We start from the raw sequence: 144,179 nt of genomic DNA, 5'->3' as shown, positions 1-144,179 counted from the left end.
GTTAGCCTTGGCCTACTTCCTCCGCCCTGCCAACACCACACCGTGCACACCGTCACCGGCGTGTGTGATGTCTGTCCACCGCAGCTGCCGCTGCTGCTGCTGCTGTCCACCAACCGGCGCTGTTACACCACACTAGTAACGAATTGGCACGATCTGTTTACGTGACAAACCTCAACGACACATTTATATATTTACGCGACCTAACCCAAACAAAGCTGGACTATGGAGGGCAACTTAGGGTTTTTGCGGTACAGGTTTCCCTCGCTCTGCTCGGGTTCGGTTTGTGCGATGTCGCGATGCAAACGCGGCGCCCATATTTCTACCCAGAAAATTCACCATACGCAGTTTGAATTGCCTCGTTGTTGCGGCTATGCGATCGGACGTAGGACAACATGAGCGTGTGTGTGTATTGTGTGTGTACTGTGTGTGCACTGTGTGTGTACTGCGTGTGTACTGCGTGTGTACTGTGTACTGTGTGCACTGCGTGTGTGTACTGTGTGTACTGTGTGTGTACTGTGTGTGTGTCCTGTGTGTACTGCGTGTGTGTACTGTGTGTACTGTGTGTGTACTGTGTGTATGTACTGTGTGTACTGTGTGTGTACTGTGTACTGTGTGTACTGCGTGTGTGTACTGTGTGTACTGTGTGTGTACTGTGTGTTTGTACTGTGCGTGTGTCCTGTGTGTGTGTACTGTGTGTGTACTGTGTACTGTGTGTGTACTGTGTGTGTACTGTGTACTGTGTGTGTACTGTGTGTGTACTGTGTGTTCGTACTGTGTGTGTGTCCTGTGTGTGTGTACTGTGTGTGTACTGTGTGTACTGCGTGTGTGTACTGTGTGTACTGTGTGCACTGTGTGTGTGTACTGTGTTTGTACTGTGTGTTGTACTGTGTGTGTGTGTACTGTGTGTTTGTACTGTGTGTGTGTGTACTGTGTGTGTACTGTGTGAGTACTTTGTGTACTGCGTGTGTGTACTGTGTGTACTGTGTGCACTGTGTGTGTGTACTGTGTGTTTGTACTGTGTTTTGTACTGTGTGTGTGTGTGTACTGTGTGTTTGTACTGTGTGTTTGTCCTGTGTGTGTGTACTGTGTGTGTACTGTGTGTATGTACTGTGTGTACTGTGTGTGTACTGTGTGTACTGTGTGTACTGCGTGTGTGTACTGTGTGTACTGTGTGTGCACTGTGTGTGTGTACTGTGTGTTTGTACTGTGTTTGTACTGTGTGTGTGTCATGTGTGTTTGTACTGTGTGTGTGTACTGTGTACTGTGTGTACTGTGTGTGTACTGTGTGTGTGTGCTTTAAGTGCTTCTCGGCAGGCAGCTGTGCGCCCCTTCACTTTCTTCGTGAACGCAATCTACCACTAAACCGCGCTATCGCTCAGAGCGAGGCAGCCCTCTCTCTGTGCGTCTGCCACCGCCTGCGTGAACGCCCATTGCCTTCTCTCCGTCGCCTTTGAAGATGGAATGATCGCCCGAGTGTGGGGGGGGGGTAACCTCGGGGAAGAGACGGAGATATCAAGAGGTGGCGTGCGAGCTGGGCTGGGCCGCCTCGCCTTCTGCACGACCAATCATGGGGGGCAACGCGAAACCCTCAGCGATTCTTAATCTGTGGAACATTTACCCTGGAATTCAATTTAGGCGGAGAGCGGTTATTTGCATGATGAATTAAAGTGGCCCCAGTGCCCTACAGCTTAATTTCCATACAAACGAACAATGCCATCGCGCGCGTGCGTGATTTTGGCAAACAGTGGCGGGCCCATCGTGATAATGTCGCCGTTTAAATCACGGCCAAAGCGGCGAGCTTCCAACACCACGGCCGCTGCAAGGGCGGCGATACGAAATACACAACCACCAGAGGTACCACCACCATCACCACCATCACCACCATCCAACCACTACCACCAAACCATAACTCCCCAGCAGCGCCATCACCCAACCACCACCACTACCCACCCACCTACCCACCCCCATCACCAGATGACCACCACCTCCCAACCATTACCACAACCACCACCACGACCCACCCCCATCACCAGATGACCACCACCTCCCAACAATTATCACAACCACCACCACCACCAACCACAACGATTACCACCAGCAGCGCCACCACCACCCAACCACCCAGCCCTTCCCACATGATGCATCTCCAGCCCCCCACTCCAACCCCCCACTCCAGCCCCCCACTCCAGCCCCCCACTCTAGCCCCCCACTCTAGCCCCCCACTCCAGCCCCCCAGATGACCCCACCCCGTGCCCCACGAGGCTGAGTGGATGCGAGGGGTCCTCCTCACCGCGTCCCTGCGAATACATGCAGGGGAAGGGGGGGCACAGACAGCTGCAGTGGAGACCACGGGGCCTCCAGAAGGCCCGGCCACACCACGATGTGTCACAACACGGCGTGTCACATCACGAGGTGCCACACCACGCGGTGTCACATCATGTGGTGTCACAACACGGTGTGTCACACCACGGGGTGTCACACCACGTGGTGTCACACCACGGCGTGTCACACCACGTGGTGTCACACGACGTGGTGTCACACCACGGTGAGTCACACCACGGTGAGTCACACCACGGCGTGTCACACCACGGGGTGTCACACCACGGGGTGTCACACCACGGGGTGTCACACCACGGTGAGTCACACCACGGTGAGTCACACCACGGTGAGTCACACCACGGCGTGTCACACCACGGGGTGTCACACCACGGGGAGGAGGAGAGAGGAGTAGGGAGGAGGAGGGAGGGAGGAGGAGGGCGGGAGGAGGAGGGAGGAGGAGGGAGGAGGAGGGAGGAGGGGGAGGGCGGGAGGAGGAGGGAGGAGGAGGGGGAGGGAGGGAGGGAGGAGGAGGAGGGAGGGAGGAGAAGGAGGGAGGAAGAGGGAGGGAAGAGGAGGGAGGGAGGAGGGAGATGGAGGAGGAGGAGGAGGCGGCGGGTGGAGAGAGGGAGGAGGGAGGGAGGTGGGAGAATAAGGAGGAGGGAGGAGGAGGGGGGAGGAGGGAGATGGAGGAGGAAGGAGGAGGCGGAGGAAGGAGGTAGGGAGGAAAAGGAGGGAGGAAGAGGGAGGGAGGAGGGAGGAGAAGGAGGAGGGAGGAGGAGGCGAGGTCGTCGTCTTGGCCACTCCGTAGTTTGTGCGACGCAACTGGAGCTGGGCAGGCGCCACGCTCAGCGCGGGGCGATGTCCCTGCAGAGATGCACGACATCGGACTCGGGGGATCGAATCCCTTCATCGTTCACTCGCTCTCTGTCTTTCTCTCTCTCTCGCTCTGTTGGCTGCTCAGCGGTGGCGATGTTGAGGTGTCTGCTCAAGGCGCGGCTCCGGCTGGAGCACCCCTCGTACCACTCCTATGCCGGGGACGCGCACGCCGTGTTCCTGACCGGCCCCCCTGCACCAACACAAACGGTGCACCGACGACTTTCACGTTGTGACCGGTCGACTTGAAGCGGGCGATGCGCGTGACGACGCGGTGACGCGTTGCGCGTGGGGCGGTGTGTGGAGCACGTGCCGCGGTTTTGCAAATGGCGACGTTTGCTCTACTCGATGTTGGTGACCCCGTATCCAAAGTGGCTCCAGAGCTGCTGCTGCTGCTGGCGGAAATAAAATTGATTCTAGATTTGAAGTTTTCGTGACTGCAAGGATCCATACTGTTTAAAAAATAAAAGAAAACAAATAAAGTAAATCACGACGTTTCGGAGGCGATGGAAGCTTGTGTTGCCTCCGAAACGTCGTGATTTACTTTATTTGTTTTCTTTTATTTTTTTAACCTACGTCACTTTACCGAAAAAAGCAAAAAGTATAGCAATAAAATTAGTTTAAAAGTCAAAAGTCTCTCTCGCTCTCTCTCTCTCTGTCTCTCGCTCTCTTAATGTTATTATATTTTCATTGTCTAAACAACGTCTTATACTGGTAGGAACCTCCTGGTTACACCAGCCCACAGGGGATTAGTGTGTCCGTCATGCAGGGAGGCGCTGGGTGGGGAGGGAGGGGCTGGGTGGGGAGGGGAGGGTGGGGAGCGGCTGTGTGGGGAGGGGAGGGTGGGGAGGGGCTGGGTGGGGAAGGGCTGGGTGGGGAGGAGCTGGTCACCCCGTGGTGCCCTTATAAAACTCAACGTTTAACCGACTCACGCTGGCTTGTGCCTGCCCTCACAGTCGGGCATATTTGCGGAATACACCACGCCGCCGTTGACCCTGGCCATTGACCGAGCAACCCAACGTTCCTACCAGCTCCCTCCGCAGGAATGTGTTTACCCCAACGTAATCCGCCACCCCACCCCCCAGGGTTGCGCTCTCACGAGTCGAGCCTCGAGACGCAACTTGGCGCTCCGTTCGGTCTCTTCCGCACAGCGGTGCAACAGTCCGGGGGGTTTTGAGAAGGGCCCGCGGAAGTGCACACTACAGAGCTTCCTCCGAGATCCCTCGAAGCGACTTCTTTGTTTAATCCAGAACCCTGCGGGGAGCGCTGCGGGGAGAGTCACCACCGCCATCGGGATCGCTCGCTGCTGGAATTTTAGGGAATTACGTGAACAACGAAAACGATCGTGGCCGAGAATCGTCACCAACGACTGCGACTTGCCTCGCTGGTGAGTTCGTGTGAGTAACTCCTTCTCCTCCTCGTCGTCGTTGTTGTTGTTGTTGTTGTTCTAGATTTGAAGTTTCCGTGACTGCAAGGATCCATACTCTTTGGTTCCTTCGGTAAAGTCACGTGGGTAAAACATAAAAGTAAAAAAATAAAAAATAAAAAATGAATTAAATCACGACGCATTCCAGCAGTTGCTTCTGGCTGTGGTGGTCCCACCTGATGACGAGCGCTTGTGTTGCGCCCGAAACGTCGATATTTAATTTATCTTATTCTTAATTTTATTTGGAATTTTTTTCTTTTATTCTTTTTTACCTACGTGACTTTACCGAAAGAACCAAAGAGTATGTTGTTGTTGTTTGTGTTGTTGTTGTTTGTGTTGTTGTTGTTTGTGTACAACCACTTTCTGCGATGTCCGATAACTGCTGCCACTGCCGACGGCATTGGGCTGTAGTCTCTATGTAACTCTATGTAACTCTATGGATCTCTGTGTCACTCTATGTAACTCTATGTAACTCTATGGATCTCTATGTAACTCTATGGATCTCTATGTAACTCTATGGATCTCTGTGTCACTCTATGGATCTCTATGTCACTCTATGGATCTCTATGTCACTCTATGGATCTCTGTGTCACTCTATGGATCTCTATGTAACTCTATGGATCTCTATGTAACTATGGATCTCTATGTAACTCTATGGATCTCTATGTAACTCTATGGATCTCTATGTAACTATGGATCTCTGTGTCACTCTATGTAACTATGGATCTCTATGTAACTCTATGGATCTCTATGTAACTCTATGGATCTCTATGTAACTCTATGGATCTCTATGTAACTCTATGGATCTCTGTGTCACTCTATGTAACTATGGATCTCTATGTAACTCTATGGATCTCTATGTAATTCTATGGATCTCTGTATCACTCTATGTAACTCTATGTAACTCTATGGATCTCTATGTAACTCTATGGATCTCTATGTAACTCTATGGATCTCTATGTAACTCTATGGATCTCTATGTAACTCTATGGATCTCTATGTAACTCTATGGATCTCTGTATCACTCTATTTAACTCTATGTAACTCTATGGATCTCTATGTAACTCTATGGATCTCTATGTAACTCTATGGATCTCTATGTAACTCTATGGATCTCTGTATCACTCTATGTAACTCTATGTAACTCTATGGATCTCTATGTAACTATGGATCTCTGTGTAACTCTATGGATCTCTATGTGACGCTATGGGTCTCTATGTAACTCTATGGATCTCTATGTAACTCTATGGATCTCTGTATCACTCTATGTAACTCTATGTAACTCTATGGATCTCTATGTAACTCTATGGATCTCTATGTAACTCTATGGATCTCTATGTAACTCTATGGATCTCTATGTAACGCTATGTATCTCTATGACACGGCCAATCAGTAAAAAAGTGTCACGTTGACAAAAGACAAATAGTTCACTACTTTAGAATATGTTAACCCGTTCTGGCAATAAAACAGGAGTTGTGTTAAGATGTTCAAACGCCAAATATATAAATTTTGCAAGGAATCAATTGATGCATTAACCGCAAAGAGTACTTGTGGTGAACATGCAAAAAAAAATGCACTGATAATGTGTTATTGCCAGAAAGGGTAAAACCTATTCTTAGTTTCCATCCATCCTCCTTTCTACTCTGCCCTCCCACCTCTTATCTCCTTATACACCCCCCTCCCCTCCTTTGCCAGAGGTCACCATAAGATAATTAACTCGTGAAAAAATATAAACAATCACGTTCTTTAAAACACACCAAAAGACAAAGATCCCCGTTTAACGCGCAGTAGTCTTTCGCGACAAATTATCCGTAATAAGAGGTTTTTCTGGGGTTAGATGAATGTGTCGTTAAACCCGCAACTACCGACACGATATTCGAATGGTAAACGTCGTGGGTTTACTCTCCCACACGCTGATGTGGCGTGCCAGGAACGAATTGGCACCCTGTTCTGTTTACGCGACAACCCTTAACTAATTGGCTTTGTCGGATGGTGGCGGGTTTAACGACGCGTTTATATATTTACGCGATCTAACTCAAAACGCCTCTATATTATGGACAAACATCCTCCGTGTAGCCTCTAACAGACTGTTGGGGCAAGTGCTGCTAGCGAGCACCTATGAAGGCCGGTGACGGCACACGAGGGGGTAGGTGACCAACACCACACCCGCCCGCCTTTGTCTCCCCAGTGGCGATGTTTACACACTAGACTAGGTACTCATTTGAGGCTGAGTCGACCTAGGGGAGGCCCAGGACCGGTTCAAATAATCATCACTGGTGTTGGCCGTGAGCGGGAATCGAACTCGGGTTGCCGGGTTCGCAGCGCAGCGCGTTAACCACGACACTACCGCTCCCCCACAGTGCATACCAGAGGTGTGGACTCGAGTCATGTGACTTGGACTCGAGTCAGACTCGAGTCATGAATTTGATGACTTGCGACTCGACTTGGACTTGCATAACAATGACTTTGTCCCACCTATGAGATGTGGACTCGAGTCATGTGACTTGGACTCGAGTCAGACTCGAGTCATGAATTTGATGACTTGCGACTCGACTTGGACTTGCATAACAATGACTTTGTCCCACCTCTGGTGCATACACAAGCGCGCAAAAACCCCTAGCGCGACTTGACAGACACGCGTGTTACAAAGCCCGTTACGATTCCACCTCTAGGAACAGAGGAGGCTCTCAGGGGCGAACACAATCTGTACCCCCCCCCCCCCCCACGGAGCACACGATGGAGGAAACACAAGGCACCACACGTGTCAAAATGTTTAGCCCACGTGTCATAGCGCGTCACCGTGTCGTAATAACGTCATGTGTCATAAGCGTGCCACGTGTCGTGATGACGTCACGTGTCATAGCGCGTCAACGTTGTCGTAATAACGTCACGTGACGAGTGCGTCACCGTATCGTAATGACGTCACGTGTCATGACCGCGCCAACGTGTCATGATGACGTCACGTGTCATGAGCGTGACACGTGTCGTGATGACGCCACGTGTCATAAGCGCGTCAATGTGTCGTAATAACGTCACGTGTCACGAGCGCGTCAACGTGTCGTAATAACGTCACGTGTCACGAGCGCGTCACGTGTCGTTATGACGTCACGTGTCACGAGCGCGTCACCGTGTCGTGATTGACGTCGGGCTCCGCGTGAACACGAGGCCGGTGCCGGGACAGACAGCTGACCTGATCGACTCGGTCGTGCCGTTAGGAGGAGCAAGAAGAACGTGGGTTTAGAGGAGGGGGGAAAAGAATGTAACAAAAAATAATTTTGGAAAAAAAGACAAAACGCCACAGAGGCGGAAATTTGAGTTAGCAGCAGCAGCGGCGGCGGCGGCGGCGGCGTAGTCAAAACAAGGTAACTCGAAAAGCTCCAAGCCTTTGCGGATTATCGTCATTATCGCTTGTGTTCTTTCGACGGATAGGAAGGGGGCGCGGGGTGGTGCGCCCGGAACAAGAGTCGCTTTCAAGCCGGCAAGGACGGCCTCGTTTGCGCGACGTCTCCGCGACCTTCGGCTCGACGAAAAGTCCGCAGAGCGCCGCTCGCGAGGACACGCGGCAGCTAACCTTGGACATGAAGGGCGCGGGAAATGGAATGCCCCCCCCCCTTCCTTTGAAGTTTAATTGTTTTACGCAAAAGAAATAAAAACAATTCGGGTAGCGGCAGCGAAAAAAGAAACCCACGTGGCCCGCGACAAACAATTACACGGAGCAAGCAGAACCTCACAAGGGCATGTTGTTGTTATTATTATTATTCATTACAACGAATTAATAAGCAGAACTATAACGGATTGCCAAGAACCGCATTTTTATTTAGCACCAGCAGAAAATGAAACGACAACAAAAAATCGTTGATGGGCTTCCCAAAACCTCGCTAACGAGCGCGTTAATTGGCGCTCGGCGACCCGCGTTAACAAATCAAAGTCGCAACGGTTTCCGGCTCAAATGAGCACCGAGGCACTGCTGGTTGCTCACCCTCCTGTCCACAGCCCCGAGGCAGTGGGGTTCAAGCTCCACGTTCCTGTGGCGGGGGAGAGTTCATCCAGAGGACGTCCGCCGCTGACTTGCCCACGAAGTGGTACAGACTTTATCGGCCCCCGAGAAATAGTGAGCCTGAGTCAACCACCGCCACCCTGCACCCACCCCTCTCCACTCCTAACCACGAGTTGAACTCGTGCCCTACTGGTTGCAAGCCACCACGCTCTACCGCTGATCCACGATTCCGATCTAACAATAGGGATGCGGTGATGGGGGAGGGGGCTATTGGAGGGGGGGGTGTGATTATTTTACTCGATCTGTCTGCAGTCGTGTGTACGGAGCGTCCGCAACTTGTTGACTTTTGCGCGCGAGTGTGTGGGGTTTTTTCCGATTCAAAAATAAATATAAAACGATTAAATATATAAATGATAAACGCACTCAGCGACATGAATTTATGCCGCGTGACACGGGGTCATCTCTCTAGGCTGGCATTAACATACTCATTAATCCACCTCCACCTGACACAGATGGTACGGGGGGGGGGGAGAGCTGCCACACGGCTCTGGGAGGCATTAGCACGTAATTGATTTCCTAATGTAATTAATTTAACCTTCTAGCAGCCCGCGCCGCCGAGACACAACCGCAAGCGCACATGGCCAAGCTCTACCCGTGCCGCGACCACTCATCCAGACGAACACTTTGCAGCGCAGTGCGACGTTTCGCTCGCTCCCTCTGCGGTAGATGCGTTCCACAAAAAAAAGGTGGGGGGGGGTGAGATTTTCTTCTAATACTTCATTTCATTAATGGGTCTATTGGTATCTGTGTGAGTCTACGGGTCTGTATGTGAGTCTGTGTGTCTCCGTGTGAGTCTGTGGGTCTCCGTGTGTCTGCGGGTATCTGTGTGAGTCTATGGGTCTGTATGTGAGTCTGTGTGTGAGTCTGTGGGTCTCCGTGTAAGTCTGTAGGTCTCTGCGTAAGTCTGTAGGTCTCTGCGTGAGTCTCCGGGTCTCTGCGTGAGTTGGTGGGTCTCCGTGTGAGGCCGTGGGTCTCTGTGAGTTTGTGGGTCAACAGCCAGCCAGAAAACTCCAACCGTAGATTAGTTATAATAATAGGAGTCTTATAGTATGATGCACTATTCATGTTGAACTTAATCTGCACCGTACGCAGCTCATCCCAGGGCGAGGGAGGAAGGTCAACAAACAGCACAACACAAGCAGCTCTAAGGACATTCGTTTTCAATCTCGACGCTTTCAAGGTGCACAGCAAAAGTGGCTTCCTAGTACCGAAAGGAAGGTGCATTCCAGACGGCCGCAGAAGCGCGGTAATTATTCACAGTAATAATTATTCACGGTAATAGGTATTCACAGCAACACGTATTCACAGTAACAAGTATTCACAGCCATTTCTTCAATCCACTGCTCTACGAATGTCTCCCAGCTGCGTGTCTCGAGTCGTTCCCCCCCCCCACTCCACACTTCACCAGACACCGCTTCGCGTCTTGATTATAGATTTGAAGCTTTCGTGACTGCAAGGATTCATATTCTTGTTTTTTTTTCGGTAAAGTCACGTAGGTAAAACAATTTAAAATTAATAAAAGTAAAATAAAATAAAAATCACGACGTTTCGGAGGCAACACAAGCTTCCGTCTTCAGGTGGAACCGTCACAGCACGATAGCTGTATCAAGTGAAATTAATAAAAGTAAAATAAAAATAAAATAAAATCACGACGTTTCGGAGGCAACACAAGCTTCCGTCTTCAGGTGGAACCGTCACAGCACGATAGCTGTATCAAGTGAAATTAATAAAAGTAAAATAAAAATAAAATAAAAATCACGACGTTTCGGAGGCAACACAAGCTTCCGTCTTCAGGTGGAACCGTCACAGCACGATAGCTGTATCAAGTGAAATTAATAAAAATAAAAATAAAATAAAAATCACGACGTTTCGGAGGCAACACAAGCTTCCGTCTTCAGGTGGAACCGTCACAGCACGATAGCTGTATCAAGTGAAATTAATAAAAGTAAAATAAAAAGAAAATAAAAATCACGACGTTTCGGAGGCAACACAAGCTTCCGTCTTCAGGTGGAACCGTCACAGCACGCTTGCTGTATCAAGTGAATGAGGCTTCGATGCGCCTCGGACTGCCGTGAGCATCTCGCGTCTCTCGCGATGCCCGAGTCTGGGTTAAGACAAACGCCTTTGTGTTGCCGCTGCTGCTGCTGCGGCTGCGGCAGCAGAGACGGCGGCGGCGGCGGCTGCTCTGCCCGGCGGCGTGATTAAGTGGCAGGGGCACGCAGCCGCTATTGTTTGGCCTGCACAGTCCACAGGGGGAGGGGGGAGTTGGTGGGAAGAGTCTCCGAGCAGATGCCAACCTTAACCCCTTGCCACAGCCACACGCCAGCAGCCACACGATCTCTGTGACGACGCCGAGGCTCGCTGCCGCTGTTGCGGAGAAGAAGGCGAACGCGCTCGGGGTCAGACTGTGTCTTTTTTGGGGGGTTTCAATGAACACATGGGGAGCGCAGAAGGGGGCACGTTTAGAGTGGATGTGACGATCGACGCTGCTCGCTCGCTCGCTCGCCGCCGCTGCAATAGTGCGCACACGTCCTAACGTGACGTCTCACGGTGTTTTCTGAACTCGAAGGGGACCCTCCCCCCCCTAATGGCAGCTGTCCCTGTGTGGCACGAGGTTAACGCAGCACCGGCCTGCACGTGAACATTCGTCCGCCAGTGGGGGTGGGGGGGGCGGGATTTGGGGTGGGAGGCGATTGAATAATTAGCGGATATTTTTGGCTCATTTGGACCGTGACGTGGGCACACGATGGCCTGCTCTTTAACGCTGACGTCACGCGGATTTTAACGTCTACTACTGTGAAGCGGCGTCGCTTGCGTGTTTTGTCGTCGTCGCTATTAAAATATTAAAACGCACCCGGCAGTATTTACCGGGGAAGCCGCCGGAAGCGCTGAACCGCGGACTTCCTCGACGAGCGGCGAAAGGCGCCGCCGCTGGGCCCCGTCGGCGGTCCGCCTGGGTCAAGGGCAAAGAGGCTACCTGGGCCATTGCCACCACTACCACCACTACCACCACCACCACGCTCATCGCCGTTGCTTCGCTCGTCGCGACCTCGCGCAAGTGGTGCCAATCGATGATCCGCCAGGCACGCGATTTGTTTTGATCGCGTTCATTTAGGCGAATAGTCAAAGTGATTCCCGGCCCAGATGAGCTTTGGCGCATGCATTGTTGCTGATTTTCGCAATCGCAGTTCTGAGCCAGTGGCGGAAAGTGTCACATTCCTACGGACGGGAGCGAGGTTACCCCATAGAACGACGACTCTTGACTTCCCCTACAAATCTTCTTGGTTCTTTCGGTAAAGTCATGTAGAAGGGAAATAATGAAAAAATAATAAAAATAAAAACATAATAAATTGCGTTGTGGCCGAAACGTCGTGAGAATTGTATTTTATTATGTTTTATTATTATTATTTTATTATTTCCCTTCTACGTGACTTTATCGAAAGAACCAAGCAGATGAATCCCTGCAGTCACGAAAGCTTTAAATCGAAATTTACCCTACAAAGTGGTGGCGATTTCATCAACCCCCGGAGGGATGACGGGCTGAGTCAACCCACCGGGCCAGGATGTGAACTCACAACCCTCGGATTGCGTGCCGCTCGCTCTGCCGCTGAGCCCTCTGGCCGAATAGTTCACGCGAATGGAGACAGCAACCATATGAAACGACACAAACAACATGAACGAGTTTCGATTTAAAGCTTTCGTGACTGCAGGGATTCATCTTCTTGGTTCTTTCGGTAAATTCACGTAGAAGGGAAATAATAAAATAATATATAATATGATATAATAATATATAATACAATAATAAAAATAAAACGTAATAAAATACAATTCTCACGACGTTTTGGCCACAACGCAAGCAGCCGTCCTCAGGTGAAGAACAGGTCTGTCATTCAGACTCTGCCTTCTCGACAGACCTGTTCTTCACCTGAGGACGGCTGCTTGCGTTGTGGCCGAAACGTCGTGAGAATTATTTTATTATGTTTTATTTGTATTATTTTATGATTTCCATTCTACGTGACTTTACCGAAAGAACCAAGAAGAACATGAATGAGATGGGAAAAATTAGCCCGTGGCCTAGCAATGGGCCCACACCTGATATAGTACTTGTTGGTGCCACCTGACGGGACAAACTTCGGTGGCATCAATGGTCTTCATATGACCGATACAACATTAATTATATTCAAAGGACGGGCAGAGCGGGTGGCACAGTGGTTAGCGCACTGCGCTATAAATCCTGCCATGGCTGGCAAGATTGGTAAAGTAGACCCAGAGACGATCACACCACCACACGGACACTCACTCGAATAGACACCCATAGACAGATACAAACATATACACGCCAATGTTTACACATGGCAGCAGGTACCCACTTGAGGCTGAGTCGACATAGGGGAGGCCCAGGACCGATTTACATATTCGCGCAGCACACTAACCGCTCACACACTCCGACACTCACAAATAGACATTCACACCAACACTCAGGCAGTGCCGGATCAAGCTGGTGCGGGGCCCTAAATTAACAAAAAAACATAAATTTGAAAACACAAATGTTTTACTTGCATAGTAAAGTAATTGTATGTTTTCATTTGCTATACAACCAGATAATACGACAAATCGCTAACCTTAAACACTCAGTCGTTCATAAAAGTTGAAGGCGGTATAGTGCTATAGTAATAGAGCAAGTGCAGAATCACTGAAACCGGAATTGATACCTTGAAAGCATTTAGCGCGGGGCCCTTGAAAGCGCGGGTCCCGTAGCTACTACATATGTAGCTACTTGTGCTACGAGGATAATCAGGCACTGCACTCAGGCTCACAGTTCGAGACGCACACTCACACCCTGCAGACAAACTCACGCTGAGACACACTCAGGCAGACTCACACGCAGAGCGGAGCGCGGCCGCCAAGGGAAAGTCGTGCAAGGAATGAAACTGAATCTCTCCTTCAATTCCCTCCCTCCTCTTAGTCCCCCGGCACCTGCCAGCCCCCACCCCGATCCTATTGGCCCGAGGGCCCCGGTGCAGTTGCATCGCCTGCGCACTCGAAAGCTCCGCCACCGGACCGCACCCTGTGGGCATACAGAGCTCACTCGGACGCGCCAGATGCTGCGACTCGGGCTCAAGGATTCGTTTGGTCCGGTTTCTCCAAACCACGACCTATGACCTCCTCCACCCCCACACCCCCACCTCACCCTCCACCCCCACATCACCCCACAGCCCCCCACCCCCCACACCCCCACACCCAACACCTCCCACACCCAACATCCCCCACACCCCCACACCCAACACCCCCCACACCCCACCCCCACACCCCCCCCTTTCCCCACCGCCCACACCCCCCCCCCCACACACCCCACATCCCCCCCACTCTTTTACCCCCCCACCCCCACATCCCCACACCCCCCCCTCTCCACCCCCCCACACCCCCCCCCACACCCCAACCCCCCCACCCCCAACATCCCCACCCCCCACACCCCCACCGCCCACACCCCCCCCCCACACACCCCACCCCCACTCCTTTACTCCCCCTACCCCCCACACCCCCCACATCCCCCCCCCCTCTCCACCCCCACACCCCAACCCCCCCACCCCCCCAACCTTCCCCATCACCACCCGCCGAGACCGGAAGTGACGGGTGGGGGTGTCTTTGTGAGTAGCACGTAAATAAATAAATAAATATCGGAGGTGGCGCGCGCACCTTTCAATTGATGTCCTTAGACGCGAGGACACGTGCGGCTGTGGTGCGGAATAATGGGAAGGAGGCGATTCCAAGGCACCCGAGCAACTAAGATCATTACAATAACTCCATATGTAATGGGGTTAACGCCGTAATTGCCAAGACTGTAAATATTCCTGTTGGGTGGGAGAGTGCTCATTAAATTGTGTATTTTTCTGAGCCACATTTGCATAATTTCCAAAGCCAATTCTGCTTAAAAGGCACCGGGGCCTTCTCTTGCTGGTCCAGAGATCATAAATGTCCAGCAATTCCTGTTGCAAGGAAAAAACAAATCCCTTTACAAACAGCACGGAATTTACGGCGAGTCTCTTAACAGCACAAACAACTGAAACCCACTGGGCGATCTCCCATCAGAGTCACGACAATCCGCTGCTGGCTGGTGCCATGCGATGTCCCCCTTGCTCACCTCCCGTGGGCAGCGAAAGTTTTGGGCTCCCGGCTGCTCCCCCAAACGTCGACCTCAAGCGACGCGGTGCTCAAGCGAAGGCGAGCCGAGTGCGCCACTGAAACTGAATGGAAAAAAGCAAAATCAGCGAACCGAGCCACGGCGGCGCGGCTGTGGCCATGCAAACCAAAAACTACGGACCGCGCAGTAAACCCACTGTGGTGGTCTGCGCTCCATCAACGGAAGAGGAGGAGGGGGGAGGGGGGAGGGGGGAGAGGGGAGGGGGGAGGGGGGAGAGGGGAGGAGGGGGGAGGAGGGGGGAGGAGGGGGTAGGGGGTGGGAGGAGGAGGGAGGGGAAGGGGGAGGAGGGGGGAGGAGGTGGGAGGAGGGGGGGAGGAGGGGGGAGGAGGGGGGAGGAGGGAGGGAGGGGAAGGGAGGAGGGGGAAGGGGAGGAGGGAAGGGGAGGGGTGGGAGGAGGGTGGAGGGGGGAGGGGGAGAGAGGAGGATGGAGGGGGAGGGAGGGAGGGAGGAGAAGGATGGAGGGGGGGGAGGAAGGAGGATGGAGGGAGGAGGAGGGAGGGACGCGAACTCTCTTTCTGCTGAAGCCCTCTCGTCGTGGCGAGCAGCAGCGCTCAAGATTGTCATCGAGCTCCGGAACATCACGCTCGTCAACATGGACGACGATTCGGGCAATGGCCCTTTCTTCAGGGCACGTGTTCTCTAACCATACGTAGCAGGCGATGTTCAGGGTGGTATCTCTTATTTGTGCTACATGTGCAAAATGAAGAAACGTCGCCGATTTGAAGGCAGTGTTGTTGTGAGAATGTGTGGAGGTGTTGCGTTTTTAAGACCGAAACAGGAGGAGGATTACTCCACAACTCTGGCTGTCGCCTGATGATGCTGGTTGTGATTACGGGCGAAACGTCACGGCACTCGAATTGTAAACGTTGTAGTGGGTTTACTCTCCAACACAGCGGTGTGCTGAACTGGTAACGAATTGGCCACGTTCTGCTTACGTGACAACCCTTATTAATTGGCTGTGTCGGGTGGTGGCGGGTTTAACGACACATTTAGATTTACGCGATCTCACCAGAGCACCTCGACTGTGGGTGTTGATTTTGTTGCTCTTCATATTTTCTGCGCCACTGCCAAAGCAGCAGCAGCAGCATCAGACAATTCGCCAGTAAAGCGATTACTCTAAGAAGCAATGCAACAGATAACACACGCTCTGTCGATCACAAATATTCTACGTTAGTTAAATACACCTGTGTTTGCAACGTGATGTAGATGCTTTTATAAATAAATAACTTTAGTTTTATCCGGGTTACCCTTGCCCCCCCCCCCCAAATCGCCCGGATGATGCCGGAGATTTGACTCGAGTTGAATTTCCATCGCGGAGCTATAAAAAATATGAATATAAAAATTATCTTCACATTTCGGCGCTCCGTCTCCAAGTTTTGTGCGGTACCTCGCCTCCCGTACAAGCACATCAGCAGCACACGCAGAGCGATGCGGATGAGTTAAATAATAATAACGAAAATAATAATAACACGCAAATGCGACCCATCACGAGCGAACTGACACGGTAAGTGGTGTTATTAGACCGGACGTAATGTCGGGTTACCAAACGCACGCGTATGTCTGCACGTTGAACTTCTTTCGCGCCGTACGTGGCCAACCGTGCCAATCGAAGGTACGGGAAGGAAGGACACCAAACGAACGCGGCTCTAAAGAAATTACTTTCGTCAATCAACATGATGTAAAAGCTTCCTAGCATCGGCAGAAAGATCGTTCCAGACGGCACGCAGAAGCGCACCATTAGTTCGATGGCTCGTCAGACATCCACCGCGGCCAGGACGGCCGCAGATCGCGTGACGGGTTCAATGCTCCTCGACGAGACCATCAGCGAAGGTGTCCGTGGCGAGCCCTTCGTGCGCAATGAGCGCGACCTCCTAACCGATTCGTTCGGCATCCCGGGAAGCCGACGCATCTCGGCCCTGCGCGCGCCACGCACGAGGTGGTTGCGGCCTAGCCCAGGCACGGAGCGGTCACACAACGGCGACAGGGCGAGTGACCTCCTCCTGCTGCCCGCACAACCCGAGGGGCTCCCCGAAGCCTTCGCGCCACCGAGAGGGCGACAACAGCGAGAAGTCACGCTGCCAAATCTCACAATTGTCGGCGTGTAATAATTATCGCTGATTTACAGTTATCTCTTTCTTTTTTTCCACACCCCCCCCCCCCCCCGGTGTCAAGCGTTTAATGGGTAGTTATTATTTTTTGTTGGGTCCTTTATATGTATATAATTTTATTGTTGTTGCGTTTGTGAGCGTGCGTTTTTTTTTTCTTCCTTAATCTTCGCATAATAATGTAAATCTGGTGCGTAACAGATTGCGGAAATTAATAATAGCCTTGGATAAAACACGAGGGTGGCGGAGCCAACAAATTAATTGTGCCGGTCAGTGCGTGCCTACACACACACACAATAAAGAGACAAAGATGCCCCGTATAGCCTCCCAAATACTTTTGGGCAAGTGCTGTTGGCGAGTAGCGCTTGTGAAGTCGAAGGAATGTGTGGCCAGCACCCCCCCCCCCCTCGACCGCCTTTGTCTCCCCAGTGCCAATGTTTACACACCGCACCGGGGTACTCATTTGAAGGCTGAGTCGACCCGGTTTTGGCCTTGAGCGCGGATCGAACTCGAGTCGCCGGGTTTTCGCAGCGCGCTCACCGCTGCACCACCGCTCCTCTACCCGAGCTTTGTAGCTCATCGGATTCCTGCGGTATAAATAAATAAATACTTTGATTCCGATTCTGTCTGACGGCTGTGTTCACAATCACAAAAGGGCTATTCTCTCGCGCGCGGGAATTGAATCTCTGGAATTGAATCTCTGGAATTGAATCTCTGGCTCAATGAAACTTCGAGGAGGGGGTTAGGGGGGGTGGGGGCGAGGTGACGCCTCTGGGCTTGCGGCTATTTCCGTACGAGCCACTAGGCGATTGCGATCACGGCGGCGAGGATGAGAGTCGCGTTGGGCGGTCAACAACGGAGGACGCGTTCACGAAATGCCGTGATTTGTGTGTGTGTGTGTTTGTGTGTTTGGTGAGCGTCTCACGAATCACATGTCCCCCCCCCCCCACCCCTCTCCTATCAAACCCCAAAAGCGAGTGAACAAAAATTGCAGCGCTATGATATGTCTCTAGTCTTGCGCCTAACGAGGGCTCTTCCGTTCTCAAATGATCTCGTTTTTTTTTTAGTTTTGCAAATAAGTAAAATAATCATTTATAAATAAATTAAACCACAAAGGCCGACGCTTTTAATGAGCTCTCCCCTGCCCGCGGAGCTGCATCTGACGTGCAGCTGTCAACGTCGCTACACTTGCAGCAGAAGGTGCTCGACCAGAGTCTGGTGCTCACCATCACGCGTCCTTCGCTGCCCCTTTTTCCACTGCACGACCGAGCCGAGCCATCAAGGGAACGCAGTTCGGGAGGCGGCCGAGTTGTTCTCCCCTAACCTGGCCCTGCGTGGCTCCCGAGCCAGATTTCAGAGGTCCTGTGGGGCCAGCGTTACGCGGGTTGGTTCTGGCTCGGCTCGGGAAATAGTCAGTGGAAAAATAAACCACTGACTGGCTCGGCTCGGATGTGCCAGCGATAAACATGGTATAGGATGCAGGAAGCTACGACCAACGAAATTAATACGTGGTAAGATTTCGCGACCAATATTATCCATAATAAAGGGGGTTTGTTTTTGGTGTTAGACCGCATGAATATAATTGTGTTTTTAAACCCGCCACCACCTGACACAGCCAATTAGTTAAGGGTTTTCACGTAAACAAAACATGGCAATTCGTTGCTGATTCAGCACACCGGTGTGGCGGAGAGTGAAGCCACAGCATTTACAAATCGAGTGTGATCGTTTCGCTGGTAATCACAATCAGTGTCAGGCTAATCACCTGATGAAGCTGGTTGTCACGTTTTGTTTACGTGACAAACCTTACGAATTGCACGTGCCGGATTTAACGAAACAATTTTATTAGCGCAATCCTACCCCCCCCCCCCCCACCAAAAAAAAAACACCCTCTTGTGGAACCTACCAACTAGTCTGTGCGCTCCCATAACCAATCATCTGAGTCTGTGTGTCCGTTAATGCTGCCCATTATTGGCCAAAACCATCCGATAACCCAGCAATATTTGATTGGCTAACCCGACTCTGCTGACGAGACGCTGCTACACAGTTCACCAAACTCCAGTCCTTACCAATTTACTCCCCCAACCAAATACAAATCCACCGGTTGTTACACGCCGCCCGCGCCCGTTGATTGTTAAGCACGTCCAACGTGACGCGCGCTGAGCAACTCCGATCAGCACGATGGGCTGCGTGCGGTGCAAACGAAGTTCCACATACACACTCACGTGCATTTAACGCTGTCTGCGTCAAGCGCCCCGAATCACATTGAGATTGAGATATCAGTGTTCGTGTGGTTAGCGCTACGCTGCGCTATGCACCCGGCGACCCGGGTTCGATTCCCGCTCACGGCCAACGCCAGTGACGATTATCTGAACCGGTCCTGGGCCTCCTCTAGGTCGACTCAGCCTGACATGAGTACCTGGTGCGGTGTGTAAACATCGCCACTGGGGAGACAAAGGCGGTCGGGCGTGGTTCTGGCCACCCACCTCCTCGTGTACCGTTCCGGCCTTCATAGGTGCTCGCTAACAGCAATTGCCCCTACAGGCTGTTAAGGCTATACGGGGGATCTTTTGTGTGTACACGTGTTCTTGGTGTACAAGTGTTCTTGGTGTGTGCTCCACGTAACGTAACGCAAACAGCGTTAAACGAGGACTTGCCGCACGTACTGCATCGTCGTCTGCTGAGTCGGTCTGTGAGGCTCCTGTTGGTGCCAAGTTCAAACGTTGGGCTGTGACGCCTCCTTGTGGCGCCGACGACCAACCCGTGTGGTGGATAGATTAAAATAAAAATGAAATGTCTTCAACGACCCCCACCTCGCCTCCCCCAAAAAAGTAACCCACTAAGACGATGGGGGGGGGGGGTTGAGGGGGGGAAATATCAAAGGGCTGTCTGCGATGCATTATTGGCAGTCGCGGATGCAGAGTCTTTGATCAGCGCAAATCTGTCTTTATGTTTGACTGCATGCATTTACATCAAGTGTGGAAACCTCCCTTCTGAGTTGCGCTGCAATTAATGTTAGAGTATTAATGGACTCGGATTAACATTTTGTTAATCCGCCTGCGTGCTTGTTATTGTGGTTATTTTGAGGCAGCTAAGGGTCTTCTTCTAAAATAAAAAGTTTAGTTTTTTTTCTCTCGAAACTATAAGCGATCGAAACGTCGTGATCTATTATTTTTTTTCTACCCACGTGACTTTACCGAAAGAACCAAAGACTATGGATTCCTGCAGTCACGAAAGCTTCAAATCAAGATATAAACCTTTGCATTTGTTTGTCTGTGTACATTAGTTATGGATGTGGGAATGTGCTGCGCTGCGATACGAACCCGTCGACCCGAGTTCGATTCCCACTCACGACCAACACCAGTGACGAATATCTGAGCCGGTCTTGGACCATCCCCTAGGTCGACTCAGCCTCAAATGAGTACCTGGCGTGGTGTGTAAACTTCGCCACTCTGGAGACAAAGGCGGCCGGGCGTGGTGCTGGTCATCCACACCCTCGTGTGCCGTGCCGGTCTTCACAGGTGCTACCCGCTAACAGCACTTGACCCAAAAGTGTGCAAAGGCTACACAGGGGATCTTTGTCTTTGTGGTAATGTTCACGTATGATTGACGTCACATGAGCCAACGGTGATCACGCTGCACACCTTGCCACGTCGTTGAAAAAATAAAAGCATCGTTATAATAATATAATAATAATAAAATATCATCGTGAAATAATATCATATAATAATAAAATAATCGGTATAATAATATCATAATAATTATCATCGTTATAATAATATAATAAAATATAATCGTTATAATATAATAATAAAATCATCGTTATTATAATATAACAATAATAAAATATCGTTATAATAATCTCATATAATAATAAAATATGATCGTGAAAATAATATATAGTCATAAAATCATCGTTATAATAATATAATAATAAATCATCGTTATTATAATAATATAATATAATAATATATCATCGTGAAAATAATATATAATAATAAAATCATCGTTATAATAATATAATAATAATAATATATCATCGTTATTATAATAATACAATAATTGAATGTCATCGTTATAATAATAAAATAATAAAATATACCCGTTATAATAATATTATTATTATCTTGTGCCGTGTATAAATATCAGACAAAGACGGCGGGGAGTTGGTTGTTGGTGGTGGCACCACCACCCACTCGGGCTGCCGTGCCGTGAGCCTCGGCCTCAACTAAAACTCAAAACAATGATTTATATTTTACCAGGTAAGGCCCCCACAGAGCTCTACAGCTCTTTTTCAGAAGCGATATGGCCACAAGTGATAGCTCAACGAAGTGGCTTATCACGCGGAAATATATAGCAGCCAATTACGCTAAACGTATGTTTCTAAATGTGGAGGGGAAAATCGGAGGACTCGAGAGAAAAAATCACATGACCACGGGGAGAGAGAGAGACACGCAAACTCCAAATATACAGCTGCACGTATCAGGATCGGGATCAACCCCACGACCTCCTGTACACCAGGCGAGGTAGTTAACATCTCATAGCCACCGTGATGATGATGAGAGAGTCACGCAAACTCCAAATATACAGCAGCAGTCGTCAATGTTGGGATCGAACCCACGACCTCCTGCATACCAGACGACGTAGTTAACATCTCTTAGCCACCGCGATGATGATGATGATGAGACTTAGAAAGACGTGCAAACTTAAAAGGATACAGCAGGCGTCAAGGTTCGGGATAGAACCCACAACCTCCTGCACACCAGGCGAGGTAGTTAACATCTCGCCAAACATGCGGGCCCTCTAAACCTCATGGCGTGTACCCTGAAGGCCGACGGGACCCCATCCGCTCACCTGAAAAAGTTGTGCAGTACAGCAAGAAGACTCCGCAACTATTTTCGCGAATTTGTGTTTTTTTTTGTGTCGTCCCCTCGTCTGCGCGTGAGATCTCCCCCAGAACTCGAACCCATGACCAACGTCACCACCGCCCCTCGGATGTCGTCAGATCTCGACAGATCTCGAATGTCGCCAGATCTCGACAGATCTGAGATTTCGCCAGATCTCAACAGATCTCGGAAGTCGTCAGATCTCGACAGATCTGAGATTTCGCCAGATCTCGACAGATCTCGGATGTCGTCAGATCTCGACAGATCTGAGATTTCACCAGATCTCAACAGATCTCGGAAGTCGTCAGATCTCGACAGATCTGAGATTTCGCCAGATCTCGACAGATCTCGGAAGTCGTCAGATCTCGACAGATCTGAGATTTCGCCAGATCTCAACAGATCTCGGAAGTCGTCAGATCTCGACAGATCTCGGATGTTGCCAGATCTCGACAGATCTCGGATGTTGCCAGATCTCGACAGATCTCGGATGTTGCCAGATCTTGACAGATCTCAGATTTCGCCAGATCTCGAATATCGCCAGATCTCGACAGATCTCGGGTGTCGTCAGATCTCGCAAGCTAAGCGGGATTTTGAGCCTGGCACGCATTTGAATGGGATAAAGTCGAGAGAAAGAAATAACAAACAGGCGTTTTAAGATTGGACTCTGAGGCGGCGAGAAAATATCAGGGAAGCAACAGGCTATTGGATCAATCTGTGCGGAGATTTTAGTTAAGTTCCAGCACTGTGGAGATGGAAGCGAGGGTTTGGTTAATCACACGCAGATGCTGCGTGAAACTCCCTTCCCTGTGGGTGTCGAGGAGGAGCCGTAACCATGGACCGCCAGGAGAAGGCAGTACAGCAAGTTTAACCAGGTGAGAACTAATCTACATCTGTGCCCATCTGTACGGGGATTGAGTGTTGCCCCCTCGTGCAACGCGTGGGTTTTCTCCAAGCGCACCGGTTTCCTCCCCAAACGTGTACGATAAACACAACTCATCATTAATTGGGCTGGTGACATCTTAAAATAACATCCGGCAATCCAGCAGTGTTTGTTTAATAGGCTTGCCTCTGCTGATGAGGCCCAGAAGATCGATACTGGTCCAGAGGTTTTCTGTTTAAACAAATGCTGCTGCTGGCTGCTGCTGCTGTTGTAGCTGCTATAGCTGTAGCTGTTGTAGCTGCTGTAGCTGCTGCTGCTATTTGCTGGCTACTGCTGCTGGCTGCTGCTGCTGCTGTTGCTACTGCTGCTGCCTGCTGCTGGTGCTGCTGCTACTGCTGCTGGCTCCTGCTGCTGCTGGCTGCTGTAGCTGCTGCTGCTGCTCCTGGTGCTGATGCTGTTGCTGCTGCTGCTGCTGTTGCTGCTGCTGCTGGCTGCTGCTGCTGCTGTAGCTGCTGCTGGCTGCTGTAGCTGCTGCTGCTGCTCCTGGTGCTGCTGCTGTTGTAGCTGCTGCTGCTGTAGCTGTTGCTGCTGGCTGCTGTAGCTGCTGCTGCTCCTGGTGCTGTTGCTGCTGCTGCTGTAGCTGGCTGCTATAGCTGCTGCTGCTGCTCCTGGTGCTGCTGCTGGCTACTGCTGCTGGTTACTGCTGGCTGCTGCTGCTGTTGCTGCTGCTGCTGGCTGCTGCTGCCTGCTGCTGGTGCTACTGCTCCTGCTACAGCTGCTGGCTGCTGCTACTGCTGCTACTGCTGCTGCTGCTGTTGCTGCTGAGGCTGTTGCTGCTGTTGCTGCTGTTGCTGCTGCTGAGGCTGTTGCTGCTGCTGGCTGCTGCTGCCTGCTGCTGGTGCTGCTGAGGCTGCTGCCTGCTGGTGCTACTGCTGCTGCTGATGCTGCTGGCTGATGTTGCTGGCTACTGCTGCTGCTACTCCTGGCTGTTGCTGCTGTTATTCGGGAAAGCCACACGAAGCTGGTGTATTTCATATGCAGAGAGAGAGAATGTATATTGGCGCTCGTGTTGACTCAATGCACTCGGCAGTGTTTCCGCGGTCTGCGCCGCGATGCGCAGCCCCCAGTTGTTGTTCAGGCACGAGGTCCGACGTTTCGCTTTCCATGCTGAGATCTCCTTCGAGATTCAAGGTGTCAGTTCGCGAAAAAGAAGAAGAAGAAGCACGCGGAACGAAACGTCGGACAACGTTCCGGAACAAAAACTAAACTCAACGATCTTCTTGGTTCTTTCGGTAAAGTCACTTTACCGAAAGAACCAAGAAGATGAATCCCTGCAGTCACGAAAGCTTTCAATCGAAATTTAAACTCAACGATGTTTTGCTTTACCAGGTAAGGTACCCACTGAGCTATGTTGTTCTTTTCAGAAGCGACCTGGCCACAGATGATAGCTCAACGAAGTGGCTGATCACGTGGAAATGTATATCAGTCAAATACTCCAAACGCGCGTTTCTAACTGTGGAGGGGAAACAGCAGAGGAAGCGGAGAAAATCCACACAGCCACGGGGAGAGAGATAGAGAGAGAGAGAACACATAAACTCAAAGTTCACAACAGGCGTCACGGCTCGGGTTCGAAACCACGACCTCGTGTATAGCGGGCGAGGTTCAAGTTCAAGTTAATTTATTAGGTGTAGCCCTGTGAGCCTTTTGAATCGGGTGCAACCGCAACAAACAAAAAACATGAACAAAAAAACATCTTAAAGTGAATATGTGACTGAGTGCAAACAGAAAATCCAAGAAAAGACAGCAAAATATTGCAGAAAAAAACACCGTTGCACACCAATGCTGTGTGCAAAAATCCCAGTGGGATGCAAGTCAAACAACCAACAACAACCACAAGACAACTTAGATTAAGGCCATCAGTCTAACTCTGTACTACAACAAACAAACATGGCTAAACCGATACACTTTTCGAAATCACCAAAATAAAGCCATGAAACCAATGAAACAGTGATCATAGGAACTGACGGAACTAGCGGGCGAGGTAGTTAACATCTTGCAACAGCACGCGGCGCGACTCGACAGCAGGACACGCCAACCACACGCTCAGCACGGGGCCCACGCTCAGCCACGGGCAAAGTGGCCCAATCGAGCCACAGGGGTCCTTACCCCGTTAATTGTTACGTTGCGTTAATTACCGTCACGGGCATCTCGTGACGAATGGGGCTACTCGGCTTGACGTTACCGCTTGCGGGCATTACGCTGCGTGCGTGCGTGCGCTCACCCCCATTCATCCCCTTCTCGAATTCGATCTCACCCCGGCACACATCTACCAGTGATGATGTCTTCCTCCTTGCCCCCCTCCCCTCCACCTCTCCTCACTTTAGCAGCCGGAACCCGGCGAAAAATCGATTTTGTAAGCACTGTGGCTGAAAGCAAACGTACACCATCTCCCCCCACCAACCCACCCACCCCCACTGAGCCTTCTCCCTCCCCCCCACCACCAACCCCCACCCCCGCCTGCCTCCCTCCACCCCCCACACCTCGCCTTAACCCAGAGATATCAGACGCGGAGTTGCGGTCACTTGGCCGACAGGCATCGGGCGGGACGTTGTAAACTTCTCCCGTGAGCCGGGGAAGATGCGGCCGTCCTTCACAGCCACCCGCCACCGATCGTAGTGCTGCCCCCCCCCGCCCCTCCACCCACCCCTCCACCCACCCCTCCACCCAACCCCTTTCATTTGCAGCCCTCGATCTATCCACTGCTGGATGAAGCCCCCCCCCCCCACGCTGTGACAGTAGCCATGGGGAGGAGCGGGGGGTGACGGGGAGGGGTGTTTGATCGTACACAAATCGCCGTCGTTCATGTCCGTGACACATTGTGAATAATTGTATAATTACGTAAATAATTATTATAATTATTGTTGTTGTTGTTGTTACGAGTATGACGAGTAGAGAGTCCCTTTGCTGCTCTGCAATGGAGAATATGAGTCAGTGGTCATATCCCACGATTCTCCTGTAACTCGGAGCACTAAAAGTAATCAGGTTTTTTTTTGTAATAATAAAAGGCCAGGATAATGTGTTTTGTGATGATTTTTTTTCTATTATTCTCCAGGATTTCAAGAATATCCTGGCAAAAGAATCGCATTAATAGGAACCCAAATGTAAAAGTTAGAGCGAATTTAAATTAGTGGAATTCAGTCTTTGGCATAGTTTAATTCCACCTCTTATCTGTCGCTATATATATTAATAGTATTATTAAAAGTCTTCCTAACTTATTTTTTCTCCGCCGTTTCAATTCAACTCAACGTTAATTTGTTACACGGGAAATCCCCCCGTGTAGCCAGCTACCAAGCGAGCTTCGGTAGTAACGACCCCGCAGCAGCCACGAACAAAACAGAGTTCGCGTCTGGGTGCAGAGGAGCCCAGCCAGCAGCCAGGCAGAAAACTCGAGACGGCTGTATAGTAAGTAGGATCGGGCCGAGCGTAGTGTAAAGCATCACCACTGGGGAAACAAAGGTGGTCCTGGCGTGGTGGTACTGCCCTCTAGTGCACAGTGCTGATTTTCATCGATCAAATGTGCTTGCTAACAGCACTTGCCCCAACAGCCAGTGCAGGCTATAAGGGGGATCTTTGTATTTTTTTTAATACGATACAGTGCTAGGTATTAAAGAGCCAGATTAAAATGTTTATGAAGTGGATGAAAGCCATCGCGGTTCACAGAGATGTTGGCGATGGAGATGTCTTGCGTATTTAGTTACTTGTTCAAATAGTTCACCCGGATAATCACCCCTTGAGATGGGACGTCTCGTTTGCAAGGATGTTCCAGGGTGCCAATTAAAGCGTACACATAGCAAACACGTGATGACACGTGCACAAAAGGCAAATACAAAGACCTCCCGTGTAGCTTTCACAGACTTTGGGGGCAAGTGCTGTTAGCGAGCACCTATGAAGACCGGCACGGCACACGAGGGGGTGGGGGGCCAGTACCACGCCCGGCCGCCTTTGTCTCCCGAGTGACGATGTTTACACACAGCTCCAAGTACTCATTTGAGGCCGAGTCGATCTAGGAGAGGTCCAGGACAGGTTCAAATAATCGTCACTGTTGTTGGTCCTGAGCGGGAATTCAACTCGGGGCGCCGAGTTCATAGCGCAGCGTAGCGCTAACCACAGCGCCACCGCTCCCACTTATCATCTCACCCGTCCGTACACATGCAGTCAATATGTACGCAAGTTCGTTTTTGCGTCGCCGATTTTGTTTTATTTTGCCAAAAATAATCTCATTGAAGATGTAACCAACACCACGTGCCTCCATGCTCAGTCGTACGTCGAGTACTGTTGGAAATTCCACATTTCCATGGCGGGACCCAGTTTGTGTATGGACCAACGATGGCACAAGTCGAACTAGTGTTTGAACCCACGACCTTGGGAACATTGGACACGTGTCCGCTCTGAGTTTTATTTCGTTCGTTCGAATATTTTGTTGTTATTTGTTTTTGCTGTTGTCCTTGTTGGTGACCCAGGTTACGGCTTGCGAATTAAACTCTCGTCCTGACCTCTTGAGTGCTCGCCCTGGTTGCACAGAATCAACTTGACCTTGACATTGTGAACTCGTAACCGTGGCCCAGGGGCTCTGCCTAACGTCCTGGGAGATGCCGGTGCTGAAATTCCACGATTTGAGTCGCTACCTCCTCCCCATCGCACATAAGCCCGGACACAACTTGATGAACACAGAATAATACAATCTTGATTTGAAGCTTTCGTGACTGCAGGAATCCATACTCTTTGGTTCTTTCGGTAAAGTCACGTGGGTAGAAAAATAATACATCTATAATAATATATATTTATATATTCCCAGCTGTCAATTAATACCATTAGAGAACAGGAAACGGACTTTTGACATTCCATAAAAACCCAATTAAATTAGCGTGGTGGAAATCTTTGGTTCGTGGGGTTTTTTTTTTTAAACCCTAGGTCAAAGGTCGTATGTCATAACATCGCTCACTCGTCGTTCACGCCACGGCTCCTGCCGTTGAGACTCAGCACCGCCGCGTGACAAACGACGTCTCCGATCGCGCCCATCATTATCGGGATGCTGCCGGAAGCGTATCGCTTCGCCCCGCTGGAATTATACAACCCCAGAGATCACCGGTTCGATTTCATTCGATCTCCCACCGCGGCAGTGGAGGAGACAAATTGGTTCAAGCTGTTCAAATGCACCCCCGCCACCCCGCCGATTCCAGCGGTATGAATGAGTAGAGACATGTGGTCGTGTTTCTCCAGGACCCACTGGTTTTTTCCCCTCCACATTTAGATTCAACATCACGCGTTTTTAAGTATTGGGCTGCTGCTATAAATGTCCACGTGATACGCCGCTTCGTTGAGCCATCATCTGTGGCCGCCAGATCGCTTCTGAAAAAGAGCTACATAGCTCAATGGACCTTACCTGGTAAAATAAAATTTAAAAAAATAGGTTAGTTTGTAGTTTTCATTGGCAGACCGCTTGTGGTGCGGTAAAGTGTGGGTACTTCCACTTCTTATTCTTCCAAGATGTCCGGCCCAGCGTTGGAAGAGTAGGCCCAATGCCCTCTGGAGGGGCTCGTCAGAGCTCCCTCCAGGAGTGGAGGCCCCTTCTGCCAGCAGTGGCGTGAGCGAGCAGTTGCAGGTCTGCGCCCGTACCTTCGCTTTTAATATAAAACGATTGCAATATTACGAACACCGCGTTTGCACGACACGGGTTATTACGGTCGTTCTTTTTCGGAGTATTTGTTGTTATTATTCTCTTTCGCCACGCTTTAATTTTGGCTTCATTACTGGAAAGTGACGAAATTCCCCGTCTTGAGTTCGCTGCCCATTGATTCCAGTTTTCCCGTAATGGCGCAAATCAATTAGATGCAGCTCAGAAAATATAACACCGGCTCATTTTCCACCATTGACCTGCATCCCCCCCACCACCACCCCCTCTCCATCTCTTCCCCCGCCGGCCTAATATTCTCCGTGGGTGTTAGGTTTGGCATTGCTTACCGTTCTGACGCAATGCCCTATATATATACGCACACACGCGCGCGTGCGTGTGTGTGTGTATACATCCGTGGTGTTATTGTACGATGTAAATACACATGGAAGGAAGCGCGCGGTTCGTGTCAGCGTGCCCGCTCGTTTTACAGAAGTCACGCTCCAAGGTCTGTCCGGAGGTTCTGCTCCACTCGCGGAATTTGAACCAAAACATTTCGATAAAAAAGATGTATCTATATTTGAGAGGTGGCGAGGGTTGTCTATTGTTTTATCAAATATATTTCGGTGAATTAAATGACACCACAGGCCTCAAATTCTCACCCCCACCCCGTCCAAGCGACCAGCAACACGCAGCACGAATTGAAGTTGTAATTGATGAGAATTCATCCGTTTCTTGAGAATTTAAAAATCGATATATTTTTAAGAACTTGGGGAAAAGAGGCGATGATGATGACGACGACGACGATGATGATGATGATGGGAGAAGGCGTTCCAAGTGCAGCAGTGGCGAGGGAAGGAGCAAAAAGAGAAGGGAGATGACTTGCAGTGTGGCGAGTGGGTGGGTGACTAGGTGGGTGAGTGAGTGGATTAGTGTGGTGTTTTGCCCTACAGCATGGTAGATGAGTGAGTTAGTAGGTCGACTCAGTCTTAAGTGAGTGCCTGGTGCTATATGTAAAACATCACCCCTGGGGAGACAAAGGCGGCCGGGCGTGGTGTTGGCCACCCACCCCCTCGTGTGCCGTTCCGGCCTTCATAGGTGCTACTCGCTAACAGCACGTGCCCCTACAGTCTGTTACAGGCTACACGGGTGCATTTTTCTTCTTGGTTCTTTCGGTAAAGTCACGTAGAAGGGAAGTAATAAAATAATACAAATAAAACATAATAAAATAATTCTCACGACGTTTCGGCCACAACGCAAGCAGCCGTCTGCAGGTGAAAAATGAAACACTGCCAAGCTTGGAGCGTATATATAAGCTGGGTTGGAGGTGGAAGAAGAGCGCCTTGGCAAAATAATTTGCAAATCAAGATGAATTTAGCATATTTGGTACGAGTGAGTAGATGAGCGAGTGAGTCGCCGTGACCTGGAGTTGTGAGCTGGTTGACCGCCGTGTGGATGAGATGCAGCGGTCAGTGTGGTGGTAGGGGGTGAAGCGAACGACGGAGGGACGTTCACGCGAACCACGGTGAGTAGCGATAGAAGAAGGGGGGGGGGCGGTGGGATACATCATCAGAGAGTCGTCTGCCAGCGGGAGATGTCGATGGCTCTGCACGGGCAAGTGGAGAGGAAGGGGAGAGATGAAGAGGGAGAAAATCGGTGCGTTGTCTCGACTCCGATCTCGATTTGCTTCTTTCGGCTTTGAATTCTATTCGCTCCATTGCGACCACGGTTCTTTTGTACTTTTTTTTCGTTGTTGTTGTTGTTGTGGTGACACCGCAGGTCACTCCTGTAAGTGCGACTCGCCCCGCGATCTTGAGTTCCCACGCCGTTACACAACAACAATGCACTGAACAACTCGACACTTATTTAATGTGCGGGTTAACACACATTCCTGCGGAGGGAGCTGGTAGGAACGTTGGGTTGCTCGGTCAATGGCCAGGGTCAACGGCGGCGTGGTGTATTCCGCAAATATGGCCGACTGTGAGGGCGGGCACAAGCCGGCGTGAGTAGGTTACACGTTGAGTTTTATAAGGGCACCACGGGGTGACCAGCCCCTCCCCACCCAGCCCCACCCCACCCCCCACCCAGCCCCACCCTCCCCACCCAGCCCCTCCCCACCCAGCCCATCCCTCCCTCCCCACCCAGCCCCTCCCTGCACGACGGACACAATAATCCCCTGTGAGCTGGTGTAACCAGAAGGTTCCTACCAGTATAAAGGATTCTCATTGACGCCGCGCACACACACACAAAGATAAAGGTCCCCAGTGTAGCCTTGGCAGACTGTTGGGGCAAGTGCTGTTAGCACCTATGAAGGCCGCACGGCGCACGAGGGGGTGGGTGGCCAAGACCACGCCCGGCCGCCTTTGTCTCCACAGCGGGGATGTTTACACACCGCACCAGGGACTCGTTTGAGGCTGAGTCGACCTAGGGGAGGCCCGGTTCAGATAATCGTCACTGGTGTTGGCCGTGAGCAGGAATCAAACTCGGGTCGCCGCCTCCCCCCACCACACCGCCTCCCCCCACCACACCGCCTCCCCCCACCACACCGCCTCCCCCCACCACACCGCCTCCCCCCACCACACCGCCTCTCCCCACCACACCGCCCCTCCCCATCACACCGCCCCCCACTACACCGCCTCTCCCCACCACTCCGCCTCTCCCCACCACACCGCCTCCCCCCACCACTCCGCCTCCCCCCACCACACCGCCTCCCCCCACCACACCGCCTCCCCCCACCACACCGCCTCTCCCCACCACACCGCCCCTCCCCATCACACCGCCCCCCACTACACCGCCTCTCCCCACCACACCGCCCCTCCCCACCACTCCGCCTCCCCCCACCACACCGCCTCCCCCCACCACACCGCCTCCCCCCACCACACCGCCTCCCCCCACCACACCGCCTCTCCCCACCACACCGCCCCTCCCCATCACACCGCCCCCCACTACACCGCCTCTCCCCACCACACCGCCTCCCCCCACCACACCGCCTCTCCCCACCACTCCGCCTCTCCCCACCACACCGCCTCCCCCCACCACTCCGCCTCCCCCCACCACTCCGCCTCCCCCCACCACACCGCCTCCCCCCACCACTCCGCCTCCCCCCACCACACCGCCTCCCCCCACCACACCGCCTCCCCCCACCACACCGCCTCTCCCCACCACACCGCCCCTCCCCATCACACCGCCCCCCACTACACCGCCTCTCCCCACCACACCGCCTCCCCCCACCACACCGCCTCTCCCCACCACTCCGCCTCTCCCCACCACACCGCCTCCCCCCACCACTCCGCCTCCCCCCACCACACCGCCTCCCCCCACCACACCGCCTCCCCCCACCACACCGCCTCTCCCCACCACACCGCCCCTCCCCATCACACCGCCCCCCACTACACCGCCTCTCCCCACCACTCCGCCTCTCCCCACCACACCGCCTCCCCCCACCACTCCGCCTCCCCCCACCACACCGCCTCCCCCCACCACTCCGCCCCTCTCCACCACACCGCCTCCCCCCACCACTCCGCCTCCCCCCACCACACCGCCTCCCCCCACCACACCGCCCCTCCCCACCACACCGCCCCTCCCCACCACACCGCCCCTCCCCACCACACCGCCCCTCCCCACCACACCGCCTCTCCCCACCACTCCGTCTCTCCCCACCACACCGCCTCCCCCCACCACACCGCCCCTCTCCACCACACCGCCCCCCACCACCACACCGCCCCTCCCCATCTCACCGCCTCCACCCACTACGCCGCCTTGGTGCTCCAACGACGATGGGGCGAGAGGCGGAGCCCCCCCCCCCCGCCCGGGGAAACGGGGGACTGGGCAACACAAAAATAAATAAATAAAATAGAAAACATTTCCAGCGAGAAGGATTTAATTACGGCCGCTGCAAGACCTTTTCACGTGCCCGGTGGCCACCCCCACCGCTGCACAACCTGCACGACCTCCTCCTCCTCGTGGCCGTTGCCTTCCTCCTCCCCGTAGCCTGAAAAATGACACTCGGTGGGGGCAAAGCTGTTCGGACAGCCGCCCTGGCCGCCTAATTTGTCCGCCGCTCGCTAACAGAGCCCCGTGATCCACTTGGCATCGATCGCTCATCGCGGCCGCTCTGCGGGGCCATCTTTTACCGCGGCCGCTACCGTCCACCGCTGCTGTTGCCCTCCGCATTCTCCTCCTCCGGCCGCTTTAACCCCTCCTTCTCTCTGATGTCTCTCGTCTTCTCCCACGTCTAGTGTCTTGCCCTCCACCCCCCCCCCGTTACCCCAGATCTCGTCGCTTCTCGGTACCACCCAGACGGTGTGGCTTAACCTTCTCGCGAGGTAAATTTCGATTTAAAGCTTTCGTGACTGCAGGGATTCATCTTCTTGGTTCTTTCGGTAAAGTCACGTAGAAGGGAAGTAATAAAATAATAAAAATAAAACATAATAAAACAATTCTCACGACGTTTCGGCCACAACGCAAGCAGCCATCCTCGCCTGAGGATGGCTGCTTGCGTTGTGGCCGAAACGTCGTGAGAATTGTTTTATTATGTTTTATTTTTATTATTTTATTACTTCCCTTCTACGTGACTTTACCGAAAGAACCAAGAAGACTTCTCGCGAGGGTTGATTCAAATACTTCGCCCGGGTCGTGCCTCTCAGATGGGCGCATCTCGTTGGCAGTGCTGCCCCCATTAGTCAGCTGACGCACACCCATCGCACACCCATCGCACACCCATCGCATACCCATCGGCACGCGCGCGTTTAGAATCTTTAAACTCACGTCGGTAATTTAGCATTTTGGAATGAGTTGGTTATCACGAGATCCATTATTATTGACCGTATGAATGCATCGGTACGAGCTAAGGTGTCGCTACTTTGGCTGGTCACAATTATTTTGTGGGCCGTGGGCTATCACCTCGCTGCAATTCGGCAGCTTCTGATCGTGACACGAGAGGGGGGAAGAGTTTAGGGGGGCGGGGTGCGGGGGGGGGTAAATTGGTCCGTGGTTCCAGACGAAATCTTGCACGGGTCGGCGGCCCCGTTGAAGGCGTGAGACGATTAATTGACAGCGGGTTATCCAAGTCTTTCATAAATGAGGGAGTCATTAATTACATCCGCTAACAAGAAACAACGCGCACACACCCACACGCACAGTGCCACTGGTATTGGCCAAACAGCAGCAAGGTTAAATACGTTTCCTGCAAATGACTCAATCGGTATTAGACGCAGCGCACACAACATCGTCTGCTGCGTAAACTTGAATAAGTAAGCGTGATAAAATGTATTATTCTATTATATAGCTCTAATTATTTTTATTTTTAAATAAATTTCTAGCAGAATTTAGTGCCAACTCAAATTGCATTAAAGTGAGTTACAATGATGTTGTCTTTACTGTTGTTTACTTGTTGACCGATGACCGCAGCGATGGTCATGTAGTCTCTTCACCCCCCCCCCTCCAACCTCTCCATCGCTCCGTCCATACCTCTCCATTCTGATATCCATCAATCTCTCACCCCTCCTCGCCATCTCTCATCCATATCCCCATCACTCGCCCAATTCCTCTCCTCCACGTCTGCATCGCTCCCTCCATCTCCCCATCACTCCGTACCTCCATCCCTCTTCCCATGCCATCCTCCATCCATCCATCTCCCCATCACTCTCTCCATCCTTCTCCTCCCCTCTCACCTGTCCATCCCTCTCTCCCTGCCCCCCCCGCCCAACAATCCTCCGCCCCCCCTCCCCCCATAATGTGTGAGCTCAGCGTAAGGCAATAGTGCAATTACCATTAAATATTGATACTAACGGCCCGCTTTAAGAGGCAAACAAGGTTAATGTGAACGTCTGTATTTATTTCTTGTCACTTACGGCGCGGGGAGTGATGAATGGGGCAATTTCCGACGTAGAGAAGAAGGGTGGGGGGGAAGAATAATAATGTAATAAATGTATATAAATAATAATTAATATTATACGAGGTGTGAAAGGAAAGCTGAGTGAAGATGCGATTCACTCACTCCACTCTCTCACTCTCTCTCTCCCCTCCATCTCTCCCGCGCACACACACACACACGCACAAACATGCACGCACACACAAAGATAACACACACATGCACGCACACACACACACGCACACACACACGCACACACAAACACGCACACACACATGCGCACACGCACAACACACACACGCACGCACACGCACGCACGCGCGCACGCACGCACGCGCGCACGCACACACACATGCACGCACTCTGATACACGCACACACACACGTACGCACAAACACGCACACACACGCACACACACTCGGACGCACTCTGATACACACAAACACGCACACGCACGCACACGCGCGCGCTCTCTCTCTCTCGCCATCGTGAGAGATGTCCAATGGAGATGTTCCAATTGCACGACGCGAGATCGCATCTCGATTAACGCGCCGTAACAGGATCCACTTCCGAGGCAGGAAGGGAAGAGAAGAGAGAGAAAGAGAAAACACATTTACCCAGCACGGACGATCCGCCAGCGCTGAGTTGAAATCACCGCGATGTGGGCGCTCTGTTGCGGCAGGAGCTGTCCAGGGCTGAGCTACAGAAAATATTCCCTGCCCACCCCCGCCCCCCGTGTCTACCAGCATATATCAACAACAAGAACAACAATTTTCACATTCGTCAATAACACCGCTGTGTGTGGTCTTAACGGGGAAACCAAATGTATGAAGCAACGTTTCAGGCAATGCGCCTTCTCTATACGACATGGGTGGAGAAGAGAGGCACAGTGGACTATAATAATTGGCGGCTGCACTTGTTCACGGGACCTGATGAGAGTTCACTCTTCTTTTCAAGGATTTCTGATGACGTCGTTTTAAATAGGCGTGTGAGTAGTTACGCAAATATTGGCTTCCAGACAAACCCTTTAATAATATAAAGGGGGTTTTTGTGTTGTTATTTCAACAAGCCATATTTCTACGTACTGAAAATACTTAAATATTTGGATATCTTAATGGGACCATTTTTTTGCCAACGTAATTTTTTTTGCCAGAAATTTTTTATTTATTTAATAATTAAAATAATAACTGTGTATGTATTATATTGCATCAAGTGTCATAACGTGTTAACTATAATTATCACTATACCCCATGATCACGTGCATTCGTGCTGAAATGTTTCACTCACCGAGACAGTGAATCGTCATCATCTAGAGCCACGTTTCAGTTTTCAAAAGTATTCAGTATTTATTTTCTTACCCCCCCCCCCACCCCTGATAACCCTAAACGGATTGCATTGCATTCAGACAAGCAGTCACATAAACGTCGTACGGTCACTACCATCAGCTAACAATTCCTTCGACAATTTTAAATATTGTGATGATCGGAAAAAAATATGTTCCAAGTGCAATTCCCGTCATGGTGCAGGCAAACGCAGTTGCCATCTCACACGAATCCACTGCTGCGCAGTCTCCGTATGCGCCACGAAGGAGGGCCATTGCCCGAAACGTCTCCTCGTGTATATTGTTTTCTTCTTAAGGCCACAGTGTTGAGCTGTTGTTGTTGTTGTTATTGTCTGTACCTTATGCACCAGTGTCAACACAGCAGCAGCAGCAAATGATTGAATCAAAGACGAAAATAAACACATTCCTCCTGCGGAGGGAGCTGGTAGGAACGTTGGGTTGCTCGGTCAATGGCCAGGGTCAACGGCGGCGTGGTGTATTCCGCAAATATGCCCGACTGTGAGGGCGGGCACAAGCCGGCGTGAGTAGGTTACACGTTGAGTTTTATAAGGGCACCACGGGGTGACCAGCCCCTCCCCACCCAGCCCCACCTCTCCCACCCCCCACCCAGCCCCACTCTCCCCACCCAGCCCCTCCCCTCTCTCCCACCCCCCACCAGCCCCTCCCCTCCCTCCCACCCCCCATCCAGCCCCTCCTCTCCCTCCCACCCCCCACCCAGCCCCTCCCCTCCCTCCCACCCCCACCCAGCCCCTCCCCACCCAGCCCCACCCTCCCCACCCTGACCCGCCATGCACGACGGACACAATAATCCCCTGTGGGCTGGTGTAACCAGGAGGTTCCTACCAGTATCAATTAAGCAATTAAGCAATTGCGTAATCAACCATAATTACCACACTCACCATTTCACGCGTGTTTGTGCATCCTAATCGTCTATCGTAATCACCCAGTTGATTATGACATCAAATGATTGTGAAATTTAAAATAATCCTAATATATACAGTATATTATTACTGCTTCATAGCGAACCGTTTGCTATGCCACTGCTGGATGCGAGGCCCTTCCTCCCCCTATATCGGCACCATTGCTCACGATTCCGCGATGTTTGTATGGACAGAATGTTGAACTTCTTTCGCACCGTACGTAGCCAACCGTGATAATCGGAGGTGCGGTGTGGGGGGGGGAGGTGTGAAAAGGCGACAATCCGTCCAGCACTGAGAAATCCACGCGAGCCGATTTCCGCGCTCCATCTCCGCAGTTGGACATCCGTGAAAAAGAACTTCATAGCTCATCGGATTCCTCCAGTTTTCGCTTTTATAAGCGCACAACTTTATCTGTGATGAACGCTGCACTTTTAGTCGTTTTCATACAGGGGGCGCTGCAAACCTACGCGCCCCCTGCATGAACGACGGAGGCGCAGGGACAGACGTTCGATGACGTTGGAATCGATCGGCAGACGGCGGTCTTCTCGCACGGCCAGCAGCTCCGTGTCGCCGTATCTCGATCCCGCAATCCCAACCAGGTGAAAGTCCGCATCGAACCGAACCCCCAGCAAGGACATCGACTTAAAGACGAAAGAAAATTCACACGAAATGTCCTTTTCAATGAAGTCTTCCAAACGTAAAATGACATAAGCTTTTAATGAAGAAATAAACTTATCTAATTCAAAACACAATACAATTCAAACATGTTTCATTTTTAAACATCAAAACGGAGCATCGGGTGCTCGCGTGAATGCGTCGTTCGTGTGCAATTGGTGACTTTCCTGGCCGAAGGCCGCAAATGGTTGTGAGGCCTAACACCCCCTAAGTGTAGATTTGAAGCTTTCGTCACGTAGGTAAAAAATGAAATAAAAAAATTTATAAAAATAAAAAATAAAAATATAATTAAATAAAAATAAAAATCACAAAGTCGTGATTTTAAAAAATAAAATAAAAATCACGACGTCGTGATTTTTATTTTTATTTTATTTTTATTAATTTTTTATTTCATTTTTTACCTACGTGACTTTACCGAAAGAACTAAGAGTATGAACCCCCTAAGTGAACAAATATTCTGTTGGACGCTCTCTGTGGGCGCCATCTCTCCTTTGATTGCCCCTCCGTCGTTCACTCTCCACCACCGCCAATCATCATCATCATCATCGTAGTCATCCTCCTCCTCATACGTATCGCGCGCTGAAAATGATTTTTCACATTTTCAAAAGGAAATGTTAAACATTTAATCAGAGGGGAATGGCTCCCACATTCGGCGACGTTCTAATTTGCGGGAGTTAATGGCGAAGTTTAGCATCGGATGTGGCTTTAATTGCACCGAGCGAGCTGACACCCCGCGCAATCATCTGTGAAATCTCCAAATGAGCATCAGACCGCGCGTAATTGTTCACTTAATACGTCCAGAAAGACAACTTTTTTTTTGTCATATGTGAAACAAAATAAGAGTACCCACACCACCACACGCGGCTTTCCAATCGTCTCCCTGTGGTGGACCCATTGATAAATTATCATTCTAACCCATTGATAAATTATCATTCAAACCCATTGATAAATTATCAATCATTGTAACCCGTCGATATATTCTCATTATAACCCATTGATATATTATTCTAACCCATTGATATACAATCATTCGAATCCATTGATATATAATTATCATTCTAACCCATTGATTTATTATCATTATAACCCATTGATATATTATAACTCAAACCCATTGACATCCTGTACCCTCCTACTGCTGCATGGACCGGAGGCTGCAAGGGACAGGGGGACATTCAAAAAACAAACTTGCACCCATTCACGCGTTACAGCTTGCCGCGCCGGGAGATCGGATCGAACCGGCGACACGTGCATCGCAAGCGAGGTGCGCGGATCAGTAACACCACTGAGTCTGCAGGAGATGCGTCGATACCTCCCCCATAGTACAGGGTAGTGGTCCAGATGTCCTGTGACCACCCCCCCCCCCACACACCCCCCAAATTAATCAACCCCTAATTTTTTCCCCTTTCCCTTAGTACATACATTTCTGTTTCGAGCAAGCCTCAGTATTACACAAAATAAATACGTGACGTTTTAGCGAAGAAAAAAAATGTGAAACAGGGGGTCACAAGACATTTGGACCACGCTGTCACCTGTGCCCGAGTGGGCGCGCGCCAGGTGCATGCGTCCGAGGCGTCCCGATACCGTGAGCCCGAAGCTCACCGCTTTCTGCCTCTCTCTGTCTCGCTCGCTCGCTCTCTGCACGACAAACCACAGACACACGACGCTCCCACGTCTTCACCTCATAGCGCATTGGCTGCGGTGGTGCGTAAACGCTACACAAGCAAAGATCTCCCCGTGTCAGCCTGCAACAGACTGTTGGGGCAAGTGCTGTTAGCGAGCACCTATGAAGGCCGGAATGGCACACGAAGGGGGTGGGTGGCCAGCAACCACGCCCGGCCGCCTTTGTCTCCCCAGTGGCGATGTTTACTGCACACCGCATCCAAGTACTCATTTGAGGCCGGGTCGACCTAGGGGAGGCCCAGGACCGGTACAGATAATCGTCACTGGTGTTGGCCGTGAGCGGGAATCGAACCCGGGTCGCCGGGTTCGCGCACACACACAAACAAATACAACAACATTCGGCGCATTCGTCAACAACAAACAAGGGTCATTGCCCGAAACGTCTTCCGTGATAATTTGCTTTCCATTTATAGCCACGCGCTGTTATTAGACAAAGGTATAGATCCAACCCCCCCGTATAGTCTCAGCAGACTGTTGTGGCAAGTGCTGTTAGCGAGCACCTCTAGAACAACCGAAAGTCTTGAAGGGCCGCTGTACGTCGCAGGGCAGATTGTGTGTCAATGTACAATTAATTTTAAAAGGGGGCCTCTTGAACCAAGACACCGGGGCAAGAACGCACGTGCGCGCGCGCACCGAATTCTTCTGCACCGCTTCTCATCCACGCGGTTTGCCTCCGGGAGGATTTTACTCGCCGAGTCGGCGAATAAAATCCTCCTCTCTTCTTCTTGGTTCTTTCGGTAAAGTCACGTAGAAGAGAAATAATAAAATAATAATAAACATAATAAAATACAATTCTCACGATGTTTCGGCCACAACGCAAGCAGCCGTCCTCAGGTGAAGAACAGGTCTGTCGGAAAGACAGACCTGTTCTTCTGTCGGAAAGACAGACTTGTTCTTCACCTGAGGACGGCTGTTGCGTTGTGGCCGAAACGTCGTGAGAATTGTATTTTATTGTTTTATTTTTATTATTTTATTATTTCCCTTCTACGTGACTTTACCGAAAGAACCAAGAAGATGAATCCCTGCAGTCACGAAAGCTTTAAATCGAAAAATCCTCCTCTCTGTTAAGTACTTTTTCTTCTTTTTCTTCTTCTAAATGAGTTTCCCTCCACGACGAGTCCCTCTCCGTGTCGTCCGCGCGCGCGCGAGCGAGTCGCCGTGACCGCGAGTCGCGGACGGAGCGAGCGAGAGACGCGGCCCAATGCGATTTGCGCGGTTTGCACAGCGTGAACAAGACACCGGCACACGTGTTATTACTCAGCGCCCCATCTCTCTCTATATATATCTCCTGCGTTAATATCGTGATGTGCTAATACTTCAATTAGTGCCTCGCAAATTCCCATCTAGGGGGGGAGGGAGGAGCGGGGGTGGTAAGCAGGGGAGGGAGGTTAGACGGGGAGGAGGCGGGGGGGTATAAAATGAGTGTAATTCTTCCATCTTATTAAAACGTTACATTAAGAGAAAAGAGCGATTCCCTCCCCTCTATATGCCTACCCCCAGACACATACACGCGCACAACGACAAAGGTGCCCCGTATAGCCTCAATAGACTTTTGGGGCAAGTGCTGTTAGCGAGGAGCGCCTATCAAGGCCGGCGCGGGTGGGTGGCCAGCACCACGCCCGGCCGCCTTTGTCTCCCTAAGTGGCGATGTTTACACACGGTACCAGGTACTCATTTGAGGCTGAGTCGACCTAGGGGGGGGCGGCGCCGGTTCAGATAATCGTCACTGGTGTTGTTGGCCGCGATCGGGAATCGAACTCGGGTGGCCGGGTTCGTAGCGCAGCGCGCTAACAACCGCACAACACGCGCACACAGCCACACAGATAGATAGATACACACGCAGGTACGCACACACTTAGATAGATACACACGCAGGAATCCGCTACACAGCCTTGATCAATGTCCGCGAGTCGGCTGACATATTTAGTCATCCAATTAGCATGTGAAAAAAAATCATTAGTTAATGCCTATTTGAAATTTTAATGCATTCGCGTGAGGCTCCTCTGCAGCTGACACCCATAAAAATTTTCATTTAATCGGCAAGCGTGCAATTTACGCTTTGACCTTGAGGCCGCGTGCTGCATTCGATTATGGGTCCCGTAGAGGCTAGGGGGCCTGGGAGATGTGTGTGTGTGCGTCCGTGTGTATGTTTGTGTGTGTGTCTTCGGGTTGGAGAGCGGTGGCGCAGTGGTTAGCGCGCTGCGCTACGCACCCGGCGACTCGAGTTCAATTCCCGCTCACGGTCAGCACACAGTGACGATTATCTGAACCGGTCCTGGGCCTCCCCTAGGTCGACTCAGCTTTAAATGACTACTGTAGCTTGTGCGGTGGGGAGACAAAGGCGGCCGGACGTGGTGCTGCCCCACACACCGCCTCGTGTGTATCGTGCCGGATAGGTGCTCGCTAACATCACTTGCCCCAAAAGTGTGTGAAGGCTATACGGGGGTTCTTTGCCTTTGTGTGTGAGGGTGGGTCGCGTGGGGGTGGGAGGGGCAGGTAGAGCCTCGGCCCATCATGGTCGACTTCACCCAGCCGAAGCACTGCCCAAAAGCGGGAGGGCTTAATATATCAACGCTGGGACGCGCTGGGGCTGATACAACATACATGGGTGATGGGGGGGGGCTGATCCAACATACATGGGTGATGTGGGGGGGGGCCTTTATGCAAAAAAATGTATTAAAAAAAGTCGGAGGGCGAACACAGTAAAAAAAAATAGGTGCGAGATGAAAAGAAAAAACCTTAAAATTCCACAATTTTATATTAAACCCATTTGTAACGATAAGTTCATTTCAGGAAAGAAAAGCGAAATAGTGATGAGGCCACGGTAATTGCTGTCCGCGTGAGTGATGGCACGGGTGGCGTCATTACTCTAAGTCATTACACACCAACTTTCAATTTCGGCTGAAGCCGTTCCGTAGGCCGGGAGGAGGAAAAAATATATATTGTACCATTTCAAATTCCTCCATCCTGGGTCATCAAAGGTTCCCAAACCTAAATGTTTTACATTCACTGGCAAGAATTACTTGGGAAACCAAATATCCGTTTGTTGTGGAAACTTGGGCCGAAATTGAATTAAAAAGTCTCGTGGCTATAGATCATTGGCGACGATAAAAAGCTTTTTTTTTATCAATTGTGGGTTGTAGAAAAGTTAAGTTATAATTGGTAATAACTTTCCAGAAAGCGGGATAGATTTCGTGTTTTCTACAGACACCTATATCTGAAATCTTATGTTTGTTGTTGTTCCCGATACAGAACCTTTTGCAGGTGATGTGTGCAATGAAATCAATGTTTGCTAGATCCCGATAGTTAAATGTGATCTATTAGCATGGCCAAGAATTAAAATGCGGTTGCTGCAAATCTTCTGCTCATCAAACAAAAAAAATTTTTGCACTAAATTCCCAGTTCTAAAAATGCGCTGCTGCTGCTGCTGACGGTGAAACTAAGTAATTTAAAATGATGTAGAGTGTGGGCACAATTTTAATCCGGTTTTATCAGATGTTAAGAGATTTACATGTCTTTGTTGGCTAATGAATATTTTATGCTTAACAAACCAGAAGTACTTTCGGGGGCCCTTGTGCACCATTTATCATCCGTAAAGAAGGTGGGGTGGGGTGGGGTGAGTTGAATATGACTGAGAATATTTTAATGATTCCGGAGCGGCAATTGAGTAAGGGTTTTTTTTCTTTTTTTTTTACAAAAGGTCTTATTGACTATTGTTACGCGGAACGCCATCGCGTATAATTACAGCAACCGCCTGATAATCACCCCCCCCCCTGTGTAATTCACCTTTGTCGCAATACGGTTAGGTGATACCCGCGTTGGCAGTGGTACATAATCACATTGAGGAACAGCAACAAACAAAACTCAAGCAATAATTATTATTAGGAGTAGCACAGAATAGGCGACGTTTTGGACAATGGTCCTTTCCGGATCCTCACTCATAACTCTTTGCGTGCCTTCATTGATCGTGGGACTCAACCGAGGTTGATTGGTTCATTTGCGGCCATTAATAACGCTGGCATGTGTGTGGGTTTTATGGGATATTTTTCTCTCTTTCTCTCTTACAAAACGGACATCATGGATTATCTTAACCTGGGGAAGATGAGCAGAAATCTGATACGACACCTGCCCATGATGACGAGAGAGTCTCGTCATCCGAGTGGAATAATATTGTCGGCTAGAGAGAACAAAAACTCGAACACACGGAGTTTTAAAGCAATCACAACACGTGGATGTGTGAAAGAACGCACTGCCTCTGTGCTTCGTGCTAAAACTATTAACAGTTCCCGAGGAAGTGCCGTTGTGGCCTTGTCTAAGATCACCGTCGAAATAAATTTGAGCAAATGCGACCGACTGGCAGCAGCAGCAGGAGAGGGGTGAAAACATTTTGGGGTCGACAATTTTTGGAATCCTGTTGGATCAACTTTTTAACCCCCACATCTGAGGGGCAGAGCGGGGGGGGGGGGGAATCCACTTGCTAGAACTTTATGAAAGGCTCTTATAATTTAATTGATGGACAAACGGAACTAGTCTTTTGCCCGTCCAAGGACGGGTGTATTGCAGTAATTCTGAAACTTGCAAGCGAAAAGCAGGGCGCGACGTGATATTCATTGCATCAATGCGTGTGCAACTTGTAAGGCCGCGGTGACACAGAGCTATTTCATTTAAAGGTGATAATCCCTTGTTCATCGTGACGTCATTTTTACTTTGATGTCTCAACAGCGTGACGGAGATCACGTGATGACGTGAGTGTTCTGCCTTTGTAGTGAGGGTTGTGAGTTGACGCCGAGGAGAGGGAAGGAGGCGCTTCACCCCCCACCCCCCCCCCCCATGTGGAGTGACGTCACCCGCACATGATTATTAATGACGGGGGCTGGTCGACGTGGAGTGACGTCACACGCGTTACACACAGACATTCTTGGCTCATTATCGTAGTAATTTCCGTGCGTTGTTTTTAAATGTACGACCCCCTTCCACGTTATCAGGCCGGGTCCACGCGTGAGCGAATGCATCAACGGTGCAGGCAAATTGCTGAGTGGATGCACATTCCTGTCACCCTGGTCTGTTTACACTCCAGCCCGTGTCCGTTTAATGTCTCCGTAACTTGATTTTGAAATTGTGCTATGATCGGTATTTATATATTTGTATAAATGCTCTGCCCGAGGCGACTTGCGCTGCAGAGGATTTATTATTTCACGATAATTCCCGTCTGTGGGCGCCGCAGAATTGTCGATTGCTCACATCGCGTGGTGCAGTTGTTTTTGTAACGATTTCTTTTGCCAGTTTCAAATGTACTTTAATGAAAACGAACGTAAGTTTAATTAAAATTGTGACACACTTGAAAACTCGCACTTGAAAAGCACGCAGCGTCTCGCTGAAAAGCGATCGGGTTGCGTGCAACTGCTCGCGACTGGTTGCGGAGACGTCCGCACGTACGCGATCCAGTTGCACGCAACCGAGGTTGTCCAACTGCTGGCTGGCTCCGGTGTGGACTCGGCGTCTCGATGTGGAGTGTGCCTGAACACCGCAGGCGATTTGTTTGTGTTTGTTTTAGGGGCCGTCCATAAATGACGTCACCTACCTGGTGGGGGGGAGGGGTCAGACATTTGTGACGATGTGTGACGAGGGGGGGGGGGGGGTTGAGAAATGTGACGTCACATCAAAATACGCAACTATAAATAAATATAGACAACACGTTCTACTTAATTAAATATACTTTTTAATACATGTTTTTTCCTACAACATCAGAGTGCAGCGCCACATTAAATACGCACTACAATACCAATAGTTTAAAGCGATTTGAAGCATGTTTTATTTGGGGGGGGGCAAAGCTTTGTAACGTCATATTTGAAGGGGGTCTGACTTTTTGTGACGCCGTGTGACGAGGGGGGGGGGGTCAAAAATCGTCCAAAATCGCGTGACGTCATTTATGGACGGCCCCTTATCTCTCGGGGTACAAACATCGGTCACGTGGCAAGGCCTTTTGTGTCGTCAACCACCACCACGTGGAGAGAGTTCGCCTCTTTGTGACCACATTCTACGGATTGTACAATACGTAAAAAAAAAATACACACACACAGCACACTCGTCAATAAAACTTACAGCCTTTAAAGAGGAAACAACATATATAATCGACGTTTCTGGCAATAGCCCTTCTTCATAGCACATAGAGATCATTCTACTCTACGTGTTTTGCATCCCTATGTTTCCTGTGAAAAAGGGTCATTGCCCGAAACGTCTACTATTGTATATTTTTCCATTTAAGGCCGCAATGTTGACGAATGTGATGAGTTGCTGTTGTTGTTATTTGTGTGTGTGCACCACTGCCAATGCAGCAGCATCACCAATAAATAAATCGAATTATAAGACGCACCTCCATCATCAGGTATCCGCATCTGGTGCTGCCATTGCTTGTGCGGCCTGTGCAGAATAGTGGGGTATAGACTATACGGTGTGTCCCATAAGTCTGGAATCATAGGGGGGAAATAACGAATTAATATTTCCCCGGTCATTGGATAGGACGTCAAGGGCCTGTGGAATGGCCAGCGAGAAGCCCTGATCCCACACCGCTGGGTTCTTATCTCCGGGGTCACCCGCAGGCGCTGGTCAACGCAGAGAAAATTCAGAGTGTTGAACATTTGCGGCAGCGCATTACTGACACATGTAACACCGTTACCCCTGATACCATTTACCGTGTGCTTGCTGACCGGGTATCTCGTCTGGAGTTGTGTGTCGGGAACAATGGTGGACACGTTGAGCACGTTCTGTGAATAAAAAACGTTATTATTACGCTTTTTTGTATTATTTTTTTCCCTATGATTCCAGACTTATGGGACACCTTGTGGAGGTTAGAGAGGAGATACGACTAAGATTGTGCGGATGCGGTTTAGGGTTGTGGTGGGGTAAATTGTGCGCACTCCCCACCCCAGCCAAAACGTCTTGGACGGCGTTGAAGAGTTGGCCAAAATACCCTGTCGAGATCATTCAAATGAACGAGGAAGCCCATTTTCGTCTTTCGTAAGGCCGATGTAAATGCAAAGCAACGACTACGATTTCCCATTCAGGTGGTCAAGCCCAGATAACCGCGTTACGAGCAGCGGAGCGTATCACTGTGATGGATGTCTCCTTCGTATTTCTGGATCGGTTATTGCGTTGTTATACGCTTGTGAGGACAGTACGGGGCGATGTAGGGACAGTACGGCTCCCCGTGGCCATGGTTACTAATTACCGCAACGGGAAAAGACAGGGTCATGTTAGGGTAGTGTGGGTCCTACGTGGTTGCGAATAATGATTGATGCGACAAGCTATGACAGGGTCGCGTGAGGGGAAGCACGGGACCTGCTGACGGTCGTAAATTGTAATAAGGGCAGAGACAGACAGGGCCAGGTGCGGTGAGAGAGGGTTCGGGACGAGGGGCGTGGCCGGGTCGTGAAGGGGATAAAAGCCGGCGCGAACCGGGGCTCTGGGCTGCTGTTGTAGGGGGACTGCCGTCGCCGTCATCACCTTAGAGGTCGTCTTCATCATCCTGGAGTGGGCACCTTGTAGTCTTGGAAGGCGAGAGTTATGTTGTCTCAAAATAGAGTTATCTAAGTTACTCAAGTGTATATAGTCACTCGCGGTTACTCGTTAAGTTATCAGTGAGTCGGCGGACTTTATTCATAATAAATATACTATACATATAACTGAACAAGACGGTATCTCTGAGAGCTACATTACACATTTATTGGTCTGTTCTGGATCACCACAGTCGCACACTACGGGAGAGTTGTAATTTTCAATTTGTGCATAAAGTTTCAACATCTAAAACAAACGATTTTTATTTTACCAGGTAATGCCCACTGAGCTGTGTAGTTCTTTTTCAGGAGCGACCTGGCCACAAATGATAGTCCAATGAAGTGGCTTATCATGTGGATATTTATAGCAGCAAAATACTTTCACGCGTGTTTATAAATGTGGAGGAAAAACCCAGAGGACCCGGAGAAAAATCCACGCGATCACGAGAAGAACATACAAACTCCAAATGTATGAGCATCAAAGTTGGGATCGAACTCATGACCTCCTGTATACCAGGCGAGGTAGTTAACATCTTGCCACCATGGCGCCCCAGCTGCACACGAGGCAGTCGGCAAAACTCTTTTGCTCATATTGTATGACACTGCCAGTAAGAATTGCCCTATCTTTAGAAAATCCACGCGATCACGGGGAGAACAAGCAAGCTCCAAATATACAGCAGGGTCAGGGTCGGGATCGAACCCACGACCTCCTGTATTCCAGGCGAGGTAGCTAACATCTGCCATGGTTTGTGCGGATGCGGTTTAGGGTGGACCATTAACTTCGTGGAAGCTAAAAACCCGGGAATCTTTCGTGTTGGGTCTTTCACAAGCCCAAGGATCACTACAAAGGACTGGAGCCAAAGGGTCGTCGTGCTGCTACCGTCCTGTGTGAGGCACACCTCTGTGCCACGCGAACTCACCTCTAGACGTGAAGCTTGAGAACTCCCCTCGAGTGCAGGCTCTTCCGTTAGCAGTTGCACGAGCAAGAACATCGCAGGGCTGCGCCGCTACCTTTTTTTTTACGACGCATATGCACAACCTCGCGGACGATTTTGACACAATCTCAACTCGTAGAAGCAATTCGGAGATAAATCAACTCTCGAACAAAAAACATTTTGAAAAAATTATTTATTTTACCAGGTAAGGCCCCACTGAGCTATGTAGCTCTTTTTCAGAAGCGACCTGGCCACAAATGATAGCTCAACGATGTGGCTTATCACGTGGCAATTTATTGCAGCCAAATACACGGAACGCATGTTTTCTAAATGCGGAGGGAAGATCCGGAGAAAAGTTCACGCGACCAAGTGGAAAAACTCGCAAACTCCACATTTCAGGGTCAGGACCGAATCCCCACGACCTCATGTACATGAGGCGAGGGAAATAACATCTCGCCACACAGCCACATGAATTCTGGCGCCGTCTGTTTACAACACGAAGGGCTCAATTGACCCGCAAGCAGCTTCTCTAAAGATTTCCACTAGTTTTTAAAATATAAATAAATATCGTCACAGCCACGTGGTGTACAGCTCGTAGGCCCAAAAAGCCAAGCGCGTAATTATTGCTCGATCCATTCCCCCACGTGGAATTACGAGGAGGCGAGTCGGTGCATTTAACATTCAATACAATGCGCTAATTCGCATTAGCAAAGTGTAAACAAATTGTTCATCCTCCCAAACACATCGGTAATCATGATTTGGGGCCATAATCACGCGGAGAGGCTTCGCCCGCGGGGCGCCGACGCTTGTTAATTATTATGGATTTTTGTCGGCGTTAACTGCCTCTCGGCAGAGTGCATTTCGGAATAATCCGATTTCTTCAAATTGTGTTTAGCAAATGTGCAATCAATATGGAAGATTTGATTTCGCGAGCACTTTAATACGTTGCGAAAAGGCTAATGTACAAATAGAATCTCATTGGTCATGTCTGATTGTGTTTGAGTAGTTGATAGATTAACCCGGGCGAGGGATGTGCTTAATGTAATGAACGGGCTATTGGGCTCGGCGCGCCTTGCTGGAATATGAAGAAGAAAAAAACGAATTAAACAATAAAATAAAAACAATTTATAATGATTTTGCCACGAGTGTTTGTGCTGCGGATGGGAAAGTCAATTAAACGTTAATGTACCTTTCCCTCCCCACCACACACGAACAGCTAAGCCCCCCCCCCTCAATTGTTAATGTCGTCATAACCCACCTCCCCCTCCCCCAATTGTATCCCCATTGTGAGGGATTGAAACGTCACGAAACGATGAATCCATTCGGAAATCCTGCAGAGCGGCGCGACTTGCGTTCTCGACAACGAGACGTCGCTTTCTCCTAAATATAAATCTATATATACAGCACGTAGATCGTGTGCGGGGTGGTCCATATGTCCTGTTACCCCGAATTAATTGACCCCTGACATTTGTTTCCTCTGCTTATTAATTTCTTGACTTAAAGCTTTCGTGACTGCAGGAATTCATTTTCTTTGGGTCTTTCGGTAAAGTCACGTAGATAGGTTCAAATAACCTATCTACATGACAGTATTAATTTCTGTTTTAACTAAACCTTACTTTAAAATATATTAAGTTTTAGAATTAAATGAGGGGGGGGGTGATCACAAGACATCTGGCCCACCTTGTTGCACCTCCACACGATCCGATTTCGTCGCTCCATCTCCGCTGTGGTCGTGCCCCTTTTCAGTCGAATTCTCTCCTTTGGCTGCGACTCCGTTGATAGTCTCGGAAATTAAACAAATTGTTTGGTGCTGATCAAACGTTTACAGCCCAGAGGCAGTGGTGAAAATTCCACATTTCTATGGCCAGGGCGAAAGTGTATATATAGGACAAAACCACCGTTGACTTCCTTACAAAGTGGTACTAATTTTATCGGACCAGGAGTGATGGGCTGAGCGAACTCTTCCCGCCCCCCCCACCCAAATCAGGATTTGAACTCAACATTCCAATTGAACCATCTGTCTGGCTGGTAGGACGATACCGGGTTCGAACCTTACTACGTTGTACTCAAAGGCCAACAGCATTGAAATTTTCTGGTGCAAACCAAAACTGAAGTTCTCCAACTCGAGTTTTTCAAATAAATAACAAGTATAACCCGTAAAAAACAAAGTTTTTCACTATAAATCCTTTATATGTGTGGCGGCTAGAGTCCTCTCGTCCTCTGGCTTGAGATGGCTGCCACCTATGGGTCAGATGATTGCATGGCAGCATTAAGCAATTGGTAATTCAATATAATTTTTCGTCCTAAAAAGTGTAAAATTTTGGAAAAAAATGTTCACGAACATTAATTGTCACGCACAACGAGTCTGTGTGGAAAATGTCAGCTCGATTGGATCACGGGAAGTGGGTTAAAAAAACGACCGAAAGATTTGCACGGTCCTAAGCAAGCAAGCAAGTGAACTTAATATAAAGGATTTTAAAAAACAACCCCCACACAATTCCCTTCATCCTCCCGGTGTTCATTTCGGGAGCAGCAAGGCGCACCGCAAGACAGGTGCGGGCAATTAGTAGCGCGATTATTAATTATCTCGTATACGATTGGCAATAACCTCCCGACTCATCTGAAATAATGAGACGCCGAGTTGGCCGCGAGCCGTGTATAACAGACACGTGCAAACATCAATCCCGTTGTTTTTTTTTATTGGTTTTTCATGTTTTATCAGTGAATTCTCGTGTTATGGAGCAGACACGATATCGATTTAGCAAGAGCACTCGAGCACACAGAAGAGGCATTCATACAATAACGATAAGGCGCACGATTTGTATGAATGGACGTCGCGTGCGGAGACGTCGGGTGGGACATCACCGGCTCGTGCGGAGGAAGCCACGCGGGGTGGGGTGCACTGTGGCATCGCGAGAACCCGACGAATGGCAACGGCTTGCTTTTTTTTCGATTTAAAGCAAAGTCACGTAGAAGGGAAATAATAAAATAATACAAATTATTCTTTGGTTCTTTCGGTAAAGTCACGTATAAAGATAAAATAATAAATGAAATAATAGCATACTACGACGTTTCGATTACAACACAAGCAATCATCATCGGGTATAAAAGAAATAGCAACAAAAATCTAACCAGAATACTATAGACAGACATATAAACAGACAGACATCATAAAGATACACGGGGCCTTAAATATAGAGAGGGGGCGGGGGCGGAGAGAGGGAGGGGACAGAGAAAAAATTAGCATGTCAATGAGTGGACAACGACGTGGTACGGTACGCAAGCTTGAAAATTAGGAGAAAGACACACTAAAATTAAACAACCTAGTAAAATATCGAAATGTAATGTAATGCAACACAGAGAGTCGGTCAACACACAATTAACGCATAGCCCGGTTGATTACGTATTTCAAAGATTGCTAAATTAGAATTTAAGTGTGAAAATTCCAAAGAGAGGACACAGGCAGAGAGAGAAAACAAAAACCAGAGAAAGAGAAAAAAGATAAGCTTAAAACTTCCCCGTAGAAGTGGTTCAATCTTAATTTTGGAGCTTTCGTAAAATAAAATAAGACGGCTTGCTTTTTGTTCGATTGAAAGCTTTCGTGACTGCAGGGATTCATCTTATTGGTTCTTTCGGTAAAGGGAAATAATAAAATTATTCAAATTAAACATAATAAAATATAAAATAAATAAATAAGTAAACGGCTTTCTTGGCAAGGGCTTCCTCCGGCCAAGGCCGTAATTAAAATATATATTGGGGACACATCCCCCCCAATATTCAAATATTCAAAAAATGTCCCCCCCAATCTATTGTGGTTATGGTTGTACTTTATTCATCCCTAATCTCTGCCATTACATACAATGAAACAAGAAAAGGTAAAAAAGAAAAAAAACAGAGCAATGTAATACAATACACTATTGTAAAAATAATAATGAAAAGTCAATCCTATGTTTAAGTGAATTTTTTTTATATTTTAGGCAGGGAATGGCAGGAAAATCGTTTTCAAATTTAGATCATTTTTTTCTGGGGGGGGACCCTCACACCCCCTGAAAGATTTGGTCCCCCCCAAATGTTGACACCATGGCTACGGCCTTGCCTCCAGCAGTGGATCGATCACAGCTGCTGCTGCTGTTGATGATGGTGGTGATAATACATTTCTTTAACATTTTAAATATGGAATTAATGTAATGGCGTAAATCACATTCTGCCATAGCACACTGCAAGTTATGAACGTCGCATTCATAATTACCAAATTGAATAAAGCATTAATGTCGCCATGAGGTATACAGATGAGATTTTAAACCAGATAATTGCCCATTGAGCCAATTATTAAATCACCCGGAATGGGAACTTATCTTGTCAGATCTCGGAAGCTAAGCGGAGTTCAGCCTGGCCAATGCTCAGATTGGCAAACCACCACACGCATGTCATAGGTGCTATAGGCTGCTGCGGGATTATGTGGTGGGAGGCAGAGGGAAGTGTAATCAACTTCTTGGTTCTTTCGGCAAAGTCACGTAGAAGGGAAGTAATAAAATAATACAAATAAAACATAATAAAAACAATTCTCACTCAGACGCTGTCGCCTCGACAGACCTGTTCTTCACCTGAGGACGGCTGCTTGCGTTGTGGCCGAAACGTCGTGAGAATTGTTTTATTATGTTTTATTTTTATTATTTTATTACTTCCCTTCTACGTGACTTTACCGAAAGAACCAAGAAGATGAATCCCTGCAGTCACGAAAGCTTTAAATCGAAATTTAAGTGCAATCAAGTTAATTTCCTCGTGATTCTGTGCCTCCCAAGGCTCTACTGCCAGGCCTCTACCAACCCGCACTGACCAGAGTGGTGAAGTATGGTCGAATAACCCCCACCCCCAAATCTATTAGTCGACTGACTGCCGGTGTTTGAATAGAGACAAAAACACAAACTATTAATAAAAGGACAACACAAAAAAGAGTAAATATGAATATAATTACACATTGTGGAGTATAACAATACACATGTAACACAGAGAGCACGTATGATTGTGATCATACATATGGATGTGATCAACAATCAGATATTACAGCGTTCTAAACATTGTAAGTCACTGAATATACAATTACGACAAAGGGGCCGTCCATAAATGACGTCACGCACCTGGGGGGGGGGGGGTCAGACATTAATGACGATGTGTGACGAGGGGGGGGGTTGATAAATGTGACGTCACATCAAAATGCGCAACTTTAAATAAAAATAGACAACGCGTTCTACTTAATTAAATAGACTTTTAAATAAATGTTTTATCCTACAACATCAGAGTGCAGCGCCACATTAAATACTCACTACAATGACAATAGTTTAAAGCGATTTGAAGCATGTTTTATATATTTGGGGGGGGGGGGCAGAGGTTTGTGACGTCATATTTGAGGGGGGTCTGACTTTTTGTGACGCCGTGTGACGAGGGGGGGGGGTCAAAAATCGCGTGACGTCAATAAAACATGCTTCAAATCGCTTTAAACTATTGTCATTGTAGTGCGTATTTAATGTGGCGCTGCACTCTGATGTTGTAGGAGCAAACATTTATTAAAAGTCTATTTAATTAAGTAGAACGTGTTGTCTATATTTATTTAAAGTTGCGGATTTTGATGTGACGTCACATTTCTCAACCCCCCCCCCCTCGTCACACATCGTCACAAATGTCTGACCCCCCCCCCCCCCCCCAGGTGCGTGACGTCATTTATGGACGACCCCTCAGCTTTAGCAAAAAAATATAGAGCGATAAAAGTGTACATTTCAAATGCAATTACCGTATCAGAATCCTTGTTTAAAACAAAGGGCATTGCAAGTAAGCACAGTGACGTCATGGGTAAGCCCCCCCCCACCCCCCTCCACGTGTTCCGGTGTGAAGCCGGAAGCAGGAAGTGGAGGCGCCCACGTGTAGCCATGGAGGCGGACGCGTGGCTGCTGGAGTCCATCCTCGCGTAAGGAAAACCGCGACATCATCAGCGGCAGCAGCATTATCATCATCGGCAGCAGAATCATCAGCATCATCATCAACATCAGCGGCATCATCAGCGGCAACATCAGCATCATCATCAGCGGCAACATCAGCATCATCATCGGCAGCAGAATCATCAGCGGAAACATCAGCATCATCATCAGCAGCAACATCATCAGCATCAACATCAGCGGCAACATCAGCATCATCATCAGCGGCAACATCAGCATCAGCGGCAACATCATCATCAGCGGCAACATCAGCATCATCATCAGCGGCAACATCATCAGCGGCAACATCAACATCAGCGGCAACATCGGCATCATCATCAGCGGCAACATCGGCATCATCATCAGCGGCAACATCGGCATCATCATCATCGGCATCATCATCAGCGGCAACATCAGCAACATCATCAGCGGCAACATCAGCAACATCATCAGCGGCAACATCAGCATCATCATCAGCGGCAACATCATCATCAGCATCATCATCAGCGGCAACATCATCATCAGCGGCAACATCAGCATCATCATCAGCGGCATCATCATCATCGGCATCATCATCAGCGGCAACATCAGCATCATCATCAGCGGCAACATCAGCATCATCATCAGCGGCAACATCAGCATCATCATCAGCGGCATCATCAGCATCATCATCAGCGGCATCATCAGCATCATCATCAGCGGCAACATCAGCATCAGCGGCAACATCATCATCGGCAGCAGCAACATCAGAATTAACAGCAGCATTAACATCAGCAGCAAGCAGCATCAGCAACATCAGCAGCAGCAACATCAGCAGCAGCAATATAATCATCAGCAACAACATCATCAGCAACATTGTCCTCTCCATCAGCACGCACCAGCAGTAGCAGCGATAGCTGGTGTAGTTCCCACTGTTATAATCGTAGTGTGAGTAACGTCATCTTCACCGTCATTGGCATCAGCAGTGTCGTCTTCTTAGTCGCCACCCTCGTTGCCTTACCTGTCATAAACACATCGTCTCAATTCAAACAGTCATACTCATCACCACCACCACCATTCATCTTGGTCATATTCATTATCATAAATCATTTTACCGGCAGCCACTTCTGGATAAAGCATTATTTGGTGATGTTGCTGCTGCGTTGGCAGTGGTACACCATGATAACACTATGTAGCAATTATTATTTTTGTTCCTGGGTAGTAAGTGTTGTTTCCTAATTGTTTATGCCTCAAACGTACAGAAAATTGCTATTATTCCCCACAAACGTTGCTTTAGTGACGAGGACAGTGATATTTAGAAATTTACCTATTTTCAATGAGAAAACGGGCGAATGTGTGTCTTTTCGTTCACATAAAGTCAGAAAAAACAACATTAATCAAAACTAACATGTATTTATACTAAGGTAATACAAAAATTACTAAAGTTTTAGACATTAAGGCGCACTACCACAGACGAGACTGGCCACAGCAGACTGAGTTCTCTGTGGGGAGGAACAACGTCAATGGGGGAGCCACTGGTGGACCCCCGGAAGGTGCTGATGCCACCACTGCACATCAAATTGGGCCTTATGAAACAATTTGTCAGAGCTGTAGATAGATAAGGAGTCGGCAGCCTTCAAGTACCTTCAAGACTTCTACCCTAAGCTGTCTGAGGCAAAGGTAAAAGCCGGTGTCTTCGTCGGACCACAGACAAAGAAGATCCTGGAGTGCAATGAATTCCCCAAGAAGCTCACTAGTAAGGAGAAAGCGGCTTGGAACAGCTTTGTCGCAGTGGTTCGTGGCTTCCTGGGCAATCGCAATGTCTAGAACTATGGAGCTGGTTGAGACTCTGAAGAACTACGGCACAATGGGCTGTAGGATGTCCCTCAAAGTCCATATCCTTGATGCTCATCTTGATAAATTCAAGAAAAACATGGGAGCGTACTCGGAGGAGCAAGGCGAGCGCTTCCACCAGGATTTACTAGACTTTGAACATCGCTACCAAGGACAGTATAACGAGAACATGATGGGAGACTACATTTGGGGGCTGATTCGTGAAAGTCATTTACAGTATAATCATAAATGTTGAAAAACTACTCACTTATAAATCTTCTGTAGTCATTTTTTAATTACTTTGTATAAATACATGTTAATTTTATGTGAACGAAAATACACAAATTCGCCCGTTTTCTCATTGAAAATAGGTAAATTTAAATATATCACTGTCTTCGTCACAAAAGCTAAGTTTGTGGTGAATAATAGCAATTTTGTATACTTTTTAGGCATAAGCAATTACGAAATAACACTACCCAGGAACAAAAATTGTGTTACATAGTGTAATTAACTAAAAACCGTTTCGTGCGATGACCTTTCACAGCACATGCCAGAGAGATTCGCCTGCGTGCTTTGAAGGAGAGGGCCCGTTGCCTGAAACGTCTCCTATCGTTTTCTTTTTGAAGTCGCGTTATTGACGAAAGCGTTGACTTCTGGATAAAGATTTCCCCCGGAACTGTCGCCACCGTCTCTCGCAATCCTGCGATGTAACAGACCGCTTGGCAGCTTGCACGCGAGCTGATTCCATCGCTCCATCTCCCTCCACGCTGGATGTGTCTCGCGTGCCACGGTCATGCCCCCTTGCGGCTCTCTCTCTCGCCAGAGGGCGCCACCCGATGTCGCTTGTTTGGGCCACTGCTCAACAAAAGTCGGACCCACCGTAGCCCTTGCACGGTGGGCGAGAAAGTCGCAATATCCCCACTATCTTAAACGCTGGTACGGGCTCAACCTGTGTGGGGACTTACCGCCCAAGCCTGTGTTGTATTTTGTATTTGTGCAGAGTCGCGATGCAGTGTTTGAATGACCTGATGAATATCGTATTGTCTGGATGACGAGACGCATCTTTTACCGCTGCGTGTTTAAAGCAAATGTTGTTGATGCGTCTGATAATCCTGTTGGCGTGTGTGTCCAGATGTCTCGTTTTTATTTTTTTAACTTGGACAAATCCTTTTGCTTATTAGGGGGCTATACTATGCAATTATTTCTTATTCCGACCTTTGGCGAGGAAAGTCACGAAAAAAATCGCACACGAACGACGCATTCACGCGAGCACCCGATGCTCCGTTTTGAAGTTTTAAAATGAAACATCTTTGAATTGTATTGTGTTTTGAATTAGATAATTTTATTTCTTCATTAAAAGCTTATGTCATTTTACATCTGGAAGACTTAATTAAAAACGAGATTTCGTGTGAATTTTCTCTCGTCGTTAAGTCGATAGCCTTGCTGGGGGTTCGATTCGATGCAGACTTTCACCTGTTTGGGATTGCGGGATCGAGATAAGGCGACATAGAGCTGCTGGCCGTGCGAGAAGACCGCCGTCTGCAGATCGATTCCAACGTGATCGAACGTCTGTCCCTGCGCCTCCGTCGTTCATGCAGGGGGCGTGTAGGTTTACAGCGCCCCCTGCATGAAAACCACGTGAAAGTGCACCGTTCATCGCAGATAGATAAAGTTGTGCGCTGATATAAGAGTATACTATTGAACTTACCGTGATTGTGTATGGACACAGCTGGGCGTATGTAATTCAATTGTATGTCGCCATTGTTATCCCAATGGAATCTTGCTGCAGGTTAGTCCTGTTGTCCAAGGTTTCATTGCAGCCGGAGCTGTCCAGGGCTGAACTCCGGAAAATGTTATTTTTCTTTTGTCATTGGTGGAGGGTGGGGGGGGTCTATATGGGTCCGGGGGAGTTGGAGGTTGGTGCTTTGGAAGCCCCGTAAAATGTGCCATGAGAAGTTATACCCCGGTCCAGCTCTATGAAATTATACTTCATGTCAACCATTCGCCTCTCAATGACATTATTGCACGTTAAAAACCACGCCTCTGTGAACTCCCATTGCATATTAATCATATCCCTATACAACCCCACTGCGTGTTAGCAACAACAATAATAACAATCAGCCAGGGTAAATCCGCTGCTGGATGATCTTCTCAAGCAGTCGCCGTTTCTCACGATGCTGCGATGTTAACGATCCACCCAGCACCTGCACAAGTGCAGACGTAACAGAGAATGGCTTGATGACGACACGAGATTGGGGCCAGAAAGATGTTGCACTACTTGAGCATGTTGTGCACAAGACAGAGGAAAGTGGAAACACATTACAAAATGTGCAGTTGACACCTACGAGCTATCTGCCTATGGACCGTGATGATGATGCTGCTGCTGCTCCTACTCACGATTAGTTAAATGTCCCGTGCCATCCGCGCGCTTCCGTCTTGAGCTCTTCCCTGAACATGGAGCGCGTTACGAACTTCGGATCGATTGACCGACCGAGCCTGTGGATTTCATGCGGTCTTGAAACCCGCAGGCTCGGACTCGACGACGAGCATTGCGACAGGTGGAGAGCGAGCCGAGCAAAGGGCTACGGCTGCAATGCAGTCGCTCGCGACCTCTCGCGCCGGCCGTGACCTCTGCGCTTGCGCCGCGTGCTCGTGTCCCCACAGCTACAAGGAGCTGCACATGTTCGATCTGCAGGAGCCCACGAGGACCATAGAGTGGGTGGACGACAACAGTGAGTCCGACGCGACGACGATGGGGGACCGTGTACGTGTGTATGTGTAGGTGCTCGCTAACAGCACTTGCCCAAACAGTCTGTTAAGGCTATACGGGGGATCTTTATCTTAGTTTTTTTTGTGTTAAACTTCTTTCGCACCGTATATAGCCAAGCGTGCTAATGATGTGAAGGGGAGTGTGCGACGACATTTCTCCCCCATTTATTCACGTTCCCTCAATTTATTGTTAGTTTATTCTTCCCCCGAACCTCCGATTAGCACGGTTGGCTACGTATGGTGCGAAAGAAGTTCTATATATTCGTCCTCTGTACAATCGCAGGTCTCTGACCCAATCTCCCTCCACCCTGTCCGATCTTGAGCTCTCTTCTTCGTCTCACTGTGTGGTCCCACTTTAATCGTCGAGCCGGCATCCCTCTTATCTTAGATTCATAAAGCGCCTTTGTCCAAGGCGCTTTACAATAATTATCCAAATTGTACATTCGATTCCCGTAGTAAATGTAAAGAGTGGGGTTATTAAAAGTGGTGGAGCTATGGTGACAGTAAGGAGGACAGGTGGGAGTGTTTGGGTAGGAGTAGTGATTGGGGTAGTGATCGGGGTTGGGGTAGTGATAAGGGTAGGGGGAGGGGTAGTGATAGGGGTTGGGGTAGTGATGGGGGTTGGGGTAGTGATGGGGGTTGGGGTAGTGATAAGGGTAGGGGGAGAGGTAGTGATGGGGGTTGGGGTAGTGATGGGGGTTGGGGTAGTGATAGGCGTGGAGTGCCAATGCACATCTGTCATCTTGCCTGGGTCGTTCCAATCAGCTCTTCTCCTGAACATGCTCTAGAACTTCATCGCTTCTCCTTCGCTCCGTCCACCTGACCTCCTCTGTTCGACGCCACAACCCTCGTCTGTGTTGTCAACGTGACGGGCAAAACTTGCCACGTTTGGAAAACGTATAACGGTCGTCGCCCGCCACCGCCAACACTTAGCACGAGCCTCTTGAAAAAGCGTGGAGACTCGAGGAGTCTTGCCTGCGTACAGAAAGTGTTCTTAATAATGATATTAGAACTAAAGAATTAATCTGCGTGCTTTCCATGCAGGGGGGACACGGCCCCTCGGTGTGTTTGCGGAGGCCAAGACACGTCTTGTCTGTCCGTCCGTCAGGTGTGTGCGTCGCCGGATTCAACTCGGAGAAGAAAAACGAGATCCTTGAGCTGGGGCTGCCGCAGAAACTTCTGCCCAAGGAGAAGCAGGTGTGACCGGACACAACCCGACAACAACCATAACAACGAGTTGCATTTATCCTGCACCCGTAACAAACATCTCAAAGCGCAGTAGGGGTTTTTTTCCTGACCCCCTCCGAGGGTCGTCGTCCCCCCCCCCCCCCTTCCCGGGATGGCAGCTGTCCCTGTGTGGTACAATGCTGGCACCGCCGAGATCCTGGGTTTGAATTGAGGGTTTCAGCCGCTGCCCGTGATTGAACTGGGTTCTCGGGTGAAACGAGTCGATGGCCTCAGCACGGCCAACGGTGACTCACAAAGGGGACCTCTAGACTCACGCAAAGACTTGAGTCGTGGTTCAATTTGGATCTCAAGTTTTGCCAGTTGATAGTCTCAGCCTGGCCTCCCAATGACTGCATAACAAAACACGTGACATCGAATTTGGTTCTTGCACTTAATTTTGGAAAAAAATTCCAGCTCTGAGAATCGTAATACAACGCACGTGGCAAGTGCTGCCCTCTACTGCGTGTGGATCAGAGGTCGCTTGAAGGAATCTTAGAAGTAGCTCTACAATATCCGCTTCCGCGGGCCGTTTTCCCACTGCTCTGCGGGAGGTCTCAGGGGATTCCCCGTCTGGCGACGTGGCGCAGATCGCACGGTCGGGATAAAAACCGTGGCGAAAATATCACGGACAGCAACAACTCTTTCACAGCGTCCAATGAAGCGCACGTGACAGAATCGACCGTTATGCCGCATTGCCCTCTGCTGACCGCCGCCTTGCCCGGCAGCCTCTTAACGGGCCGTTGTGTGCGGTGGTCGCACATCCAAGCACTGTGCAGGTGGAGGGGAGCCGGTTGGGCAGTTTCAGTTTTCAGTTTCATTTATTTGGAATGACCCCGTGAGCCATTCGGCTCTTGATTCGAGTGCGACCGCAACAAACACTAAAATTTAAAGATGCGTTTAAAATGTACTGCACGCAGATTTGAAACATCTCCTACAAAAACAATAAAATCTTCCAGAAAAAGCAGCATTTGTTTATGCTGCCTACAAAAATGTGCAAAAATCACATTTTGATGTTAGATCACAATAACAATCATACAATTTAGATACAAATTCTAAGTCTAACTTTATACTACATCAAACAAATATGGCTAAACTAAACCTTTCTAGAAATCACTAAAATAATGCTATAAAAACGATGTAGCAGGGAGGGAGGGGCATTGCGGGTGATTTCAATTCACCGTTTTTCTCCGGCCACTTTCCCGTCGCTCGGCAGGGCATGTGTCCGGAGCGCGACTTCAAGGTGGTGCACGGAGGCTTCTCGAACCGGCCAGTGTACCGTTTGGAGAGTATTCGGGGTACCAGGTGAGGCAAGCAGCTGATTCCCCACCACCACCACCAGCAGCTGCTATTGCTGCTGCTACCGCGACTGTTGCGCTTGACAGGCAAGCAGCTGATTCCCCACCACCACTACCAGCTGCTATTGCTGCTATTGCTGCTGCTACCGCGACTGTTGCGCTTGACAGGCAAGCGGTGGCGAGATGTTAACTACCCCGCCTGGTATGCAGGAGGTTGCTGGTTCGATCCCCGACCACGACGCCTGTATATTTGGAGTTTGCATGTTCCGTGTCGCGCACGTGACGCTTGTTACGTGGTATTTAACGTGCGTTTTAAATGCTCAATGATTCTGTTCCCGTCTTATTTTGTACGCATGCATGTCCTTCCCCACAGAGGTATGGGGGGGGAAGGACAATAAACTAAACACAAACAGCAGTTCTAAAGAAATTGGATTTCAATAAAAAAAAAATCTTTGCATCCCGGAAGTTTTTATTTCAAATACCGCTTAAGATACGGGCATCACCACGTTCCAGCACCAATATCACTCGGGGAGCTGATCGCTGTTCCCTCGCTCCACTCCTAGCTTGCTGCTGAGCAGCGGCCCTACGGACAACTCCATCCAACTCTGGCAAAGAGGAGGAGACGACACGGGTGAGTGAACGCGCGCCTCCGCTTCTAACTTTGGGGAGAGAGAGAGGTGGAGGGGACACGAGAACGGCCATAAACACACGCACGTGAGCTGTCGGCTAGCACGGAGTGTTGGCGGAGGGGTGGGCACACCAGAGGTCGCAACCGGGTACATTATACCCGTACCCTACCCGATACCCGGCTACCCGTACCCGGCCGGGTACGGGTACGGGTACCCATTTGCGACCCTGGTGCGGCCGGGTACGGGTAGGCCGTGAGTCACCGGTGAGTAACCGTTTGTCACTCATTTCGGTTAGGGTACGGGTAGCGTATGGGTACCCGTACCCGGCCGGGTATGGGTACGGGTACCCGTTTGCGACCCTGGTGCGGCCGGGTACGGGTAAGGAATCTAAACCCGTTTGCGACCTCTGGGGCACACCGCACAATGAATCCATCGACCGTGCGTTCGAATCCCGGCCCACGGCTGACCATCGGTGGTGAGTAAAATCCAAATGGGTGGGGGGCGTTGGGTTTTTCTTCCGCATCACCAACCTGTGCTGAGCAGCGTGGTGAAGTATGGTCAAGCAACCCCCTTGACTGAAGCAGAGTAGGGAGGCCTTCAGATTTGTTTTGACAAAGGGCGATAAATCGCGAATATTATCATAGTTATTCTTGGTTCTTTGGGTAAAGTCACGTAGAAGGGAAATAATAAAATAATAACAATATAACTTTTTTTTTCCCCATTCATATTCTTGGTTCTTTCGGTAAAGTCACGTAGAAGGGAAATAATAAAAATCAAATTTTTATTATTATTTTATTATTTCCCTTCTACGTGAATTTACCGAAAGAACCAAGAATATGGATCCCTGCAGTCACGAAAGCTTTAAATAAAAAATTATCATAGTTGTTTGGCATGTAATGATAGAGTTTTGTCAAGCCAATGGAAACAAGGGTTTGATGAAAAGTGTGTTGGATGATGATTGGTTCACAGAGCACACAAGCTGGGGTTGTTGTCATGTGTTCTCTGTTATCTTATTGGATGTTGCCATTGCAGATGTCCACTGAGGAGAGTCGCGATCAGATTAGTTTAGACTTGGACAACCGCATTTTTAAATCCTTTATATTAAGTTCGCTTGCTTGCTTGCCTGTTTACGACCGTGCAAATCTTTCGGTCGTTTTTTATCCCACTTCCCGTGATCCAATCGAGCTGACATTTTCCACACAGACTCGTTGTGCGTGACAATTAATTTTCGTGAACATTTTTTCCAAAATGCTACACTGTTAAAATTTAAATATTTAATTACCAATTGCTTAATGCTGGCAGACAATCATCTGACCCATAGGTGCAGCCATCTCAAGCCAGAGGACGAGAGGACTCTAGCCGCCACGCATATAAAGGACTAGCAGAAGTACCCGGCGTTGCCCGGGTGAAAAATATATTTCTTAATAACCTTACATATATACACAGATGGGCTGCTACCCCTGCCCCCCCCCCCCCCCAGCCACGATCTCCTCGGCCGCTGTGCAGTAATATGTACGCCTATAGTGTGGTGGGGTGTCGAGGCCTAGTACCGTGCAGAGCCTCCGGCCTCGCCTAAATTGCCCACCCGGCTGAGGCTGGGTACTGGGGCCGTTACCCCCCCCCCCCGCGCTACAATAATACTGTCTAATCGCTATAATTTTATTATCTACCGACCCTATAATAGTAATTGCACACATTGGGGTGGGGGGGGAGTGAAGAGGACGTGAAACTTTGATGAATTTACCTCAGAGTCGCGTGTTAATGCGTGCGCATATTTTTAACGGGAATTAAAAATGGCGTCCACCCCGCAGCGAATGCGTCGCTACCCGTTGCCAGGGGCAACCGCCGTGGAAAACCAAACGGACCAATCGTGTTTCGCAAATCCCTCACATTTCGTCCAATGAAACTGCGTATGGTCCGGCGACACACAGACAGACAGACACACACACAGACAGACAGACAGATTTGCGATTTTATATATATAGATTTATAGTGGAAAACTTTGTTTTTACGGGTTAATTTTATTTACATGTAAAACCACACTGAAAAGTAAATTTCAGTGACAAACTGGCACTGCTCGTGCGTTTGCGCCAGATCCACGGCCTAGGTGGAGGGTAGAGGGGGGGAGGCATGATGCCAGCACGACGCACCGACCTGACCCAACGCTGTGCGATGGCGGGCGATCTTATAGCGCACTTAAACTAAACAATTTTTATTTTACCGGGTAAAGCCCACTGAGCTACGTAGCTCTTTTTCAGAAGCGACCTGGCCACAAATGATAGCTCAACGAAGTGGCTTATCATCACGTGGAAATTTATAGCAACCAAATACACTAAACCGGAGGACCCGGAGAAAAATCCACGCGATCACGGGGAGAACATGCAAACCCCAAATGTACGAGCATCAGGGTTTGGATCGAACCCACGACCTCCTGTATACCAGGCGAGGTAGTTAACATCTCGCCACCGTGGCGCCCCAGCTGCCCAACAAGCAGCCAGCAAAACTCTTTTGCTCATATCATATGACATGGCCAGTGAAGATTGCCCTAACTTCATCCGCCGGCTTACCATGGCCTCCACAAGAGTAAGTTCTTGAGAGGCCCTCTAAGAGGGCGTATGGCCTACTTTTATACGCTGGCCAACCAAACATCTTTGAAGAGCTGAAAGTACCCACTCGTGATGCTCATGAATCTTTGTATAAATCTGCCGCTCATCAGTGCGCGGCGAGTGTGGAGGAGGGGGGCAGTCACCGGGACTGCACGTGTGTGTGTTTGTGCTGCACGCACCAGATGTGGTGAGGAATGTGGGCGAGATCCACAACAGCCGGAGAGAGCCGCAGTGGAGTCACATGTGCTGCTCATCGGACCAGCTCCTCCTGCATGGGTCCAGCATCGGCACCGTCCAGACCACGGACCTGCACACGCGACAAGCCACCTTCTGTCTCGGCGACTCCGTCATCGGTAGCGGACTTTGATTGTAAAGAAAAATGTTAGTCTTGTGTTGTAAGTAAAAAAATATATATCTCTCAATTATAGTATCAGTTGTGCAGACGGGATGATATCGCTGTTGTCCGTTCGGAAATTCTACGTGATTCTTGAGTGTCGCGCTTTAAAACGGTGCTGAAAAGTTTGACACTTGTACCGTAATTATTATTATTTAGAACAATTCACCATGTCAAAATAAGACGGGAACTTCCGTGACATCACAACCCTGCGACGGTCCTATCCGCGCTTCCGGATCGTTTACGCGATTGTTATATGACGTGGATAATGCGGGCAGCTGAAAAACAATCCGAAATTGGCCTCAAAAATCCCAAACTGTCACCTGAAAATGTTCAATCTCTTCCCTAATTGGTATCACCAATCTTCTTTCGTACGAAGCAACGGCTACAGTTTCACATTCAGGTGGTCAAGCCAGATAGCCGCGTCAGGAGCAGTAGCGGAGTGTATCGCCGTGACCTCTCCTTGGAATTTGTGGACCGGGCATTGCGTTGTTACACGTTGTACGGTCAGTTCTGGATGACCACAGTCGCACACTGTAGAGTTTTTTACTTTCCATTTGTGCATCAGGTTTCCACTTTTGCTTTGTGAACGTGAGCGGCACTAACCTGCGTGCCACGGTGGCGAGATGTTAACTCCCTCGCCTGGTATACAGGACGTCTTGGGTTCGATCCCAACCCTGACGCCTGCTGTATATTTGAAGTTTGCATGTCCCTCCCTGTGGTTGCATGGATTTTTCTCCGGGTTCTCCGGTTTTTCCCTCCACATTTAGAATCGACAACACGCATTTAAAGAGTGTTTGGCTACTCATACATTTCCACGTGATGATCAGCCCACTTAGTTGAGCTATCATTTGTGGCCAAGGTCGCTTCTGAAAAAGAGCTACGTAGCTCAGTGGGCCTCACCTGGTAAATTAAAATTAGTTTAATAAGTTTAGTTTTATAATTGGTTTTTTACCCTTCTATCTGGCAAAAAAACTGACACCTTTTTTACAAGGAGTCATGTTTGCATAGACCACAATACCTGCAGCCATAATGCAAACAAAAATAACATAACTCTGATAATATATGCACTGTCCTTGAAGTTGATTGGTCCACACCCGAGACAGCTTTCCTTAGAGCCTAGTCTCACATGGGTTGGACCAGATGACGCCGAAAGGCGCACAGTGTATATATTATCAGAGTTATGGTTTTTTTTGCATTATGGCTGCAGGTATTGTGGTCTATGCAAACACGACTCCTCGTAAAAAAAAGTGTCAGTTTTGTTGCCAGATAGAAGGGTAAAAAACCAATTATATTTTTTTACTGGCAAATGAGGTTTCAATGGAGTAAAAGTTTAGTTTTAACCCGCTAAAGCGTTTGAACGCCGACAGACGGCGGCGCCGGTGGCGGCCGCCTGTGCGCGCTGGCGTTCGTGGACGGAGGGCGCACACTGCTGGCCTGCGGCAACGTCGGCGACCTCTGGCTGCTGGACGCCCGCTCTGGGCGTGTGGCGGCGCACGCGGCACCCTCACCGCCGCCGGAGGCGGGGAGCCAAGCCGACGACGGACCCCGTTGCGCCTGCGCGGCTGCCTTGGACGGCGGCCGCTCCGGTGGGCAGGCCGGACGGCCCGGGGTCCGAGTGGCGAGGTTTTGGGCGAGCGGGCGCGTGGCCGTGTCCGACGCGAGGAATCTGGATCGCGTGGTGGCCGCCGCCACTTTGGAGAGCTCTTGCCGGAAGAGCGCGACGGCGCCGGAAGAGACGGAGGAGTCGATGCTCTGCGTCAGCTGGTCACCGACTGCCCCGGAGAACATCGCTCTGTCTGGTTCGTTGGTTAATTTGTTTGGTTTCCACTCGTGTCGTGCCGTCGTCTTTCCAGAGGGTTGGCAGCCCAGAGGGTTGGTGGCAGATCTCTCCCGTCGTCCAGCAGCCTTGCTGCGCTGCTCTTCCACGTTGCATTATGACGATCGGTTCGCTTAAGTCATCTGTCCCATCGCATTCTTTTCCCGTCTTCCTCGTAATCTCTTTCCGTTGTACATCCTCGTACGAAAGCCATCTCCCAACAACCTCGACGCAATGTGATTTTTTGTTGGCCGCGTAAACGCAGTGGTTTTGTCACATTTGGAGAAAACATTTTTCTTGATTAATATCCGTTAACGAAGGATACGCCCCGGCAGTACAGCGGTATAACATTATTTCACTTGATCAGTTGGGAAAAATGTATCAAGTAGGGGTTAAATAATGCATTTCGGTGAAGTTGGTAGAAGTAACAGACTGCGATGAAAGTAAGAATGTGTGAAATACAAATTGGCTTAAAGCGGCTTAGGCAATCGTGACACATTCGGTTGGGCTTTCATCTTTTGTGGTTTTATCTCAAGGTCAATTGAAAGACATTGAAATGCCTCCAGCGAAAAGGCAACAAAATATTGAAATTTAAACGCGAAGACGTATCACGTAGGTTGAAAGGTTTTGGCGGATAGCCGAATTCGATTTTTAGCTGCTACGTCGATAAAGTTGCACAAGGGTCATGTAAAAATAACATTTTGGTTCATTTAACAAATTGGTTCAGAAAGCACACAGACTGATTGAACAAAAGTTTATTTTTTATATTTTTTAAACCCATAGTCCACCACGATGGCATACGGTTTAAAATATATATATTAAGTACCATTAAATGTCAGTTTGCCGATGTTTTACATATTGACCATTAAGCCTAAATAGATCTAATTTGAAGCGTTGTTACCTACGTTCTCCACGATGACGTTCTTGATTATTTTGTGTATTTTCCACGTAGTTTTGTATCGAACTAGGACCCATATCTGACCTTGCCTATCAAACATCTGCCAGGTCACCAGCATTGGTTCAAACAGGATTGACTGCTGATGCTGAATGTTTGCAAGAAGGCTGTATGGCTGATGGAAAGTGTAAAAAAAAAGTTGTTTTAAAGTGGGGAGGCAGACGTGGGAAAGAGGCGTTATTGGCTATTTCCTAGAGAAGGGTTAGGACATTATTTTTCACAATTTAATCATCTTATCCCGTGTCTTCCCGGGGACCAGGATTTGACGGAATGGTGCATATCTATGACACGACATCCTGGACGCCGGACCTCGCCCCCGCTCGACCGTCATTCGTCCACAAAGGTCACACGGTGGTCGAGGGCGATGCCCGCGACGCGCAGGTGACGCAGCATGCGTGGCACCCGTGGCGAGCCCGGACCCTGCTCTCCGCGGGAAACGATGGCTCCCTGCACGCCTGGGAGTGGGTCCTGCCGTGACCACGCCTCGCGCACGGCGTTCCATTTCGCTCGTAAATAAAGGGGGAAGGGCTACAGTTTCGCGGACCCAAAAGCAGACATTGGAACCGGCTAAAGTTTCAAAATGTTAGAGGGGTACCTGATTTACTCGAGTGGTTGAATGAGAGTGGTTACAGGGACTTCTGTACTTCCGAACATTCGACTTACGAACTTTAAGAGATACGAACGAACATGTGGCGGTGGTGGCATCTTCATCTGCAGAACATGAAGAACCAGTGGCAGCTACATCAACAGGAGATTATACAACGTTTAAAGCCATTCCCCGTGTTTAGTGTACGTGCCAATGTACGACATGTTTGGAATTGACAGGAGTAAAGTTGGACTCAAGAAGAGACCTCTGGAACCTAACTCGTTCGTAAGTAGAGGAGTCCCTGTATATCACAACCCCACTCATTTCAAGTGGTTATCACATAATTCACTACTATTGGCCGCACACAGGACTCGGACTCTGCTAAAGTTATGGCTCTCAGGTGGTACTGTCAAGTTCAATATCTCGTTTGGCTCAGACTTGGGAAGAGCAGATCTTGGGTAGGTCGCTGCGTGTCACCTTCGTGGCAGCTGTGGTAGCTGGCAGAGGGACAGTAGGAACACGTTTGACAGCGAGGTGTGGTGTAGCAACAACCCATTTTGGCCACAATGATGTCTTGATTCTGTACATAAAGCTCGTTTTGTAGTAAGTTTGTTTTGCCTTGCTGTGAATTTATTAAAGTGTGATTGTTTTTTTTACGAATGAAATTCTGCAATGCTTCGGGACTTGTGGATTCGGTTTCTGGCATGTCACCCAAGCTGAAGTGAGAAAGATACAAAAGGGTGCATGTGTATTATTGAACAGGCAGTCTCTCAACTGTTGAATTAAGCATCATGCACTACACCTAACTCTACCACTAGTTATTCAAGCATTGTATTTTTTTTATTTTAAAAAAGTACAGTCCAAACATGCTATTTGGGTGTTATCATGGGATGAGGATATTTCCGTTTGGAACGTTCACAGCTCGAGGTGTGTCGCAGGCGGGTCTGGAGGATGCCTAAACTGCTCATGAAATAATTTCGAGACCTTTAATTTCCTTCGAGGGGCACAATCTGTCATATTTCCTGCCAATATTGTTCACTTGTCACTTGAAAAGCTTCACTAAACCACATTCACAACGGTGATGCTTAAAATGTTAAACAGTGCGGTCATTTGTAACTGGGTTGAGACTAGCAGCTCTCTCCGATTGAGAACGCAGATACAGCATGTCAGTAATGGGACACAGGATATCAACGTTGCTGGTTCACAGCGATGACTCCTGAGCCAACCAGCCACCGCTCTCCACTACCACTTACTTATTTTACGACTTAAGTATGTCTTTCAACGTGGGATAGCGGGAACATCGCGAGGTTGATTTTATCCCAGGAATATTTTTCACCGCACTCGTAAAGGCACCCGAACCACCGGCCTCCCCCCTCCGTCTTGCCGAGAACGGCCAGGTCCGAGTACCCGCTGGGGCCTCTGAAAATCACCCAAGGATCGCTCCAATTTTCGGGGGACAAGGTCGACCTGTTGAGGTAGATGCCAGAGGTCGCAACCGGGTACCCGATACCCGTACCCTACCCGATACCCGGCTACCCGTACGCGACCCTAATGCGGCCGGGTATGGGTAGGCCGTGAGTCACTGGTGAGTAACCGTTTGTCACTCATTTCGGGTAGGGTACGGGTAGGGAACGGGCACCCGTACCCAGCCGGGTACGGGTTCCCGTTTGCGACCCTGGTGCGGCCGGGTACGGGTAAGGAATCAAAACCCGTTTGCGACCTCTGGTAGACGCCCAGATCCAGACGCTTTTTGGGTTTGGACGGGTGGGAATAGAGGAGCCAGTGCTGGGGCGTCACGTCGCCCTGCAGCTCGGGCAAGAAGCCGACGATGCTTCCGTGGTGGCCGTTGTAATCTTCGACCAGCCTGGGCACAACCGTGCCCTCTCTGAAGGACCCCTCCCCAGGTCGTCGCTGACGGCCTGAGCACGGAACTCGTGCCCCAGCGTGGGGCTGTTGCAGATCACGACGGGCCGTCCAGCCTCGTCAGAAACCGTCGCATCCCCGACCTTGCAAGTGAGCCCCGCGTCATCGCTGTAGATGGAGAACGAGCGAGACTGCCAGTCATTCTTGTGGACATCCTTTTTGAAACTCTTAGGTTTTTTTCGGTAAAGTCACGTAGGTAAAAATAAATAATAAAAGTACAAATAATAAAACTAATATAAATACAATTATAAATCAAAATAGAAATAAAATTATAAATCATTTATAAAAATATATATATTATTATTTTTACTTTTATTATTAATTTTTACCTACGTGACTTTACCGAAAAAAACCTAAGAGTATGAATCCTTGCAGTCACGAAAGCTTCAAATCTAGAATCCTTTGTGAAGTAGGCGTAGGCGGGGATTAAGATCCGGCCGAGCTTGGTGCGGCTGCCCGAGCTTTAAAATGTCTCGCAAAGTTTTAAAAACCAGGGCAGCTGCTGTCACTGCGTAACTAACTGGGCCTTCTCCTCCTGCAGCAGCGGCGACTGAGAAGCACGAGGCATTCTTATTAAACGCTTACGAAATCTTTGCAACGTAGCAAAAAACAGTAACAGCAATCGTGGTCTCTTTTTTAAAAAAAACACACAAATGTGTTAAGTTTCATCTCACGCGTCGCTAAATGGGGGGGGGGGGGGGGTGGGCGGGGTTGGTCTAACTTTGTGGGTTTTTTTTAGTTATGGGGTCGAGGAAGTTAAAGTTGAACCACACGGGAATGGTTAAGGGGCCGTCCATAAATGACGTCACGCACCTTGGGGGGGTGGGTCAGACATTTGTGATGGGGGGGTTGAGAAATGTGATGTCACATCAAAATGCGCAACTTTAAATAAATATAGACAACACGTTCTACTTAATTAAATAGACTTTTTAATAAATGTTTTCTCCTACAACATCAGAGTGCAGCGCCACATTAAATACGCACTACAATGACAATAGTTCATAGCGATTTGAAGCATGTTCTATTTTCAAAATGGAAATATGGTTTTGGGGGGGGGGGGGCAGAGCTTTGTGACGTCATATACACCAAGGTCGCAAACGGGTACCCGTACCCGGCCGGGTAGCCGGGTATCGGGTAGGGTACGGGTATCGGGTACCCGATTGCGACCTCTGGGATGAAGCCATGTTGTAGGCGTGGGTGGGTTGATTCTAGGAACTTGAATTGTGAGAAGAGACAAGACGTTGGGAAATGAGTGACAAACGGTTACTCACCAGTGACTCACGGCCTACCCGTACCCGTACACGGCCGCACGAGGGTCAAAAACGGGTACCCGTACCCGGCTGGGTACGGGTAGCCGGGTATCGGGTAGGGTACGGGTATAGGGTACCCGATTGCGACCTCTGCCGTGGAGATAGGGCTATAAAATGAGCGTGTATGCCGGTGGTAGATGGAATATTGAGAGATAATGATGATGGCTTGGGGAGGCCTTCAGACAGCAGTGGAGAGATCACTGTGTAGCTGTATTTTCCAACTTTTTCCAGGCAGGATCGCCCAGAGGGTCTTGGGAGTCCCAGTGCAGAATGTCCCGCAAAAAGAAGGGTGGCATCACTGGCTTTGGCCTTGGGGGCATTTAGACTGTAGACTTTATGGAGACAGGTAAGGCCAATTGAGCTTAACAGCTCTTTTTCTACGATAATTTGATCTTGTTGAAGTCTAACCTCAAGACCTTCTTTCCCCTCTATGACCGACTGCCTCTCTATAAACCAAATAATTACTCGGTTTCTGTACAGCATCTTGAGATGTGGCCGCGTTGAGAAGCTATGTAAGTATGAACACTTCTTTTGGCCCACCCGTATGAGTCCAGTCCATCGGGAATGTACGTTGATCACACAGAGTAAGCTCTTTGGAATAACAACACTGTTTTAAGTCTGTTGCTAAACTGGCTCGAGACTCGATGATGATTCCCAAACATCCATGGGTAATTGGGTCCAGGTCTTCAGGCCGGAGACCCCGAAACTGCGTTTTCCGTGTTGCTGCACGAGGTTTGCGTGTTGGTACAGCAGCAGATCGGAGTGCCATGGTGGCGAAATGTTAACTACCTCGCCTAGTGTGCAGGAGGGCGTGGGTTCAATCGTGACCCTGACGCCTGCTGTATATTTGAAGTTTGCATGTTCTCCCCGTGATCACGTGGATTTTTCTCCGGGTCTTCCAGTTCCCCCCCTCCACATTTAGAAACACGTGTTTAGAGTATTTTGCTGCTATAAGCTTCCACGTGATAATAACTTCGTTGAGTTATCAATTGTGGCCAAGTCGCTTCTGAAAATGAGCCATACAGCTCAGTGGACCTTATCTGGTCAAATTAAGATTAGTTTATAGTTTAGATCGCCAAGGGCTGTGGACGATAGACGGCGTTGATTTGCGTCCATTTAGGCTGGTACACACAGCCCACATTGCATTGTATAGTATTGTAATGGGTTCCGGAGACACTTGTAGAGGTAACTTCTTTATTACAATACAACACTCCAACAGTCCTGACACCCCGTTACATCCTAGGTACACAGCCTAGGTACACAGCCTAGATACACTACTCTGGCTACGCTCTGGGGTCCTCCGGCTACGATCCCCCTAGGGGAGGCTAATTGACCCGACCCAGCCAAGGTGCGGGTCTGGACTCTGGCTTCCTCGGAACTCGCCCTTACAAGGACGTAGAGCCGGGAGTCCCAGAGTCTCACCACTGGCCCTCACAGCGTCCAGGCCCTTACAAGGACAAGCGGGATGAGGGGGTCCAGGGTCCTAAGCTGGCTGGTCTTGGGTCTTGGGTCTTGAGCTGCGACTGGCCCCGATCGGCCAGGAAGCTGCCCTTTTATGCCTCGTCCCCAACGAGGGGTGGGGTTGTGTGCGCCCCCAGATATCCCACAGAGCACACACAGTCCCCCCGTTGGTGGCGTCAAGGGGCTTAAGCGTCTGGGGTGCCTGGGATCCTAGCACCTGGCGCCAAGGGGCTTAAGTGTCTGGGGTGCCTGGGATCCTAGCGCCTGGCGCCAAGGGCTTATCTGCCTAGGATCCCAGAGCCCCCAGCTGCCCCTCCCCTCTTATGGCACTACAGTATGGTGATGGTGAAGGTAGGGTGACAGTGATGGACGTGGTGTGGCAACAAATATTTTCAAACAATCAGCGGTCTCGCTCAAAAACTAAAAACCAGGCCAGGAAGGTTTAAAAGAAGTTTAATGAACAAATATCAAGCAGGACGTGCTATAACAATGCAACACTTTCAGATGGAATAACGTATTGCATCCACACAATGTCATATGCGGATACGGCATAGTTTACATGCAACTAAAATATTGAAAAAATGTTTTTTAAGCAAAGGTTAACATAGCAAGGGGGGAGAGGGGCTACAACTAAGCAACAGCACTGCACTGTGACCACCGAGGTCCTGGGTTTGAATCTAAGCTTCAGCCATCGGTGGTTTAAACCAGGTTCTCAAGGGTTGATGGTCTCATGATTACACAAAACAATAATGGCAAGAATGCTTTGCTTACATTGGCATACTCCAACTATAAGGATTAGTAAGGATTTAAAATAAAATTTGTTGTGCCTGACATTGCTATTGCAGAGCTTGTGAGGAGTTGACACAGCTTTGTGTGGATAAGAGGCGACCTCAGAAGTAGTTACGTGAAGTCCACTTCCAGGGGACGTTCTTTAACACGGGGTGGGGAAATTGTAAAGTATTATACATACTCTTTTGTTCTTTCAGTAAAGTCACGTAGGTGAAAATGACTACCGAAAGAACCAAAGAGTATGGATCCGTGCAGTCACGGAAACTTCAAATCTAGAATGTAAAGTATTAATATTGTTTCTTAATTTTCAAATATGATTGAAGGTGGTCCAAAATGCCAATGCCTTAAACCTTGCCAGGAATGCATATTTATTTAGGTTTCACTCCTGTGTACTTCTCAACATCAGCCAATGAGAAGATGCAAAAGTTAATTTTGTCTCGAGAATCTTTTTCCCCACCCTCGTAAAGGCACCCGAACCACAGGCCTCCCCCCTCCGTCTTGCCAAGACCGGCCAGGTCTGAGTACCCGCTGGGGCCTTTGAAAATCACCCAAGGATCGCTCCAATTTTCCAGGGCCATGGGCGCCTTGTTGAGGTAGACGCCCAGATCCAGACGCTTCTTGGGTTTGGACGGGTGGGAATAGAGGAGCCAGTGCTTGGGCATCGTGTCGCCCTTCAGCTCGGGCAAAAAGCTGACGATGCTTCCGTGGCAGCCGTTCCAATCTTGAGCGGCTTCGACCAGCCTGGGCACAACCGTGCCCTCTCTGAAGGACTTCCCCAGGTCGTCGCTAATGGCCTGGACACGGAACTCGTGCCCCAGAGTGCGGCTGTTGCAGATCACGACGGGCCGTCCGGCCTCGTCGGAAACCATCGCAACCTGACACTCCCCGGTGTTAACACCCCCTCCCACCGCATCCCCGACTTTCCAAGTGCTACCCGCATCATCACTGTAAATGGTGAATGAATGAGGACGGCAGTCACTCTTGGGCAACTCATCTTTGAAGTAGGCATGAGCGGGGATGAGAATCCGCCCGAACTTGCTGCAGTTGCCCGTCCTGGCGGGCAGGTGGAGGCCGTGGCCGGGGCCCAGTGCGAACGTGGCCCAGTGGCCCACGTGCGGCCCCAGAACCGCGTCGGTCAGATCGACGGCGGCCCCCCAGGTGACGCCGCGGTCGGTGCTGCAGGCGTAGGCCAGCCTCGCCGCGTTCCGCCCTGTCTTTAGCTGCTCTCCCTCCGACAGACCGGTTGGCACCGCAATGAAAAAGAGAAACAATTTCTTCTCCACGAGCACGGGGCATGGGTTCATGGAGCGGTGGCCGGGAATCGAGGCGGCAGCCAGCTCCTGTATCTTCCCCACGTCGGCAACCTGCAACGTGAGACACGGTGATAGAATCAGGAAGGCGAATGCATTGTATGATTCACAGCATTGGTTCTCAACTTGTAGTCAGTGGACCACTAGTGATCTGCAGACCAGTGGTCCCCTACAGACACTCTCAGACATTTATCCTACCTCTCCCCTCATTCGACTCTCCTCCATCAACTGACCGCTCCAGTGATCAAAGCTTTTGTCAAAACCTTCAGTCAACATTCACTGTATGAGTTCGCTCATTCTTGTCTGCTGCCCCTATTGTCTGGAACTCCCTTTCCCCAGCCATCCGTGCTGTCAATTCCCTGCCTCTGTTCAAGTCCAGACTAGGGATCTTCATAAAGTCCTCTGCCTATGACTGACTGCCCCTTCCCATAGACTCACACAAAGATCCATATGTTCACTTAGGGAGTCATAGATTCACAGAGAGACATATGCCGGCTGCCTCTATCCCTATGTATAATATATATGCCCACTGGTTCCTGATTGTATCCATTGTTATATTGCTCGAAGAGGGATGTCGGTCATCGTGAAGCTGCCTCTCCTACTACCCACGACTCACCCCCTTCCACAACCCCCAGCACTGCTAATCAAGGCCAACCCTGTATCCAGAGGGAGGGGTGGGGCCTAAATAGGAAGGGGCGGGGCCTAAAAAGGAAGAGGAGGGGCTTAAAGAGGAAGGGGCGGGGCTTAAAGAGGAAGGGGTTGGGCCTAAAGAGGAAGGGGCGGGGCTTAAAGAGGAAGGGGTGGGGCCTGAAGAGGAAGTGGAGGGGCCTAAAGAGGAAGGTGCGGGGCCTACAGAAGTTGAACTTCCCTGTTAAGGTAATAAAAGCGTAAAAGAATCAAATATGTGCAGCAGGCACAGCAGCAGCATGGCTTTAGTGCTGCATTAGCAGCCACAGGCCAACTCGTTGTATTATACATTAATTCCCGAAATGTATGTCTCGCCCTTTTACGTTGTTTCACAAATATGTCGTCACTTTATTAATACGGCTACCTGATTTGCGCCGCCTCAAATTGCACATTGCTGACAGCATAATTCGTCCTTTCTCGTATCCATCGCCTCTCAGCCTTCACCTCCCATCTACCCTGTAATTTTCTGTGATTTTCCTCGTTTCGATATTCGTCGTCTTACCTTTCCGGAACGCATCCCCGACGTACACTGAGGGTTTTGCATTATGCTATTCTACGCCAATTTTAGCCATTCATCCGTCAAAGCGGTTTCCTTTCAGAAAAATGCGAGTGAGGGCCCCCCCCCCCCATAACCTTCCGCAAGCGGTTCACGAACCTTGAGGACTCCGGCTTCGTCCGCCAGCTTCACCCTGCGCACCACCAGGTGCTTGGCATGCTCGTCCTTGAGCGAGGAGCGTTTCTCGGCAAAGGCCAGCGCGGCGCGGTCTTGGGGCAGGTACAGGAGGGCAGGGATACGGTACGTGAGCTCCCCCTCTCCCCGCTCGTACAGGGCCAGCATCTTCGGGGCTGTGTCGGCAACGGCCATCTGCAAGGTAAGGTAGGGGGGCGGCCACACACACTGTTGGTGAGACTCAAGAGGTCAAAAACCCAGTCCAGGCTTGAAACCCGTTTGAACACACGTTGCTGGGAAATATTGGAGGTCCAACCCGGGTGGCAAGGCAACATACCTTTACAAATCTCACAGAAGCTAAGCAGGTTTAAGCCTGGATTGGGGTTGCCACCTGTCCTGGTTTTTTTTCAAGGATCGCCCTCTTGTTCAGGTAGCTCCCGTCATGGGACATCATTTAGTCTTCTCGAGTCAATGTGTGTGTACTTCTTCTTGGTTCTTTCGGTAAAGTCACGTAGAAGGGAAATAATAAAATAATAAAAAAAAACAATAAAATAATTCTCACGACGTTTCGGCCACAACGCAAGCAGCCGTCCTCAGGTGAAGAACAGGTCTGTCGGAAAGACAGCGTCTGAATGAACACCACCACGCTTGGCAGTGTATATTTAAGCTGGGTTGGAGGGGGGAGAGCGCCTTGACAAAGGAATTTGCATATCAAGAGGAATTTAGCATATTTATGGGAAATGCAGATATGGGATTAGTCACCACTTGTGACTAATCCCATATGTGTGTACTTGTAGTTCTCCCTTCCTCCGACACTGTGACATTCTTCTTCACGTGATGCGTGCTGGGGTTTTGTTAATCCGATTCGAGGGCAGTAAGAATAGAAAGAGAATCGTAATGCAAAAGAACTGCAAAACGCTTTCGCTTTGCATTTAGCCACCTTCACCAGAAAATGAAGCCGATGGAAACATTGGCCACGCGTTGGCAACTGCGTGTGTTGGGCAACGAAATGTGCTATAATCAATCTTAATTTTGGAGCTTTCGTGACTGCAGGAATTATTCTTTGGTTATTTCAGTTAAGTCACGTCTAAAGATAAAATAATAAATTAAATAATAGCATATCACGACGTTTCGATTGCAACACAAGCAATCATCATCAGGCATAAAAGAAATAGCAACAAAAATCTAACTAGAAAACTAGACAGACATACAAGCAGACAGACATCACAAGGACACACAGAGAGAGGACACATATAATCATTGACGAGAAATGTTCCCGGGATGCAACTGTAACGACCTTGACCACGCTACAGGAAAGAGGTTGCACAAACCGATTTCAACACAATCCCGTAAACAGGTCGTTAGACTGCAAGGAGGAATCCGATGAACCGTGAGAGCACTAGTTCACAGATGCCCAGTATGGGTGGGTCGGCAAACGATGCGAATCGCAGTGGACAGAAGTGCGTTGCGTGCACCCGCACCTCTGATGAGCACGGTCGGCCACGTACTGGTGGCGAAATAAGTTCGACATACATATTGTGATGAGTGATGAGCGGTGATGAGTGATGAGCGGTGACTTATTCACCTCTTAAAATTTGCTTAGATGAAACTGAACTGGATTAATTACACTCGCACACGCATTGTCACGTTGTCCACGAAGATCTTGGCAAACTGAATACAGGTAGTCCTCTACCATGGGAACCTCATTTGCCAGTAAAAATATGATAATTGGTTCTTTACCCTTCTATCTGGCAACAAAACTGACACCTTTTTACAAGGAGTCATGTTTGCATAGACCGCAATACCTGCAGTCATAATACAAACAAAAGACATAACTCTGATAATGTGCACTGTCCTTGGTCCAACCCATGTGAGACTAGGCTCTAAGGAAAGCTGTCTCAGGTGTGGACCAATCAACTTCAAGGACAGTGCACATTATCAGAGTTATGTCTTTTGTTTGTATTATGACTGCAGGTATTGCGGTCAATGCAAACATGACTCCTTGTAAAAAGGTGTCAGTTTTGTTGCCAGATAGAAGGGCAAAGAACCAATTATCAGGTATTCCTCTACTTACGATGGAGATGCGTTCCGACGACCCCATCGTAAGTCGAAAATATCGTAAGTCGAAGATGGCCTCGCCTACCCAGGAGTCTTAAAGAACGGTGATAATTGAGCAAAACAGAGCAATTTACAGTACCGTACTGTATAAACTATAAACGGTCTGTATTTATTAATTACAATACTGTATTGCACAGTAAAATGTCAAGTTAAAAAACAAGGTACATTTTTAGCCTACCTATATGAACTGCAATTTAATAGAAAGTTTTTTCAGGAAACAATCTTATCCGCTATAAAAAAAACTTTTAACATGCATTGAACGTATCGTATCGTGGTAACCTTAAAATGAAATCGCTAAAGCTACGTATCATACATACATGCATTGAACGTATCGTAGCGTATCATATTGTGCTGTACTCACCAATATTCTGTCCGTCGTCTGCATACTTGAACGATGTTTAGGTTGTTGATGGCAATTTTGTCGTATCGCTATCGCCATCGTAAGATCGAAATATCGTAAGTCGGAACCATCGTAACTCGGGGACTACCTGTAGTTGACAATTTGAAGGCCAGAGAACTACCTGAAAAAGCTGGATCAAGAAAATGTGTTTCTACAGTACATTCAGATTATGTTCAAACAAGAACGACTGTGGGTTCAGTTAAGTTAATTTTGTTTAACCCGAGTACTCAGGAGGTCAGGATAGTCTCCGTTGCAATAGCGACCGCTATACCTGAACTTTATAAAATGCGAAAAGTTAATTTATTCAGTGGAAACCGATGCAGTCGTAGAAGTGCTCAGAAACCATGGCCTTGATACAGCAACAAAAATCCATGACACTTGAACAAATACAGGAGAGATTTGTGATGGGAGGTCGTAATATGCAAATGTGAAGAGGAGACAAGCAGACGTTCTCACCGAGGTGACTGAAGGCCACGTGTATACTGTACAGAAGACATTCCTGTCAACCCCTTACCAGTGCCCACCTTATTACAGACCAATTCAGATCTTATTGGTCACCCCGTGCCCCTTTATAAATCCAAACGTTCATCCTACAAGGTCCCATCACAAGGGAGAAACACAAATAGACAATCACCACTAAATACCTGTCAACCCCTTATCAGTGCCCACTTTATTAGACAAATTCAGATCTTATTGGTCACCCCGTGCCCCTTATAAATGTCAACGTTCGTCCTACAAGGTCCCATCATAAGAGAGAAACACAAACAAATGGACAAAAACATGTTTTTGCCCGTATTGAAACAGCTGGAACTGAAAATGCAATTTCCCTGCACAAGAATATGGGCACACCGTATGGGTTGACAGGTATGAGAAGCTCTTTTCGAAAGCTTGGATTGGGCAAATAAAGGCATAAATGTGAATGGACAACGGGTTACCTGTGAAACAAAGCATCCATGCATGTGCGATGAAGATTAGCAAGGGCAGCTATGTACTGTGCGAAAGAAGTTCCACATACAGAGCCCGAAACGTCGTCTGTTATACAGGGTGCTTTAAATGTTTTTAACACTTCTGAGAATGTGCAACAAGACCACAATAAATGTGCCTCCGGGCTCTGGAGACCACCTGGAGAAGATTCCAGGCCACGTGTTGACAATGATGGCGAACACATGGAGAGACTGACGTTTTGAAGCTATTAACACACATTTCACATTCTTTGGGTCTTTCGGTAAAGTCACGTACATAATACACTTTATTTTTTTATTATTTTATTGTATTATCTACGTGACTTTACCGAAAGACCCAAAGAATATGAATTCCTGCAGTCACGAAAGCTTTAAGTCAAGATTTAACATGAATTTGTTATCATGTTACGGTGCAGTATTATCTCTTCTTTTTCCATTAAAAACGATAGGCCCATATAAATGTTAACATTTTTTTGAAGCAGCCTGTATATTTTTCCTCCTTCAAGGCCACATATACACGCACACACGCGGCGTTATAGACCAACATGTTCAGTTGTTGTCTGTGCTTGTGCACCACTGCCAACACACACCAGCATCACCGGAAAAGGTGTTACAGCAGAGTGCCGTGTACCGTTGGAAGTTATTGAAGGTGAACCTGGATCACAATGATGGTAACAAGAAGCAAACACGAGCAGGTTAGAGTGCTTTTAGAATATTAAACAATTTTAATCTGATCATAAACAGCAGACGTATGAGCCTACTGGTAAAACCAAAATATGAATTCTACTCATTCTGTCAAATTGCCCGATGATGCTGGATGTAATTACCAGCGAAACGTCGTATTCAAAAATTGTAAATGTTGTGGATTCACTCTTCAACACACCGGTGGGCTAAAGTAGTGAACTATTTTGTCTTTTGTCAACGCGACACTTGTTTTTGCTGATTGGCCGTGTCGGGTGGTGGAGGGTTACGGCACATTTATAAATAAGAATTCACGTGTTAAAATGAATTTTACTTTTTCTTTGACCAGGTATAAGAGCAACGGAGCTGTTTCGCTCTTTTTCAGAAGTGACCTGTCCACGAATGACATCGCAACGAAGTGGCTTATCATCGTGTGAACACTTAGAGCAGTAGCCAAATACCCTAAACGCGTGATGTTAATTCTATATGTGGAGGGAAAAACAGGAGGACCTGGAGAAAAATCCACGCCAACCACGGGGAGAGAGAGGGACACCGCAAACTCCAAAGCAAGCGTCAGGGTCGGGATTGAAACCCACGACGTCCTGCATACCAGACGAGGTAGTTAACATCTCGCCTGCCATGGCGTGAATTGTAAACATGGACAGCGACAAACAGAGAAGTTGGAACAAAAAAAACATCTGAAAGGTGCCCAACTAATATTGATGCGCGCTTCGAACTGGACTGAGAAAACCGAACGAGAAGCTGAAGTTTGCATCACAATTTAGAGACATTCCACAGGCTTCGGGAAAGTCACCTGCAGTAGAAGGGGATGACGACAGCAACACATGGAGACAAGACTCGTGACGGCAGTCGCAAGCAAAGTCAAGGGGGACACAGAGCCAGGGAGGACGACGCCAGAGAATGGACCGACCCCTTCTCGTCACGCGGTACGACAGCGGCGAAGAAGATCCCACTGTCTTCTTGGTTTTTTCGGTAAAGTCACGTAGAAGGGAAGTAATAAAATAATAAAAATAAAACATAATAAAATAATTCTCACGACGTTTCGGCCACAACGCAAGCAGCCGTCTTCAGGTGAAGAACGCAAGCAGCCGTCTTCAGGTGAAGAATTATTCACCTGAAGACGGCTGCTTGCGTTGTGGCCGAAACGTCGTGAGAATTATTTTATTATGTTTTATTTTTATTATTTTATTACTTCCCTTCTACGTGACTTTACCGAAAGAACCAAGAAGATGAATCCCTGCAGCCACGAAAGCTTTAAATCGAAAGATTCCACCGATTGTCTTTCTCAAGTCGGTCGGTCGGTGTGAGTGCGCAAGAATAACCCCAGCATGACTTTACCTTCTTCCCCAAGAAGGCACGCTTTTATTTTCTGCACGGAGAGAGCGGTGTTTCCACTGTGGTCAGACCGCTGCTGCAGTTCGCTTCGAGTAGAGACTTGTGACCCAACCCAACAGCGATGATGACCTGCAATGCCCCTACGGGTACGAAAGCAGATATAGCATCTGGGGGGCGGGGAGGAGGAGGGGTGGGAAGAGATTCGTTCCCTTTTGTTAGCCGCCAGGCTTACTTTGGGTGCGCCCGGCACGAGACACGCACCGATCCGTTTCGAAGCGGAGGGCGTGGAATGCGATTCCCTGTAAATATTGTTGACGACGGTCAAACGTTCCCAAACCCCGTACGCTTGTACACGTGGCTGCCGTGACAGGGATTGCTTCACACGCAATCGCGCACGGTACACGCGCGCACAGCGGATGCCCTTTTTTTTGGCAATCCACTGCTGGATGAGGGACCCCTCTCTTGCCGTGCGGGTTGTTGTGTGGTGGGGGGGGGGGTTGACCGCACTTAATCAGACTGGTCAGTGCGGGTTTGCGGAGGGAGGGTGGTTTGCATTCCAGTGATTTATGTGACAATCAAACCCCCACCACCACCACCCCAGACGTGTTATTACTCCGGCCAGTTGCCCAGGTGTGTCTCACGATTGTTGCCAGGAGGTTCCTACCAAGCTGGCTATCACTCATTGTGGCGAGCACTCATTCCTCCATTCATTCAATCCGTTCATTCGTCATTTAGCGTCATCAATTTCGCGTTCGGAAAAATTCACGGCACCACAGACTCGCCCCCCCCCCCCCCCCATTGTTTCCTCTCATAAATTTGATTCACATCTCCAACATTTACATTCGCACGTGTACCGTTCTTAATTCTATGTAAAGCGCCTTGATCAAGGCGCTCTATAATTTAAGATAAGAAGCGATCACAGGTCGGGGGGGGGGGGGGTACAACGATCGCCGCCTTTTTCAAGTAACATTTTTCCTTTTCAAGTTCGACAACTTTGGAGCGTGACGGCGTCACGAGATCTTTAACGTCCGCTGTGAAGCAAGAGGACGCGTGGGTAATGTTGAAGACACCCGGCAGTGTTAACCGGGGCTGTCTGCCCGTTTCAAACCGCGGATTTTTTGTAAACATGGAAAAAAAATCGGTCGAAGCGGTACCACTGGGCGCGCGTCACCGACCCTTGAAACATGCGTCGACTATTTTGGTGCAATGTCCAAATGAAAAGCCACTTTGTTGAGCTATCAGTTGTGGCAAGGTCGATTTTGGAAAGAAAGTCAATAACTCAGTGGGCTTTGCCAGGTAGGATGGTTTAGTTATATTGGTATATGTTTGGGTGATTTTTTTTACCTTGTACTTTGAACTCCTGTCGTGTTTCTGTATTGTTTATTGTCACCTTATTACACACCACCAAAATGGACGTTTATGAAATAAAAGTGATTTCTTGTCGGAGCAAGGTGACAGTTTGGGTGAGATTTGTGAGTTTCTAGAATGTTCCATGTTGCACCACGCCCACAGATTCGAACTATGTGCGCACGTGTTGGACTTATTTCGCACCGTACGTGGCCAACCGCGCTAATCGGATGTGCGTTAGGGAAGGGCAAACTAAACCCAGAAAGCAGCTCTAAAGAAATGAGTTTTCAATCTTGAACTCCGATTAATTCCGACGTCAACGCAAGCAGACGCACCGCACTGAACGCTCCTGAAAATTCAAAACAGACTTCAATAAAACGACGTGGTGCAGAAAGCAGTTGACAAAGACGGCGATATTAATTACACAGTTTATTGTTAGATATGTTTATGGTTAATAAAGCACTTTCCATAATATACGACCGACACGGTGATAAAATAGCTCGGCAAAGGCAATACATTATGGGAACATTGTAAAAAAATGTAATTCCAGCTTGAGAGAGACATGGGAGTTAAACAGTAAATAAACAATGCAGTCAGTTTAAAGCCACATCAATGGTTGTTTTTTTATATTTTTGTAATTTTTATTTAAACAAGAGTAACGTGCAATATCAACCGATACGACCGGGCGTTGGGCGTTGGGGGGTAAAGGCTGTCTCGGGGTAAAGGCTGTAGCAGGAACACGGCAACAACAACAACGACGACAACAACAACAACAGATGTCCCCCGCTATATTTTATTTAAGACACAAACACGGTATGACAGACGCGTGTGCACGACGCAGTTTTCCTTTTAAATGCAATAACATCTTCGACATCTTGAGAAGGCGTGTAAAATAATCTTCAGAATTGCACTGCAATGTGTATGTAGCAAACGTGTCATTGGTTACCATTGGTGTTTTAACATGTGTGTTTGTGTGTGGGGTTTTTAAAGCTACGTAACAGCTTACGATATTCAGCGGGCTCTGTGTCACAAGCTGCATTGCGCGCCGTAATACGTAAAATGCTTACTGCCGATAATTATATAACGTTATATTGGTGAAAGATTTAAAAAAATCCAGACTTTGCATGAAAATTAGATGGATGTGAGAAATCAAACAAGGTAATAGTTTCGGCACGTATACGCGCACAAGCATCATGCCCTCTCGTTGATAAATGCTTGAAAGATTTTGGGCCAAAATTGCCCCCAAATAATAGAAGTTGTTTTTTTTAATTCGAAAATGTGCATAAGCGTGGTGTAACTGACATTTTAATTGTCGGTTTTATTTTGATCTACTTCAAAAGTCAACAATTCCTGGGTTTTTTTCCATTTGCAGAAATGTTGCTTCTGTACGAAATGGCCCAGTTATTATTTTACATGGTGAATAAGCTAAGTTTTGTTAAAACATCTCAAAAGGGTTTCCAAAGGACCCACTTAAGGTTTAATTGACAAAGGTAATGCGAATTGCACATAGAAAATAAAAACTAACTATAAATAACTTATGGGCCACAGCGGTATTTAACAGCAAAAATAAACGATAGAATTTAACGAGGCCAACAAAAAGCTACGTTTCAGCATGCAAGTCATCAACAACTCCCCCTTAAAATAAAAACGTTAATTGACGTAAGCTCACTGTTCAGTATAGAGCACTGAGGCCTGCCTTCATGTTTGCCAACTTGTTAACTATATACTTTGACAATACCTTAGGTAAGCTCTTTGGAAAACACACGGACATTTTTGCCCAATAAGACTGCCCCTCCCCCCTCCGTAAGGTGGATGCACACGTGTAACGAAAAGCAAAACTTTGAATAAGAATACATCAATACTAAAAACTCGGCCAGCTTAGTTAATGCAGCAGCTTCCACAATAAATAATCCCTCTTTTTTTTAACGTGGATAAAATAGATTTTTGTTGGTTATGCCGACCGGAGTCCAAATCACTTGTTAATTTAGGTTTACTTATTCAAAAGAATAATTAAATGGCCAAACAATGGAGGATTAATTCCGCTCGGGATTTAGTGAGTTCTACTGGCGAAATAGAACGAGATTAGTGTTGTTTATCACACGCAAGAGGCGTTCTCAGGAGAGAGCCGTTTCTGGGCAGCAAACCACAGTTTGCCATCAATTACCAAGGATGCCGTTTCACTTAAAAGACATCTGCTAGATGCATGGACACCACAAGGACAGTGCATATAACACATCTAGTGGAGTGGTTCCCAACCTGTATGGGCACCGTCAGACCGTGTGAAATGGTCCGCAGAACTTTTGGAGACACGACTGTTGCTACACTATAATTTCTGAACATTTGTATTTTTTTCGAGTTGACGGTGATGTTACGGGTCCACAAATGTTGGGAAGCACAGTTTGTTAAAAGTGGCCAGCAAAACGGTTCATTTGTTTTCTTTAGTATTCTACTGCCAGGCCAAGTGCCTCACACTTTCTTAGATTGTTATAGGTGAAAATAATTACAGAACACTACAATTTTGATTTGTAACAAAAAAAATCAGCATTAACATTTGAGGTTTATTTTCAAGCATATCGGCAAAATGTTAGTGAAATATTGTAGTGTTTCATATATATACGATTCTGATCCATCCAGAACGTGAATTAACTACTGCCAACGACCTAATTACTTTTGATATGACCACGTGAACGAAACATATATCTTGATCACGAAAAAAACCCCACGTTGTTGCACATTTTGCAAACAGACGCCAACAACGATCCTATTTAGTGATGGGCGTCAATGCAACATTCCTCCATTCAACACACATTTTTGTTCCGTTAGCTATAAATCAAGCCTTGAGCCAGTCCACCCGCAACACAAAATCAGGCGTGTTCTTTTTAAACTCAGGACTGAGGGTAAAGTTGCTGAGCTAATCACCCGAAGACAAATAATAAACAGTCTTCCCCTCACATCCTTCCAAGACCCACAAACCCACAGCATATATCTGGAGGCAAATTCCACATCTTTCATGTAAATGTTCAGCCATTGCGTGAATCCACTGCTGGACGAGGGCTTCCTCGCGGCGGGTGGGTCGTGAGGATCATCTGAATATACTTCAATATGCTGGTCAGTGCAAGTTGTTGAAGGCATGGAGCATAGATATGGGTGCAAAGAATGTAGTGCAACAAAAGACTTTGCTGCACTAACCCTCGGCTGCCCACCACGGAGCCTGCTATGCATGGTGGCCACCAATCAGCGCACCAACCAGGTTGAACACAGCTGAGCGACAGAGATCTGACGAGATCGGGTGCATTCTGGGTGATATGGTCATCGGCCACCCGCATCTCAACTTTACTACGTCAAATTTTGATTTAAAGCTTTCGTGACTGCAGGGATTAATATTCTTGGTTCTGTCGGTAAAGTCACGTAGAAGGGAAACAATAAAATAATACAAATATAAAACAATAAAATTCTCACGACGTTTCGACTGCAACACAAGCAATCATCATCAGGTGTGAAACAACGTCGTGAGAATGTTATTGTTTTATATTTTTATTATTTTATTGCTTCCCTTCTACGTGACTTTACCGAAAGAACCAAGAATATTTACTACGCCACTTTCCCCCGTTTGTTTATTTACACACACACACAGCAATCACGTTTGTTAGACTAGGCAAGGGGTTGTTAAACCTCCTGACCTTTTGTTGTGGTGTGTTTGTTGTCCTACTCCCGCACCTCCGACGAGCACGGTTGGCTCCGTACGGTGCGATAAGAAGTTCAACGAAGATAGGTACTCACGAGGACCTGAATACCAAAATATCCACATTGCAGGGGGCCACACGACACACAACGCGTCACATGGTGGCGGTCACGTAGGGTCGTCACGCAGCCAGTTCCGCACGCGCTGGTCGCCTGCGGAGTTTTTAATGAAAAGAAGTCTGCACAAGCTCCCCGGGACTACTCACGCCTGATTCGGCAGACAAGCGGCAGGCACCCCGGGGCTGTTCTAACGAAGGCGGATTTTTTGTTCACCGTTTCAAGCCAAGATACACTGAATATTTAGTCATCGTGGCCGGTAAGTTATGCTTTGATCGCCCCTGGTCTAGACGCCAGTGACACCTGGGCCAAACTTCCCTCATTGCCAGCATCCGGGCCATCACACCTGTGGGATGCCGACCAATATGAGGGGGAAGGGGGTGGGGGGAAAAAAAAAATCACAGTTAAATATTTTCATGAACCAGCTTAAGGCTGGATGTAACAACAGCATAGATAGCTATGTTGTGTGCAAGTTGTCTATACATCCACACACCACAGTAGCTATCCATTTAATCGTGTACACGTACGAGTCCTTCGTCAATCGAGGCCCTTTCCCCGCTCCGTGCGGGTCGTGGTACTTGAACACCACAACACCGATCGGTGCGGGTTGGTGATGGCGGCGGGCATAGATGCGGGCGCACAGAAGTACAGTACAACAATGGGGATTTCCTGCACTACCTCCTGCTGGCCACCGCGTAAGCACGGCCTCGCAGCCGCCGGTGACAACCTGGCGTGCATGGTGGCCACCCGTCCATGCGCTAGCCTGGCTCAACCCCCACTCAGCTTCTGAGATCTGACGGGAGTTCGAGCATCTCCGCAGGTGACGTCGGTCATGGGCAAGGGTCGGCGACCTGCGGCTCTTTAAGGACCGCTTCGTGATGGTTATATATTCAGGACCACCGCGCGGTTAATGAAGAAAAGAGGGCTTTGAAATAACCCAAGGATCAAGAGTTGATGTAAGCGACATGTATTTGAGCCTTCGGAGTTGCAACATGACCCAATTGCTTTTATTTCTTATTAAAACTTTTCTAAGATAACCTTCTTACAATGAACTATCCAATGGGTCAATTGCAAGGCTCTTGCAATATTAAGATTGTTTTTATTGTTTTAACCGAATTGGAACAAAAATGGCTCTTCTTGTTATTTTGGTTGCCGACCCCTGGTCATTAGGCGTCCGTATAATTGCGCGCGTATCGGGTTTATCAAACCACAGCGACGTTTTCCGAGCGCGGCGTTGCCTCGCACCATTCTGCTACTGCTGCTGGTGGTGGTGGCAGTCACGTAGATGCCGGCTGTGGGAGGCCCCCGTGCACATCAGCGGTTCTGGGTTTTTCACAAGTTTCTTTTTTTAAACGAGACGACTGTAAGAAGGCACCAGCGGCTGTGAATCGAGAGCACGCACCCACAACTTGTGCACACGCACCTACAACTTGTGCACACGCACCTACCACTTGTGCACACGCACCTGCTTGCGATTTAGACTAAGACGAGCGGACATAAGGCAGCAGCGGGGCAGCGGCCGGAGCGCCGGTACGAGGCGGTCGACTTGCGCACGCCGCGGCGGCGCTACCTTCACGTAAACCAAGCGGTCGCAAAACCCGGCACACACATTTTTGTTTGTTTAGCACAAAGAAATACACGTTAACCAAAGCGAAAAAGGGCTCAGGGAAAAAAATATATATAGCGTATACTACATAAAATGAAAAATCTGCTGCTTAAAGCCCCAGTCTATACTGTTTATTCTTGGAAAACTTTTACCATTTTATATACAGGTAGTTTGTCAAATGTACTTGCGTATTTTATGCGGTCAGACTTATTATGATGATGAGAGTTTCCGTTTGAGAGACTTTTCAGAATGTCATTTAATCAGTCCATTCCGAGCCGTCCCAGTCGCGCCCATTGAAAGTTCGAAAGAGCAGTGGGGTCAACCCCACTGCACTTATTAACGGTGCGCGCGGTTAATGGGGAAAAGAGGGCTTTGAAATAACCCAAGGATCAAGAGTTGCGGAGACAAAGTTGATGTAAGCGACATGTATTTGAGCCTTCGGAGTTGCAACATGACCCAATTGCTTTGATTTCTTATTAAAACTTTTCTAAGATAACCTTCTTACAATGAACTATCCAATGGATCAATTGAACCTCTCATTAAACGCAGCCACTCTCCTCCTCAGCCGACACTGTTAAATAGGTTAAACAATTTGACAACTTCAGCTCACAGGTACTAAAAACACCAGAAATAAAATAAAAAGCAGTTGCACTTTTACAGAAATCCATTGTCACCGTCATGACCCAGCAGCCACTAGTGGCTGCAGGGGTCCTGTGAAATCCATCAAACGTGATAACAATTATAATTTACAGCACCTTGTAAATCCACCGTTGGATGATGGCCTCCCCACATCGTGTCAATTGTGGGGGGGGGGTTGCTTGAAAATACTTCACCATGCTGACCAGTGCAGGTTTGTAAAAAAGACCCAGGGCCGATTTATATAATCACCTCGCCACTGATGCAAGTCATCGCTGGGAATTGAACTCGGGTTTCCGGGTTCAAAGAGCAGCGTGTGAACCCACTGTACCACCGCTCCACCATGCAAATAGCGTCAGCTTTGGAAGTGACCTTAATTGTATGCATCGTTACACCTCTAATCCCTCCCCCGTGCGAGTTACTAATTCGAGAAAGTAAAATTACACGAGGACGGCCAAGGGCACTGTAAACTGCGGAATAAGCGCTCGTGCATCTCAACACAGATGCGAGGTCACAGCCGAAGAGATGTGCAAAGTACAAACGAGGATGCTACATGTCAGCTCAATGCAGGAGCTGGACTCTCGGGATTTGTCTGGGTAAAATCGATTTTTATTTTATTTTCACCTACGTGACTTTACCGAATGAACCAAAGAGTATGGATTCTTGCAGTCACGAAAACTTAAAATCCAGAATTAAAATCGATTATTACTCCATCGATCACTATCCGTGAGATTGCTCGACCAAATTGGGCAACGCGTGTTGGCACCGGATGGGGAGGTGACGGACAGACGGAGGGGGGGGGGGGCGCTTTATGACGCCTTCAGCATCATCGAGCCCACGTCACGCTGGGTGTGGCTTGGGAGGTTTCCTGCCTTCGGAAAGCGGTGGGATGGAGGGGCGGGAGCGGCGGTCAGAATTTTTAAAAGCACTCCGAGTAACGGGAGCACACGCAAGCCGGTGAATAGACCGAAATCGTCCCGGCTTTACCCATCTTCGCGATCTACAAACTGGGGCTTTGAGGACACCTTCATAAATACTGCTCGAAAAAAACCAGCACAAGGTCGCAAAATAAACCGCCTGTTAAAGCGAACGCCAGAGACGCTTGAAGCCCACGAATTCCTTAATTAAATAAAATCCAGTGTGAGGATTAACTGGTCAAGTGTCCAAGACGCCAGCTCTCCCAGCGCAAACGGTATTCCCTAACCTAAAGTGAGTGTAGCGACGCACTTGGATTAATCCAGGCTAGATGAAAACGAAATACAATTCCCCAACATAAAGCTCGTGATATTTTCCTACAAGCAGATACATTTCTACACATGTATAACGTACGTGGTAGCGAAGATGATGTTGACAATAGCCCAGCACGTTCGCCACTTGTTGCAAGAGTTTCACAGTTCAAATCTGCTACTCCGCTCTGGTTAATACTGCAGTGTGTGTTTAAACCATAAATACTTGACACCTGATTGACAGTGGGGGAAGTTAAAGATCCCGTGACATCAGAGCATTGTGTGCCAGCGTCAAAGTTTGCCAACAATTTACATGAAAAATAATAAACTGGGATTACACAAAGCAACGTCGCCCCCGAACGCAAAACTTAAGCGGCTAAACATCTCTAACACGTGCGAATACCACATGTGCAAATGATTTGATATTGGGTGATGCACTCCCTGCGAAACTTGACAGGTTTTACCAAACGCAAAAAAGGTGGAAAATTGAAACGATGTACGGGGAGCACAAAAAACGAAAGGTAGATTTACTTTAAAAGCCGTTCAGCTTTCTTTCTTTAGAACTGCTTATTGTGTTTACGTTTTTTGTCCGATTGGCACGGTTGGCTACGTGCGGTGCGAAAGAAGTTCAACAAATGCAGCTTTCCAGTGGCGCTAAAACGTACGTTAAATTAAAATTGGGATGAAGTGATCATTGGTTCCATGCGAGGTCGAGCAAGAACAACGACATCATTATCTATGGTCTCAGCCTGGTCACCAATGACCGCAACAAAAAAAACATCACATGTAAGTTTAGTTCTGCATTTAACTTGGGCAAAGATTTCAGCTCCGAGAATTAAAATAAAAACTGTATCGTATCGGGTTGACACTCCGTGTGGCTGGGAGGGTGGGAAAGTGCTGCCATCTGCTGTGCAAAGGGATCTCAAGATGTAGTTGCGTGATATCCGCTTCTGTGGAACGGTTGCTATGCTCTGCGAGAGATCCGCATTGATACTTTATCCCGTGACTAGCCACCGATAGCACAATCGGGATAAGCTGGGGGGGGGATTTACCCAACAAGTTAACTTAGAAATAGTCTAACCCTCTCGAAATGGTAGCCGCAGGACAGGGCTCGGTAAAGAATTGCCATGGACGGCACAGCTTGAGTTTTGAGTGACATTCCACTTCCTCTAATGAGAGGCTGCACCCACTCCAGAGGTTACAAAGAGGCCGTTGTGTAAATGACTCCTATATTTTGAAACTTATTCAACGTTTCACATTTTTTAAGATTACGGTCATGACTAACATTTAACTCAAATTCATACGTTAAACTACTCAACGGATTTAAACCACACTTGGACTAAGTGTTTTTTTAAAGTTTACATCTCTAAAACGAGACAACTAGATGACTGCAATCTGCTGTGTACACTTCGTTAGAATGTGTGAAAATGAGCCTCGAGTATTCATAAAGGAGTCTGACGCGCCCACATGTGCACAAAACAAACACGACCGACCGTAACCGTGTGGACGACACACTGCTGGCACTGCACGACTGCGGATTCAACACCCAAGTGGGTTTCACCAGCGATCAAGTGAATCGTAGTTCGCAACGAGAGCCCAAATGGGTATTCAAAATCTTTTTTTTGTTTCACCAGGGGCAACCCCCCCCAGCCCCCCATAATTGCTGTTGTTGTTTCTTTGGAGGTTAAAAATGTCCACGTGATGATAAGCCACTTCGTTGAGCAATCATTTTTGGCCAGGTCGCTTCTGAGAAACAAGCTAATATAGCTCAGTGCGCTTTACCTGGTAAAATAAAAAAAAGTTTAGTTTGATTTGTATTTTTTTCGAATATTTTTTTTTACCTTTCCTATACTGTCGTGTTTTTGTATTGTTGTCATAACGTTCTGACCTGCCCCTACTGGATACCTGTGTGAAAAAGAGATTTATAGCTCATCGGATTGCTCCAGTCTCAATAAATATTCTGATTATAAGTCACATAGGCATGTACCTACAATTCCCCACAACACAGCCCCAACACCTGCACACTGTGATGAACTTTGAACCCCCAGACAGAGATTAATTGCAGGGAAGAAAAATAATAACAAGGCAGCGGCCGAGATGACAGCTAAATCCAAAATCGGTGTCATCTCAAACACGAGTGTAGGTTTGCGAATGACAAAAAGCTCACTTTGTCGATTGACTACTCTTCTCTGCGATTGGTAAAAATAACAGAATATACGTGATTAAATAAAACTACGCTGCGAGCCACAATTACACCAATGCACACTCTTGTTAAAGGCAGGCGTACTTGGGGGATTTTGATTCCAGTAAAAACGCAAGTTCGTAAGAAATCTTGCTCAATCCACAGCAGAACTATCGTACACATCGTCTGAGAGTTGGGCCAACATTCATCATTACACAACGAGTGGGGAAGCAGGGGGGGGCAGAAGCCAGGAGGCCACGCAGAGATAAGGTGCTTTGTGTTAGGCAACTTTTGATTCGTTGTTGAAGCGACCGCGGGGAATCGCATCAAGCGTGAATCTAAGAAAAAAACATTGCATTGCAAAGCGCGACTCGTAGGCAAGTTGCCCGTCAGCCCGGTAGAGGGCAGGTGCACAGCACCGGACCCGGCTGCAGAAACGAAGAGACGGTCCCCCCCCCTTGTTCTGAGATGTGGGAGGCCAATGGAAGGAAGTTGAGAGTTTGAGCAAAAAATCAGGCAAAATGTCCTGCAGTGAAGCTTCACTTACTTTTTTAGTTACTCAAGCTGTGATATTGCGTGGGAATTAATTGAAATTGGAATTTCCACCAAGTCAGCACGACCTGTTTGAGCAATGAGGCGCTGGTGCTCATCTCCTGTTTACAGCCGTTAGCCGGTGGTGGAAATTCCACATTCCTATGGTGGGGGCGAGTCTTTCTACACATTACGTTAACACAGTGCTGTTGTGCAAAGCATGATCATCTATTGGATTGCATCTCCATTTGTTTCCTATGATGTTTAGCTTGTTACAGAAATGTAACACGAATTGCTTCTTTAGTTTTCTAGAGTTTAACACATAGGCTTTCGCGACCAATATCTATAAGAGGTTTTTTTTGGGGTAGATCGTGTAAATATATAAATGTGTCGTTAAACCCGCCACCAACCAACACATCTCAATAGTAAGGGTTGTCACGTAAACAGAACATGTAAATGTTGTGGATTGGCTCTCCAACAACCCTTACTAGTTTGCTGTGTCGGGTTTAACGACACATGTATATATCTACGTGATCTAACCCCCCAAAAAAACCTCTATTATGGATAGCTTTTTAGAGTTGAACAGGGCAACGGTCTGTAGTTAATGGCTGCACTAATATAATCTGACTTCAACACGAGTGACACGGTGAAACACGTGAGCTATTCTTGATCCGACGCTTTTAAAGGCGTAACAGGTAAATGCTACGCTAGGCTCCAGAATATAAAAACAAATACATGCTGCGTACAAGAAAATTAGATTAAAGAAATGAAGACAGCTGAAAGTTCAGACTTAAAAGGCATTTTCAGATCCATTCATGATTCGTCGTAAGACATCATTCTCATCATCCGAGTCACCAGCCAAAGCTTAATGGCTGGTAGACATTGTTAAAAGAATTACAAATTAAACATAATAATTGGCTGGAAATTTGTAATTCTATATTACCAGCGAAGCAAATAAAATATCAAAAAGGGTTAACATAAACCAAGACACCACCTGCCACAAAAGTGCCCCCCCACGCCCCCCCCCCCCCACACTATTGATAATGAATAAAAATGCACTCCTAAAATAGAAGCAGTCTGGAACAACGGTTGCCGCCTCAGTTTCCCCCCCCCCCCCCAAAACCTTTTATGAAACTTGGGTGCTTCCGAGATGAAGAAGCCTTGGTGATCCAGATGACCGGGGGGTTTCGTGAAGGGACAGCTGTCCGCCGCCGTGTGGTCAGAAACACAGAGGGGCAGCAGTCCACTGCCATGTGGGCAGAAGCACGGAGGGGCGGCTGTCTGCTGCCGTGTGGTCAGAAGCACGGACGGGCGGCTGTCTGCTGCCGTGTGGTCAGAAGCACGGAGGGGTAGGTGTCTGCTGCCATGTGGTCAGAAGCACGGAGGGGCGGCTGTCTGCTGCCATGTGGTCAGAAGCACGGAGGGGCGGCTGTCTGCTGCCGTGTGGTCATAAGCACGGACGGGCGGCTGTCTGCTGCCGTGTGGTCATAAGCACGGAGGGGTGGGTGTCTGCCTCCGTGTGGTCAGAAGCACGGAGGAGCGGACGTCTGCTGCCTTGTGGTCAGAAGCACGGAGGGAGCGGGTGTCTGCTGCAGTGTGGGCAGAAGCACGGAGGGGGCGTGCTTTTGCTTCCTTATGTTCCCGGGAGTTGCCGCGAATGTCGCTCTGGAGTCAGGGTGCGGGAGGACTGCGATGCCGCTGCTCTCTGACGCCCACACGCCGGACGCCCCGACTACAGGAAGGGGTTGGTGGATGCGGCGCTGCCGGGAAACTGCCCGCCGTTTGTTCCACCCTGGTTCGAGAAACGAAGAGAGAATAAAAACACGTGTTAATATAACTCAACGTGTCGCAAGTCTACCGCTGTATAACAGCACATATATATGTAAATAATAAAAGGTAGACTAAAGGTGCTGGACTGCAATTTGTTCGCTTCGTGCCCCTGCCCGTGGAATGGCTTCCACTCGAGTGAGCTCAAGAGGCTCCGAAAGTGGGTATTCATGGCCTACTCTTCCACGCTGGTCAAACGCCTGGAAGAGGTGGCACAACCCATACTTTACCCCAACTACACGTGGCCTGCTGTAGTGGGGTAAAGTTATACCGGGTGAATTAGAGGGGGTCAGTGGCGGGGGGGGGGAGCATTAAGCGACATGCTAATTGTTTCAACTGCAAAGCCAGGAGAACGAATAAACCACCGAAGACGGTCCTGTTGCGAGTTCAGTGAGCGCTCATCCTTCATTGCACTATCCATCTTCATGCGATAAATAATAAATGCCCCTTTAATTACCCGGGGAAAAGCCTCACTGAGCCTCAAGGCTTATGTTTCGGGATAGTCCTGCATTGAGATATTTGGCCAATTACATTTTCAGGAGCATTTGATGTGTCGAGGAAGACCGGAGTACCTGGGGAAATGCAATGTATAGGAGGGAATTCCATTTAAAACTCTGCATAGGGAGATTGAATCCACAGCTGTTCTGCCTTCTCTTAGCCATCTCCTTTAGGGATTTGGTATTAAGCCAAAAATCAGCATCTTAATTTAGTCAGGAGGAATATGATGAGCTATATAAAGCTCTTTTTCAAGGATGTCCAGTAGACGCAGGTCAGCAAGCAGAGCTATATCACCCGGCCCCAGGTTACTTTTCTCAGATGTGTGCACTCCAAAAACAACTAACCTGGTCTTTTTATATACAAAACAAAGATACAGATCCCCCGTGTAGCCTGAACAGACTGTTGGGGCAAGTGCTGTTAGCGTGCACCTATGGTACGCGAGGGGGTGGGTGGCCAGCACTACGCCCTACCGACTTTTTAAAAACACACACAAACAAACACATGTAAACAAATGGGCATTGATTGGAAGGAGAAACTATGAATGGAAGTAAAGAGTTTTGCAGCTGGCAAAAAAGGCGTTTAGTGATGAGGTTACTTTTCGTTCCACAATTAAACAAATTATTTGGTCAAACTCCATTGTGGCAATGCTGCACAAGCACCACACTCATATTCATGAACAACATTGTGGCCTTAAAAGGAAAAGTATATAATAGGCGAGCGTTGCCTATGATATACTTAAAAGTCTAACCCACGCGACCTCTCTGGCCTCGATATTTACGTGCTATGAAGAGGGCCCACTGCCTGGGACGTTGCCTATTACCTTTCCTTTCACGGCCACAGTGTTATTGACAAATGCTTTGTCCCATAGTAAACAGGAATTGGATCTATGAACCCTCTGCAATTGTGCAAATTATATGCAAACGTGATAAGAAGTGATTCTCTCCAGACGAATAAACAAGCCAGACGGTAAACACAACACAGATCATAATAATGATAAAAGACAAAGCATATATTATAAGAGCATGTTAGTTTGCATGTTTTACCACAAGTATGTGTGGTTAATGCAGACTTGATGCCTAGGCAAAAGGCTCTCTATTTGGTGATTGAACATCTTAACACCTGTTTTATTGCCGGAAATGGTAAAACCCATTCCTATGTTTCATCATATTGGATGTGGGCAAAAAAGGTGCCCATAGATATAATGATAATGGATTCCTAAATTGAACCGTGAATCTGAATTGTAATGATTCCTCGAATCGTGGGGGAGACGAGGTGGTGGACTGTGGATTGCCAGCTAGATGGCCGTTGAAAGCGCCGAAGCCGCTCATCTTTCACGGGCACGGCAACAGGTGAGATTTTATCTTTGCGCTGGTGGTGTGAGTGTGTGTGACGAAGACGAGAGCTACCATGAAGGGGTTGTTGACCATCGCAGAGATGGGCTGCGCAAACGGGACCGCAGCAGCTGCCTTGGGCTGCACGAATGCTCCAAAGGGAGTGCCTAGAGGAGACAAACACAACAACAACGAGGACAATTGCAAATGATCTACAAAGATTCTCCGTGTTGCCTTTAACAGACCGGGCAAATTCCGTTTAGCGAGCAGCTATTATTATGGCAAGTAGAAGCACGCGGGGGTGGGTGGCCAGCACCATGCATACACTATACACACAGCAGCATTGTACACTTACCGTTGTGCTGTGCAGGGTAGGCAGGCGGCTGCATGTACAGCGCCTGCTGTTGCAGGGTAGCCTGCTGATGTTGCTGTTGCAGGGTAGCCTGCTGATGCTGCTGCTGCAGGGAAGCCTGCTGTTGCTGCTGCTGGAGGGCAGCCTGCTGATGCTGCTGCTGGAGGGCAGCCTGCTGATGCTGCTGCTGGAGGGCAGCCTGCTGATGCTGCTGATGCTGATGCTGCTGCTGTTGGAAAACAGCTGCTGCCGCCGCTGCCGCCAGTGCGGGCGGCGGCTGCTGCTGCGTGAAGGTGCTGGGTGCCGGCTGGAAGCTCGGCACGAACGCCGAGACCGGGGCTGCAGTGCCAAACCCGGACTGCGCTCCTGCCGAACTGAACGCGGCAAACCCTGGAGCGTGGCAGAGAGGGGAGGGCGCGGCATGTGAGGCAGGCTTAAGGGCAGGTAGCACTCAAATCGCGTGGCACGGCCTCATTTTCGATGCTCTGCCACCAATGTCTGTTTTTCCACTGGTACAATCGAGCCGAGCCAACACGGGGCTCTCACGACACAAGCGGTTTCCATTGCCGATTTGACGAACTGAGCCAGAACCAAACCGTGGCACATCTGGGCCAGGTTGCATGAAACAACTTAAGGGAGAGTGTCCCTTAATTAATATTTATTTAGATAGGAAACTGGCATTGTGTAATGTGGCTTGACCCAAAGCACGGCCAGAAGTGGCGTTATAATTTTCAACGTTGCAATGCGACGTCAGTCATTACGTTGCATTATTTCCGCGTCATCAACACACGTCTCGATTCGTTTATGGTGCGCGCCCGTCAGCGGCACGGCTCGCGCAGTCGAAAAACCTGGCACCTCTTGAGCTGCCCTAGGCTGACTCAGCCAGGCCCCAGCATGAAAAGCGATGATGGGATGGCATTCCAAAGTCGGGTGATGCGGGGTAAGAAGCAGAAATAAATATTTTGACCTTCAATACGGCGGTGGCCAAACAGTGTGAATGAGTCGAACAGTGTGAATCATAAACAGTTTGGCAGATGTGTGTACTCAACATTGGTGGAATAATCAAGGAGTAAAGTTCGTGGAACAATAATCATTGTGGTAGCAATAAAAGAGTGATAAGGAGGCGAGTGACAAAATGTGAATCAGTGAGTGCTTGGTGATGAAATCTAACAAGCTTTCAGATAATTAACTTATTGAGAATTGTGGTTTATAAAACAAAAAATATCGCTGTCTTTAAGATGGGTAGGCTGGGCTGTACAGGTTGACTCAAGGCAGACAACCAACAGAGTATTTCGATAGCTCTGCATATCTCTCCATGTGCAGTGTGACCTCACCATTTGTCTGGAAAGGATTTGGAGAACCAGACACTCCCACTCCTACAAACGGGTTGGTTGCACCTACAAAGAAACAAACAGATGTCATTCAATTGGTGTTCAGCTCGCCGATAGGGCCATACCCCATCCGCCACTGTAATAGCAAGACTCGTACTTATTCTAGATTTGAAGTTTTCGTGACTGCAAGGATCCATACTCTTTGGTTCTTTCGGTAAAGTCACGTAGGTAAATAAAGATAAATTAAATCGACGTTTCGGACACAACACCAGCAGCTCTTTTGCCTATTGCAGCAACTGTTTTTTGCTGTGGTTGTCCCACCTGATACCGGACGCTTGTGTTGTGTCCGAAACGTCGTGATTTAATTTTATTTTTATTTACCTACGTGACTTTACCAAAATAACCAAAGAGTAAGGTTCGTACTTGTGGGTATGCTAAACTCCGACTTGTACATGGACACCTTATCTATCTCACTCTACTCCCCTCCACGCACTCTCCTACCTCTCCCCTCTCATCTCACTCTACTCCCCCCCCACGCACTCTCCTACCTCTCCCCTCTCATCTCACTCTACTCCCCTCCACGCACTCTGCTGCCTCTCCCCTCTCATCTCACTCTACTCCCCTCCACGCACTCTCCTACCTCTCCCCTCTCATTTCGCTCTACTCCCCTCCACGCACTCTGCTGCCTCTCCCCTCTCATCTCACTCTACTCCCCTCCACGCACTCTCCTACCTCTCCCCTCTCATTTCGCTCTACTCCCCTCCACGCACTCTCCTACCTCTCCCCTCACTCTACTCCCCTCCACGCACTCTCCTACCTCTCCCCTCTCATCTCACTCTACTCCCCTCCACGCACTCTCCTACCTCTCCCCTCTCATCTCATTCTACTCCCCCCCCCACGCACTCTCCTACCTCTCCCCTCTCATCTCTTCACATACACTCTCCACTCAAGCAAACAAACCTTTCTGTCGAATCCTCCAATCAAGCTTCGTTATAGGAGGTCGCTCATTCTCGTCTGCTGCCACCATGGTCTGGAACTCAATTCCCCCAGCCATCCCCTGCTGTAATTTCCCTGCCACTGTTCCAGTCCATACTCCAACCTCTTCCTTTTCCCACTGCATAAGACTGTCTGCCTCTTTTTCTACAACAAACACGCCCACCGTTTCCCATTTCCGTACAGCGCGTTATATGTATGAATGTTGAACTTCTTTCGCATCGTATATAGCCAAGCGTGCTCATCAGATGTGCGGGGAAGGATAACAAACTAAACACAAAAAACAGTTCTAAATAAATGAGTTTTCAATCTAGATTAAAAGAGCATAGCTCTAGTGGCTTCGTAATACCCGAAGAGTATTCCAGACGGCCACAGCAGGGCATCTGAACGCGCATGATGCAGTCTTCATTAGCCAAAAGCTGCTGCGAGGATGACCGGAGTTTGCATGACGGTTTATGTTCCTTGACGAAATCAGCAAGGTATTGTGGTTCATTTGTGGCAAACACTTTGTGTGTAATGAGTGCGACCTTAAAACGTATTCGTTTGGCAAACGGAAGTCAATGCAGCTCGGCGAGCACTGGACGGACACGGTCGGATCTTGCAGTACCCGTCCTGGCACGTGCCAAAAAAAATTCTACACGCTGCAGCTTGATAATGTATTTTGCCCGACTCTTATAGAGAGTAGCGAGTTGCAATAATCGAGCTCTGTCGAGACTATGCTACACGTCTTGAGACGTGGTCACATCTGAACGTCAACCAAAACTGCGACTTTGTCCCCAGGTGGCTCGGTACCTGGGAAGGGAGGTGCGGGCACGCTGGCCGAGTGGTGCACGGCCGCCGAGGCCGTCGGTGGGGGGCCGCTGACCCCGTACGCGCCGTCCAGGACACCCAAACCCGCGTACTTGTCACCGGGAGGTCCGGACGTTGGCAAGCCGACTGATGGGCAGGAACACCAATGAAGGAAACCAAAGCGAGTGCAAAAGTAAAATTTGTATTATTATTATTACGTAATAATAATAGTAATATCTGATACTAAAGATGTATTACCGAAGCTATCAACAGAAGGTGTGTACCGGATTAATTGTACTTGTGGCAAATGCTATATTTGGCAGACAGGACGAATGATTGGCATGATACTAAAAGAACACCAAAGAAATTAAATACTCCCAAAGACAGCTGTCGGTGGTGGCAGAACACGCGTGCCAACAAGGACACTCAATTGATTTTGCTAATGTTGAATTTCTGTGCAAAACTAGTGACTACTGGCCAAGACTAATTACAGAATCTATCGAAATTGAGAGAATTAAAAAAAATGTAACCGTTTGGATAGCAACAGGTCTAGTGCTGCTTGGAGGCGAATCATCAAATAACACATTATTTAAATGCATGCCTATACAGGTCACCATACATCAATGGGGATTACCCGTACACAGACAATAACAGGCACTGCTATTTTTATTGCACGCAAACGACAGGAGGTACAAGAACAATGTTCATGCGTAATGTGCGTTCATAACCATATACATAACCCAAATGGCAATGGATACCAATTGTAATTTATATGCCTTCATTAATCCCCCCTCCCCCGCTTCGCACGCGAAGGGCTCACAAGTGACGTAATCACATCTATCCCTCTATTTAAGGAACGAAACAGGAGGATTTATTGTCAGATCTGGCTGTCGCCTGATTAAGCTAGTTGTAATTACTGGCGAAACGTTGTACTAAGATTGTAAATGCTGTGGATTTGCTCTCCAACACACCGGTGTTGCTGTACAAGTAACAAATTGGCATGTTCTGTTTACGTGACAAACCTTACTAATTGGCTGTGTCGGGTGGTGGCAGGTTTAACGGGACATTTATATTTACGCGATCCAACCCAAAAATAACCTATATTATGGATGATATTGGTTGCGAAAGCCTACGTGTTAAACAGTAAGGTCACTTGTTAACGCTGATAATACAACAGCATTTGTTCACCTAGGAATGGCTGCAGAAAAGCCGAACCGGCGACTTCTGGATTGCAAGTTAAGTGTGCTCACCACTACACCACCACAGCATTCGTCTTCACACCATAATGCCCCTTATTTACCCAGGAAAGCCTCACTGATTGTCAAGAGTTGTTTTTGGTTGCAGGACGGTCCTGCTGAGTTTTTTGCAAAAGGGGGGGGGGGGGGGCGACGACAGCGATCGCAATGTACGATCCCAACCGAGTAATTTTGGGGGTTACTTTTCTCTTGAAATTATTAGTCGACAAACTTGGACCACGACGCCTGCACACTCTGGCCCCCTCTCGTTCAGATTGTCTCGGTGTATGGCGGCACCGTGATGGGCGTGCGGACGACCCAACGTCCTCTCACCTTCTTGCGGTTTGGTCACCGTGCTGAACAAGCTGTCGAGGTCGGCCAGGGCCGCGTACTTGTCGGCCGGGGGGACGCTGCCTTTCGGGGCAGCCGACGCGGCGGACACGGCGCCCAGGTCGGCGCTCGACGACTTGGGGAAGTTGTCGAAGTCGGCGAAGCTTGGGAACGCCGAGCTGGACGTGCCCCCTGAGAGCAGTGGAAGCAAACGCGGTGGCGGTACCTCATAAACGCGGCGGTCTATTGCACAACCGCCACCACCACAACCCATCGCCACCACAACCATGACAACCACCGCCACCACAACCGCCACCACCACCACAACAACCGCCACCACCACCACCCCAGCCATTACAACTGTAGTGACATCACGATGTCACTGTGCAATGCCGGCTCGAGAGAGGCACGGCGTGCGATGTCTTGACATCGCGGACACCACGTGTATGTGGGTGCAATACTGGCCCTAGAGGGGCTCGGTGAGCGCTGACCGACAGTGCTGGATGGCACCACGCTCTGCGTGCAGTGCCGACCCCTACAGGATGGGGTGTCAGGGTGCCGGCCACGGGAATGGGGTTACTATAGGCCATGGCACTCTGGTTGACCCTAGAGGACACGTGACCGGTAAAGTCTACACAGGGGCCCCAGGTGGGGGCTAGGAGTGGTCATGTGACAGGGTCGAGATCGTGCTAGAGGATTATAGATGGTGGTCGTGGCTAAGGGCGGAGCCAGCCACGCCACAGAGGATATAAGCCGGGTCCCTGAGAGGGACCGGCTGCTGTTGTTCATCCTGAAGAATAGATGTTCTACGTTCTACGTCCTACAAGAGTCACCAACACGTGGACCTGGACCCCAAGCTGGGGTCCGGTCCATCGTAGCTAGTTCCAGTGTAATTAGTGTAGTTAGCCTGGTGGTCCACCACCATAGGTTGTTATCTTGTTAAGGGGTAGTACCCCATGTGTTGGTTTTAATAAATGTGTTGCCTCCAAGAAGCGCGTCTGCGACTCAGTTGAACTCACTACACAACCACCACAACAATCGCCACCATCACCACAACCATTCCAGCCATCACCACCACAACCATTGATACCACCACAACCATCACCACAACCATCACCACAACCATTTGTCAACAACGCTGTCTCCTACGTACTATGAAGGAGGGACATTGCGTGAAGAAATTCTTCCCCATCATATGACCAGAAAAGTCACCGAATGTATGGGTTTGCTTTCAGGGCAGTGTTTATTTATGTGTCGAGTTTTTGTTTGTTATTCGCGAGCGAGCACCACTACCAACGGAGTATAAACACGAATTTGTTTCAATTCATCGTGAAGCTGGCCGCTTCATTATTGGTAAGGTCTGTGTGGTGGGATTGACACAGTAAGATCTAGCCAGTAAGTTAGACATATGCTCATGGATATGTGAAGCCCTTTTGTTCATCAACTGCTGAATGCGGGCCTCTTCACGCCCTTACAGGCTTGTGAGGGCTGTTTGACCATACTTCACCATGCTGATCTTTGTGGATTGGTGAAGGTGGAGAGCATAACAATGGGAGCATAGAAAGTACAGTATAACAATACATTTTCCTGAAATACCCTCTGCTTCGCACCATATAGTGGAGAACTGGAACAAGTTTTGTGAAATAAAAAAATCATAATCAAGAGGACCAAGCAGAGGTTAGATGGAGGCCTACCATCACACATTCTCCATGGGGACATTGAAAGCAGTAGGGTAATAGAGATACAAAGACGGATGTGGTGGGAGTATGGCATCACGCAATGGATCTCGTTAAACACAGGGAACATTACTCGACTTTGTGCCAAGAGTAAGTCCTGGCAGACACTGACCATTGACCTCTGAACCCTGAGTTGACACCAATATATTCATGGATAGGATTCTATTTAGATGTCATGGTTATTTTATAGTTTTTTTTTTACTTTTACCGCAGACATATTGCTAGGGTGCCAGGATGTGTCCTGCTGACAATGAGCCGACAAGAGATATGTTATAATACGCCTCTTGCTAAAGTAATGACCGCTAAGAAAAACAGGCAAAAACCAGCGTTGAAAAAATAATCACACGCCGTGGAAAATGGACGGAAGCAGAACTGGACGGAACACGTTAAGGAAATCTGCTGCTTAAGAATACCGGGAATTCTTAGCTGTCAAGTGTCCACGGCACTAACATGTGACTGTGACCCCCTTGACGGCAGAGCGCGACAATGTTTGATGACTGGCACGGTAGCGCCACATGTCAATAGCAGGGGGGGGGGGTGTGCGGGGGGGGAAATGGTCGTGTTCGGGGAATGATAAACAGAGTCGCCATTGTGTTGGCACGAGTGTACTCGGGGCAAATATGGACGGAACAAGTGGCGACTGCTCTTCTCAGCAATCTGGGTTTGACAAATTCGGCATAACAACCCGCTCACTGGGGTGAACAACCACTCAATGTCTGTCTGCATTCCTCGATGTACCGATCAATTTTTATTGTTGATTTTCGGTATTTTGACCACTTTTTCAGGTTCAGAGATGAGCACCGCACCCCACTACGCTTTGCTTGAGCGGAGGGAAACTTTGGGCCAGAATCCGATCATGATTAAACGGCCGAAAAGCACCGCGCCTTGGCCATTTGCCACGCAGTTGGTAACGGAGACATGCACGCGTTTTAACCAAAATATTCCAACAAACGTTTGTGAAGTTGCGAATCTAAACTCTTTGATTCTGCGAGGGTTATGAAAGCCCAAAATCAACCTTCAAACGGTGGGAGGTCGCTCCCTCTCCTTTGCCGGCCCCGCTTTTTGGATGTCTCTCCCCCAGTTTTCACCAATGTGGATTCCCTCCAACATCTTTAAGTTCAGACTTAAGTCCTTTCCCGCTTCTTGCTCATCTCCCCCATTGCTCAGTTATTTCCCTATTGTTCCCAATGTCCCTACACATGCGATTGCACCTACATCCAAATGAATACCTCTCCCCCTTTCCCTCAGTTGCAACTTCAATCTATTAATACACATTACAACGAGTTTATCGTAAGGGGGGTGGCAGTGCTTGAGATGGCTTGTGCATAGTGTGTCATCACGCTGTGGCTCAATCTGTCAAACACTTTTCATTTGGGTTTTTTTTATATAGCTTTGTTACCCTTATCTTAATTCTTGTTATTGTTTGTAAGAACAACGTGCATTTACGCAGTTTGTCTTGGACACCATCTGGAGATACACTTGTATTAAAACGCTTTATAGTTTAAAACTGGTGGAGAAGGTGGCGCAGGTGTTGACAGCCTGTGCTCTGAACCCGGCAAGCATCGGTATCGAGCGATAACTCAACCAGATTCTCGGCCCACCCCTTCACCAACCAGCACCGACTGGTGTGGAGAAGTACGGTCAAACAACCCTCATGATCGCCGCCGAGTGGGGAGGCCCTCATTCAACAGTGAATCAGGGCGCTGCGGTGGCGAGATATTAACTACCTTGCCTGCTATGGAGGAGGTTGTGGGTTCGATCCCAACCATGTTCTCTCCATTGTCGCGTGTATGCTTCCCCGGGTTCTCCGGCTTTTCCCTCCACATTTATAAATGTACGTTTCGCGTATTTGGCTGCTATAAATTTCCACGTAACAAGCCACTTCGTTGAGCTATCATTTGTGGCCAGGTCGCTTCTGAAAAAAACGCTATATAGGTCAGTGGACCTTACCTGTTAAAATAAAATCCGTTTGTTTTTTAAGGGCTACACATTCTCATGATCGTCACCATATCACACATTGCAATTATAATGAACACTGGCAGGGTAGAGGGGTGATTGAGGTAAGATGATTGAGATGCGGTACCTGTGCTCTGTGCCCTCACGGGCTGGTTTGCTTTGGGGAAGTTGGCAAAGCCAGTGGGCGCACCCGGTGCTCCAAACGCCTCAAACGAGGCGAAGTTGGTGCCTCCACTCGACGCTGAAATTGGAAAACACGCACCCCTTCCGCTCAGCTGCCAACACAATCTCGCCAACCACACACTGAGACGATGTCAATCATACCGAGACAATCTGACCGACCACGCACCGTGACAATCTGACTGACCAGCCAGACACCGAGACAATCTGACCAACCACACACCGAGACAAGCTGACTGACCAGCCAGACACAGAGACAATCTGACCAACCACACACTGAGACAAGCATAATTCCAAACAATGACTGGGCAAATTGGAGCCATTGGGTTTCCTATCAAGAAAATAATTAGGAGTTGCACCATAGCTTAAATCACACATTGCAGGGTTACTTTTGAACATGTCGGTAAGCTACATGTTTATTTATTTTACTTATTATAATATTTTACCTGCATAATCCATTGGAGATGGAGAACCTGGTTTTGCAAGGGTGCCCAGGGTGTGTCAAGTGACACAAAACAACACACGTAATAACAAGTACACACACACATTTTAAGACGTACAACTAACACAGAAATACGCTGACAGGGCACCACATGCATCTACACAGCACCAATAACAGGAATGAAACGGCCAGGGAATCGCGCCTGAACATAGCACCGCTGTCAAGCGCATGAGTAAGTGTTGCACACCGCCGGTTAATAGAGATTTTCCTCTGGCTTTAACAGTTGCAAACGTTAAATAAGCCGAGACGTTAAGACGTTAGTCTCGGCTTATTTTGCTTCGTGCTCAAGATGAAAGTCGAGTGTGAGCTGTAGGCAATGTTCATTAGAATTCAGGAGGAACTGAGTATGAGTTGTTCCAAAAAAGTGATGATAATCACCACCGTTACTGCGCGATTGCACAAAATTATTCAAAAAATTCTGATAACCATGAGAAAAAAATGGATTAAGGCGCAACTTGGCAGTTGCTTGCTCACGCCACTGCTGGCAGATGGGCCTCCACTAGAGCGATCTCGAGAGGGTATTTGGTCTACTCTTCCACATTGAACAGACGTGTTGGAAGAGGTAGCTGTACCCACACTTTACGCCACCACAGGTGACCTGCCGATCGATTTCCAATGACTCGTTTGCCCTGGAGGTATGATAACAATCCAACTTAACATTCCAATTAAAACATTTTAAATGTAAAATGTATTTGTATGTGGCCAGATGCTACCGATAAGAAAAGCCAAAAGGCATCTAAGTCATCTAGTCAGGCATGCAGAAAAATAGAAATACTTAACATTAAGTATGCATGCAAGACACAAAAGCATCACAACTCAATAATAAAACGTATGGTTTTCTAAATGTCACGTTTGGGGTGTGCGAATGTTTAAATCTGACATACCAATGTAAAAATAACCAAACAAAAATGGAATGTTCCTGCCGAGGCTGGGCTGCACAACTGGAGCTCACTTGCCGGCATGTCCATACGTAACCAAAATAAATAATCAAAACGCACACCGTGAAAAACACCACGCACAGTGGGCACTAACCACTGGAGCCAGCCCAGTGCCATGTGCATATATATTATAATTTTATATATATTAATTATTCCGACACGTGTGAACCATCTGTGAACACACCGCTTCTGTTCCCATGTTGTTTGCCTGCTGCTGAAATAACATCCCCAACCCACCATCGTTATGTGACCGCGGGCAAAAAAAAATGTGCCCAAACGCACCGGCCTTTGCCGAGCCGAAGCCCAGGTCTCCCGCGCTGGCGCTGAAGTTAGCGAAGTTGGCGGAGGCGACGGAGGGAGCGGCGAAGGGGTCTCCGCCCAGCTCCCCCAGCAGGTCCACGTGGGATGCCTTTTTGTTCGTCTGCAGCTGAGGGTGGGACTGTGGCCTGCCCACAGCTGGGGACTGGAGTGGACCCGCAGCACCGACACAACAGCCAGGGAAAGCACGTTAACAAAACAACAAAAAACACACCATCGTTGTTACTGTTACAATCTGTAGATTATAATGAAAGTGCGATATTTGTTTATTTACTGCAGTATTCATATTTACTGCAGTATTCGAAGGCGGTCTATGACAAAATATCCCGGAATGCACCCAATCTCGTCAGATCTCGGAAGCCAAGCAGGTTTGCGACCGGATAGCACTTGGTTTGGGTGACCAAGGTACATGGCAGGATGTTATAGGCTGCTTCAACTACCCACACTGAGGAGTGCAGAGAGGCATGGTCTAACAACCCCCATAATCGACACGGTGTACGGATGCCTCAATCCAGCATCGGATTTATAAAGAGCTGTACATTAATTCTAGATTTGAAGCTTTCGTGACTACAAGGATTCATATTCTTAGTTTTTTTCGGTAAAGTCACGTAGGTAAAAAATTAAAATTAATAAAAGTAAAATAAAAAATAAAATAAAAATCACGACGTTTGGAACCGTCACAGCACGATAGCTGTATCACGATAGCTGTATCAAGTGATACAGCTATCGTGCTGTGACGGTTCCAAACGTCGTGATACAGCTATCGTGCTGTGACGGTTCCACCTGAAGACGGAGGCTTGTGTTGCCTCCGAAACGTCTTGAGTTTTATTTTATTTTACTTTTATTAATTTTAGCTGTACATTATTCACGTTAATAATATCTCTCGTGGACACTTTTGCTCCTCGGAGTTTTGTGCAATGTGTTCACCGATATTCTGCCGTGTTATCATACTGCTGTGAGGCTGCACGCTGCAGGAAGACTGATTTCACTGGGGGGGGGGGGGGGGGGGGGGGAAACGCGTGCAAAAGTTCACAATTATTCGCGATATCCATGCACCGCCTCCCGTGCCTGTATTTTGCGACTCGCGTGTGAAATAGTTACATTTCTCTCCCCCAGCATCCTGAGCCCACTCGGCCTGCAAACAAGCGACGCGCGTCAGACACGCCTGTCGCAAACGCCTTTCGCCGCTCGGCAATCGTGTGCCAAATTACGCCCACGAAGCACGGCATCCCGCCTACCCGCATTTCTGGGCAACACCTCGAGCAAACATGCCGCCCATCCACATAGCTCGGGACCGGCCGGGGTACACTGTCATTTCACAAGGCCACGTCTCTTGTGCTGTCCAACCAGGGATGGTTTGGTGGGTGGGATGGGCGAGTGGTTGGGTACGCAGCCTTGCGAGGTGGCTTAGCGGCTGGATGGTTGGGAGGGCGATTGCTTGGGTGGCTGGGTAGCTGGGTGACTTATTAGCTACTTGGGTGGATTTCTGAGATTATGGGTGGGTAGCTGGGAGGGTGGGTGGGTTGCTGGGTGGGTAGGTGATTTGGTGGATGAGTGGCTGGATGGGTCGGTGGGTGGCTGAATGGTAAGCTGGTTAGTTGGGTAGCTGGATGGGTGGCTGGGCGAGGGGCTGTCGGGCTGGGAAGATGGCTGGTATTGCTCAGTGGTTGGACGGGTGGGGGTGCGCCCAGTGGGGGGGGGGGGGCAGGTGCCCCCCAATGATCCAATCGAAATCCCTAATTTCGATCGGATCATTGGGGTTTATTAGTAATAACTCGGCATTTTGCGACCCCCACTGCCACTGTGTAGCATATTATTATGTGCCAGGGACTCTATGAGATGATAGGAAAATAGTCTGAGTCCATAATTGGCAATAAGTAACGGCAAAGCAGTTATAAGTGACTCAGAATTGTGCGCAGTTGCGTATACAGTACACGAATTCAGCGAGCGCGATGCCGATCACACGCTTCGAATTCGACCCTCGATTGATGGCTGCGCCATCGCTGCACACGCGTCGAATAAAAGCAAGGGACAAGTCCTTACTTACTAACAACTCCTCTATCATTTTTCATTGCCGGAGGGGTTGCCCCCCCCCCACCTGAAAATCCTGGCTCCGTCATTGGGTGCGCAGGTGGTATGGCGTGGAAGGAGAGACGAGAATGCTCACGAGTCATTCGAATCCGACCTCCGCTTTGATGAACCAATTAGTTGAGCTTCCCAGAGTGTGTGCGTCCGGTGTGGCGAAGCGCTTTTATGCAACCTCCATGGGAACACATCAATTATTGAGGCAACTGTGTAGGGTTTTATAGACCAGCGTGGGCAACCCTAGGAAGTATTTTGCTGGTTTTGAAAGTGCAGTCTTTGCCCGCTCCCTCCCTTCGTACACAAGTGGGCTACGGTTTCGCAACACTGCACCGCTGAGTACCTGCTTTATAACACACATGCGTCAGATTTGAAACTGCCCACGATACGAGGACGACATTTCAAACCTATTAGTCACGCATAACTTTCCCAAGGCTATGCAATTTCCCAATGTGCTGTGAGCATGAATGTATGGTCAGACCGGGCATGTTTAAGCAGAAACTGTTAACAGCACATGCTTGAGATAGTGAACTATTTACACAGGATTTCAGTAATGGTTAGGGTTGAGTGAGGAGCAGTGTTTGTTTATGATCATGGTTGGGTTGTTCTGTTAGCTCTATTCAGGTAAATGATCGTGACTTTGTAGGGTTTTTTGATCAATTACTGAACAGATGGCTGAAGGTCATAATTTCAAAGTGGCCAGTGACCAAGAACGCTAATAAGAGTAGAGCAGAGAAGAGCACACTTCTGGAACCGAGCACAGTTACACAACCTTGGGAAGAGAGATGACGGGATGGAGCTCCCAGGTCTGAGAGCAGTGTGTGGATGGAAAATGGGCAGAGACAATTTGTGTTCTGCACGATGGAGGTTGAACACAGGACAACTGAGAAAGCAGTTAATCTGGTAGAACGTGTCCTTGAAACGGATGGAGGCACCAAAGCATGAAGTTCATGGGAACAATGACCGCGATAGTAACAATAAAACAATTTGACAAGGAATCGCCTGATAAAACGAGAACTGCTGCTGAATTAGCAGATGTTATTGGCAAAGGCACTGCATAGAAACTATGGGAAGGGGGGGGAGACTGGTTCGGAGTTTGTTTGCTTAAACAGATGCTGCTTCAAAATACAGGTCTGCAAAGCTAATAATAGGCCGACGGACCAAGTAAATTTTTGGAGAAACGAGGAGTTCTGCTTACATACAATTCTACCGATGGCCAAGGAATGGAATGCGTCCTACGGGACATCCACAGAGGAGATGGGAGCAATATGAAATCAATTCTAGATTTGAAGTTTTCGTGACTGCAAGGGTCCATACTCTTTGGGTTTTTTTGGTAAAGTCACGTAGGTAAAAAAGAAAAAAAAATACAAATAATTTATTTTTCTTTTATTTTTTACCTACGGGACTTTACCGAAAAAAACCAAAGAGAATATGAAATCAGATCGGTTGCAGTCGCTGGATATACTGTCGCATCGCCGAATCGTAAGAGGTGGTGGGGGGGCAGCTTGACGAGGCCTTCACCCAGCAGCGGATCGATCGCAGCTGACGTTTCCCCGAACGAGCCACATCCAAGAGAAGAGATGAGCTCGGCTGGTGCCACTGCCGCACGTGTGACAGCCGGCCTCACCTGCGTCGGGGTGTGCTTGAGGCCGTCCGGCGTCGGCGTGAGGCGGCCGGCGATGGCCCGGAGGGGCCGCACCTCCGGCGTGCTGCTGCCACTGCTCGCCGACGAGCCCGACAGTGATGTGTGGGCGGCCGCCACCGCCGTCGCTCGAGCCTGCTCCGGTGGAACGAACCTGTCGGCGACGCAAGAGCCGCCCCCCCCACTACCGTGAGAAAAGCACGGTTCCCGGAGCCCTGAAAACTGAGAGGGCTATGGTCCCGGGTGGGCTGCCACATCAACCATTATTACCCTTGCATCTGGGTTCATCTCACACCCGGATTGTTTTGCTGAACGGGCCAGCACTGGACAAATGGCCAGTTTCTTAATGCGTGGTTGCCATCCGCTTGTGGTCTGCGGACCACTAGTGCTCCATATGGCTGTGAAAAGTGGACCGTGTAATTGTTGCAGGCTAAACAAAGTGGTCCGTCAATTTTTATTAAGGGTTCACAGGAATCTGTGGATCCAGAAAGTTGGGAATTACCACGTGAATTCGTTTTGTTTTTCATGTTGAAGGAAAACTGAAGGGCCACACAGAAAACCCACACACGATACCGTTTTTCTCTCGCACGACTCAATTCAGGTTTCCAGAGAAAACGGATGATTGGAATAAAATTATTCATAATGAAGGTTTTTGGGTTAGATCGCCTAAGTATCATAGTCGTAATCCTCCACCACCCGACACAGCCAGTAAGGTTTGTCACGTAAACAACGCGCCAATTAGTAACTACTTCCAGTGTGTTGGGAGAGTAAATCCACAACATTTACAATTTGAATACGACATTTCGCTGGTAATTACATCCAGCATCGGGCGATATTCCAGAAACGACACATTTATACTTACGCGATCTAACCAAAAAAACGTTTATTATGATTAATAAAGCCTACGAGTTAAACCGAGGATAAAATTTGTTCCACTTTGTGGGAAATTCAACAGTTGTTCACCAATGGATAGGCTCGCCCCTGCCAAGGTAATTTCCATAACTGGCTCGGCTGTAAATGGGGCTCATTTGAGCAGGAATTCACCAAAGTCTCAAAAAGAGTCCATGGGCCAGAGCAAAAAATTGTACCACCGAGGAGCATCTGAAATTAAGCTGTACTGATGTATTTACACGGCCAATAAAGAGTGAATTACTTGATAACCCACCTCATTTAGAATGGTTATCACGTAATTCACTATGGAACACAATTTTTGTTCCTGGGTAGTAAGTGTTATTTCCTAATTGCTTATGCCTCAAAAATACAGAAAATGGCTATTATTCCCCACAAACGTTGCTTTAGTGACCAGGACTTTACGTGAACAAAAGACACAAATGCACACATATTCTCATTGAAAATAGGTAAATTTCAAAATATCACTGTCCTGGTCACAAAAGCAAAGTTTGTGGGGAATAATAGCCTGTTTTTATACTTTTGAGGCATAAGCAATTAGGAAATAACACTTACTACCCAGGAACACATTTAGTTTTTGTTACCCAAGTGTAATTCATTGTTGTTGACCACATGAAAAAATTGGAACCCGCTAAAGTTACGCCACCTCGTGTGGTACCGACAAGTGACAAATATCTGGTCTGGGTACATCGACCCGAAGCAAGTCACAGGCTGGCTCTGGGCATGAATCAGCGCTGTATGCATGTTGAACTTCTTTCGCACCTTATATAGCCAACCGTGCTTTTTGGAGGTGCGGGGAAAGGACAACTAAATAAATTAAAAACGCAGTTCAAAATAAATTATTTTCAATCTAGATTTAAACGTGCAAAGTTCCAGTGGCTTCCTAATATCGGAAGGAAGAGCGTTCCAGACGGCCGCAGAAGCGCATCTGAAAACATACGACGTAGTGACCGTCTTTGTTCGATGGTTAGCCAAAAGCCGCCGCTGCGAGGATGACCGGAGAAAATCAACACTAAGCAGCAGCAGTGCATACCATTTTCGCTTCTCATATTTGTCCTGTAGGAACTCCTTGGCCTTCTGGGGGTCCTTGAAGTCGGGCATAAGAGCAGAGCGCTCATTGTACAGTCCCATCCACATGTGCCGGCACACCTAGCACGAGACATACAAACCGTTTAGGGCATGACGAGACACAAGAGTGAACACGAATACATCACGCGACCGATTCTCAATTTCCCTGGATGCTCTTCTCAAAACCGTTCAAGTGCAGGCTTTTTTTCTTTTCATCTCTCACAGTCCTGTGATGTAACAATCTATCAAGCACCCGCACACGAGCTGATTTCATTGCTCCCACCCCCCCCCCACCCCCGGCAGCGGATGTCTTCTCAGGCACGTTCCCAACTTGATTGTCAATATACATTTTTTTATTTCAATCGATTAAATCGGCAGGCAATTGATAACGACGCCACCCCTCTCATCGGTCCACAAAACGCTGGAAACTCAGTGTGCCGTGGTTATGAGTGACAATTACATCGAAGCGTTGATCCTGTGCTTAAAGCACATGCTGAGCCAAGTGGGCAAATGTTCATTTATTTATCTGTGTAAATGGTATAATATTTTTATGCATTAATCAAATACACTTTTTACATATTGTTTTTTAAGTTAATAGTGATTTACAGCTCTTTGTTAATTGACTGCAAGATGAAGGCCTCCCGATGCCATTGGTAATTGGGGATATGTTTGACCATACTTCACTATTCTGGTCAGTGCAGGTTAGTGAAGGGCAAACCTAAGAGCAGTGCAGGTATCACTTGCTCAGAAACCACTTGCAACTGGTGTTATAGCCAGTCAGGAATGGATCTAAGGGCACTGGCTTCAGGGCATAGTGTGCTAACCACTGCACCACTGCTGTACCCAATATTGAAGATAAATTATGTAAATTGTAGATTGTGCGACACAGCGGTGACTCAAAGCTTCACTTTCACACTTCAGCCAAACAATTCATGTCGGATGAACGTGTCTAACTCAAATCCAAATTAACTGCTATCTGAATTTGGCATGTGGGTGAGCGATAAAAAAAAAGTTAATTTTGTTTCGACAGATATGCCTTCAATACACCTGATTAAAAGCTATCAGGTAAAACACAAAAATTTTCGATAAATGAAAATTATCTTGCCCACGTCACTTCAATTCCGCGTAGGCCTGCCAAGCATTTAGGAAATGCTGACGTAGCCAGCCGAGAGTAGTGTTGTCAGAAACAGCTCAGTGTCCAAAGCCGTGGCTGTCCTGGAACGATCGGACGTGTTTACAAAGTCATCACCGACTACCACTAACCCCACAAGTTTTGTGGTAAGTTTACTATACAAGCTTTGCTTACCATCAAGGGGATACTAGAATGTACTTATTTAACAGCTGCTGAAGAAGTCATCATCTCAGTACCCAGCACTGCATATTGTTAAGGGAATACTGGAATGTGTTTTGTTTGACCACTGCTCAAGAGCACACCGCAATAGCCAGCGTGTTCTATCTACGCAGGCAGCCACCATGGGATTTTAACAAGACACCGCTTCTCCTTGCCCGGCCTGTGGGGACTGGCTTCTGAATCCTTACGCTCGTGCTTATGTCAGCGAAACCATATCACAGCATTGTTGGTAGAAAGGCAGACACGTGGCCCTTTGCAAATAATAGCAGAATAGATTCTCCCAAGTGGCCAAGGTCAGCCGCTGAGCTCCTGAAACCCAAAACCTGTTTCTTTAGTACATTTTAATTATTTGTTCTTGCGTATTTGGTGAAGTTCAAAAGTAAAACAATACATTTTTTAATTAAGTTTGTCTGAAGAAAAACATTTGCTTGGTTATTTTCGAGCGATTTTGGCCAACGTTACCTTGAAATTCTATTTCAATATGGTGCCTCTTTATACAAGGCATGCACTGCTTTTGAAGATGTATTGTTTATTTATGTGGCTGGGATGATCTTAAGTAGTCAAAATGAAAGTGTTCAATATTGATTTCATGAGGAGCACACAATGATAACTGCACTTAATTTTATTTCATCGAGCGCTTATTAAACAAAATGCATGGATTAGGTAATTCTATCAAAGCAAAGTCTCTCCACTGCTTTATTAAACTCTTGTCTTAAGTACTGCCATGTTCGGATCGTAGTGTAATTGGCAGCAATCTTGTTTGTAAATTACTTTAAATGTATTCTCTGCCAAGTTACTTGTATTATTATTGTTGTACATCATAATAAACGTGTTTGGGTTAGATCGCGTCATTTATAAATGTGTCGTAATCTCCACTACCCGACATGGCCAAACAGCAAAAAAGATGTCACGTTTACAAAAGACAAATAGTTCACTACTTTAGCCCACTGGTGTGTTGAAGAGTGATTTAACATCATTTACAATTTTTGAGTACGACGTTTCACTGGTAATTACATCCAGCATCATCGGGCAATTTGCCAATTGCCCACACATTTTTTACTGTTTGGCCGTGTCGGGTGGTGGAGGGTTACGATACATTTAGAAATAACGCGATCTAACCCAAAAACGTTTATTATTAATAATATTGGTCGCGAAAGCCTACGTGTTAAATTGTTGTACTTGTTCACCCAGGAAATCCTCACCAAGTCTCAATACTATTTTTCCTGCCAGGTTTTCACAGTAAGGGGCCACGATCGCTATACTATTTCCAATTAAGTAATTTATGAGTGTATTTTTTTTATTTGGACCATGCCTGTGCCCAATAAGCCTATTCTTATTCTTTTCATATGACGACACGGGATATTTAACATCCACTATGAAGCAGACTCTGCATATTTTCTGTTTAATATACTCGTGGTATTAATCGTGGCATGAAGTGAAAAACAGGCTACATGTCGTGTATTTTAATATTTCAAAACTTGGCAGAGAACAACACGAACTGGGACTATCGCGCAGAATTAGGCACAGGTGCCACATTCCTAGTGAGCAAATAATGTCTTTGAAATGACGCTCAGCACGTATATAGCAGGAAAATAATAATAAAGTGTCTTGCCACAGAGCAATTACTGGGTTGTAAATGTAGTCATACAAGCATACTGAGGCCTGCTTAGTCATCGCACAAAAATTTCACCAGGACGTCATTTGCTAACGCACGACGAACTCACGATGTGCTTCACAATAACCTTTTTTAATAGCAATGACTTCATTTTAAGAGGTGGAACAGTGGCGCAGTGGTTAACAGCATTGTCCTATGAACTCGGCTACCCGAGTTCGACTCCGGGCGTAAAGCCATAAACATTTCCTGGCCCACCCGCTTCAGCAACCCTCATCAACCAGGGTGGTGAAGTATGGTTAAACAATCCCCAACGATTGACAGGGTAGGGGGAGGCCTTCATCCAGCGGCAGAATGACAAAGCTTTGTGCATGGAATCGGACAAACGTCCCATGTAGACCCATTCAGTAGAACAGCCTGGGTGTGAGATGAATCCGGATGTAAGGGAGGACCATAGCCCTCTTGGTTTTCCAGGGGCTCTGGCAATCGCGAGTTTCTCACGGGAACGGTCGTGTAGCGGGTTGGTAAATTGTATTTAATTCATTTTAAAATAGGTGGATGGGACGAATTTTTGTTTTAAACCAAACCTCAAAAGCAACAGGATACAGAGGCAATCGTGGTGGTATTTTTGTCGCCGAAATTTGCATAAGCAGCACATTTTTAATTCATGTCCGCTTTTCGACAAAAAGGCACACGGCAGGGCTTTAGGATTGAACAGGAAGGGCCGCAGACAGCGAATTTCATACTGGAGGTCTGTGGCTGATCAACCCTTTCAACTACTGCCCCCGGCGTTTTCTTATCTTTATGAGCAGAGCCAAAATTCAAGGTTGTTTTTTTTTAACCTGACTGATTACAATTCTCAATACAATGATTAACATTTTTTTAAGTATCACAGTTAAACTTATCACACACATCATACCCATGTGTATTTTAATGGTAATATGAGCAAACTCTGAACCGGTGTTTTGACATTCAGCGTCTCATCAGTTAAGAGCAAGGGCTTGCCTCGGACACAGTTTTTTAGAGGCACATCCACACCTGAGCGATCAGTTGCGCAACTTAATTAAAGATGTCCACATGTAAACAGGCCATTAAGTTGCACAATGTCGACAGTGATTTAAATTTGCAACAGATCACTCAGGTGTGGACCTGCCTTGAGAAATGTGTCCGAGTACAACGCAAAACTTATGAGTGCAAATGCCCAGCTGCCCAAGAATTTTCCTGTCATTCAAGTTGTATCGAACGAGGACCAATTTTTTTTTACAGAAAAGGTAAATTTCTAAGAAACATCTGGCAGTTAACCAGCATTGTATCAAGCAAGCCTGACTACCAATGAGACAATGAAGCTCAAAACCAGTCCAGAGTTTTGAACCAGAAGACCATGTAGCCAATGGGATGTATAAAAAAAATAAACTTTTCTGTGAGGAAAAAATAGAAGTTATTTATTTTGCTATTAACATTCTCCAGAATTACACTGAATAAATATTTTGTATATTATGGACAAGAGGCCACTGATGTCCGCCTCTGTAAGCAACTCATTGCCGAACACAATGCGTTGCATTGCTCTGCGAGAATGGATACTTAATGACATCACCCCATTAGCATAACCGTGGTAAACTTGGTTGGGTGGCGGGGGGTTGGGCAAAAATTACAAGCACGTTTTGAAATGTCCCAATGTTTTATACTGGGTTCTGAAATTACATAAATGATATTGTACTCAGAAAGGGTTAAAGACAATTTGTGCATGTTCCATTATGCTGGCTCCATGAACCAGTTGTCATGGATTTACGAGCTCCACTTACAAAGCTTAGCTGAGCAAAGAGACTACTCTAGCGACACGCAAGCACTGAGTGTAAATGTCCAGCCGCCCATAGCTTTTAAACGAGCAGAGCTTGCAAGGCTGCTTTGTCAAACTCCAATTGTGACCGTTCCAAGTGAATTGATTGATACAATTAGAAACCAGGCCGATGTCAGAGGAAGTGGGAGTAATGAATCAATGCAGCTTACACCGTGCACAAAATTGTTACAACAATCTTGTTTGGATCGCTGATAAACACAGACGTGGGATGCTATGCCCGCGGCTGCAAAGCGTCGTTTCGGAGAACTTGCATCTCAATGTCCTCATTATAAAGCAATGTTCTGATGAATAACAATCAATAGTAGTCAGTGTTCGTTGAAAGACAAACTTTCAGGCTTCACATGTTATTGGTGGAAAATGATTTGCTCAGACATTGACATGAAGAGCTTCTGCCTTCAGCACACATTACTGCAATAACAAATCTGCAGAAGCCCCCTGAAGACTTCCTACTGTTGGCCAAAAACAACAGGGCTTCGCACACATCAATGCGTCGTTATGTTTCACACTGTGACAGCACATGTTTGTGATGTAAACACACAAGACATCCACCGCGTGTCTTGATCATTTGTTCTGGATAAGAATGCATAACTGCTGCGGCTAATTCTTACCCACAAAACTGTGCTTGAAGATTCAAGTTTCCAACAGTGATGGGGGGGAAAAGCAATTAAATGTGAAACTGTGGACAGTCCTTTGATAGCAATGCTGGCAGCAAGTTACGGAGGTCAGAATTCACAACAGTGATCGCACAGTAAAGCTTAAGATCGTGTCCTCCAAACAATGGAAAATTCTGAGTGGCATCTATAGCCTCCACCCAGTCTGCTTTCTTACCCACACTGTGACCTTTGATGAAATCGGCTTTGTCCTCCAACATAAACATTTTGAAATTATTATTTAACTTTGAATTTTTCCATTTTAATCCAACTAGCGATATTGGCATCAAAGTATCCATTCGGAACGCGTCACAGAGCACTGTACCAACAACTGTTAAGATAACGGCCCGTGAATGAGAAGCAACAGAACCACTTGTAAGATCACCTCAAATCGCCCTTTTTATCCACATACACCGGTACAAATAAATGTTCATCGCATGGCAGTCAGAAACTTTTTTCATTTTCAGAGCTACAATGTAACCAAATTAAGTGAAAAAAGCTATTGCAGGGCTGCACATTTGCCTACTCCTGGTTACAAGGATGAGACCATTAACTCAATAGACTTGAGAATCGTCAATTAATCATTGGTGAATGAAACCCTGATTCAAACCATGGCCCCCCCTCAGTGTTGCCAGCTCAATGCTCTGACCCCTAAGACACCAATCCACCTTCTAGTCCAGACATTTCAAATATAAGGGTGTTCAACCACTTTCCATGTCGAGTAAAAAAATGATGTGCTGATGCAAGAAAGAACACACATACCAGTTAGTCTCACTCGTGACATTAGCTTGTCATCTCTCACCTGGGTTTATACAAAGCAATGACTTTTAATAGATTAGAACTGCGGTTGCAGTATGCCAAAGCATGCATCCCTTACCTCATTACCATTTTTTTGTAAAAATTCCACTTCCTGGTCAGTGAAGGTGGTCATGGAGATGGATTTAATCCTGTGCGGAGGGTTCAGACCCCGTCTGAAATAATAAACACGATCAACGAACCGACATTAGTGCAGTAAACATTTCCACGTCGCCAATACTCAATTGTCCATTACGTAATTGTCTGGACTGCGCCATTCATGTAACTTGAGCTTGCTGATTGTTGAAATATACTTGCCTCTCACGAGTGTGATAACAAAGCAAGTTGCTCGCAATAATGCAAGTCAGTGACACCTTGTCATGCTTAGGGATATACAAAAATAATAAAATTATGCTTTTTAATTGACAATTTGTAAAGGTGGAATATCCACGCTTCAGAGTGAGAGCGTTAGACTGGCACCAAGGCAAGCAATGAATGTGCAACAAGATTTACTTTAGTAGAAAGTAAAAATTTCTGCAACGAATTTCTAAGCAAACACACCCTGGGACTTTTCCCACATGTAACTTTTACCGTACCTGCCAGTGGCTTGAGACGTAAGGATGTGGTCAATTTGGTTTCACTTCACGTTGTAAAACAACTGTACAGTTTCCGTGATACAATTCCATTATCGCACGCAACAATCCCAGACGCAGTAATTTTTTGTTGCTTAATGAAAAAAAATCCTTTCTTTGGGCCTGGGTATGGTTATGTCGCATAGAATGGCTATGACAGGACAATGGTAACAAATGCACCGCAATCGTAAACATTCAATTCCATTACCTCTCAGTATCATAAGCGGGTACAACATCATCTTCAACCGAGCATCCTTCCCATGAGAAATGATTGTGCATACTGTACGCACAACCATGCTCAAGGGCACAAAGAGGAGGATACCACCAAGGCAAGCAGCTATGACACTGCATAAGGTGGCCATGGGGACACAGCACTACGTATATTTAGAACCAGTAATACAACATTAATGGTTACCAAAGTCCCTGGGATTGCACCACCGTTCCATGTCAATATCTCCCCGTCTCTGAATGGTTCTTAAAAATGCTGTCTCAAAAGACGGAAAAGCAGCTTCCTCTACTTATGAATGCGTTGTGCTGCGTGTCCTGTTTAATATATATTTATTAAACATTGCTTATTTTTCGAGTTATATCCCTTTTGTTGTATGGGCGTCATGCCATGAAGATATTTCCATTCAGAAACTATTGCACCACACTGTGTCAGAGAACGGCACGAGAGTGACATCATAGAGCTGCTTCTGAAGTCACACTACAGCAAAGGCCTGTTCATCCACATTCGGCGCTCACATTTCATTTGCCATACAAAGCCTGTTCAGCGCATGCCATTCAAACCGAATATTTAATTATCTGCGTCAGTATGAATTGAATTATGATTTGTTTTTTGTTTAAGCCTGCAATCGGGCGTTAGTGGTGATCGGGGTTCCGAACTAGCTGGGTTTTTAGAACCACCCCCCCTCTCCCATCACGAGTGACTGCGATCTGGATTCAAAGCGGAGGATGTTCGGACATTGCCAGCTCAGCGTTCTGACCCACCCACCCACCCGGCGGCCACCCCTGAAGAGCCAGCGTGTTCCGTTTAAAAAAGGACCGCATTTCCTGCCTCAGCGTGAGCTCGTGTCGTGCCCTGAGCTTGGTAATCTTGGGGGGGGGGGTGTTCTCGCCTCCCTCCCCTCCTACAAATGCTTCATTCTAAAGAATGCCGCACAAATTCTGGAACTGCTTTAGCCTCAGTGGCCATTACGAAAGGGGGGGGGGGCATAAAAACAGAAAGCCAGTCACCCCCCCATGGCCCAAGCCACTCGACCGTGCACAGTGCAGCAGCAGCATCATCAAGCCCATTAATAAATGGGCCTTTTGTGCCCCTATTGACAAATGTTCGGTTGTCCAGCCCTTGAGTAACGTAACATGTAACATTTTATAAGGGCTGGGTCGCAAACGCTGGGTGCGTTGTCCGTGTGCATATTTTCCAAAAGTGCGCGCACACACACACACAACACACGCGAACTTAAATGCAAACTGTTCCTCTCGCAAGCAAATGAACGCAGTCCTTGTGGAATTGGAACACTCTGATGACCGCATGCACTGTACTGCGATCAACGCAAGACCACAACAGAGTTCCATCATCATCATCATCGTCCATGCTCAATCCACTGTTGGATGATGCCGTCCAAGAGCCGTCGTTACACTCCTTCACAATTCTGCGATGCTGTTAATCCACAGAGCACCTACACATGAGCTATTTGCAATGCTCCATGTTTCCAGCGGAAGTCCACTTGGGACGCATTCCATTCCTTTTGGCTGCCACTGCCGTCAATATTCTTGACCATGGGTAGCGAGCCGTGAGGTGTCAGACCCAAGCCCGTTTTTACCATTCTTCCTACGTTCCAATGGTGTCATTAAACCTCTCTCATTCACCATCATTAATGCGAAATTCAACACCACAAAAATAATGTTCACACATCACCAAACACTTATTTCCCATCGCCATCATCAACCATCACCATCAACCACTCAATCACCAACACAACCACGACTAACCCAACCACAACCATCGCCAACACCGCTTAACACTCAAAGATCCCCCCGTATAGCCAACACGGACTGTTGGGACAAGGCATGTTAGTGAGCACCTATTAATGCCACGAGAATATGGTGGCCAGAAATCACGCCCGACCACCTTTGTCTCCCTATTTACACCGAACCCGCTACTCACTGAGGGTTATGTCGCCCTAAAGGAGTCGCATGACAAGTTTCTGACAACACTCGCCACTGATGTTGGCCAGGAATAGAACTCATGTCACCGGATTCGTAGCGTAGTGCGCGAACCACAACACTACCGCTCCCCACTTACCACCACCACAATCAAAGTCATCACCATCAGCTGAACCATTTACCACCGCATCACCACAAACACAATCACCGCAACCACCCACTCCACTACCGACACTTAGCACCACAACCACATCCAACACCATCACCACTATGTACATCATCACCATCATCATCTTCAGCACCACCACCACCAATATTACCAACACCACCAAAGCCATCACCACCAAAACCACCGTCACCGAAATTACCACAACCAAAACTACTATCTTCAACTATCACCACACAACCCTCACCACCAACATCATCATCATTACCACCACCACCACAACCACCAACCAACCACAAGTACTCACAAAATGCCGCTGCAGGTCGTGCACACGAAGCTGCCGATGGTCGTGTTGACGTAGGTGGGCCCACGTTGATCGCACTCGAAGCATCGCCGGTTGTGTGTCAGGCTCGAGATCTCTCTCAGCACCTTGAGCTGCTTGTCCTCCTCCCCTCTCCTCCTCGCTGCCGCCGCTGCCGCCGCCATCGTGAGTGACTCTGCTGCTCGGCTTTGCCGCCGCCACAGCCACAGCCGCCGCCACCGGGGGGAGGGCCCTGGGCAACCGCCTCTTTACATCTCCTAGCGCGAACGCGCATCGCGACCAATGCGCGAGCGGTATAGGGCGTCACGTGGGGCGGCGTTCGCCAATCACAACGCGAGTTTGGCTCATGTGGACTTGCGAATATAAATGTGCCCGAACACCGCCCACCAGCCCAACCCTCCGCCCTCCAGACGTTGTCGGCGTCATCCCACGAGAATAATATTTGACGATTAACATAATTTATGTGACATCTTCGGTTACGCCCACCGAACACCCTGGTTGAGGGGGGGCGTGGCTTCACCCGACGTCATGAACGCGCACGTTATAATTAACATAATTTATGTGACACCTTTGGTTACGCCCACCGAACACCCTTGGGGGGGGGCGTGGCTTCGTTTTCCATCATGAACGCGCACGTTATAATTAACATAATTTATGCCGTTTATGAAGGCACGCCCACAGTTATGTTAATACTACACATTAACATAAACGGCCGTAGAGGCCAATACAAAATTAGGGATAATTTATGCGACGACAAACGTGGTCACGTGACCCTCCCCGGCGTCCGCGCGGGACCGTTTGATCGCCGTTGGTGGTCCCCGCGCTCGGCCCGAAGAGTTGGAGACGATTTGTCGCAAACTAAAACTGCGGGAAAAAAAATGAAATTACACAAACGCACACCGCCACATTTTTTTTCACGGAAGAAGAAGGAGAAAAAAAACCCTCCACACACACCTAAAGAATTTTAAAGTATAGGGGGACGAAAAAATAATAATGAATGCCACCGGGGTGGCCACCCACGTAGCGGCGCTGAGGGTAACGACGCCATTTCCCATTGTCCCGTCCGCGGAGTCCGCGCTCCGTGCAGTTTTGTTCCCTCCTTCACCTCCCTCCCATCCTTTTAAAACTTATCAATCGATCAACTACCAACCTCCACGTATGACCCGATCGACTCCTCTCTGTATCGACGAGGGGCCGGGAGCTGGGTAAGGAATTTGATCCGCTGCCTTTGCCCGCGAGGGTCGGTTTTTAAGTTGCGGTGATGTCGGCGGCTGCGGCGTTGTTGTTGTCTTGGTTGTTGTTGTCGAGGTTAGAGTCGTGTGTGGGGGGGCATCTCTAAACAATAAAAGCGGTGCCACACTTTGTATGCCGCTACCCTTGAACATTTAAACTTTTCGGTAAGAGTTTGCAAGCGGTGGCATTCGTTTGCGGTTTATTGTGGGGTTTTGATTGGGGCTTATCAAGACTTTGTGGAGTGTGTGGCTAAGGTTTATTATGCCGGTTCTTCCACGTATTGTTCATACTTAATTTGTGGATGCACATTCTCTGACTTAGATATTTGCTTCTGGTGTTGCTACGTTTTATTCTGTGTCCCACGTGTTGATTGCCAATGCAGGTCTCCCGGACTTGGTAATGATTTTGTTTGTTAATGTATATATTTGTTGTAAATCTTTACACAGTTGACCGTATTTTCGTGATTAATAAGTGGTTGTGCGTCTTATTATCCGTTGCGAATACAATCGTATATTGACAACATCCAAATTGACGGACTTCCAGGTTCATGCCAGACCAAGATATTTGTCACTTTGTCGTTACCACCGAAAGTGTCGAAAATTTCGCGGTTCCAATTTATTGACGTGGTCAAAAATAGTGAATGATGTGATCTAACCATTTGGAATGTGTGGTGTTATCGAGTTAATTAACACTTGTGAGCCACTTAAATACATCGATTCTACAGTTTTGGTATGTTAACCCTAATTTCTGCTCTGGCCCATTGGCTAGCCGCTAGCCCAACATTTTTGTAATAATCGATTCACATCCGAATGTAAATCGGTCCTTATTTGCTTAAATTTCGTCAATTGCGGTAAAGTTTTTTGTTAACTAACTTATCAAATTGTAAATGCTTAGAACTGTTTATTCACAATTTGTTATTGTAATGGAATTAGCCATTGGCCTCTGCTTACAAGTCCACAATCACTTCATGTAAATGTGATTTATTACAGTATTTTATTTTGGATAGTGTCCATTAGTTGTCTGCTGTTTGCTGTCAGAGGAACGCGTCACACAAATGTTGTGCAAAAACGGCCTGAGGCTAATGAAGATTATGCAAATTTGAGATGCCAGCTATGTGAATTAAAGCAATTTGTCTCAAAGATGCATTAATAATTGAATTGATCACCAAACACACTCTGGCTTGGAGGCTGCAGTGTAGTTGCACCACCTGCACACTCGATAAACATGCCCCTGTCTTAGTAAGTGTGTCACCAACCCCAACAAAATTTCAATGAATTGTCATTCTGGGGTCTCGTTTCAATTAAAGAATCAATAATTTCATTAACACATTTTTTTTCTTGTTTGTATTTCTTTTTTTTCTATCAGGTTTGCACACTATCGTGAAACCAAAATCGAACATGAATGTTTAATTTCTATTTGCATATATTCTGAATAATTAATTTTCACATGCTCGGCTGATTGAATGTAATCCATTTTAATCTATTATTAAACTCAATGAATGATCGGAGAGGTTGACAAAGTATACTTTAAGCTCATGATGGCTTTTTATCACTTAAAGTTCTCATTCATATTTCTAAGCCTTAAATGTATGCTGTTGTGATACTCAAGATTAATACAATCGTTTTGTGCAGTCCTTAGTCTTGAAATACAAAAATGTATTCGTTACACTCATTATTGACTTGTTTTCCCAAAAAAAGCTTTCACGAGTTTTAAGATTGTTGACATCACCACAATGCGGTACCAATTTTATCATCCCAGAGGGATGATGGGCTGAGTCAACCTCCAACCAAGATTTTAACTGGCAACCTACGCCCCTGAGCCACGTGACTTTCCAGTGGTCACACATTGATATTATCTCCCAGCGAACTACTCATTCACTCCGCAAAGCCTTGCTAGGTCGCATTGTAACCAGACTGTTGTCTGGGAAGAAAGGCAGGCAGTCATAGGCAAAGGACATGAACCAGACCGATGTCTGGTGCTGTCCCAGTTCCCACTACATTGGATGAGCAATTTGAACAGCTGCCTGCACGGTAAGCGTTTAGGAGTTTGACGACCGGCTAACTTTGGAACAGCAGTTGTCGCCTTGCCCCCACTTTGCTGCTCTGTGAAAAGGGTCGATTGTGTTTGTTTTTGGCGCACAGTGGAGAAGACGAGGTAGGGTTGAGCTGTGAGCTGTCATAGGGCTCGGCCGGCCAAAGCAGCATGAACAGCAGCAGCGATGGCAACACCAGCGTGGCCGGGAACATCACTCTGGATGTGGAGGAGGTAAGCACTTGGATTTTGTTTGGTCCTCTCTTAACATTGCTGTGTTTGCTAATCCTGATATTTCCTATTTCCCCTCTGCTGCCCTTATGGTCTTGAAATCACTTCCCTTGGCCGTCAGTGGTGTCTGCTCCATGTCGCTAATAAAATCCAGTTTATAGACCTTCCTTTTGCCTATGACCGATTGCGTTTTCTCTCCATATAAAATAAATACTCCCCATTGTTTATATACTGGGACTTGAGATGTGGTGGCATTTAGACACTGTAAATCGAGATTTTATTGTACTTGTTATTGTACTAGACTATGATTCATATTTAGTTGGTAAGCTGTGGCCTTTCCTAACACTGATAACTTATCACGAAATTGTTTGACCATTTTATTTTTGTTCCTGTCCTTATCATTTTAACATATTATTTAAGAAAAAAATCCCTTAGAAGAATAATTTATTTTAGTTTAAGTAGGTGAGGACTCAAGGGACCAGGATAGTATAATTTGCAAGTTTGCAAAAGTTGATTTAAAAACTATATATAGTAGGAGTGTGACAAGGCATCAGTACAATAGAACATGGATTTATATAGCATCTAAACTTAATTTCAAAGCGCTACACAGAAAGATGATCATGTTACATGCATCGAACCACATGTGCATGAATCGTATGTATTTTATGTAATTGGTTCACATTTCCCCTCTAGCCACTAGAGGCCACTACATTCACTTTGTGTACAGAAGGTGTCCACTTGAAGATGAAGTAATGAAATCAGATTGTGCAGGTGATAGATGGATTATTTTTTTGCAGGATCATGAGAAGTGGCAGTGACTTGAGGAACCCTTACTCCAGCAGTCGATTAACCATAGCTGATGATGATAGTGAGAAGCACTGTCTAGGCCATAACAATATGCCATTAATAGTAGAGGTGGGCATAGAGACTAGAGCCCACTGACAATGATGATTCTGGGCACCCTGCAGGGCTGGCTGGTGGTGCTGGAGACGTCCTCTCTGGCGGCACTCGCCACGCTGGTGTGCGTGGGAAACCTGCTGGTCACCGTCACACTCTACCGCAAACCGTACCTTATGACACCAAGCAACCGGCTCGTTATGAGCCTCGCCGCCTCCAACCTGCTGCTATCGCTGCTGGTGCTGCCAATGGCGGCGGTGTGCGCTGCGCGCCGCGCCTGGGTCTTCGGCGTAGTGTGGTGCCACCTGACGGCACTGCTGCACATGCTTGTCAGCTCGGCCAGTGCACTCACGCTCGGAGCTATCGCCCTCGACAGGTGCGCCGCCACCCCCCCCCCCACCCCGCCTAGTTATTAATTTACCCTGGTTTTTTTTTATTGTGATCGTGCTACGGCTGTCTGGAAGGCTCTTCCTCGTGATATTAGGAAGCCACTCAAGCTATGCACCTTTAAATCTAGATTGAAAACATATTTCTTTAGAACTGCTTTTTGTGTTTAGTTTCTTGTCCTTTCCCCACACCTCCGACTAGCACGGTTGGTTACATATAATGCGAAAGAAGTTGAACATACATACAAAGAATCCATTTGGGTATCTCACAGAGCCGTTTGCGTTAAAGTATGTGATACACATGGAAGCGGATATCACAGAGCTACTTACTGAAATTCCTTCGAGTGACCTCCGGTCCCGACAGCAGAGCGTAGCACTTTCTCACCTACCCTGTCACTGAGAGTAATGTTAGTTGCATGACAGCCAAAGCAGTCAATAATCTATTTTAATTCTCAGAGCTGGAATTTATCCAGAATGCTCATCACCAATGGCTTAGAAATACTAATGATAATAACCACCCCACGCTCATGAGCACGGAGATAACCTAGACATTGAACTAAACTATGCAGTGCACTGCTTGTACAAATCACAGCAATATACAAAACATTGACAAGTGTTGAAACTGGTGTGGACTAAATCAGCTGGGAAAAGCGATCGAGCTTGCTTTGGCCTGAACCGTGCGTGGCTGTGCGTATGTGTGGGGGCGCGTACAGGTACTATGCAGTGCTGTACCCGATGCTCTACCCAATGAAGATAACGGGGAACCGCGTGGCGTTTCTCATCGCGTACATGTGGCTGCACGCACTGGTCGGCTCGGCACCTCCGCTCTTCGGCTGGCCGGGATTCGAGTTCTCCGTCCACAAGCGCATGTGCACTCCGGCATGGTACCGGGGTCTTGGTTACGCCATCTTCTGGCAGGTCAGAAAAATAACATGCTGTAGATTCAAAAGTCAGAGGTCAAAAGTAGTTTTTCTACTCAAATTAGCATTGAGGCATTGCTCATCTCCTGTTTACAGTCCTGATGCAGTGGTGGAAATTCCTCATTCCTATAGCTGGAACGAGTATATCTTTATGACAGCCAGTGTTGACAAGTTTATGGCTGCAGCGGTCACATGAGCATGGTACATACACCACATACAAGTTCTAAACAGTTTTGTACTTGCTTATTGTCTATATGGCTGATGTAATTTCATACATACTACATAAAAAAAATATTGACACACAAGTAGTGAAAGTTGATCGATCTCAAAGTCGACGACCTGTGGTGGTAGTTTGGCCGACCGAGTCAGTAAAAATATCCAAACCTGTTTTCCGGCAGCTGTGGTGCATGGTGCCACCCTTTGCCACCATGCTCATCTGCTACGGCATCATCTTCCGCGTCGCCCGGCGCAAAGCCCGCAGGGTCAGCTGTGGGGTAATCGCAGTAGAGACGGAGCAGCTTTCTCCGGACACGAACCAAGATTCGAACCTTGAAGCGGTGGAGGCGGTGCAGAATGGCACCGTCGTGGCCGCCACCGCGATCAATAAACGGAGACGCAACACGACGGTCAGCCTGCCTTACTCGGGGAACCCCTGCAAGGCGCTGACGACGATTGTGATGGTGGTGGGCTCCTACGCTCTGACCTGGCTGCCCTACCTGGTGGTGGTGATGATGGAGGCGGCAGGCGGCTCGGGCGCTGTGTCCGCCCGGGCGGAAGCGTTGGCGATGTGGCTGGCGCTGAGTAGCGCGCTGTGCCACCCGCTTATCTATGGGCTGTGGAATAAGACGGTGCGCAAGGAGCTGATCGCCATGATCTGCTGCGGCTGCTACTGCTGCGGTGGGGAGCGCTACCGCAGGGACTCGTTCTTTCAGCGTCGGAGAACCTCGCGCCTCTTCAGCATTTCCAACCGCATCACAGGTACGCATGCGTGACGATGGGTCAATGCAAGATGTCACCCCGGGCCAAAGCTAGCTACGACACCGCGCCTCGCCAACGCAATCTAGCCTCCGCCAGAGCACGCAGTTACTGCACGGTAGACCACGCAGCAACCTCCATGATCTACCCTCGCAATCTCCCACCATTTGCTCTTTGGTCAACAGACTCATGGAGACTGCTCCAATGCCTGTCTCGGTAATGGGCTCTCCCCTACCCTGCAAACATAAACTTATTTCCCTAGAACTGCTTTTTGTGTTTATTTTATTGTCCTTCCCCACGCAAATGTTATGCTGATCTATTTTAGTTAATGTGGAGGTGTGTGCGACGATGCATTAATTTATTCTCTATGAAAACTTGCACTTGTGATACACGTAGAATTATATACGTTTGAATTTATTCATGACGATTTATACAAATTATTGGCAAATTATACGCAATTTTTACAAATTAGGGTTGTGGCTAGACATTTAAAAATGCATTGATATCTCGATTAAAATCAGTTATTCTTGTGCTTGTAATAAATACATCAAATCGTGCACATTTGATAATTAATAGATTGACTTATGCACATTATAGATAAGTATTATACCATTGTTACAGTTAAGCTGATGGAACAAACACAACTGTGCAAATGAAACAAAACAATTGGGAAACCATACAAACAGAATGGTAAAAACTGAAACAAAAATAATTGAAACATAAAACAAATTGTCTAATCACAGGTAAGGTTCTGGTTTCTGCCATCATCAAATTGGTGACTGTCAATCTAAGACATGATTAAAATGCCAATAGTGTATCAGGTTCGCTGTGTGGGGATAGATTCAAAATTGGTTAATAAGCCCAGCCCTCCACTCTGTACAAACAATACCACTTGCGTATTGAAGCCAATTTTTTATCAGGAGTGGACTGTTGATCCTTCTGCCACTGTCGTCAGATTTGGTCTGAATAGGTTGTAAATAGTAGCATTTGCAAATATATTTCTTAAAAAATTTCAAGGAAACTATGCATCAAACCTCACTCATGCTGTAAGTAAACACTTTATATAACTTACGATAATTTTAAGCTTTATACAACATACGATAATGTAAATAAGTTAGTAAATGTTAAACGTTCATGAGCATACCACTTTTGTTTTATAATTGACTTCAAGTAGGCAAGTTGTACTAAATGGAGTTTATATTACGTGTCTGTAGTCATAAAAAAATTGTTTTATTGAATACCTGTTTTTAATTTAAAAACGTAGCTAAAAGTGGAATGATGCACTCTTAAACAAAGAAGCATGGAGCGTTGTGTGGAATTACTGCCCATAGCGGCAGGAGGAGAGAATGGACTTATAAACAAGCACGGTAGAAAGAAAATTTAGTAAAATTAGGAAGTGTAATGCAATGCAACACAGAGAGTCGGTTAGCACACAGTTAACGCATAGCCTGGTTGATTACGTTCTTCCAAAGATTGCCAAATTAGAAGTTAAGTGTGAAACAAACAAGCACGGCAAACCCTCCCCGTAGAGGTGGTTCAAACTAGATTAGAAGCTTTCGTGACTGCTGGAATTACTCTTTGGTTCTTTCGGTAAATTCACGTAGAAATAAATTTAATTAAATAATAACCCAACCACGGCAGCAGCAGTGGAGACACGGGATACAGCTTTTCACAGGACTCTGGTGGGTCATCTCGCTGCACACTTGTGTGCATAAAGACAAATGTTCCCCGTATAGCCATACAGGCTTTTGGGAAAAATTCGTCATAGTGAGCACCTGTAAAGGCCGAAATTGTGCACGAGGATGTGGTGTGGCTAGCACCAAGCCCCTATGCCTTTTTCCCCCCAACAGCAGTGTTTTCACACTGCACCAGATACTAATGTATGGCTAAGGCAGTAATTCCACACAACGCTCCGTGATTGTTAGTTTAGAAGTCAGTGTCCAGCTCGTCCTTCCCCTATGGGCAGGAATTCCACACAACTCCCCCTCTGCCCCACGCCCCTCTCTCTCTATTGAAGACCTCGACACAGACGTTGTCTTTCTGTGTGCCTATGTGTGTGTCTCTCTCTGTTTTTCTCTGTGTGAGTCTCTCTCTGCTTGTGTGTCTGTCTGTGTGTCGCCGTGTCTATGTTTTATCTCTCTCTCATATGTAGCAATCTTTGGACGAACGTAATCAACCAGGTGGGGTGTTGACTGTTTTGTTGGCCGACTCTCTGTGTTGTATTGCATTATATTTCCAAGTTTACTATGTTTTTTCATTCATTTGTACCTGATGATGGTTGCATGTGTTGCAATCGAAACGTCGTATTCTATTATTATTTAATTGAATTGATTTCTAAGTGACTTTACCGAAAGAACCAAAGAGTAATTCCTGCAGTCACTAAAGCTTTGAATCTAGTTTGATGCACTCATATTTTAAAATGATAAACAGCAATCAATGCAGCACTTTAGTAATCCCTTCTCTGCCAGGTGCGATTGTACTAAAGTGGGTCTCGTTTCTAATGTAAGCTAATATCCACACGTTCTTGTTTCTCTCCCCGACACCCAGACCTTGGCCTGTCGCCACACCTCACGTCTCTACTGGCAGGCGGGCGGCTTCCCAACCACGGCAGCAGCAGTGGAGACACGGGCTACAGCTTTTCACAGGACTCTGGTGGGTTATCTCGCTACGCACTTGTGTGCATAAAGACAAATGTTCCCCGTATAGCCATACAGGCTTTTGGGGAAAATTCGGATAGCGTGCACCTGTGAAGGCCGGAATTGCGCACGAGGACGTGGTGTGGCTAGACCCAAGCCCCTATGCCTTTTTCCCCCCAATAGCGATGTTTTCACACTGCACCAGATACTATTGTATGGCTGAGTCGACCTCGGGAGGCTCAGGACCAGTTCAGATATCCTTCACTGATGGATTGCCGTCTTAATAGCGCAGTGCGCTCACTACTGCACAACCACTCCCCCCGCTAGTATATATACACACATACCCAATGTGCATGGGCTTTCACGACCAATGTTATGGTCATACTTAGCATATAGAATCTGTTGATGTGTGTTTGTTTTGTCTTGTGTGTGCGGGGGAGGCAGGCACGGACGTGATGCTGCTGGAGGAGTCCGAGAGTTTACAGAGCGGCCGCTTCTACGGTCGGCGCCACAGCTCCGTGCCAATGGATGAGCTCCCGCTGATCTCCAGTGAGTCCCAGCGCCGAACTTGCGTTCAAACGGGGTAGACAAATCATGCAAATGCGTGGATGTTGTCATGCTTTTGTGCTTGGAAGTAGTTAATTACACTGGTCAACACACTTTTTCTGGCATAAGGTATTCCAACGGTTTTACGGTAATTTTGGGGTGCTGATTCCAAATCTGGCATCAGTTTCTGTCTATCACATCAGGTTATTGAGATATAAAATATTGCATTTTCAATAAAAACTGCAGAAGAAAAATATTAAATAAATGTGGATATCTACGTAAAATGATATTATAAACACACTATCCTAAAAATACAGCACCATATTTTAACACTAAAGCAGTCACTGACTCGCAACAACTTGCAATCATAAGTGACAGAGTTAATTTCTGGTGAAATCAATGAAAATGGGGTATGCCGATAGCATAAAAATGAGATGTGATAGAGCAAATCTGAGATCAGATTTGGAATCGGCACCCTGAAATTAGTCTAAAACAGCTGCAAAAGTCCAGGCCAGAAATTTTTTTTTTTGTTGACCAGTGTTAGCGACAACAATGCTACCTTCCCATGAGACAATGTTACGCGGAGCATGACGTGTGATGTCACTTACTAGAGTTACGTGACATTACCTTGGTCGACGCGGCTCATCCTTTGCTGGTTTGGTCACCAGGTTTTGGACATAAACCCTTTGGATAATATAGACAGTTTTCTAAAGTGTTAAGTCCCCAACAGCAACATGACTTTTTTTTACTTAAGCTTTGTTCATATTGTTTATTCTTCTCCAGAGTTACCATGACCCCCGTTACAGGCAAATGGATGGAGGGATGGCCATTCAGTTCAAAGATCATGCTTTAACCCTATCAGCCTTACTTGGAAACGTAGAACATTATTAAGTTTTTAGAGTGAAACTTTATTTATGATAATGATAATAACAATCACATTAGCTAGTGTTACTTTAACATGTAGGCTTTCACGAGCAATATCGATAATATAGGTATTTTTGGTTAGATCGCGTAAATAAAATAACTACCGACTCTATTGTAGTATATAGTGAATCTACAGTAGCATCTACTGATTGTAGTAGTACCTACCGACTCTACAGTAGTAACTACTGATTCTACAGTAGTATCTACCTACTCTACAGTAGTATCTACTAACGCTACAGTAGTATCTACTGACTCTAGTAGTATCTACTGACTCTACAGTAGTAACTACTGATTCTACAGTAGTATCTACCAGAGGTGTGGACTCGAGTCATGTGACTTGGACTCGAGTCAGACTCGAATCATGAATTTGATGACTTGCGACTCGACTTGGACTTGCATAACAATGACTTTGTCCCACCTATGAGATGTGGACTCGAGTCATGTGACTTGGACTCGAGTCAGACTCGAGTCATGAATTTGATGACTTGCGACTCGACTTGGACTTGCATAACAATGACTTTGTCCCACCTCTGGTATCTACCGACTCTACAGTAGTATCTACCGACTCTACAGTAGTATCTACCGACTCTATAGTAGTATCTACTAACGCTACAGTAGTATCTACTGACTCTAGTAGTAACTACTGATTCTACAGTAGTATCTACCGACTCTACAGTAGTATCTACCGACTCTACAGTAGTATCTACCAACTCTACAGTAGTATCTACTAACGCTACAGTAGTATCTACTGACTCTAGTAGTATCTACTGACTCTACAGTAGTAACTACTGATTCTACAGTAGTATCTACCGACTCTACAGTAGTATCTACCGACTCTACAGTAGTATCTACCGACTCTATAGTAGTATCTACTAACGCTACAGTAGTATCTACTGACTCTAGTAGTAACTACTGATTCTACAGTAGTATCTACCGACTCTACAGTAGTATCTACCGACGCTACAGTAGTATCTACCGACTCTACAGTAGTATCTACCGACTCTACAGTAGTATCTACCGACTCTAGAGTAGTATCTACCGACTCTACAGTAGTATCTACCGACTCTATAGTAGTAGCTGCACACATTGGGGTGGGGAGGGGGGAGAAGAGGACATCACACTGTTCAGGATTTACCTCAGTGTTGCACTTCTGTGTATTATTTTGCCTTTTTAACGCAAAGGAGAACTTCTCTCCCATCCCCGCTCCTGTGCGTTTCTAGGGGCAGCCGCGAGTCAGCGTTTCCGCGCAGATGCTTGCTTTGGCACCACGATCAGCGTAATAATATAAATAGTTTAAAGTCTGATTTAATTAGTTTACATTTGACGGAAGGGAAAAACAAATAGCGTTTTTTTCGTCCGGAGGCTTAGTGCGTTGTATCTGTGTACTTTGTTGAAACGTAAACCCAACAGTTTCTCAGTTAAAAACGTTGCAAGGCGTGCGCAGACAGACAGACAGAGACGGACAAAAAAATAATTTTATAGGTAAGATTGTAAATCTTTTAGGATGTTTGCAATTAGATCTATGTCATCTGTAAACCACAGATTGTTTATTATTTCTCCACATATCGATGTCAATGTTAGTAGTAGGTTTTTACCCTTTAAACTGGTACAAAAACTGACACCTTTATACAAGGCATCATGTTTGCAATAACCACAACACAAGCAGTCAAAATGCAAACAAAAAGAAACAACTCTGATAATGATATGCACTGTCCTTGAAGTTGATTGGTCCACACCCGAGACAGCTGTTTCTTTTTGTTTGCATTTTGACTGCTTGTGTTGTGGTTATTGCAAACATGATGCCTTGTATAAAGATGTCAGTTTTTGTACCAGTTTAAAGGGTAAAAACCTACTACTATATTTTGCCACTGGTAAAGGAGGTCTCATAGTGTAAATGATGTCAATGTTGTTTGGTAATTGTGGGGGTGATATGCTGCGCTTCTGGGAGACCGCTTATCACAAACGATGTCGCACCCTCGTGACCTTGCTTTGCCACCAGCAGCCCTGCGGGAGCAGTCCCGGCACGAGCCCGTGGAGGTGCGAGCCGAAGTCCACAGTACCCTAGACTCCTTCGCCTCCAGCCTGGCGCAGGCCATCGCCACCGATGCGAAGTTCAGCATTTTCGGCGACGCCTCCCGGCTCGACGGCGTCACCGACACCGGCGTAGCAACACTCGGCAGCCTCCTGTCAGATTTGTGTCCAAGCGCGAGTGGGCAGCGGGGAGACGACGACGACAGCAGCAGCAGCAGCAGCAATAGCAGCAGCGGGGGCGGCAGCGTTGGCGTCGGCGGCAGCATCGGCAGTGGAGCGGAGTGTCCGTTTCTACCGCGCTGTTCCACCCCGGCACTGCTCGTGCCCGAGTACCCGCACCTGCCAGGCAGCGTGATGGCAGTGGGGCCCGGCTCCGTGCACGGGTGCCGGCGCGGCAGTCGGACTTCGGTGGGGCAGAGGCCGCGTCTCGAAAGCATCGACGAGGGCATTGTGAACGACGGATGCAACGAGGAAGAGTTCTAGGGCTCGGTGGTTTATCGTCGTCGTTATTTGCTGACATGCGGAGGGCACCAGTAGGGAAACCTAGCTGCCAAATGGTGAGTAAAATTAAGGAGAGGTAAATATACTGAGGGAGTTGCTCATGAAGTCAAGGTTTCCATTCCATTGGCTAGAGAATAACGGGGGATTGGAACATGTCGCAGGAAGAGAATGGGTGTAAAGAAAATGTATTTGAACTGAAAGATGGGGCATTGTACAGCTTTTGAGAAGATGACAGAAGCAAGCAATGACCTGAAATGCCTTTACTGTTTAAAGTGACCTGGCACATACCCCACGACAACTGGCAGCCTATGCTTTGTTGCGCAAACTTTCCACATCAGATTATAGGGTCGGTTACAGCCCATCAGGAGGCTGGGCTGCCCAAGACTGGATTTGTTGAACTTTTAGGGGAACATTTTACTTGAACACAAAAGTGCCCTTAAAGTTAACCTTGCAGCCTGCCGACATTTAATAGCAATCTACCATGGCTTTGCTGTCAGCACTTAACGTCAGTCGGAACAGTCCGGAACGCTGCTCCGCGAATTCTTGTGGCATGCCACATCTACCTCGCCCTTAATTGTTCTCACGATGCCACGGTGGTGTGCGCGCGATATGTGTGAAAAGCGCTTAGGGTTACCAAATGTCCTCAAGGGATCAGTACTTAAATGTCATTTCCTTGTTTTAAGAGAAAGAATCTACAACGAGAACACACATTTGTCGGTGACGTCCAATGTGACGTCGATTCCCGTGACACGTGTGATGTCAGTAAAGTCTTGTTCCGAAGAATTTAGAATGAGAAATTAAGCCGTGGCTATATGCAAATCCATTACATCTGCAATCTGTATCGGGGTCGCCATCATTGTAACGTATCGTGTCATCAAAACAATACAGGACCCACTTCCGTGTACTTAAGCTGGACTCGTTTAGGAATTCCAGTGTAAAGTTCTAGGCGCTCCAATCAAACCTTGTGTACTTTGAGCCTTGGAAAGGTTTATGTTTAGAAACCATTCGTTTTTCTCAGTAGTAGGACACTCAACAGGAGTAAGTCATATTTCGGTAGATACTACAGTAGAATGCTTACGTTTTGAGTAAATTTTAAGTTATCGTGCCAATTTTTAATGCACCAGTATCGAGACAGCAGAGATAATGTGCTCTGATGTGTCTCCATATAAAACATGTTCATGCCAATTCAACACGACACTTAACTAAAAATACATTTCATGTAAACAGTGCGGATGTTTATGTAAACTGTTGATAGTTTTACTGAAATAGTTTTTGCACAACGAAATGTTGGTGTATAAACATTCTCAGAAAGAGTAGAAGTGTACGGGCAAGTTTTCTCTTTCATCCGTGTGATCTGACACGTTTTCTTAAAAGCGCAAAGGACGGTATGACGATAAAAGTATTGTTATAATCTTGGTTTCTGAAAACTGGGTTTGGTCAACGATTGATCTCCACATGTTTTCAGCAGTCTAGTTCACAACAAACCAGCAAAACATTATCTCGTGCCTGGTGCTAACGTCAGTGTTTATGGGCCGAACTCGCGGGATGTATTGAAAATATTTATGATAAAAAGTAGCACAGTTTCCGTTTTCACATTGAAAACATTCGTCAACTCCTGTGCACTGTTGTTGAGTCTATGTTTTGTTTAGACGGCAGTGCAAACATAGGTTGGGTGATTGAAACTATTGCAGGTACAGTACCGTTTAAGTAAAAAGTTCAGTCACGTGCTCTTTGTTAAGCAACCATTTCATGTATTTATTGTCTCCATATATAAGTGCAGTACATTACGGTGGTTGCTTATTTAGTTTTTTTTATATAATTCCATTGACAACAGTGTTGGCAGTGTCCGCAAACGTTTTGTAATATAACTGCATCAGTGAAAACTGTATTATAAGCATTTTAAAGATTGTTGTGTTTTAGAAGATCAAATTCCTTTTATTTTCAGTATTTTAAAATTCTTAAAATACCTTAAGATGCTCAAACAATTATAACGTTGCTCAGAATTATTTATGCTGGAGAAATCTAATGAGCAATGAGACTCTTTTTCACAGACGCACAGTGGGGGCGCGGGTCAGAAAGTTACAACAACAAACAAAATACACAAACAATCGGATGCCAACTAGAAAGCAGAATTGTTCGAGACCTATCTCTGGCTGACATTAAGTGTCATTTAGCAAGCCAACTTATGCCTTTTATTCCCTTCCCTGTGCCATTGCCCTTTGCCAATAAAATTTGCTTAGCCGCGTATACAGCTTGTTGCCTCTGCCAGTCAACCTTTATCCAAGGCGTGGTCACCACGAATTCTCCTATGCTGTGCTCGGCGTCTGGAACCACCTTTCTCTTCTCTGTCCCTTTTGGTATCACTCAACCCCATGTTCCAGACCTTCCTCTGCACACGATTAACTGCCTCGCTTTTCACGTCTTCTAAGCCTGTGCTGCAGCCTTCATCTCACCGTTGTTTCTTATCTCCCTTCCAATCCTTCTCTCACCTTTATCTCGAATGTGTCCTCTTGAGAGCCTTTGGAGAACTCCCTCTCGTTGTGGCCCTTCTGCCTGCAGCGGCATGAGCAAGAAATTGCAGGGCTAGAGCTTCACCGATGTTTTTTTTTACTTCTTTACATTCTTTGACCGGCTCACCCAGATCTTGGAAGCTAAGCTGGCCTGTATAATAGTCGAATGTGCGACTACTTTGTATTACAAGTATCATAGGATGCTAGGGTTGTGCTGCGTTGAGGGCAATGCAGCAAAATCCAATGTACAGTATTGTACATCCATGCTCCCACGTCTATGCACAATGTGGCCAAAAAAACTCTCATGACTCCCGTTGCATGGAGTGGCCCTCATCCAGAAGTGTATTGACAAAGGGCTGTGCGTGTACTCCTTTACGGAAACATGACTTTTTGCATTATGTAACTGTGTAAATTAACTGCAATGTGAAGGGGGTATTCCACGCCTCCCTTGTTGCTATCCTTCCCTGGCTGGTAGCAGAAGAGTGAAGCGTTGAAATGTTGAAGCCAGTTTATTGAGTGCCCAACATTGTCTGCTGCAACCTCCAAACAGTTTATTTTGAAGCCCGGCATCCGTGTGGGCTGAAGGTACTAAACGTGCATTGTGCTACCGGAAGTCGAGTAGCAACACGTTGCCAACGTAATTATGGAGAACATCGCATATCAGACTCACGAGGTATGGAGGTACAGGTGGATACATGAACATGTCTGATATGTGAATGCAATAGAAAATGTTGGTTCAGTACGAATAGGTAACCGGACAAAAATAAAGCGAAGACTGCTCTAAGCATGGGGAAATGCTTCGGCTGTGCTTCATACTTTAGCAAATATACGCGAGGTTTAAAGACACATCACTCCATGCGAATGGTCGGATTTGTGAACATCTGTGGAAAATGACAGTCGCAACCTTGCACAAATACCTGCACTGACTGGGTGATTAAGTGGTCGGCGTGGATATGTGACATACTGTAATTAGAAACCGGTGCAGTGTTTTAAACAATGTCATTGTTTCGACTCATCCTTGGTATTTGTGACACTGGCTGCTGTTGTGACACGAGTGTAGAAGGTCCAACAATGCCTCTAAACAAATGCGGTTTACTTTGGCGATTGATTATGCCATCGTTCACCATAGCATTGTGGTCTTAAAGAAATGTTATCAATTGCAGTACTGTGCTGTTGTACGGCATGCCATATGTTATCTTCAGACACCACTACTCTATAATCATGGGTGGCCTAAATATATAAATGTCCTGTTTATGTATTCCTTCCATTCACAGTCATTATATTCAAGCACCATATATATTTGAGTTGGTAATTTTCTTGTATGCACTTGAGGGAAAAGTGTAATTGGCAGCTACCGAGAGAGTATTTTGAAAACCCACTACCAGGAAAACGATGTTATCAAGGTTAAGATTTATATCAGTGTATCAGCAATAGCGTGTAGGATTTAAAAAATATATATTATTTTATCCATGGCTGCAGTTATATATTCCAGACTTGTTAACGTTATTTCAAAACCTCCCGGTGTACATACTTGTTGTCATGTAATGTTTTGTCCTGTATATTGTTTTGAGTTTTATAGCCTTTTTACTATGTTTTGCTTAATAAACGGACAAGAGTCATCAAGAGTCATACTTGCTTTTCTGCACTATCAGTCACAAGCACTCGCCCGTGTTATCGACAATGGGGTTTCTGACTCACCGTTTTACTCGAATAAGCGTCGTCGTCTACACAAATAGATTCACAACGCACAGACCTTTATTCAACCCACTGTTGAACGAAGGCCTCCCCAAACCGTTTAGTCTTTGAGGTCGTGTCGACCATTCTCTTTGGGTCTTTCGGTAAAGTCACGTAGATAGAAAAAATAAATAAAAATCACGACGTTTCGATCGCAACTCAAGCAATCGTCTTCAGGTGAAAAAATACAGCAGGCGGACTGCTGAGGCAGGAGGAATATATATATATTCCGTGCCGGTCATGGATTAATTAGTGTCGACCATTCTTCACCAAACTAGTCAGTAATGGCTAGAAAATGGTAATTCAATTAGACGTACAAGAATCATATCTCTCATTAATAACATTGTGCAGGCCAGGCCAAATATGTGAAGTTATTTACCCTAACTTATCAGTTAAAGTTGCGCACAATGGTGAGAATTGCACACACAACCACTGACAGATGCGTACATTGCGTTCCCAATTAAGAGTGAGAAGATTAGTCGATATATGAATGGAGAACATTGGCACAATGGTTTAGCGCACTGCGCCATGAAGCTTGTAGACCCGAGTTCGATTTCCCTGCCACGGTGAACCAGTCCTGAGGTCCCTCCATTACAACCACCACTTCACCAGTTCGCACTGACTAGCGTTTTGAAATATGAAGTGGTTTGACAAATGCAAATAAGGCTTTCAATGTTCTATTTTTTAATTGGACTTGTACATAAAAAAAAATTGTGAGATTATTTCTGCTGAGTTTGAGTGCAGGATTTGTATCTGTATCTTATAATAAAACATTTTTAAAACCAGTCTGCCATCTTCACTCAGCCCTCCTCAGAGAACCCCAATTTAAATGTCTACATGGCGATTACTTAACTAACCAAAGAAGAACCAAATACAACAAAACAACCTCCCCCAACTACCCGAGATGCCCCCCGGACACCCCTCAAACACACAGACATTACCTTTTGGCAATTTTTTTGTTTTTTGGCAATGTCCAGACATTAGCAAGTTTTTTTCACATGATCACATTTGATACTTTAACCACATTCACAAAACAAGCATCTCATCCTCACCAGAAACGTCCATGTTGGGGTTGAAGCCTCAAGGGCTTTCCATGGAGGCAGATACATTATTACACATTTTCAATGTTATGGCAAAACGCACCATTACAGCCATCTGGAAAGAGCACGCTTCACCAACACTGCAGGAATCGGCCGATAAATTATCTAAAATTGCCGCTCTAGAGGATCTAAGTGCAAAGCTAAGGGGTAGGGAGGAAGCTTACTGCGAAACATGGAACCCCTTCACTACCTCTCCTCCGGTGGGCATTTATTCTTAGGAGCATTCATGAGGGCATTTATGCACTCCCCCCCTCCCTTTTTAAATCCTTTATATTAAGTTCACTTGCTTGCTTGCTTGCGTGCTTGCGTGCTTGCTTACGACTGTGCAAATCTTTCGGTCGTTTTTTAACCCACTTCCCGTGATCCAATCGAGCTGACATTTTGCACACAGACTCGTTGTGCGTGACAATTAATTTTCGTGAAAAAAATTCCTAAATTTTACACTGTTTAGGGAATTTTTTTAAAAATATTTAATTACCAATTGCTTAATGGTGGCATCTGACCCATAGGTGGCAGCCATCTCAAGCCAGAGAACGAGAGGACTCTAGCCGCCCGTTTCATCATGACGCAAATGTTGACTAACCACATGGCATGAAATCCCTGCCCCCACGCTGTACAGTGGATACTATGTATAGAGCAGTTAAATTGAAGCCGCCAGGTTGTTGAAAGTGGTAAAACGGGTCAACGCTAATCAAGCATATAAAGGATTTATAGTGAAAAACTTTGTTTTTACGGGTTAATATTTTTCTTCTCCTACAGGACCATCAGAGCTTAGGAAGACATGCGGGTTAGACAGGTTTCCATTGCACTGTAAACCGTAATGTATGTATGGTGGTGTCAGCCTCCTTTCATATCCTGTGTGTGTACTTGAATAGTCTCAATCTTGATTTGAAGCTTTCGTGACTGCAGGAATCCATACTCTTTGGTTCTTTCGGTAAATTTCGATTTAAAGCTTTCGTGACTGCAGGGATTCATATTCTTGGTTCTTTCGGTATAGTCACGTAGAAGGGAAATAATAAAATAATAAAACAATCAAATTAAATTCTCACGACGTTTCGGCCACAACGCAAGCAGCCGTCCTCAGGTGAAGAAACTGAGCTGTCGGAAAGACAGCGTTAGGTGAGCTTTCCCACCTGATGATGGACGCTTGTGTTGCGCCCGAAACATGATTTATTTTATTTTATACCTACGTGACTTTACTGAAAGAACCAAAGAGTTTGAATAGTCTCGTTAATAAAAAAAAACTTTTGAGAAACAAACAAGCGGTCTGACACAAGATAAAGGTGCAAACCTGCAACTGCTTTCTCACGCAACGATCGTTGACAGGGGCTCTTCCCCCCAGAGGGGCCTCTTGAGAATCCCTCCAGAGACTTGAACAAAATAGTGAATTAAGGAACTCCATAATCGCACGCACGTGTCACCCCACCGGGGCCAAAACAATTCATGGTGAAATGTATCAACTTTATCGTGAAAATCGAGTGGTTGTCCGGTGGAGAGACTCGCCCCCGACATAGGAATGTGGAATGTTCCACGACTGGCTGTAAACAGGAGATGAGCAACACGTCAATTTAAGAAATACATTAATTCAGTAGAATAAGGTTTAACACGTAGTCGGCTTTCGCGAACAATATCCACAACAGAGGGTTTTTTGGGTTAGATTGCTTAAATATAATAAATGTGATGATTGGTTTTTTACCCTTTTATCTGGCAACAAAACGACACTTTTTTATTACAATGAGTCATGTTTGCATTGACCACAATACCTGCGGTCGGAATGCCAAAAAAAGGTGTCAGTTTTGTTGCCAGATAAAAGGGTAAACAACCAATCATCATATTTTGCTCCTGGCAAAGGAGGTTCCAATGGTATAATAAATGTGTCGTTAAACCCGGTACCACCCGACGCAGTCAATTAGTAAGGTTTGTCACGTAAACAAAACGTGGCAATTCGTTACTAGTTCAGCACACTGGTGTGTTGGAGTGTAAAATCCACAACATTTACACTTCGCGTACGACGTTTCGCCAGTAATTACAACGAGCATGATCAGGCGGACAGACAGAGTTGTGGAGAAATCCCTCCTAATTCGGTCTTAACTCGAATAATTCACCTTCATCCCAAGTTTGTCCCTCCACATAAAAACGTAAACGATTTTTTTAGTTTTTGGGACCTATACCATCTTAACACCTGTTTTATTGCCAGAAATTATCAAACCTATTAAATTTCGATTTAAAGCTTTCGTGACTGCAGGGATTCATCTTCTTGGTTCTTTCGGTAAAGTCACGTAGAAGGGAAATAATAAAAGAATAAAAATAAAACATAATAAAATACAATTCTCACGACGTTTCGGCCACAACGCAAGCAGCCGTCCTCAGGTGACTTTACCGAAAGAACCAAGAATATCAAACCTATTCTTATACTCTTTGGTTCTTTTAATAAAGTCACGTGGTTAGAAACTAAATTAAATCAAACAAATCACGACGTGTCGATCGCAACACAAAGCGGTCGTCATCTACGTGACTTTACCGAAAGAACCAACGAGTATGGACTCCTGCAGTCACGAAAGCTTCAAACCCATTCTTATATTTTGATATTTGCAAGGAAGGTCCCATGATGAAGCTGCTCACCTCGAGCTATAAATGCCCTGATTGTGGCATTGTCTTTGTGCTGTTTGCCTTTTGGCGTTCTCTGGTCTCACACTCTTTGAGACGAGGCTCTAAAGAAAGCTGTCTCTGGTGGGGACCAATCAGCTTCAAAGACAATGCATACATTACCAGCGCATCGTTTTGTTTGCATGCTCACCACAAGTACGTGTGGATAATACAGACGTGATTCCTTGCAAAAGGTTTCAGTTTGGTATTTTAACATCTTAACGCAGCTGTTTTATTGCCAGAAAGGGTAAAACCTATTGTTATATTATTGTACAGTTGTTTTGCTTGTTTACACATCACGCCGGCCACACGGACTCTTTTTTGTTCTTTCTGGGAGTGATTTTTTGTTGTTTTTGAGCAACAAAACCCTGGAGCAGTTTCGACGTTCAATGTCTCATCAGTGGAATCGGGCTTGCTTAAAAACCAATGCTGGCCAACTGGCAGATTCAACTTGCAACATTGCTTAATGACCTACACTGCCCTCTTACATGTTTATGTTTCGTGTTTATATTGTTATTTCTGTGATCATCCGCAAAACAAATCAAAATAAACTTCCAGATGTTGTTTTTATCCATAATACATTTATTTTTGATGGGGGGGGGGATGAGATTGCGTGAATATAAATGTCGTTAAACCCGCCACCATTTAGTTACTGCTCAAGCACACGGGTGCGTTGTTGGAGAGTAGACCCACACATCCTTTACAATCAGAGTACGATGTTTCGCTGGTGATTACCACCACCGGGATGGTGGCGGCTTTAACGACACATTTATTTTCACGCTATCTAACCCAAAATAATACAACAACAAAAACTTCTTTATTTTGGATAACGTTGGTCGCGATAGCCCACTACGAC

At 47.4% G+C, this 144,179-nt stretch overlaps 4 protein-coding genes across 7 annotated transcripts; 2 read left to right on the top strand and 2 right to left on the bottom strand.

Moving 5' to 3' along the window:
• Positions 1-53,239: 53,239 nt before the first annotated feature.
• Positions 53,240-68,065, top strand: LOC144732625 (integrator complex assembly factor WDR73-like). The gene is made up of 8 exons (XM_078614122.1): positions 53,240-53,358; positions 57,842-57,909; positions 59,055-59,143; positions 60,387-60,475; positions 61,032-61,099; positions 63,886-64,056; positions 65,468-65,899; positions 67,131-68,065. The coding sequence occupies exons 1-8, from the start codon at positions 53,240-53,242 to the stop codon at positions 67,346-67,348; spliced, it is 1,254 nt and encodes a 417-aa protein (XP_078470248.1). The 3' UTR covers positions 67,349-68,065.
• Positions 68,066-72,588: 4,523 nt separating this feature from the next.
• Positions 72,589-81,276, bottom strand: LOC144732626 (sialidase-3-like). Of its 2 annotated transcripts, none has more exons than XM_078614124.1 (3): positions 81,128-81,276; positions 75,593-75,802; positions 72,589-74,304 (listed from the first exon to the last, which is right to left on the bottom strand). In XM_078614124.1, exons 2-3 carry the CDS (start codon positions 75,800-75,802, stop codon positions 73,309-73,311), a joined length of 1,206 nt encoding a protein of 401 aa, XP_078470250.1. In that variant the 5' UTR covers positions 81,128-81,276; the 3' UTR covers positions 72,589-73,308. The 2 variants fall into 2 exon arrangements, with proteins under 2 accessions (XP_078470250.1, XP_078470251.1); XM_078614125.1 differs by lacking the exon at positions 81,128-81,276 and adding an exon at positions 75,945-77,481.
• A 1,611-nt stretch (positions 81,277-82,887) lies between these two features.
• On the bottom strand, positions 82,888-122,514 carry LOC144732624 (arf-GAP domain and FG repeat-containing protein 1-like). 2 transcript variants are annotated; one of them, XM_078614120.1, is made up of 13 exons: positions 122,008-122,514; positions 118,816-118,909; positions 112,433-112,548; positions 110,476-110,644; positions 106,731-106,911; positions 104,956-105,069; positions 101,140-101,328; positions 99,575-99,718; positions 97,793-97,855; positions 96,462-96,848; positions 96,182-96,273; positions 93,574-94,242; positions 82,888-86,615 (listed from the first exon to the last, which is right to left on the bottom strand). In XM_078614120.1, exons 1-12 carry the CDS (start codon positions 122,184-122,186, stop codon positions 94,183-94,185), a joined length of 1,788 nt encoding a protein of 595 aa, XP_078470246.1. In that variant the 5' UTR covers positions 122,187-122,514; the 3' UTR covers positions 82,888-86,615; positions 93,574-94,182. The 2 variants fall into 2 exon arrangements, with proteins under 2 accessions (XP_078470246.1, XP_078470247.1); XM_078614121.1 differs by lacking the exon at positions 122,008-122,514 and having other exon boundaries at positions 118,824-118,907.
• A 273-nt stretch (positions 122,515-122,787) lies between these two features.
• On the top strand, positions 122,788-139,462 carry GPR161 (G protein-coupled receptor 161). 2 transcript variants are annotated; one of them, XM_078614119.1, is made up of 8 exons: positions 122,788-123,227; positions 125,397-125,520; positions 126,486-126,790; positions 127,514-127,718; positions 128,119-128,698; positions 131,243-131,347; positions 131,776-131,880; positions 134,804-139,462. In XM_078614119.1, exons 2-8 carry the CDS (start codon positions 125,458-125,460, stop codon positions 135,313-135,315), a joined length of 1,875 nt encoding a protein of 624 aa, XP_078470245.1. In that variant the 5' UTR covers positions 122,788-123,227; positions 125,397-125,457; the 3' UTR covers positions 135,316-139,462. The 2 variants fall into 2 exon arrangements, with proteins under 2 accessions (XP_078470245.1, XP_078470244.1); XM_078614118.1 differs by having other exon boundaries at positions 134,801-139,462.
• The last annotated feature ends 4,717 nt before the right edge of the window (positions 139,463-144,179 follow it).

The sequence above is a fragment of the Lampetra planeri genome, chromosome 43, assembly GCF_965212315.1.
Source record: "Lampetra planeri chromosome 43, kcLamPlan1.2.h2, whole genome shotgun sequence".
NCBI classification, from domain to species: domain Eukaryota; kingdom Metazoa; phylum Chordata; class Hyperoartia; order Petromyzontiformes; family Petromyzontidae; genus Lampetra; species Lampetra planeri.
This window is presented reverse-complemented; position numbering and strand designations above follow the sequence as displayed.

Coding starts and splice junctions, on each gene's coding strand:
- GPR161 (XM_078614118.1), top strand. CDS start 125,458: ATGAACAGCAGCAGCGATGGCAACACCAGCGTGGCCGGGAACATCACT. Junction 131,348..131,775: donor CAGCTTTTCACAGGACTCTG/GTGGGTTATCTC, acceptor CGGGGGAGGCAG/GCACGGACGTGATGCTGCTG. Junction 131,881..134,800: donor TGAGCTCCCGCTGATCTCCA/GTGAGTCCCAGC, acceptor CTTTGCCACCAG/CAGCCCTGCGGGAGCAGTCC.
- LOC144732626 (XM_078614124.1), bottom strand. CDS start 75,802: ATGGCCGTTGCCGACACAGCCCCGAAGATGCTGGCCCTGTACGAGCGG. Junction 74,305..75,592: donor ACGAAGCCGGAGTCCTCAAG/GTTCGTGAACCG, acceptor CTCACGTTGCAG/GTTGCCGACGTGGGGAAGAT.
- LOC144732625 (XM_078614122.1), top strand. CDS start 53,240: ATGGGTAAGCCCCCCCCCACCCCCCTCCACGTGTTCCGGTGTGAAGCC. Junction 61,100..63,885: donor AAGAGGAGGAGACGACACGG/GTGAGTGAACGC, acceptor TGCACGCACCAG/ATGTGGTGAGGAATGTGGGC. Junction 65,900..67,130: donor GGAGAACATCGCTCTGTCTG/GTTCGTTGGTTA, acceptor CCCGGGGACCAG/GATTTGACGGAATGGTGCAT.
- LOC144732624 (XM_078614120.1), bottom strand. CDS start 122,186: ATGGCGGCGGCAGCGGCGGCAGCGAGGAGGAGAGGGGAGGAGGACAAG. Junction 105,070..106,730: donor CTTCGGCTCGGCAAAGGCCG/GTGCGTTTGGGC, acceptor TTCCAATTTCAG/CGTCGAGTGGAGGCACCAAC. Junction 96,849..97,792: donor AAATCCTTTCCAGACAAATG/GTGAGGTCACAC, acceptor GCCACGCTCCAG/GGTTTGCCGCGTTCAGTTCG.